General features: G+C 44.5%; 1 protein-coding gene across 11 annotated transcripts; it reads right to left on the bottom strand.

Moving 5' to 3' along the window:
- Positions 1 to 35,352: 35,352 nt before the first annotated feature.
- aifm1 (apoptosis inducing factor mitochondrion associated 1) lies at positions 35,353 to 105,380 on the bottom strand. 11 transcript variants are annotated; one of them, XM_085995881.1, is made up of 19 exons: positions 105,184 to 105,378; positions 98,512 to 98,648; positions 96,411 to 96,544; positions 84,921 to 85,026; positions 83,791 to 83,823; positions 73,189 to 73,326; positions 71,604 to 71,731; positions 69,057 to 69,187; positions 67,717 to 67,807; positions 67,256 to 67,340; positions 66,637 to 66,713; positions 49,286 to 49,394; positions 47,596 to 47,703; positions 43,026 to 43,114; positions 42,766 to 42,906; positions 41,160 to 41,302; positions 40,903 to 41,027; positions 39,898 to 40,094; positions 35,353 to 35,642 (listed from the first exon to the last, which is right to left on the bottom strand). In XM_085995881.1, the coding sequence occupies exons 3-19, from the start codon at positions 96,528 to 96,530 to the stop codon at positions 35,571 to 35,573; spliced, it is 1,893 nt and encodes a 630-aa protein (XP_085852007.1). In that variant the 5' UTR covers positions 96,531 to 96,544; positions 98,512 to 98,648; positions 105,184 to 105,378; the 3' UTR covers positions 35,353 to 35,570. The 11 variants fall into 11 exon arrangements, with proteins under 11 accessions (XP_085852007.1, XP_085851959.1, XP_085851975.1 ...); XM_085995833.1 differs by lacking the exon at positions 96,411 to 96,544 and having other exon boundaries at positions 105,184 to 105,380; XM_085995849.1 differs by lacking the exon at positions 96,411 to 96,544 and having other exon boundaries at positions 73,207 to 73,326; positions 105,184 to 105,380.
- Positions 105,381 to 144,179: the final 38,799 nt, after the last annotated feature.

The raw sequence follows: 144,179 nt of genomic DNA, 5'->3' as shown, positions 1-144,179 counted from the left end.
CAGTTTTTTATCAACTGATTCTGTCTCTATCTGTGCAATCAAATAACTCGGCGGCACAGTCGCACAGGCTACTCATAGTTGAGTCATTACACAATCCCTCTGCGTGAAACTTACCCCCACCCCTTGTAAAGTCTGTGGGTTGTGCAGTTAATAAATACACAGACTTCAGAAGTAACAAACAAACAGGTCTTTACTATTCAAAGGTCAGGGCGAATCTGCCCCAGCAATCCTGCCACAACACTTATATACTGGTGTGGTCACTATCGGTATTACAGTATACAGAAGCCAACAAATAGTGCCACCCCTAAAGTAGTTCTCTTAAAGGTGAACGGTTACATACAATAGTTTCCTTAAAGGTAGACGGGTACATACATTACAATCCTCCCTTTTTAGCTTTCAACATACTAAGTCCATAGTGAACATACATTCTAACATATATACAGGTTTACGTAAGACAGTTCATAGATTCAGTCTTTCTGGAGGTTTCCGGATTCTGTCCGGATAACGCTGCAGTGGTGTCGTTATTTCAGGCGGGCTAGGAGGTGCTTCTGGCAAGTTCGATTCGGCTTGAAAAGCCGTGTCAGGTTCAGCTGACTCCAGTATCACTAGATCGGAAGTAGGTGTTCTGGGTATCTCAGTCTCGACCTTACCCGGATAAGGTGGTGAAGTCGGTTGCCCATTTGTGGCGGACCCTATGATTTGGTCAACATGACGCCTTATTATATTGTCTCCAATGTCCACGGTGTACATCAACGGCCCCAGCCTTTTCCCAATAGTTCCAGGCTGCCATTTCTCAGTACGGTAGTCCCGGGCCAAAACTCGTTGACCGATCTGGAAAGATCTAGTGACCCTGTCGTTCATGCCCTGGAATTGCCGGTTCTCTACGTCTCTTCTGACGTTTGGTTTTAGTAAATCCAGCCGGCATCTTAGGCGTCTATTACAAAACATCATTGCGTGAGTTTGATTTGTGACCGCATGTGTTGCATTTCGGTATGCCAACAAAAAGCTATCCACCTTATGTTGTAGACTTATGTTTTCATTACTCATGGCCTTTACGGCCTTCTTGAAGGTCTGGACAAACCTTTCAGCCAATCCATTGGAGGCGGGATGGTATGGGGCTGACGTGTAATGTTTAACCCCATTGCTCTTTAAGAACTTCTTGAATTCTTCGGACACAAATTGTGGTCCATTATCAGAACAGATCTGTTCCGGCAGGCCATTCCGAGCAAACACAGTCCTTAACACTGTGATGGTTTTTTCCGTCGTGGTGGTGGTCATCTTAATTACTTCCGGCCACTTGGAGTGGGCATCCACCGCTATTAGAAACATCGAGTCCATAAATGGACCAGCAAAGTCGATGTGTACTCTTTGCCAAGGCGATGAGGGCCACTCCCATGGATGCAGAGGAGCCTGGGGTGGCGCGTTCTGAACCCTCTGACATCCTAGGCAGTTCTTCGTGATCTCCTCTATGTCTCCATCAATGCCTGGCCACCACACAAACGCTCTTGCTAGATTCTTCATCTTTACTCCACCCAGATGTCCTTCGTGCAGCTCCTTTAGCACTTTCTTTTGGAGTTTGGGTGGAATCACCACTCTAGATCCACACATCAGGGTTCCTCGACACACTGACAGTTGTTCTTCCCTCTGTGCAAATGCTTGCAGTGTTGGTTCGCTCTGTGCTGGCCATCCCTCCACCGTTACATCATAGACTCGTGAAAGAGTCGGGTCATTCCTTGTCTCATTCTCAATCATTGAGTTTGTTATCGGTAGACACTCCACTATGGATGAGTGGAACAACTCTACTGGGTCCACTATACTCGCTTCTTCTACCATCGGCAATGGCAAGCGAGACAACCCATCAGCATTTCCATGCTGTTTAGACCTTTTGTACTCAATTTCGTATTGGTGTGCCCCAAGTAACACGGACCACCTTTGTAACCTTTGTGCTGTCATGGTGGAAACGGCCTTATTTGGGTTGAATATGGACACCAACGGCTGGTGGTCTGTCAGCAATGTGAACTTTTTACATTGTAGGTAATGGTTGAATTTCTTCACGCCCCACACAAGACTGAGGGCCTCCCTATCTATTTGGGCGTAATTTCGCTCTGCGGGTGTCAATGATCGGGACGCGAAAGCCACTGGCCTTTCCGAGCCATTTGGTAGCCTGTGCGAGAGTACTGCCCCAATTCCGTACGGGGAAGCATCGCAAGCTAGACGAAGGGGTAACGCTGGGTTGAAATGAGCCAACACTTCTTCAGAGGTAATCAACTCCTTGCTTCTGCGAAAAGCCTTTTTGCATTCTTCACTCCACTTCCATGGTGTTTCTTTCCGCAACAGGTCATTCAGCGGATGCAGCACCGTGGATAAATTTGGCAGAAACTTGTGATAGTAATTAATCAATCCCAAGAATGATCTTAACTGTGATACGTTTCCTGGAGTGGGGGCCTTCACGACCGCTTCTATCTTTTCAGGTGACTTATGCAGTCCCTCTCGGTCAATGACATGACCGCAGTATGAGATCCGTTTTTGGAAGAACTCACACTTCTTGCGATTAACCCGAAGGCCATACTCCTTCAACCTGGTGAGTACCAGTTTCAAATTCGTGAGGTGTTCTTCCTCATCTTTTCCCGTGATTAAAATGTCATCTAAGTAGCACTGCGTGCTTGGAATTCCTTGTAACACCTGTTCCATGGCCCTCTGCCAAATTGCTGGCGCCGAAGCTACCCCAAAGACTAGTCTATTGTAGCGATACAAGCCTCTGTGAGTGTTGATGGTGAGGTACTGGCGTGACTCTTCCTCGACCTCCATCTGTAGATATGCTTGAGCCAGATCTATTTTCGTGAAATGCTTCCCTCCAGCCAACGAAGCAAAGATATCTTCAATCCGCGGAAGCGGGTATTGTACCGTGTGAAGCACCGGATTCACAGTGATCTTGAAATCTCCGCAGATACGGACCTTCCCCGGTCCCCCTGGCTTATTACTTGGTGAGGACTTCATGACGGGAACAATGGGCGTGGTCCACTCACTCCAGTCCACTTTTGACAGAACCCCTGATCGTTCAAGTTCTTCCAGTTCTGCCTCCACAGCTGGTCGTATTGCGTAAGGTACCGATCTGGCCTTAAAAAACTTTGGGCTTGCATTTTCTGCAATCTTAACCTTTGCTTTAATTCCTCGCAGTGTTCCCAGTCCTTGCTGGAATACCTCCTTAGCTTCGTCCAATATTCTGGACAACCGTTCAGGTTTGACATCCTCTTTTCCGGAATCCACCGTCATGGTGTTTAGTGACTGCCAGTCCAACTTTATTTTTCGGATCCACTCCCGTCCCAGAAGTGGTGGTCCTCCCTCAGGCAATACATACAGGTCCAACCGGTGATGATCTTTATCCTTGTATCTCACCTTGACTTCTATCTTTCCGATGGGGAATACTTTGTGCCCCGTGTATGTCTGTAGTACTAGTTCCGTATCCCGTAGTGGAATATGCTTGAAATTTTTTTTATAGTCATGCTTATTCATGACCGTCAACGCCGATCCGGTGTCCACTTCCATTTTTACTTGGACCTTTGCAATCTGTAGCGTTATCCAGATAGTTTGTCGGTCAGCTTCATTGCTCACGTTGTGAATTCTCAGACTGTCCAGTCCTTTGCATTTGGAGTGTGAGACCGACTTCTGTTCCCTCAGACTCTTCTTAGTCACCTCTTGCACCTTCCCGTACCATTTTTGTGGTGACTCCTTATTGTTGTGCATTGCTCCTGACCGGCATACCTTAGCTATGTGCCCGATCTTGCCACATTTCCTGCATTCTTGGTTTTTAAACCAGCATTGATTCTGGTCGTGTGTTGTCTTCCCACAAAGGTAGCATTTTATTGTGCTCGAAGTAATTTGGTCCACCCCTAGTGCCGCCGCCTTTAGCTGCATTTCCGCCGTTCCTTTCGCTGCGGCTTCGTGCGATGCAGCTATGAGGACAGCCCTGTCCAGTGTGAGGTCATTTTCTTCCAGTAGTCGCTTCTGCGTTCCTTCTTTGGACAATCCGCATACGAACTTGTCACGCAGTGCCTCTGTCAGATTCCCTCCGAACTGGCAGTATTTCGCTAGCCTACGCAGTTCGACCAAGTATTCCGCATTGCTTTCGTCTTTCCTCTGCGTTCTTGCGTAGAATTTGAATCGTTCAGCCAGCATCAACGGTGTGGGGTTCAAGTGATCCTTCAGCACTGCTACCATATCATCGAAAGTCTGATCTGCCGGTTTAGCTGGTGAGAGAAGATGCTTCAACAACCCGAATGTTTTCGCCCCCATCATGTTAAGTAAGGTTAAAGCTTTTTCATCCTTAGCTATTTTGTTAGCCTTACAATGTATCTCAATACGTTCTACGTACGTGGCCCAGTCTTCTATCTCCGAATTGAACTCGTTGATGTCCGCCCGCTTAGGCATCTTCCTTTCCTTGGGTACAACACAAGTATTTCTTTAAGTATTCTTATTTATTTGTTTATTTCTAAGATGGCGGTTTTCCCCGCGAAAATGGCGGTTTCCCGCTCTTTCCTTCTCGCCCCGCCCACTTCACTGGTGGTTTCCCGCTTCTGTCGTCTTCTCCGCCTAATGGCGGCTTCCCGCGTTTCTTCCCTGGTGGAAGGGGTACGCTTTCCCCACAGCAGACAGGTTCAGCCGCTGGGCTGGCTTCCGCACAGCTCCCCTTACTCGGCTCTGTCTTTTCCTCCCGCCCGCACGGCTCTACCGGCGCTGGGTACACCCCGTTAACGGAGGACAGTTCAGCCGCTGGACTGGCTCTCGCGCAGTCTCTCTCTCCGTACCCGGCTCTGTCGCTCTCTCTCCCGCACGTTCGGTTCCACCAGCTCTGGGTACCCCGTTGGTGGAGAACAGCTCAGCCGCTGGACTGGCTCTCGCGCAGTCTCTCTCTCCTTGCTCGGCTCTGTCTCTCTCTCCCACCCGCACGGTTCCTGTTCGCCTCCCAGCCCTCTCGCAGACCGGTATTTCCCTCCCCAGCTGCGGCTGGGTTTCTCTTCCCGCGCCTACTCCCAGTCTCAGCGCTTCGTGGCTGCGGTCGCTGCCCGGCTTTTCCCGCCGATCGAGGTCCGACTGTCTCACGACGCCGTTGGACCCGACTTTCTGACCGGCTCCGTTCCCCCTCGACCATGGTCGAGTGCACAGCCCTTATCCTCCGGATATTCTCTACACCTTCCCCTACTCACAGTCTCCGCGGCCGCCTTGTTTCCAGCTGATCGGCTCACTCCGCACCGTGGTAGAAGGGTAGTCAGTGCCTGTTGCTGATGGAAGCTTTTGTTGCTAAAGTCTTCCTCCTTCCTCCTGCTGCAGCCTCGTGTTTTCTTTCAGCAGCACGCCGAGGGCGGTTGCCTCTCTTCGACGCTCTTCGTTGCTTTGGTAGTCTTGCCGCAGGGTACGATCGGACTCGTCGCCACTGTAAAGTCTGTGGGTTGTGCAGTTAATAAATACACAGACTTCAGAAGTAACAAACAAACAGGTCTTTACTATTCGAAGGTCAGGGCGAATCTGCCCCAGCAATCCTGCCACAACACTTATATACTGGTGTGGTCACTATCGGTATTACAGTATACAGAAGCCAACAAGTAGTGCCACCCCTAAAGTAGTTCTCTTAAAGGTGAACGGTTACATACAGTAGTTTCCTTAAAGGTAGACGGGTACATACACTACACCCCTGATGTAAAACGACTACTGAGCGCTTGGTTTGAGTATAAAACAAGGCTTTTATCAATTGTTTCAAAACCATGAGATTTCTAGTTACAATCACTAGTTCCTGGTTACAGAAACATCCTGAGCAAGCTGGGCCCACGCCCAAGTATTTATACTCCTTGGACGGCGCCACCAGCTGGCCGCCCAGTGTTACTTCATGATTCATGATAAGATTCATGACATCCTTCCCGCCTGAAAGTTTTGGAAGCCCAACGACTTCCTTCTAGTGGATTAGGTGGACCACGAATAGGCGCAGTCTTTTAGATCTTCGCTTGTGGCTGGAAGGCAGGTCTCCTCGGATGGTGTCTTGGTCTACTAAGGTTACAGCTGCAATATATAAAACTGCTCCTCCCCCAAGAGCCACTACTAAGGTTACAGCTGTCAACAGTAAAACTGCTCCTCCTCCCATCACAGCTGTTTATCCCCAAAGTCTGTCCCATGTAGCCACAAAGGTTTTGGTAAATGGTCACATTTTGAGTGCACTAATTGACTCATGCAGCTCTAACAGCTTCATTAGTAAGTGGGCTGTCAGTAAGTTAAAACTGCGAATTTACCCCTCGGACAGGGAAATTGCAATGGCTCTGACAACACTGACGATCAACTCTTCCGGCTTTTGTCTTGTCGACCTTATTCTCAATGGCCACACTTATTTCTCCACCCGGCTCGGGGTACTCAAAAACCTCTGCAGCGATGTGCTCCTGGGACAGGATTTCCAGAAACAACACAAAAGACTCACTTTCGAGTTTGGATGGTCAAAGCCGGAGCTTACTCTTTCCAAAGTACTGTTTTGTGCGCTTTCGGTGGTGTCGCTCGACGAGCTCTCCTTGTTTGCCAATCTTTCCCCCCAATGTAAGCCCATAGTCACTAAATCATGACTTTTCAGCCAAGATGACCTATCCTTTATCGAGGCAGAGATCTCTCGTCTTCTAGCGGACGGTATCATTGAGCCATGTTCATCTCTCTGGCGGGCTCAAATCGTCGTTGTTAAAAATCCTCTGAAGCAACACAAGAAACGTCTTTGCATCAATTACTTGCAAACTATTAACCAGTATACCGACCTGGATGCCTACCCACTACCACGCAATGATGACATAGTCAATAACCTTGCCAACCACAAGATATTTTCAACTTTTGACTTAAAGAGTGCATATCATCAAGTTAAAAGACTCTGACAAAAAGTATACGGCCTTTGAGACCAATGGTCGGCTTTACCAGTTTTGTCGCCTTCCATTTGGGGTCACCAATGGGGTGGCCGTCTTTCAACGGGCAATGGATAGCCTAGTCAAACAGGAGAACTTAATGGACACTTTTCCATATCTGGATAATATCACCATTGCTGGTCATGACCAGAAGGAGCATGATGCCAACCTCCAGAAATTTTTTGACGTTCTCCGTCGTCGCAAATCTGTGAAATCAGTCAACACCCTTGGCTACTGGGTGGGCAATGGTGTCATCAAACCAGATCCGGAGCGACTTCATCCGCTTCAGGAGCTCCCTCCCCCTATGAATCTTGATTCTCTTCGTCGGGCACTCGGCATGTTCGCCTATTATGCGAAGTGGATACCCCACTTCTCCGACAAGATCCAGCCCCTGCTTCACGCAATGTCATTTCCATTGGAGGCAACGGCTATTTCAGCTTTCAACCTCCTCAATCGACAACTAGAAAAAGCCACGCTTCGTTCCATCGATGAAAATCTCCCTTTCGTGGTCGAGTGCGATGCATCGGATGTGGCGATCTCGGCTACCTTGAATCAAGGTGGTCGACCCGTTGCATTTCTGTCCAGAACTTTGCAGGGTAGCGAGCTCAATTATCCTCCTGTCAAGAAGGAGGCTACGGCTATCATCGAAGCAGTACGTAAATGGAGTCATTTTCGCACTCGTCGCCATTTCACGCTTATAACCGATCAGCGCTCCATGGCCTTAATGCTGGATAACCGGAAATGCACTAAGATCAAGAATAACAAAATACAGCTCTGGAGGATGGAATTGGACACCTTTGGCTACACCATACATTATCAACCCGGCAAAGAGAATGTGGCCCCGGACACCCTCACGCGGGCATTCTGCTCTTATATTTCAACTTCGACACTTGCGGATCTTCATTCTGACTTATGTGACCCTGGCGTTACCTGTATGTTCCACTTTGTGCGACCTAAAAATCTCCCATTTTCTACGGAAGACGTGAAAAGATCATGTTCCACTTGTAGAATATGTGCGGAATTAAAACCGCAATTCTTCCATCCATCGGATGGCTCGCTCATACACGCTATACAGCCTATGCAGCGACTCAGCATTGACTTTAAAGGGCCATTGCCTTCCTCAACGCGAAACACCTACTTGCTTACTATGGTGGACGAATATTCACACTTTCCCTTTGCTTTCCCCGTCCCAATATGCTTACTTCCACAGTGATGAAATGCCTCAATCAGGTTTTTTCCCTTTGTGGTATGGCCAATTTCATCCACTCTGATCGGGATCCCTCCTTCATGTCAAGCGAACTCAAAAGTTATCTTTCCCAACGGGGAATCGCCACAAGTAAAATGACACCGTATCATCCCATCGGTAATGGACAGGTTGAGAGATACAATGCTATCATTTGGAATGCTGTTCGTCTTGCACTGAGGTCATGGAACCTACCAGACCAGCAGTGGGAAACTGTGCTCCCTGAGGTGTTGCTTTCCATCTGGTCTCTTCTTTCTACGTCCACCAACGTTACTCCTCATGAATGATTCTTCGGGTTCCAGCATCGCTCCACGCATGGGACGTCCCTACCATCATGGTTGGCAGCTCCCAGCCCCGTGTTGCTCTGAAGATTCGTTCGATCTTCCAAGAATGATCCCCTCGTCCACGAGGTGGAACTAACAGACGTTAATCCCACATACCTGCACGTGCGGTACCCTGATGGCCGGGAGTCCACCGTTTCACTCCGAGATCTGGCTCCCTGTCCAACCAGTCCCACGGACCCCACCAATTGAGGGATCTATATTAATGATGCCGATAATCTGCGATCCTTTGAGGATGACACCCTACCTGGGGCATCAAGGGACCTGCCGGCTACTCCGCCGAATCAACTCGGAGAGCAGAGCGCTCCCCACGGGATGGCCACCCGAAGCCAGGATGCCGGACAAACACCAGCTACCAAGCAAGATGAAGCCAGCTCTGCGCCTGTGGGGACCCGCACCCGGAGTCACGATCTCCCCAGTCTCCCTCAGGTCGATCAAGGCGACACGGGCCCTGTCAACCTACCTGTACAAGCCAAGTGACCCAGGGACCAAGACACGGTCCGAGGAGACGTGCCTTCCGGCCACAAACAGAAATCGAAATGACTGCGGCTCTTCGTGGTCCGTTATATCCGCTAGAAGGAAGTCGTTGGACTTCCAAATCTTTCAGGCGGGAAGAATGTCATGAATCTTACCATTCATGTAGAAATGACTCATGAGATAACACTGGGCGGCCAGCTGGTGGCGCCGCTATAGGAAAGTATAAATACTCAGGCGTGGGCCCAGCTTGCTCAGGACGTTTTTATAACCAGGAACTAGTGATGTAACCAGAACTCATGGTTGTGAAACAGTTGATTAAAGTGTTGTTTTATACTCAGACCAAGTGCTTAGTAGTTTTCTTACGTCAAAGCGGATATGGGGTTGGAAGCTCAGCTCAGGGTCAAATAGGACACCAAGGTTGCGGATGGTCTGATTCAGCCTCAGACATTAATTGCATTATGATCCAGAATACACTTGTGCCAACATGTAACCAAATAAATAGAATTGCATAGAATTTCACAGCACCGAAACAGGCCATTCAGCCCTACAGGTCTATGCCGGTGTTTATGTTCCACATGAGCCTCCTCCCACTTTACTTCATATCACCCTATCAACATGTCCTCCTATTCCTTTCTCCCTTACATGTTTATCTAGCGTCCCCTTAAATGTATCTATGTTAATCGCTTCAACCACTCCATATGGTAGTGAGTTCCACATTCTCACCAAATAAGTGGCTTTATTTATCAGCAAGAAGACATTTTGTAACAATGCTCATAATATTTCTCTCTTTGTCCCACTCTGTGCTGTGAAATGTTTTAACTTTAATCTTTTTCCTGTGTTTGTTTCTCTGCTTCCATCAGTGTCATACTGCTTTCTCCATGGTTGCTCTATACTCTTGACAGGAAGAGCGTTTGTGTAGTTTATCTGCCAAGATTTCCTCTCCCGAGATGAAGAATTCTACCAGCGTAAGCGATCCCACTCAGTGATCTGAGACAGAGTTAATTCCTCCCCTAGAGGGTTGCTGGGTTTAAATGACAGCTGTGGTTGGGCCTTCAACCCAGGCTAGAGTTACTAGGTCACTGAAATCAAATCAGCATTTTTAGGACTATAATCCACCACAAAAGAATTTTCCTACAAATCCATTCAAGGATGCCATACTTAATATGGAATATTCAGCCCTGTATTTGCCAATTAATAGTGTCAATAGGTGACAAATTAAAAATCTCAGCTGGGTTTGGTTAAAATCCAGCCAGGTGACAACCCATAGTTATGTTAAATGTTACACACTAGGCCCTGTAAAGGCTGCATCGACCTAGTTAGATTCATGTATTAAGGCTCCATTAAGATTAGCAGCACACCGAACAAAATCTGCCTTTCATTTAGGTTTCTCATCTGCACACATTATTTCACAGGCAGGAGAACAATGACTTGCATTTATAAAGCGCCTTTCCAACAAGCAGGCATCTTAAGCCCCTGCAAGCATTATTCTCGAGCTGTCCACTTAGAAACCCATCCCTGTGGTGGAAATTATCTGGCGTTCAGGCTTGAGGATTTGGTGACTACCTTTCTCATCAAGCATAGATGTGAGAGGTATACAGAGCATAATTTCAAAGTTTGCAGATGGCACAAAACTTGGAAATGTAGTAAACAGTGAGGAAGATAGTAACAGACTTCAGGAAGACATAAGACAGGCTGGTAAAATGGACAGACACATGGCAGATGAAATTTAATGCAGAGAAGTGTGAAGTGATGCACTTTAGAAGGAAGAACGAAGAGAGACAATATAAACAAAATGGTACAATTTTAAAGAGGGTGCAGGAGCAGAGACCTGGGATTATACATACAGAAATCTTTGAAGGTGAAAGGACAAGTTGATAAGGCTGTTAAAAAAGCATATGGGGTCCTTGGCTCTATAAATAGCAGCATAAAGGACAAAAACAAGGAAGTTATGCTAAATCTTTATAAAACACTGGTTATACGCCAGCTGGAGTATTGTGGCCAATTCTGGGCACCACACTTTAAGAAGGATGTCAAGGCCTTGGGAGAGGGTGCAGAGGAGATTTACTAGAATGATACGAGGGATGAGGGGCTTCAGTTATGTGGAGAGGCTAGAGAAGCTGGGCTTGTTTTCCTTAGAGAAGAGAAGGTTAAGGGGAGATTTAATAGAGGTGTTCAAAATCATGAAGGGTTTTGATAGAGTAAATAAGGAGAAATTGTTTCCACTGGCAGAAGGATCGGTAACCAGAAGACACAGATTTAAGGTAAAGGTAATTGGTAAAAGAGCCAGAGATGAGATGATTTTTTTTAAGCAGCGAGTTATTATGGTCTGGAATGCAGTGTCTGAAAGAGTGGTGGAAGCAAATTCAATAGTAACTTTCAAAGGGGAATTGGATAAATACTTGAAGGAAGAAAGTTGCAGGAATTATAGGAAAGAACAGGGGAGTGCGATTATGTCTAAGCTTGCAACTCCTGGGATGAGGATCCTAAATGATATAAGTGCAATCATATCCAGCAGGAAATAAGGCAACAAGAACTATTTTTTATTTGTTCTTAGGATGTGGGCAACAATGGCAAGGCTGTACTTATTTCCTATTCCTAGTTGGCCTGTGGCAGTGCTGGGCCTTCCCCTTGAACCACTGCAATCCTTGTGGTGATGGTACTCCCATGATAATGTTAGGTAAGGAAATCCAAGGGTTTTACCCAGCAATAGTGAAGGAACTTCATTATATATCCAAGACTGGATGGTGTGTGACTTAGAGGGAAACATGTAGGTGATGATGTTCCCATAGGTTGCTGCTCTTGTACTTCTTGGTCAGTGTGTCAGTGGTGGTCACTGAGTTCAGTGGTAGGGTGCTGATTAAGTAGACTGCTTTGTCTTGAATGTTGTTGAGCTTCTTGAGTGTTGTTGTGATTGCACCCATCCAGGCAAGTGACAAGCATTTCATCACATGCCTGACTTGAGCCTTTTGATGGTGGAAAGGTAATGAGGGGCCAGGAGGGGAGCCATTTGATACTGAATACCCACCCTCTGCCATCTTTTTGTGGCCACAATCTTGGTATGGCTGATCAAATTCAGCTTCTGGTCAATGGTGACCTCCAGGACCTTGATGGTGCAAGACTTAGAAACATAGAAACATAGAAGATAGGAGCAGGAGTAGGTCATTCGGCCCCTCGAGCCTGCTCCGCCATTTAATGAGATCATGGCTGGCCATCCAAATTCAGTACCCTGTCCCTGCTTTCTTCCCATATCCCTTGATCCCTTTAGCCTTAAGAAATATATCCAACTCCTTCTTGAATATATTTAATATAAGTTGGCCTCAACTGCCTTCTGTGGTAGAGAATTCCATAGGTTCACCACTCTCTGGGTAAAGAAATTCCTCCTCATCTCAGTCCTAAATGGCTTACCCCCTATCCTTAGACTGTGACCTCTGGTTCTGGACTCCCCCACCATTAAGAACATCCTTCCTGCATCTAGTCTGTCTAGTCCTGTTAGAATTTTATAAGTTTCAATGAGATCCCCTCTCATTCTTCTAAACTCTGGCAAATATAAGCCTAAACGACCCAATCTCTCTTCATACGTCATTCCTGCCATCCCAGGTATCAGTCTGGTGAATCTTCGCTGCACTCCCTCCATGGCAAGAACATCCTTCCTCAGATAAGGTGACCAAAACTGCACACAATACTCAAGGTGTGGTCTCACCAAGGCCCTGTACAACTGCAGCAAGACGTCCTTGCTCCTGTACTCGAATCCTCTCGCTATGAAGGCCAACATACCATTTGCCTTCTTAACTGCCTGCTGCACCTGCATGCTTACCTTCAGCGACTGGTGCACAAGGACACCCAGGTCTCGTTGCACTTCCCCTTTTCCCAATCTATTGGCGTTCAGATAATAATCTGTCTTCCTGTTTTTGCCACCAAAGTGGATAACCTCGCATTTATCCACATTATACTGCATCTGCCATGCATCTGCCCAATCACCCAACCTGTCCAAATCATACTGGAGTTTCTCTGCACACACACCCACCCAGCTTTGTGTCATCTGCAAACTTTGAGATATTACATCTAGTTCCCTCGTCTAGATCATTAATATATATTGTGAACAGCTGGGGTCCTAGCACCGATCCCTACAGTACCCCACTAGTTACTGCCTGCCACTCGGAAAAAGACCCGTTTATTCCAACTCTTTGCTTCCTGTCTGTCAACCAGTTCTCTATCCAAGTCAGTACCTTACCCCCAATCCCATGTGCTTTAACTTTACACGCCAATCTCTTATGCGGGACCTTATCAAAAGCCTTCTGAAAGTCCAAATACACCACATCCACTGGTTCTCCCTTATCTATTCTACCAGTTACATCCTCAAAAAATTCCAGTAGATTAGTCAAGCATGATTTACCTTTTGTAAATCCATGTTGACTTTGTCTGATCATGTCACTGTTTTCCAAGTGCTTAGTGATGATAAGGCCATTGAAGGTCAGAGGGAAGTAGTTGGGCCTTTTCTTGTTTGGGACAGTCATTGCCTGGTACTTATGTAGCAGGAATGTTACATGCCACTTGTCCGCCTAAGCCTGAATGTAATCCTGGTCCAGCTGTAGGCTGGTATGGGCTGTTCCATTATCGGAGTTGTCCTGAATGGAATCACTGCGGAATCGTTCATGAACAGGCTCATTCATGGCCTTATGATAGAGGGAAGTTCATTGATGAAGCAACAGAAGTTGGTTGGGCTAAGGACGCTACCCTGAGGAAATCTGGTAACAATGTCCTGGGCCTGTAACAGTTAACGTCTGACAACCACAACCATCTTTGTGTGTTAGGTATGCAGATACTCCAAATGGAGAAGTACTAGAGATTAGATCCAATTCTAAACAGTCAAACAACAACAACTTGTATTTATATAGCGCCTTTAACATAGTAAAACATCGCAAGGCACTCCACAGGAGCGTTATCAAACAAAATTTGACATCGAGCCGCATAAGGAGATATTAGGACAGATGACCAAAAGCTTGGTCAAAGTGGTAAGTTTTAAGGAGCATCATAAAGGAGGAGAGAGGTAGAGAGGTGGAGAGGTTTAGAAAGGGAATTCTAGAGCTTAGGGCCTTGGCAGCTGAAGGCACGGATGCCAATGGTGGAGCAATTAAAATTGGGGATGTGCAAGAGGCCAGAATTGGAGGAGTGCAGAGATCTCGGAGGGTTGTAGGGCTGGAGGAGGTTACAGAGATAGGGAGGGGAGAGGCATGGAGGGTTTTGTGAATGGAGTGCTCCAGCCTGCCTGCTCAATTCAGCAATGTGCGTGCCTGAAATTCACTCACAGGGTACCATCAATGTGTATCTGTCCTTGAGTCAAGGGGAGGGAGAGGGGGAAAAACAAATAGAGAGCATACATTCTTCTTGGATCTTAGGAGGAAGAACATATAAAAATCAGCTTGTATTGCTTGAAGGTTATCGACTGCAAACCAACAGCCTCCTCCTTTGCTGTGAAATTGAATGCTTCCGACACTTCTGGCTGTGGAAATACTTTCAGTATTATAATGGTCCATTCAATTTTACTAAAAAACAAAAGCAAAACACTGCAGATGCTGAAAATCTGAAATAAAAACAGAAAGTGCTAGAAATACTCAGTAGGTCAGGCAGCATCTGTGGAGAGAGAAACCGAGTTAACGTTTCAGGTTGATGACCTTTTAAGTCTGAATGTTTCCAGCATTTTCAATTTTATTCTAAACTGCTTTACAATTGAGACAGTCAGATAAAAATGTTACTGGCATACAATACTGCACAGCCACTCCCCTGTTTTAAATGTCAATTGTTTTTCACAAATCCTTGGTGAGTTTAGGGTGAATGTGAAGATGACAGCTGAATCCTGAGTGCAGTCTACTTTCACACCGATATAGAGCATTGCCTCCCTCTTGTGGCCAAATCAGGATGTAGACTACAAGGATTGGTTGTCACAAGGGAGATTTTATAAGCATTTTCTAGTAACCTTTCTCTGCAGGGATCCCCAGTGAATATATAAATTTCATGGAAGTTCTAATATCATTTGTTGTGTCTGATTTCAAGTGCCCAGGAAATCACGAGAATGGCTGAGGAGATTCTCAGAAAATAAGAGATTGTCTACAAGTATTGTCTACAAGAATCTCAGCAATCATTTTTGTTGGTTGAATGCTGCTTATTGCAGGGTCCAGAACAGGAAGGGACTCAAATAATACGAAAAAGGTAAATAACAGAGGGTTGCGAGAACAAGAGAAATTGCATAACATGAGGAAAAAGAGCAACATAGGAGATGAAGCTCAATGCAAAAGAGAAAACAAATTGCAAATACATAAAAACAGGAAGGAGCATCAGAAGGAATGTTTTCATAAAGTTAGAATTATAATGTAACTTTAGATTGAAAAAATCAGTATGATCCTTACTGTTAATGTGTTTTGTTTTGCATTTTTAATTCCCATCATAAAAACTTTAGTGCTTTTTTCCAAGGTGTCAGTTATAGCACTCTTACCCGAGTCAGAAGGTCATGGGGTCAAGCTCCACTTCAGAGACTTGAGCATGTAATCTAGGTTGACACACTAGTGCAGTACTGAGGGAGTGCTACACTCAGAGATGATGTCTTTCGGATGTTAAATTGAGGCCCCATCTTCCCCCTTGGGTGGATGTAAAATATCTCATAGCACTATTCAAAGGGCAGGGTACTTCTTCCCGGTGTCTTGGCCAATATTTACCCTCAACCAACACCACCAAAACAGATCGTCTGGTCATTTATCTCATTGCTGTTCAATGTTCAAAAAGTAGTGTTTAATTGGCTGTCAAGTGCTTTGAAACATCCTATGGTTGTGAAATACACTATATAACTGCAATTCTTTCTTGTCTAATACATTTTTAGTTGGCCGAGGACCAAAAAAGGAAATGTCAGAACAGCCAGCAATGTTTTTAGTGTGCACTCATACTACGAAGGTCATTTAGTCCTTTCGTCCAAGGTGGTGACCAAAACATTTACTTTCGACGCAAGATAGTTGAGCGCCATCATTCTGCAAAAAGGATGGAATCTCTTCCGCTTTCCTCTCCTCATCCAGGTTTTATCATACAATGCAACCCCTGGAGTGCAGATGGATAAGCTGCTTCCAGACCTCTCCCGATGTCATTCTTCAGCCAGTCACCAGGAAGCATGCAGCATCTGCCTGGTTGTCCATTCTCCCTTTGGTTTCCCCTCCCTTCCGTTCATCAACATTTCACTTCAAAAGCATATATTAGACTGCACCCCTAATTCACTCTACCATTTTGGTCGTCTTTGCCTGTCTACCACAGAAACCTGAAGTGGCAGCTGGCTGAAGTGTGGCCTGTTGCAAGCTGTCCCTGCTGCCTAACGAGCCAACCTCTTGTCCTGCAAGCTGCTGCTTTTCCAAACATTGAACATGGCAATTCATTGAGACATTTGTTCGTATTTTGTTACGAATGTAGGTGTTGCCATAACGCAGGCAACACAAATGAACTCTACCACGGACGCGCTTTCAAATTGTTAGTTCTATTGTAGGGGGTGGTGTTTGGGGTCAGCTTCACCTCTGACTTATGAGTGGTTCGAATCGCTCCCACTCCCTTGGTTCTAGACCTTGGACTTATTTGGGGGTTGTGATAAAAGTGCAGCAGACCAACTGATTTTTTGGTGCAAGAACTTTGATTTTTATTTGAGAAAGAAAATACAACACAATAATAACACTCTAATAAAATGGGGAAACACTTCGACATACACGAGGGAAAAATTACAGTAGACAAATCTCTCACCCCTCCTAATCCCACCTTACTAGCTAAGTTAGGCTCTGAAGGACCAGGGATAGTGCTCACCAAAATGACTCCTTGACAGTTGAGCTGGTTCGTGATTTCGAGGTTCACTAGATGTGTTGGTTGGGGCCTGCCATACCCCAGGTGCAGTAGAGGACTTCACCTGCGTAGCTGGTCAGTCTTCGCGAGTCCGCTGATGCGGTTGGGTCTATCAGGTGAGTACCCAATTTTCTTTGGTTAGAAATATGGCCTAGAGTCTTTTTGGATAAAATCTTACCCAGGGGTAAGTCAGGATAGATTGTAGAGTGGAAAAACTTGCTGATCTTCGGTTTCTTCCAAGTTGGTTTTTTGTTGGTCTCGATGGCTCAATATTACCCGGTTGGCTGTGGGTGATATTCAGTTGGTTGTTTCGTGGGGCCCTTGGTGCCGCGAGGTGTCCATTGGTTACTTCTTCAAGAGAGAGAACTGCTTCGAGATATTTGATCCTCAACCTCGATGTTGCTCGGCGATGGCGCTCCTTGAACTTGTTTCTTCTTTTCCGATTGAACTGTGCTGTACTGCTCAACTCCGCCTTGCTGAACTTGAACGTACTGAACTGTGAGATGATACTGTTTAACTGTTGAACAGGCCCCCAATTATACTAATCGAGGCCTGCTAATCTACGCGGCAAATCTATTTAGGTGTATTGTTAGATTTTGGCGGGCTCGTTAATATTAAGTTGTGTAAATTGTTTAAGCAGTTTCGGGGTGGCTTCCTGAGTTGTTGAAGTAGTTTGAAAACGTGAGAAGTAGTTTCGGGATGGTTTTCCTGAGCTGTTGAGCTCTTATCTAATTGTGATGAATTGTCCTCAAGCTTTGAGTTTCCTGTGAGGCCTGAGATTCTTTGTAGGTTGGCTAAACGATTTGTTTTATGCATGTTTTTAGATGGGTTCTGTGAGGCTGTTCTTCTGTGGGTCTATTGCTAGCATGTAAATTTCTTGATTGGGGGAACTGAAAACGTCACTCAGCCCCTGACAGTTTGACTATCTCGAATACTCAAACTGTCTACTGCATAGGTAGATCCCATTTCTTTGTTGCAGCCTTTTTCCCAAACATGCCTGGACATGTCCTTTTAAAATGCCAAGTCTGTTTTCTGACCTCGAATCTCCTTGTCAGGCGTAACATGCCTTTTTATCACTCCTGAAGTTTTAACAAGGGTCCAAAGTCATTTTTTTAATAGGTTTTCTTTTGTTATGGGGGATCTGTTAATTTTTAGAATCCTACACTATCTAGTTGGAAAAAAAACCTTAAAAATATTAGAATCAATTGTTTTAAATTGCAACATGCTTTGGGTAATCCTGACAGTTGGTAAATGCACCAGCCAGTGTGGTCCTGAGCTATACACACCTGGAAGATCCCAGGTTTGATACTTTGTCTGTGCTGAGGTAGATCAGTCAGGGAGGTAGTAGAGAGGCATTACAATTAGCCTCAGTACCCTGATTTTTTTTTTTGTTAGGAGGGGACACGATATTTGCCAGGGTTTCAGCTCCTGATCACGATCTCTTAATCCTGCTGGAAAGTAAATATGTAGGTGCCGACTGAGGCCAGATTTGAAGTTGGCACTGATGCCCACCTTATCTGGGTGAGCTACCAGAGGCTGTACCAACCTGGGGAACTGTGCTCTAGCATGAGTTAGCATCATCAGAAGAGAAGAAAATTAAAAAGAGGATTTCCACATCAGAGTTTGAAATAAATAAGCAAATGTTTGATCACAAAAATCTCCCATGGAGAGAGTGCGGGTAGAAAGTGTTAGAAGAAAAGTGAAAATTAATTGAGAATTTTGTAACTGTGGTGTTAAGCTAAAAAGGGAGGATTGTGGTGTATGTAACCGTTCCACCTTTAAGAGAACTATTTTAAGAGTTGCACTACTTTATCTTGGCTGCTGTATACTGTAATACTGGTGGTGACCACACCGGTATATAAGTGCTGTGTAATGATTTATTGGGCAGTTCCGCCCTGACCTTCGACTAGTAAAGACCTGTTAAAATTTACTCTTGTGGTCTGTGTAGTAATTCTCAATATAACACACAGACTTAACAGTGGCGACGAGTACGATCTTACCCTGCGGCAGAGATACATCCAAGGCAGTTTAACGGGCGTCGAGAGGAGGCATCCGCCCTCATTATTCTGCTGAGAGAAGACTCGGGTCTGCAGAGCAAAGGAAGAATTCTGACACGAAGCCTTCCATCAGCAACAGGCAGTGATCATCCCTTCTATCACGGTGGTGGGTAAGCCGATCAGCGACGAGCAGCAAGTCGGCCACGTTGGCTGTGAAGTAGGGGAGGGAAAACGGAGGATATAAGGGCGGAGAACTCGACCACGGCCGGGGAAAAGAGCCGGACAGAAGTCGGGGCCAGAGGCGCTGAGACTGGGGCAGCGTAAGGCACGGGAGCCGCGGTGAATGCAAACGCAGCCGGTGCGAAAGACCGGGCTGCAAGCGGACTGGGAGACGCAACAGCGTCGAGAGAGAGCTTGACCGCGACCGGTGAAAAAGGTCGGGCAGCTACCGAGGCCGCGAGGCGCAGCGACCGGGTCAGCGTAAGGCGCGGGAGAATTTTTTTTTTAAAAACCGCGGAGAACTCAGCCGCAGCCGGGGGAAAGGACCGGACTGCAAGAGGGGCTGGGAGGCACGATTTGAAAACCGCTGGGGAGGGCGAACGCAGCAATACGGCAATCGCCATTACAGCCAGCGGGGGAGAAAGGCAAACGCGGGAAGCCGCCACTTTCGTAGGCGGGGGAAGAAGACAAGCGCGGGAAACCGCCATTTTGAAAAAAAAAAGAAAAGAAAAATTTCTTTTTGTTTCTCAAGAAGATTGCGAGGATGCCTAAGCGTGGTAACATCAACGATTTCGATGCCGATGTTGAAGATTGGGCCACGTATGTAGAACGCATAGAGATATATTGTAAGGCAAATAAAATATCAGATGAAGATAAAGCACTAACCTTACTAAACTCAATGGGTGCAAAGACATACGGGCTATTGAAGCATCTTCTGTCACCAGCTAAACCGACGGATCAGACTTTCGCTAAAATTGTTGCTGTTCTGAAAAATCATTTGAACCCCACACCGCTGATGTTAGCGGAACGATTTAAATTTTATGCGAGAACGCAACTGAAAGAGGAAAGCAACGCAGAGTATTTAATTGAACTGCATAAGCTAGCGAAATACTGTCAGTTTGGGGAAAGTCTGACAGAGGCACTGAGAGACAAATTCGTGTGTGGATTGTCGAAAGAAGGAACACAAAAGCGGCTGCTTGAAGAGAATGATCTTACACTTGATAAGGCTGTCACTATTGCAGCATCGCACGAAGCCGCAGCGAGAGGCACTGTGGAAATGCAGCTGAAGGCAGCGGTACTCAGCGTAGATCAAATGGCTTTGGGTACAACGAAATGTTATCGTTGTGGAAAGACAACACACGATCAGAACCAATGCTGGTTTAAAAACCAGGAATGTAGAAAATGTGGCAAGCTTGGTCACATAGCTAAAGTATGCCGGTCAGGAAAGAAGACCAGCAACAAAAAGTCACCGCAGGAAAAGTGCAGAAAGGTACATAAGGTGGCTGAGAAGAGTTCGGATGAACAGAATTTGGATTCAGACTCCAACAGCAAGGAACTGGGTAGTCTGAGAATTCACAATGTGAGTAAGGAAGCTGACCGACAAACTATCTGGGTCACACTTCAGATAGCAGGAGTCCAAGTGAAGATGGAATTGGACACCGGATCGGCGTTGACGGTCATGAATAAGCAAGATTACAAAAAGTTATTCACACATATTCCCCTACGGGAGACGGAGATAGTATTGCAGACATACACGGGGCAAAAAGTATACCCCATCGGAAAGATAAAAGTCAAGGTGGTACACAAGGGCAAAGAACACCAAGGAATGGACATATATATACTACCTGAGGGAGGTCCACCACTTCTGGGACGGGAGTGGATCAGGAAAATAAATATGGACTGGCACTCCCTAAATGCAATAACGGTAGATTCCGGAAAAAAAGATGTCAAACCTGAACGATTGTCCAGAATATTGGATGAAGCTAAAGAGGTGTTCCAACAGGGACTGGGAACACTGAGAGGAATTAAGGCAAAAATCAAGATTGCAGAACATGCAAACCCAAAATTTTTCAAAGCCAGACCGGTACCTTATGCGATACGACCTGCTGTGGAAGCTGAGCTGGAAGGGCTTGAACGTTCAGGAGTACTGTCTAAGGTGGACTGGAGTGAGTGGGCCACGCCCATTGTTCCCGTCATGAAGCGTTCATCGAGTAACAAGCCAGGGGAACCGGGGAAGGTCCGCATCTGTGGAGACTTCAAGATCACAGTTAATCCAGTGCTTCACATGGTGCAATACCCGCTTCCGCGGATTGAGGATATCTTTGCTTCATTGTCTGGCGGGAAACACTTCACCAAGATAGACCTGGCGCAAGCGTACTTACAGATGGAAGTTGAGGAAGAATCGCGCCAGTATCTCACAATCAACACGCACAGAGGCTTGTATCGATATAATAGACTGGTTTTTGGAGTGGCTTCGGCTCCAGCAATTTGGCAGAGGGCCATGGAGCAGGTATTACAGGGAATTCCAAGCACTCAATGTTACTTGGACGATATCCTGATTACAGGAGATGACGATGAGGAACACCTTGCAAATTTGAAACTGGTGCTCACCAGGTTGAAGGAATATGGCCTTCGAGTTAATCGCCAGAAATGTGAGTTCTTTCAGAAACGGATCTCGTACTGTGGTCATGTCATTGACCAGGAGGGGCTGCACAAGTCACCTGACAAGATCAAAGCTGTTGTGAAGGCTCCCGCTCCGGAAAATGTATCCCAGTTGAGGTCGTTCCTAGGGTTGATTAACTATTACCATAAGTTTTTGCCAAATCTATCCACGGTGCTGCACCCGCTGAATGCTCTTTTGCAGAAAGAAGTACCATGGAAGTGGAGCGAGGACTGTAAGAAGGCCTTTCGCAAAAGCAAGGCATTGATCACCTCAGAGGAAGTGTTGGCTCACTTCAACCCAACGCTACCTATTTGTTTAGCTTGTGATGCTTCTCCTTATGGTATTGGAGCAGTACTCTCACACAAGTTGCCAAATGGCTCGGAAAGGCCAGTCGCATTTGCATCCAGATCATTGACCTCCGCTGAGTGCAACTATGCTCAGATAGATAGGGAGGCTCTCAGCCTGGTGTGGGGAGTAAAGAAGTTTAACCATTACCTGCAGGGCCAGAAGTTTACACTGCTGACAGACCACCAGCCGTTGGTATCCATATTCAACCCTAAAAAGGGCGTTTCCACTATGACAGCGCAAAGGCTACAGAGGTGGTCCCTTTTCCTAGGGGCACACCAATATGACATAGAATACAAAGGATCAAAACAGCATGGGAATGCTGACGGTTTATCACGCCTACCGTTGCCAACGGTAGAAGAGGCGCCTACAGTGGACCCAGTGGAGATGTTCCACTCAACCATAGTGGAATGTCTACCAGTAACAAATTCTACCATCGAAAAGGAAACGAGAAATGACCCGACTCTCTCACGAGTCTACGATTTAACGGTGAAGGGATGGCCAGCACATGGCGAACCACTGTTGCCAGCATTCTCGCAAAGAAGAGAGCAGCTGTCAGTGTGCCGAGGAACTTTGATGTGTGGATCCAGAGTGGTGATTCCACCCAAACTCCAGCATAAAGTGCTAAAGGAGCTTCACGAGGGGCATCTGGGTGGAGTAAAAATGAAGAACCTAGCCAGAGCGTTTGTGTGGTGGCCAGGTATCGATGGAGACATCGAAGAAATGACCAAGAGCTGTCTAGGATGCCAGAAGGTCCAAAACGCCCCACCACAAGCCCCTCTACATCCATGGGAGTGGCCCTCATCTCCATGGCAAAGGGTACATATCGACTTTGCTGGTCCATTTATGGACTCAATGTTCTTAATCGCAGTGGATGCACACTCCAAGTGGCCGGAGGTAATAAAGATGTCCTCCACCACCACGGAAAAAACCATCACAGTATTAAGGACCATATTTGCCAGGAATGGGCTGCCGGAACAGATCTGTTCTGATAATGGACCGCAATTTGTGTCCGAAGAATTCAGGAAGTTCTTAAAAAAACAATGGGGTTAAGCACTACACGTCCGCCCCACACCATCCCGCCACCAATGGATTAGCTGAAAGGTTTGTCCAGACCTTCAAGAAGGCCATAAAGGCCATGGGTAATGAAGACATAAATCTACAACATAAGGTAGATAACTTCTTGTTGGCGTACAGGAATGCAACACATGCGGTTACAAACCAAACTCCCGCCATGATGTTTTTCAATAGAAGACTAAGATGCCGGCTGGATTTGATCAAGCCGAACATCAGAAGGGACGTAGAGAACTGGCAATTTCAAGGCATGAATGAAAGGCCAACTAGAACCTTCCAGATAGGTCAACAAGTTTTGGCCCGGGACTACCGTACCGAGAAATGGCAGCCTGGAACTATTTGCACACAACTAGGACCGCTGATGTATACCGTGGACATTGGTGAAAGCATAATAAGGCGCCATGTTGACCAGATCATAGAGTCATCCGAAAAGGGACAACCTACTCCACAACTCTATACGCCTAATGATGAAGCAGAGATACCCATAGTATCTACCTCCGATCCGGTGATACTGGAATCAGATGAACCCAACACTGGCATTCAAGCCGAATCGACCTTGCCAAAAGAACCTACTACACCACCGAAAACTACTACACCACCGAGTCGTTATCCGGACCGAGTCAGGAAGCCTCCAGAGAGACTGAATCTGTGAACTGTGGTACATGAAGTTGTGTATATATGTTATTATTTTATGTTAATGGGGAATATATACTGTTAAGCTAAAAAGGGAGGATTGTGGTGTATGTAACCGTTCCACCTTTAAGAGAACTATTTTAAGAGTTGCACTACTTTATCTTGGCTGCTGTATACTGTAATACCGGTGGTGACCACACCGGTATATAAGTGCTGTGTAATGATTTATTGGGCAGTTCCGCCCTGACCTTCGACTAGTAAAGACCTGTTAAAATTTACTCTTGTGGTCTGTGTAGTAATTCTCAATATAACACACAGACTTAACAGTGGCGACGAGTACGATCTTACCCTGCGGCAGAGATACATCCAAGGCAGTTTAACGGGCGTCGAGAGGAGGCATCCGCCCTCATTATTCTGCTGAGAGAAGACTCGGGTCTGCAGAGCAAAGGAAGAATTCTGACACGAAGCCTTCCATCAGCAACAGGCAGTGATCATCCCTTCTATCACGGTGGTGGGTAAGCCGATCAGCGACGAGCAGCAAGTCGGCCACGTTGGCTGTGAAGTAGGGGAGGGAAAACGGAGGATATAAGGGCGGAGAACTCGACCACGGCCAGGGAAAAGAGCCGGACAGAAGTCGGGGCCAGAGGCGCGGAGACTGGGGCAGCGTAAGGCACGGGAGCCGCGGTGAATGCAAACGCAGCCGGTGCGAAAGACCGGGCTGCAAGCGGACTGGGAGACGCAACAGCGTCGAGAGAGAGCTTGACCGCGACCGGTGAAAAAGGTCGGGCAGCTACCGAGGCCGCGAGGCGCAGCGACCGGGTCAGCGTAAGGCGCGGGAGAATTTTTTTTTTAAAAACCGCGGAGAACTCAGCCGCAGCCGGGGGAAAGGACCGGACTGCAAGAGGGGCTGGGAGGCACGATTTGAAAACCGCTGGGGAGGGCGAACGCAGCAATACGGCAATCGCCATTACAGCCAGCGGGGGAGAAAGGCAAACGCGGGAAGCCGCCACTTTCGTAGGCGGGGGAAGAAGACAAGCGCGGGAAACCGCCATTTTGAAAAAAAAAAGAAAAGAAAAATTTCTTTTTGTTTCTCAAGAAGATTGCGAGGATGCCTAAGCGTGGTAACATCAACGATTTCGATGCCGATGTTGAAGATTGGGCCACGTATGTAGAACGCATAGAGATATATTGTAAGGCAAATAAAATATCAGATGAAGATAAAGCACTAACCTTACTAAACTCAATGGGTGCAAAGACATACGGGCTATTGAAGCATCTTCTGTCACCAGCTAAACCGACGGATCAGACTTTCGCTAAAATTGTTGCTGTTCTGAAAAATCATTTGAACCCCACACCGCTGATGTTAGCGGAACGATTTAAATTTTATGCGAGAACGCAACTGAAAGAGGAAAGCAACGCAGAGTATTTAATTGAACTGCATAAGCTAGCGAAATACTGTCAGTTTGGGGAAAGTCTGACAGAGGCACTGAGAGACAAATTCGTGTGTGGATTGTCGAAAGAAGGAACACAAAAGCGGCTGCTTGAAGAGAATGATCTTACACTTGATAAGGCTGTCACTATTGCAGCATCGCACGAAGCCGCAGCGAGAGGCACTGTGGAAATGCAGCTGAAGGCAGCGGTACTCAGCGTAGATCAAATGGCTTTGGGTACAACGAAATGTTATCGTTGTGGAAAGACAACACACGATCAGAACCAATGCTGGTTTAAAAACCAGGAATGTAGAAAATGTGGCAAGCTTGGTCACATAGCTAAAGTATGCCGGTCAGGAAAGAAGACCAGCAACAAAAAGTCACCGCAGGAAAAGTGCAGAAAGGTACATAAGGTGGCTGAGAAGAGTTCGGATGAACAGAATTTGGATTCAGACTCCAACAGCAAGGAACTGGGTAGTCTGAGAATTCACAATGTGAGTAAGGAAGCTGACCGACAAACTATCTGGGTCACACTTCAGATAGCAGGAGTCCAAGTGAAGATGGAATTGGACACCGGATCGGCGTTGACGGTCATGAATAAGCAAGATTACAAAAAGTTATTCACACATATTCCCCTACGGGAGACGGAGATAGTATTGCAGACATACACAGGGCAAAAAGTATACCCCATCGGAAAGATAAAAGTCAAGGTGGTACACAAGGGCAAAGAACACCAAGGAATGGACATATATATACTACCTGAGGGAGGTCCACCACTTCTGGGACGGGAGTGGATCAGGAAAATAAATATGGACTGGCACTCCCTAAATGCAATAACGGTAGATTCCGGAAAAAAAGATGTCAAACCTGAACGATTGTCCAGAATATTGGATGAAGCTAAAGAGGTGTTCCAACAGGGACTGGGAACACTGAGAGGAATTAAGGCAAAAATCAAGATTGCAGAACATGCAAACCCAAAATTTTTCAAAGCCAGACCGGTACCTTATGCGATACGACCTGCTGTGGAAGCTGAGCTGGAAGGGCTTGAACGTTCAGGAGTACTGTCTAAGGTGGACTGGAGTGAGTGGGCCACGCCCATTGTTCCTGTCATGAAGCGTTCATCGAGTAACAAGCCAGGGGAACCGGGGAAGGTCCGCATCTGTGGAGACTTCAAGATCACAGTTAATCCAGTGCTTCACATGGTGCAATACCCGCTTCCGCGGATTGAGGATATCTTTGCTTCATTGTCTGGCGGGAAACACTTCACCAAGATAGACCTGGCGCAAGCGTACTTACAGATGGAAGTTGAGGAAGAATCGCGCCAGTATCTCACAATCAACACGCACAGAGGCTTGTATCGATATAATAGACTGGTTTTTGGAGTGGCTTCGGCTCCAGCAATTTGGCAGAGGGCCATGGAGCAGGTATTACAGGGAATTCCAAGCACTCAATGTTACTTGGACGATATCCTGATTACAGGAGATGACGATGAGGAACACCTTGCAAATTTGAAACTGGTGCTCACCAGGTTGAAGGAATATGGCCTTCGAGTTAATCGCCAGAAATGTGAGTTCTTTCAGAAACGGATCTCGTACTGTGGTCATGTCATTGACCAGGAGGGGCTGCACAAGTCACCTGACAAGATCAAAGCTGTTGTGAAGGCTCCCGCTCCGGAAAATGTATCCCAGTTGAGGTCGTTCCTAGGGTTGATTAACTATTACCATAAGTTTTTGCCAAATCTATCCACGGTGCTGCACCCGCTGAATGCTCTTTTGCAGAAAGAAGTACCATGGAAGTGGAGCGAGGACTGTAAGAAGGCCTTTCGCAAAAGCAAGGCATTGATCACCTCAGAGGAAGTGTTGGCTCACTTCAACCCAACGCTACCTATTTGTTTAGCTTGTGATGCTTCTCCTTATGGTATTGGAGCAGTACTCTCACACAAGTTGCCAAATGGCTCGGAAAGGCCAGTCGCATTTGCATCCAGATCATTGACCTCCGCTGAGTGCAACTATGCTCAGATAGATAGGGAGGCTCTCAGCCTGGTGTGGGGAGTAAAGAAGTTTAACCATTACCTGCAGGGCCAGAAGTTTACACTGCTGACAGACCACCAGCCGTTGGTATCCATATTCAACCCTAAAAAGGGCGTTTCCACTATGACAGCGCAAAGGCTACAGAGGTGGTCCCTTTTCCTAGGGGCACACCAATATGACATAGAATACAAAGGATCAAAACAGCATGGGAATGCTGACGGTTTATCACGCCTACCGTTGCCAACGGTAGAAGAGGCGCCTACAGTGGACCCAGTGGAGATGTTCCACTCAACCATAGTGGAATGTCTACCAGTAACAAATTCTACCATCGAAAAGGAAACGAGAAATGACCCGACTCTCTCACGAGTCTACGATTTAACGGTGAAGGGATGGCCAGCACATGGCGAACCACTGTTGCCAGCATTCTCGCAAAGAAGAGAGCAGCTGTCAGTGTGCCGAGGAACTTTGATGTGTGGATCCAGAGTGGTGATTCCACCCAAACTCCAGCATAAAGTGCTAAAGGAGCTTCACGAGGGGCATCTGGGTGGAGTAAAAATGAAGAACCTAGCCAGAGCGTTTGTGTGGTGGCCAGGTATCGATGGAGACATCGAAGAAATGACCAAGAGCTGTCTAGGATGCCAGAAGGTCCAAAACGCCCCACCACAAGCCCCTCTACATCCATGGGAGTGGCCCTCATCTCCATGGCAAAGGGTACATATCGACTTTGCTGGTCCATTTATGGACTCAATGTTCTTAATCGCAGTGGATGCACACTCCAAGTGGCCGGAGGTAATAAAGATGTCCTCCACCACCACGGAAAAAACCATCACAGTATTAAGGACCATATTTGCCAGGAATGGGCTGCCGGAACAGATCTGTTCTGATAATGGACCGCAATTTGTGTCCGAAGAATTCAGGAAGTTCTTAAAAAAACAATGGGGTTAAGCACTACACGTCCGCCCCACACCATCCCGCCACCAATGGATTAGCTGAAAGGTTTGTCCAGACCTTCAAGAAGGCCATAAAGGCCATGGGTAATGAAGACATAAATCTACAACATAAGGTAGATAACTTCTTGTTGGCGTACAGGAATGCAACACATGCGGTTACAAACCAAACTCCCGCCATGATGTTTTTCAATAGAAGACTAAGATGCCGGCTGGATTTGATCAAGCCGAACATCAGAAGGGACGTAGAGAACTGGCAATTTCAAGGCATGAATGAAAGGCCAACTAGAACCTTCCAGATAGGTCAACAAGTTTTGGCCCGGGACTACCGTACCGAGAAATGGCAGCCTGGAACTATTTGCACACAACTAGGACCGCTGATGTATACCGTGGACATTGGTGAAAGCATAATAAGGCGCCATGTTGACCAGATCATAGAGTCATCCGAAAAGGGACAACCTACTCCACAACTCTATACGCCTAATGATGAAGCAGAGATACCCATAGTATCTACCTCCGATCCGGTGATACTGGAATCAGATGAACCCAACACTGGCATTCAAGCCGAATCGACCTTGCCAAAAGAACCTACTACACCACCGAAAACTACTACACCACCGAGTCGTTATCCGGACCGAGTCAGGAAGCCTCCAGAGAGACTGAATCTGTGAACTGTGGTACATGAAGTTGTGTATATATGTTATTATTTTATGTTAATGGGGAATATATACTGTTAAGCTAAAAAGGGAGGATTGTGGTGTATGTAACCGTTCCACCTTTAAGAGAACTATTTTAAGAGTTGCACTACTTTATCTTGGCTGCTGTATACTGTAATACCGGTGGTGACCACACCGGTATATAAGTGCTGTGTAATGATTTATTGGGCAGTTCCGCCCTGACCTTCGACTAGTAAAGACCTGTTAAAATTTACTCTTGTGGTCTGTGTAGTAATTCTCAATATAACACACAGACTTAACAGTAACCCCTTCACGGTTCTCTAGATATATGTGAGATGTGGTCTCTGTTGTAGACAGTATTCTATAGTCCAGTAAGGAGATCACTACTACAATGGCTTAATTCTAATTATCTTACTTTATAGTTTTAACGTCAGACAGTATAAGAAGATTACTGGTCAATGAACTAAATTAGACATTTGCATACATTAGAATGAATCTAGACATAATAAACATACATTCTCCATTTACATGGATTCAAAGGAGAATCTGTCCCTGTGTTCAAATTCGAGTGCACTCTTTTGTTGGCGCGCTTAAGTTGGAGCTCATGGTATGTATAATGTCTGCAAGACTTATGACTCCAAACCCCTTCGTTGAATTCTCTTCACGATCACTGAATCCCACTTTGAGTTCTGGATGCAGAGCTACTAATACGAAGGGCGGCGGCCGAGTTTGGAAGCCCGGGACGGGATGCGGCAGCCATTTGCCTCCTGAGCCCTCTTTTTAGAGCTCCTGCCCTCTTTTCTTCCAGTCGCTCGCGTTTTCCCGCTCGAAAAACCCGACTCCACCCCTTCCTCCTGGGGTTTCTGCCTGGAGACTGCGCAGCCTCACTGTCTGCAACAGTTGATACTGGTGTAGAATTATGGAAAGTCTGTTCTTAGTCACATTGTGTCCTTAAAAGTTCTTGCCGTACCTTCACATGGGCAACTGTAACCCAGGGATTTATAACAATGATAATACAGTGTCTAAGTTAAAGATTGATAACCATACTTAGCGTACATAACATTTCCAGTGGGTATTACAATTTTTATAGATTCACTGACTGAAGGTAGCATTGAGTCAGTAGCAAAACTTTCTGCTAGCTTATACAATTGGCCTCAGTACGTTGATGACTTTTTATTGTGGGAGAAGGAATTCACGCTCCTGATTACTATCCACTACCGGAAAGTGCATTTGTAGACAAGGATGACTTTGGGCTTGGCTGTGATACTCTCTGTGATTGAACAGCTCACCGACTGGTTAGACTACTATTTAAGAATGGTAACTTGGGTGAAGCACTGAGCCTAGCAGAATGTTTAGATTGACTCAGGGCACCTAATCAATGATTTAATATTAAGTGCACTGTTCTAAAATTCAAAGGAAACAAAACCATCAAAATTTGAATGTAGCTTATATATGCACTTCTCATTGAAATTTTGCTGTTCTGAACTCTTTCTCTCAATAATGTTAAAAGATTAGTAGGTTTTAGATTGTTAGTTTGAATTACTAGAAAAGATACCAAACTAAACTATGGGTTTACATAGGATTACATAGGATATACGGCACAGAAACGAGCCATTCAGCCCAAACAGTCCATGCCGGTGTTTATGCTCCACTCGAGCCTCCTCCCGTCTTTCCTCATCTAAATCTATCAGCATAACCCTCTATTCCCTTCTCCCTCATATATTTGTCCAGCCTCCCCTTAGATGCATCTATACTATTCGCTTCAACTACTCCCTGTGGTAGTGAGTTCCACATTCTCACCACTCTTTGGGTAAAGAAGTTTCTTCTGAATTCCCTATTGGATTTCTTGGTGACTATCGTATCTTGATAGTTTCTAGTTATATTTCTAGTTACGGTGGCATAGTGGTTAGCACTGTTGCCTCACAGCGCCTGGGATCCGGGTTCGAATCCGGCCTTGGGTGACTGTGTGGAGTTTGCACATTCTCCCCGTGTTTGCGTGGGTTTCCTCCCACAGTCCAAAGATGTGCGGGTTAGGTTGATTGGCCATGATAAAAATTGGCCCTTACTGTTAGGGGGAATAAATACGTGGGGTTACGGGGATAGGGTGGGATATGTGTAGGGGTTACGGGGATCGGGTGGGATATGTGTCGGTGCAGGCTCGATGGGCCGAAATGGCCTCTATCTGCACTGTGGGGTTTCTGTGGTTCTGCTCTTCCCCACAAGTGGAAGCATTCTCTCTGTATCCACTATCAAAACCTTTCATATTTTTATAGACTTCTAATAATAGGTCACCCCTCCCCGCCTTCTTTTTTCAAGAAAAAAGAGACCCAGCCTATTCATCCTTTCCTGATATGTATACCCTCGCATTTCTGGTATCATACTTGTAAATCTTCTCTGCACCTTCTCGTGCCTCTATATCCTTTTTATAATATGGCGACCAGAACTGCATGCAGTACTCTAAGTGTGGTCTCACCAAGGTTCAACACAGGTTTAGCATAACTTCCCTACTTTTCAATTCTATCCCTCTAGAAATAAAACCTAATGCTTGGTTTGCATTTTTAATGGCCTTGCTAACCTGTGTTGCAACTTTTAGTGATTTGTACTTTGAGATCCCTTTGTTCCTCTACCCCACCTCAATTTCCACCCTCCAAGTGATGTGACCTCCCTATTCTTCCTACCAAAATGTAATACCTCACATTTGTCTGTGTTGAACTTCATTTGCCAATTATTTGCCCATTCTGCAAGTTTATTAATGTTCTCCTATAATTTGTTGCAGTGAATAGCTACTTTTTACTCCCACTCTCTGCTTTCTGTCTCAAAGCCAGCTAGCAATTCATTCTGTTACTTGTCCCCTGACTCCGCATTCTCTGACCTTATTCATCAGTCTATTATGGGGCACCTTATCGAAGGCCTTTTGAAAATCTAGAAAAATTACATCTACTGCATTACCATTGTCTACCCTCTGTTACCTCTTTAAAAAATTCAATAAGGTTGGTCAAGCAAGATTTTCCTTTTTGAAATCCATGCTATTCATTATTATATTTTTCATTTCTAGCTCTTCTTCTATTCTCTCCTTTAGTAGGGATTCCATTATTTTTCCTACCACCGATGTTAAGCTGATTGGTCTATAATTCCCTGGACATGTTCTATCCCTTCTTAAATACAGGTATTACGTTAACTCTCCGCCAGTCCTCTGGCACTACACCTTTTTGAATGAATTATTAACTATGTGTAGTAATGCCTCTGCTATCTCTTCCCTAGATTCTTTAAAATATCCCTTTTAATTTTAAATGCACTTATCTCATTACTCATCATCTAATGTCATGTCTACCTGTTAAATACCAAAGCAAAATAATGATTTAATATTTCTGCCATCTCCCTATCGTTACCTGTGGTATTGTCCTGTCCATTCCTTAATGGCCCTATACCCATCCCAACCTTCCTTTTTGTATTGATGTGCCTGTAACATATTTTACTATTTTGTTTTATGTTCCTAGATAATTTAATTTCAGAGTTCCTTTTTGCCTTCCTAATTGTTTTCTTTTTACTTCTCTCCTAATCCCTTCATATTCTCTCTTATCATGCACTCCTCTGCTGTCTATGTACTTAATGTATGCCTCTTTCCTTACCCTCAATTGTTTCCTTATGTCTTTATTCATCCATGGAGTCTCATTAGTGTGTAGTTTGTTCTTTGCTTTTAACAGAATATATTTTTCCAGCACTGTTGAACGCCGTTTTAAATGTTTCCCATTGTCATTCTACATCATTGTTTGCCAATATTGTTGCCCACTTTATCTTCCCAAGTTCTATTCTCAGCCCCTCAAAATCTGCTTTTCTCCAATCTATTAACTTGGTTGCTATTATGTCCTACTCTATTGTCATCTTAGAGTATTATATTACGGTCACTATTGCCTATATGTTCCCCTACTTTTACTTCTCTTATCTGCTCCGGCTCATTCCCCATAACTAGATGCAATAGCAAATCCTCCCTTGTTGGGCTTTTTACATATTGGGTTAGAAAGGATTCCTGTACACATTGTAGGAACTCCATTCCCTTACCCCCATTTCCTACCTCTTCTGTTCAATTAATATGGGGGTAGTTGAAATCCCCATGATTATTGTTTTTTACTAATTTCTCTGTCTTGTTCTTCCTCCACCTCCCTTCCACCATTAGATGGTCTGTAGACTACGCCTATTAGTGTGATTGATCCTTTATCTCTATTCATATGGATTCTATTTTTGTCTTGCAGATATCTACTTCCCCTTTTTCTACTGCCATTGTGATCCCTAATAAGTGCAGCTACTCCACCTCCCCTTTTCCCCCCTCTATCTTTTCTATGTTATACCCTGCAATGTTTAATTCCCAGTCCTGATTTTTCTGTAACCATGTCTCAGTAATCCCTACTATTTCTGGTTCCTTCCAACGCATGATTGCCTCCAGCTCCCGTTTTATTTCGGACACTATGCATTGCTGTACAGTTTATACTTATACTTGCTGGAGTTTAGAAGAATGAGAGGGGATCTCATTGAAACTTATAAAATTCTGACAGGACTGGACAGACTAGATGCAGGATGGATGTTCCCGATGGTCAGGGAGTCCAGAACCAGGGGTCACAGTCTAAAGATAAGGGGTAAGCCATTTAGGACAGAAATGAGGAGGAATTTCTTCACCCAGAGAGTGGTGAACCTGTGGAATTCTCTACCACAGAAGGCAGTAGAGGCCAATTCATTAAATATATTCAAGAAGGAGTTGGATATATCTTTTAAGGCTAAAGGGATCAAGGGGTATGGGAAGAAAGCAGGGACAGGGTACTGAATTTGGATGATCAGCCATGATCGCATTGAATGGCGGAGCAGGCTCGAGGGGCCAAATGGTCTACTCCTGCTCCTATCTTCTATGTTAACTCATTTTTAATAGGATTTCCTCACTATGTTTAACCATCTTTTTAGACTCCTGTTCTATAACTATTTGCTCCCTTGCCATCAATGTCCTCCCTTATTCTTTCCTCAGCTCACTTTTCCTGTTCTGTTTATATTTAGGTTGCTTACGTTTCTTGTAGATTCCTCCCCCCCCTTACTAGTTTAAAGCCTTTGCCACCTCGCTATTTACCCTTTCCGCTAGGACACAGGACCCATCCCGGTTCAGGTGGAGCCTGTCCCATCGGTACAGCACCTTCCTGTCCCAGACCTGGTGCCACTGTCCCATGAAAAGGAACCCCTCTTTCCCACACCAGCCCTTTAGCTACGTGTTAATTCTCCTGATCTGTCTGCTTCTATGCCAATTTGCACATGGCTCGGGCAATAACCCAGAGATTATTACCCTAGAGGTTCTGCTTTTTAATTTAGAGCCGATCTCCTGAAACTCTTTCAAAAGGAGCTCCTCCCTGTTCCTACCTATGTCGTTTGTTCCAACATGGATCATGACAACCGGATTTACCCCCTCCCTTTCCAAGTTCCTCTCCCATGAGATATCCCTTACTCTGGCAACACACCCTTCGGGATTCTCGTGCATGGCTGCAGAGGACGCTATCTGTCCCCTTAATTATAGAGTCCTCTATCACTACCAGATTTCTATTCTGCTCTTCCCCACCCCCCCTTGGACAGCCTTCAGAGCCACAGTGCCTTGGTCTGCATTGTGGCTGTCCTCCCTGCAGTCTTTCTCCTTGCCCTCACAGGTAGTGAGTACATCGTACCTGTTGGACAGGACCGGTGTCTGCGGGACCTCCTTCTCAACCTCTTGGAAATCCCCGCTACACGGCTCCCTAACAGTCACACCCTCCCCCTTCCTGAGCCTGTCCTTTCCGCTGGGGTGTGGCTGTATTCTGGATAAAACTGTCCAGAAATTCCTCCCCCTCCCTTATGTGTCAGAGTGTCTCCAACTCACTTGAGTGTGCTATCATCATAGTAAATGATTTATCACACAGCTGAAGTTTTCATGAAGTCCTATTTTAAAATGGGAAGGAAAATACCGAGCAATGGCCCCTTTAATTTTTTTTGGATGCGCAGCCCATTCAAAATACTGCACATGCGCATTTTTTCCCCCATTTAAAAGCCGGTGAGCTGGCTGCGTGGGAGCTCCAGAGCGCTGTGCGGCTGCACAGCTTAAAGCAAACATTGATATGCTGCATACTTTGATAAATGTGCTCACGCATGATTGGACGGCGCTCAAAATGAACAACGCTGCCCTGGAATAATGGAGATGCTCCCTGTTAGTAATGTCCCTGAAGAAGCTCAATGGAATGAGGCTCAAAGTGGCAGGTCAGAGCAGCAAATCGTTTATTTTTTGGAAAAGATACTTCTTTCCACGTAGAGTTCACAAGAGTAATGTGAACAGAAAGTACTTCCCTTGGCCATGTCCTGTTACTTTCTGCCTACTTTTAGGGCTCTTCATAAATCACAGGACAAGCAGGTGGCTTGCTCTCAGACATTGGTCACCGCTGCTATGAAGCCACTCACTCTTTGATACGTCAAAAGCCGCAAGATGACTTGTGTCCAACTATCCCTTCCTGTTGAATACTTTTGCCTTTGCTTCGCAACTACCTTGGATTACCAACCTGAAACTGGTGTTGAACTTAAATCTTTAAATCTAAATTGGTTTGTTACACCCTCCTTGCTATAACAGTACAAGATCTGAAAACATAATCTACCAAGAACATATCCCGCATTTTATAAATTAATTTAAAAGGAGTAAATGAAGACATTTTCAAATGCCATTTTTACATTTATTTTAATATTTAGTTCAGAAAATCCTGATCATTGTGTGCACATGGTACAAATATTTTAACTTGGTCAAATTTTAGATAATGGGAAGATTCACAAAATATTACTTTCATTCTGAGAATTCAAGCTCTTGATTTCCAGCACAAAAGAATGTTTACAATTTAAAAAAATTCTAGACTCTTATATACACAGTTAAACTCTGGGCATTCTAATCTTCATGAATGTTGAACAACTTTGCAATTTCATTGAGATCATCATGTTCTTCACCATCCTTTATGACCTATGAGAAAATAAAAACAAATATGTTTTAAAACAATGCAAGTATAAAAAGGGATCCATTGGAAATTTCTACTGCATTTTCAGTCTCTTCCTTTAGGGTTTCCCCTCTGCACTGTATGCTGCTCCCAGCAAGAGTGTACACTTTGATAACCTGTACTAACTTCCAACTCCTGATGTTACAGACAAGCCATTGGTGGTCCAGACAGGGTAACAAGGCTGTGCAGTCTCAGGATGTTTTGCCTGCAAGACTTGGATCTAGGAGCCTCTCCAATAGGCTGGGAAAACTTGTATGTTTGGACAGGTGAACTGCTCCTAAAGCTTCTGCTAATACGGTTCTAAACTGGCTGCTAGAAGATGTTGTGATAAGCGTCATAGGAGGACTTGTGTGGAGAATTGTGAGCGTGAAGCAGCTTCTTACTACTGTGGCACAACAAACTAATTCATTGACTTGGGCAATTCCATTATCTAGGAGCAGAAAAAAATATTTTCTGAAGGAAAAATAAATCTATGTAAAAAATTATATAATTTTATTTCCCCATGTTTCACAGATAGTTTCTCTGTCTACTGCTTGTGACGTGAAGCAATTCTAAGCTTTGTCTTATGCACTGTAACATAAACAAACTCTATTACAATATTAAGTTACATTTGTCAGGAATAGTTTTATTACTGTATTAACCCTATATTACTAAAATTATATTTTAATATGCTGTAAGAGACTTTACTCTGGCTTCCTCTCTCCTTTATTTAATATTTTTGCCATCTCTCTATCATTAACTATGGTATTATCCTGGCTATCCCTTAATGGCCCTATTCCCATCCCAACCTTCCTTTTTTATTGTTTTATGTTCCTTGATAATTTAATTTCATAGTTCCTCTTTGCCTTCCGAATTGTTTTTTTGACTTCTCTCCTGATGATCTCATATTCTCCCTTATCATGCTCTCCCCTGCTGTCTATGTACTTAATGTATGTCTCTTTCCTTACCCTCAATTATTCCTTTATGGCTTTATTCATCGATGGAGTCTCATTAGTGTTTAGTTTGTTCTTTCCTTTTATATTGTTCCTGCACTCTGTTGAACACTGTTTTAAATGTTTCCCATTGCTGTTCTACATTGTGGTTTGCCAATATTGTTGCCCATTTTATTTTCCCAAGTTCTCTTCTCAGCCCCTCAAAACCAGCTTTTCTCCAATCTATTACCCTGGTTTTCATCATACTTATGTCCTTCTCAATTATCATCTTAAAGCATGTTATATTATGGTCACTATTGCCTACATGTTCCCCTACTTTTATTTCTCTTATCTGCTCTGGTTCATTCCCCATTACTAGATCCAATAGCGAATCCTGCCTTGTTGGGCTTTTTACATATTGGGTTAGAAAGGAGTCCTGTACAAATTGTAGGAACTCCATTCCCTTCCTCTTCTGTTCAATTATAGTTGAAATCCCCCATAATTATTATTCTGTTTTTTTACTCATTTCCCTAATTTGTCTGCATATTTCTTCCTCTACCTCCCTTCCACTGTTAGGTGGTCTGTAGGCTACACATATTAGTGTGATTGATCCTTTATTATCTGTTATCTCTATCCATATGGATTCTATTTTTGTCTTGCCGATAGCTGCGTCACTTTCTTCTACTGCCATTACGTTATCCCTAATAAGTACAGCTACTCCATCTCCCCTTTTTCCCTATCTTTTCTAAATATGTTATACCCTGCTATGTTTAATTTCCAGTCCTGATTTTTCTGTAGCTATGTCTCAGTAATCCCTACTATGTCTGGTCCCTTGCAACGCATGATTGCCTCCAGCTCCTGTGTTTTATTACGGACACTGTGTGCATTGCTGTACAGACAGTTTATAACTCATTTTTAATAGGATTTCCTCTCTATGTTTAACCATCTTTTTAGACTCCTGTTCTATAACTCTATTTATTCCCCTGCCATCAATGTCCGCCCTTACTTTATTCTTTCCTTTGCTCTCTTTTCCTGTTTTGTTTATAATTAGGCTGCTTACGTTTCTTGTAGATCCCTCCCCCCATCTTACTAGTTGAAAGCCTTTGCCACCTCCCTATTTACCCCTTCCGCTAGGACATGGGTCCCATCCGGTTCAAGTGGAGTCCGTCCCATTGGTACCGCTCCTTCTTGTCCCAGAACTGGTGCAGTGTCCCATGAAAAGGAACCGCTCTTTCCCACACCAGCCCTTTAGCCATGTGTTAATTCACCTGATCTGTCTGCTTCTCTACCAATTTGCATGTGGCTCGGGCAATAATCCAGAGATTACCACCCTCGAGGTCCTGCTTTTTAATTTAGAGCCTAACTCCAGATACTCTTTCAACAGGACCTCCTCCCTGTTCCTACCGGTGTAATTTGTTCCAACATGGACCAGATGGCAGAAATATTAAATAATTATTTTGCTTCAGTATTTACCAGGGAGATAGAACAGGTGGACATAACATTGGATGCTGAGCTTAGTAATGAGGTAAGTGCATTTAAAATAAAGAGGGGGGATATATTAAATAAACTAATCAAGATCAAAGAGGATAAAACCCCTGGTCTGGATGGATTGCATCCACACATTTTAAAAGAATCTAGGGAAGAGATAGCAGAGGCATTACTACACATATTTATTAATTCGTTAGAAAAAAGGTGTAATGCCAGAGAACTGGTGGATAGCTAACGTAATACCTATATTTAAGACGGGGATTGAACATGTTCAGGTAATTATAGATCAGTCAGATTAACATTGGTGGTAGAAAAAATAATGGAATCCCTACTAAAGGAGAAAATAGCAGAACACCTAGAAACCAAAAACATAGTAATGAATAGTCAGCATGGATTTCAAAAGGGAAAGTCTTGCTTGACCAACCTCATTGAATTTTTTGAAGAGGTAACAGAGAAAGTAGACAATGGTAATGCAGTAGATGAAATTTACCTAGATTTTGAAAAGGCCTTCGATAAGGTACCCCATAATAGACTGATGAACAAGGTTAGAGAATGCGGAGTCAGGGGACAAGTAACAGAATGGATAGCGAGTTGGCTTCAAGACAGAAAGCAGAGAGTAGGGGTAAAAGGCAGCTATTCACAGTGGCAGAAGGTGGGTCGTGGTGTTCCACAAGGATCAGTGCTGGGATCACTGTTGTTCACAAATTATATTAACGATTTAGACTTTGGAAACAAAAACACAATTTCTAAATTTGCGGATGACACCAAATTGGGGGGGATAGTCAATACTGAGGAGGACTGCAACAAATTACAGGAAGACATTAATAAACTTGCAGAACGGGCACATAATTGGCAAATGAAATTCAACACAGACTCTAAAGGTGGCGATAAGGAGGTGGATGAGAAACCATTGCTAGAGATACTCGGGCTATGACCTGATAGGTAAGAGTAGAACTGTGAGGGCAGTCCAGTGGAGCTGGACAATGGGGGAGAGGTGTTGGAGGAAAATTATGTGGTTGACTGCAACGGTTGAGGGATATTGCACCACGGTCACAGTCAATGCTGTTCTTAACTTTGATTATTGCCATTTCGGTGCTATGGGAAGGGCAGAAGCTGGATTAGAGGGATTCAAATCTTTCATTCTCACCAATGAAAGTCCTGCCTGGACTTTTGTATCGTGAACCTGAGCAATAAAAAGAACCCTGGTATGAATTTACAATTTGATTGTATTCAATTTACAAAAAATATAAATAATTAACTTGAATAAGCATGCTGATGACATTACTGCAGATCATTAATGTGCAATTCCAATACCACACAAGTGTTACAAACTTGGTTGACGTCTACATTTCACAAGTCAACTGATTAAAGAATTTAAACAGAATTGCAACTGAATAGGCTGGGTCTCTTTTCTCTAGAAAAGAGAAGGCTGAGGGGTGACCTAATAGAGGTCTTTAAAATTATGAAGGGGCTTGATAGAGAGAGAGAGAGAGAGAGATGTTTCCACTTGTGGCGAGTCCAAAACTAGGGGCCATAAATATAAGATAGTCATTAATAAATCCAATATAGAATTCAGGAGGAATTTCTTTACCTAAAGATTGGTTAGAATATGGAGCTTGCTACCACAGGGAGTAGTTGAGATAAATAGCATAGATGTATTTAAGGGGAAACTAGATAAGTACATGAGAGAGAAAGGAAAAGGAGGATATGCTGATAGGGTTAGATGAAGTATGGTGGGAGGAGGCTCGTGTGGAGCAGACCAGTTTGGCCGAAGGGCCTGTTTCTGTGCTGTAAATTCTGTGCAATTAACTGCAACACTAACCTTTCTGGCAATTGGCATCCTGTTAAAAATATTCCACAACAGAATTCCAACGACCACTTTCTCTCTCAAGTAGAAGATGACACCCTTTCCATAGTCCTCTCCTTCCTGAGGTGGACGAGCTAAAGAAGCAGCACCAGCAGATACACTTACAGAAGTAGCTACTTCTTCAGTCTCACTTTCCGATCGGATTCCTGTACCTACATTCATGAACAGAACATACATCAATCATGATTAACCACACATGAACCGCCTAAACAGGAAAAATTGGTAAACAAGTAGCCAATGCTCCCCTCACACGTCCATTATGTTTCATCAAAAGGCGAAAGGTGCTACAGCTTCATGCGCTATCTGCATATGCAAGCCCTGTCCGACAACGGTCGGATAGTTATTAAGAACAAGAACCCTGTTGATTTGCAATCTTTCCATCCTGAGGTACCTACGCCACTAATAGCACCCCTACTGCCAACCTATCTAAGATCAGCTAACACAGCAAACACCAGGGATCATCATATACATCCACCGAGCCATCAGGTGGAGTTCTGCGACGGAGCTTTTGACCTGAGCATTGTAGTTTTATAAAATGTTAGGAATGATTTTCACTGTTGGCAGTGACGGAAAACCGTCAACAGTGGATGTTATACATCCGGTCTGATTTTCCTTTCCAAGGAAATTCAGCAGGGTGTATAATGGGCGGCCAATCTGCTACTGCCTGGTTTCCGCCACCGCCGATAGTCAAAATCAGGCCCAACATTTCTAATGTAATTTAGTTTAACAAGTAAAGCAGCAGATTTTTTTGAAGTGTTAAGTAGAAATTTACTACTGATTGTAAACTTTGTTTTAATACATTAGCTTGTTTGAGAAAAAAAATTACATAATCCAAAAGCAATATTATGAATACAACACAACAGGTATAAAAAGTAAACGATGCTAATAAAAGACAAACTCTTACTACATACCAACACTGTCATCCATTTGTTTCTAGTAAGCAAATATTCTGTAACTTACCAGACTCTTGGGTCACAGCTTTGGGGGTGTCTTTAGCAGTTCCCTTGGCAAACACTCCCACAGTAGGTAAACTACTGTCTACGATACCAATAGCTTCATATCCTACATCTGGGCCCAAGTCACTCCTGAAAAAGGAGTTAGTTAAACAAGGAAAATATTTAACATAGTGTGAAGAATTGGTCAGTTGCCAACATTTACATTTGTCGTTCATGTTCAAATATACATCTACTGAAAGAGGACACTGAGTCAACTCATACCAAAACATGGACTGATGCCAATAAGGCTTTGCAGCTCCAGTCATGTTCTCACCAGCCAGCCTGCCACTCACTACAGCATGGTCATGGTGCTCCACACGCCTCCTGCCCAACTTAAGATCATAGAAACAAGCAGCATCTCCAGCCTGTAGGGCATAAAGGGAACACAAAGTGAACACTTACATGTTTTGTGAAGTTGAAGGCCGTGTGCATTTTGTTTCTGAAAAATGTGGCCATATACAGGAAACTTTCGATTTACCGGCACCTAAATAACTGGAAATCTCGGTTAACCGGCAAAATTCAGGAGTAGGTTCAGGTAAGTTTTACTTCATATTACTTGCCTTCCTCGATCTGTTGCTGTGCAATCGGGTGTGGCTGCAGCTGTTGCTAAGCTACAGAGACGCTTGGAACTTGTGGCCATTGTTGTGCACCTGTTGCTAAGCAACAGGGTTTGTTGCTTTATATGGAGCTCTCAGCTCTCCGTATCTTTTACTATAGCTCTCGGTTATCCGGAATTTTTGATGAACCGGCACCATGTCGGTGCCGGATAAAAAAAAGTTTCCTGTATTTGTAGCATATTTTATAACTAGAAAAATTGGCTATGAAATGGTTGGCATTCATGCTCAGTTTCATAACTCTACTGTAAATACCATAAATTAACTAGGAAAAAAGTTTCCCGAGGAAAAGAATATAGATACAGAAAATACGAAATTATACTACTGCAGATCATGGCCCAGAAACTTGGGTCTCCACGGGTGAGTACGCACGGGGTACTCACCCGTAGGCCCAATGGAAGTGCAGGTTTCCTGCATGCGTGGGAAACCGGCACTTCCGTTCACCTGAACGAAGGGGTTCAGAGTTCGAACATGTGCGCGGGAGAGGCTGTGCGTGCGCATCAAACTTAGGTTTTTTTTTCCCCCGGGAGGTTAAGTCTACAGAAGTTACACATATAAAAAGCAGGCGTAAGGCCTGCTTTTTACAAGGTAAGTGGTGAATTAATTAAAATTAAAACATTTTTTCCACAGGTTTATTATTTTTAAATACTTTAAAGCAAGTTAAGTTTATTTTTAGCCCCGTTAGAAAATAAAATTATTTTTTTCAAAAATTTAAATTATTGTTTAAAATAGTTATTTCATGTAATTTATAGTTCATTTAAAAAATGTGATTAAAAAAAAAATTTATTTGAAGACTTAGTGATGTTTTGGGGCCCGTAGTATATTTCTAAGTTTTGACAGCTCTCCCTGTCAAACTTATGAATGGGCATTCCCTGCTCTGATTGGCTCTCCATGGCCCATGTGATCCCAGGGGACACATCGAACTAACTGCGCCCCTGGGATACGCAAGCACTGCGCGCCGTCAGCTGGAGCAGGCCCAGGATCGGAATTCCACGGGGGCCCACAGCTCAATGGTTGGCGCGCTAGGTAAGTGCAGGTCGGGGGCTTACACCCGCGGGAAGCCCCCACCCGAATTTCTGGGCCCATGTCTTTGTATTTAGAAGCTTCTACTCTAACAATATGTACACCAATAATGATGTATTTTAAAAAAATCATATTGGCTATTAAAATCAGTTTCCAAAAAGGTATTTTCAGGCAATGACCCATATACTCACCACCCAAATATTTGAACGTGCTTGCAGTTCTGCATTTACTCTGAATCCACCCAAATCTGAGTCCACCTCCATTCTTGCTGACTTTGCTAATTCCACACTAGGCTCGAGACCCACTGCTGCAACCACATGATCAGTCTTTATCTGCAACCAGGAAAACAGAACTCAGGCTGGCTTAACTGGAAATTTGGTTAACAAGGCTAAAATACTTGTTTAAACATTGCACACTCACAGATTCCCAAATTTATATTAAGAACACTCACTGTTTGACCATCCTTGAGCTTCAGAATAACTTTCTGATCTTGATACTTTGCAGATTTCACAACTGTATTGGGCATGACATTAACACCCTCTAAAAGAGGAAAAAAATATGCATTTTATGATGAATCAACTGTAGTTTTCCTGATCTATAGTACTTAATAAAAGGCTTTTTACAGTGTGAACCAGAGCTGGACCACTGAGCCAGACTAGAAAGTTCCCATCTCCATGTAGAGTTTGCGGATCTCAGCCAGACAAGAGACGGGGACACTACAACTGGCCTCAGGCTCTGCTACTAGGATAGGAGAAAAGAAAAAAAGAAAGCATCAACCAGGGCTCCTGCTCCTGATCATTATCCCATTACCCCACTGGAATGTGCGAGAGAGAAAGAGGTAACGAATGAGATTGGGCAAAAGTAAAGACACATCAGGCAGAAGTTACTGCCTTTAGGAGACGAGGGGAGAAAAGATGGCATCAATTTAGTTTGGAGATTACAGACATTCAACCAAAACAAATTAAATTAGGCCCTCCGTGGTCCAGCAAATTTATGCAGTGAGTAGTTGTATCACATAGGCCAAGAAAATGTCCAGGTTCGATCCCTAGACTATGCATTAAAGACACTAAAATGGGCCTCAGTGTTCCAGATTAGGGAAGGTGAAGAACTAAAAATTGGCCAACTCACCCACTCCTAATTGCTACCCAGCAACCCCTGCTGGAAAAGTATATTTATGTAGACATTAGGTGAGGTCACTTTTGGGCTGAGTTGTGCAGCTCCATCACAGCTGAACAGCCCCCCAACATCAAGAGTCAAAGCTTACACATCAATACCATCTGCCAGCACCGTGGCCAACTAGCCCCAGTGGAACTGCAAGATGCCAATAGGAGAGCAGAGAAAATAAGTTGAAAAAAAAATGGAAGGGGAGGTGGGATGAGGAAAAACTAGAATTAAAATAAAAGATTCAGTTTCAGAATATCAGAACCAAAAAGATAGTTGAGAAAATTCTTGCATTCTGCATGAACCTATCACACATTAGTTGTCACACTTTGTTACAGATAGATAACATCTTAAAGAAAAGCCAGTGATTGATATGGAGCATGAAATTCAGGAGAATAACCCAATTTGCAAACTTCATTTAACAAATAAACTTTCATTAACTGTAGACTAACAAGTAGGCCTTAAAGCACACAGCTCCAGTTTAGTAGCAGAATAAAACATTGGGCCTGAAATTATGGTGCTTCCGACAGCATACACTGCCTGAAGCCTTCAGAATGGCCCCGCAAGTTTCCCCATGCGCGAAAACCTGGAACTTGTGATGTCAAGTTTTGCTTGGACAGATCCTTCACATCCGCTACAAAATCACTTCGCTGGCGCAGATTTGGGCTATTTGCCCAGTGAATGCCCATGAAACCCTCAGGCGTAAGGCCTTTTACCAGCGTAAGGGTTAAAATAAATGTTAAAATTTTTTTTTTTAATGATTTAAACATACACATACATTTAAAATTAGTTTAGGTAAATTTTGGCCTGTTTTAAAATGTTTAAATTTATTTTTCAAAAAATTGATTTGAAATGCTTTAATTAAATGACCTTTCAATTAATTTTGAACATGGAAACATTTTTTTTTTTTTTTTTAAATTTAAGTTGTGTGAATTCTTATTTAGTTGGGGATTTCTAATATGCTTATGGGGATTCCGTACGTAAATGGAATCCCCATAAGCATCATAGGAATTGCCCTTTTTAATTGGTTGGACTGGCCCACGTGATCCCAGGGATGCTTGCGAACCACGTGCGCCCCCGGGATCCGTGGACCTTTGCACACACGTGCGCCTGGAGGCCCGGGACCTGAAGAGTCTGAAGCTCTGGAGACACCAGGTAACTTCGGATTTTCATTTCGGTTCGGCAGAGTATTCTTCTGGTACGCATCCGACCACAAATTCAGGGCCATTATCTGCATAATACTCCAGTCAGTATTAAACAGCGTTGTCAACTCAGAATCATAGAATAGTACAGCACAGATGGAAGCCATTCAGCCCATCAACTCTAACCTACCATGTGCATCATCACTGGATTAGTGAATTTGATAGTAAAATCTGTGGTATAAGCAAAGAACAGTCGAGATCCCACAGACTGGGAGATATATAAAGAACAGCAAAGGGATAAAAAGAAAGTGGTAAGAGCTGCAAAATGGGAATAAGAAAAGTGTGCAAGGGATAGCAAGGACAAGAGTAAAGGTTTTTACAAATATATCAAGAGACAGAGAAAGGGTATGAGTAATGGGCTACCTTAATGACAGACAGAGGCGAGATTGTAATTGGAAATCAGGAAATGGCAGACTTACTAAATAGCTACTTTGTGTCAGTCTTCACAGTAGAGGATGTGGATAAAGTACCAGAAATAAAAAGGAAAACTAAAAATAGATCAAATGAGATTAAAGATAAACAAATCTCTAGGACCCGATGGTTTCCACTCCAGGTTATTAAATGGTGAGGAAAATGTCGATGTGTTAATCGGGATTTTCTGAAACTCTCAATTCAGGAATTGTCCCCTTGCATTGGAAAATTGCCAATGTCACTCCATTATTTAACTAGGAAATTATAGCCACCGTCAATTGTGGGGAAGTTACTTGAATCTGTTATTAGGTTTGAGTGACTGAGCACTTGGACAAATATGAGCTGATCAGAGAGCCAGCATGGATTTGTAAAGGGTAAGACATGACCAACAAACCTAGTTGAATTTATTGAGGGGGCAACTAACGTGGTAGATAAGGGAGTGTCTATGGACGTCCAGAAGGCATTCGACAAAGTTCCACATAAGAGACTGTTAACAAAAATGAGAACGCATGGAATTGGAGGCAGCCTATTGGCTTGGATAGGAAATTGGTTACGAGGTAGGAGACAGAGAGTAGGGATAATGGACATGTAGTCCAATTGGCAGGATGTGACAAGAGGTGTCCCCCAGGGGTCTGTATTGGGGCCTCAGCTTCTCACTATATTAATAAATAGACTTGGATGAAGGAATAGAGAGCCATATATCTAAGTTTGCTGACAACACCAAGTTAGATGGCAGAGTAAATAGTGTAGATGGGAACAGAAAGTTGCAAGGGACATTGATAGATTAGTAAGTGGGCAAAACTGTGGCAGATGGAGTTCAATGTGGGAAAGTGTGAGGTCATCCACTTTGGAGCCAAGAAAGATAGATCAGAGCATTTTCTAACAGGCAGGAAGCGAGGAACTGTGGAGGAGCAGAAAGATTTAGGGGTCCAAGTGTACTTGCTAAATCACTAAAAGCTAGTGGACCGGTACAAAAAATTATTAAAAAGGCTAATGAAATGTTGGCCTTTATCTCAAGAGGGCTAGAATACAAAGAGGTGGAAGTTATGCTGCAGCTGTACAGAGCTCTTGTTAGACCCCATCTGTACAGAGCTCTGGGTAGATCCCATCTGGAATACTGCATTCAGTTCTGGGCACCGCACCTCAGGAAGGATATCTTGACCTTGGAAGGGATGCAGCACAGATTTACCAGAATGATACCAGAGCTAAAAAGGTTAAATTATGAGGACAGGTTGCATAGAGTAGGCTTGTATTCCATTAAGTACAGAAGATTAAGGGGTGATCTAATTGAGGCATTTAAGATGATAGGATAGAGAGAGAAACCATTTCCTCTGGTGGGAGAATCCAGAACAAGGGGGCATAACCTTAAAAATTAGAGCTAGGGCATTCAGGGGTGATGTCAGAAAGCACTTCTTCTCACAAAGGGTAATGAGATCTGGAACTAACTCCGCAAAAAACTAGGCCAATTGAAAATTTCAAAACCGTGGTTGACAGTTTCTTGTTAGGCAAGGGTATTAAGGTCTATGGAACCAAGGCGAATAGATGGAGTTAAAATATAGATTAGCCATGACCTAATTGAATGGCGGAACAGGCTCAAGGGGCTGAATGGCCTACTACTGTTCCCACTTAAAAAATTGCCAATAACATTAAATAAATTTGCATCACTCAAACTGAATTATGCAGTTAGTTTACTTCCAGCATTACTTAATGTCAATTTAAAAATATTGTTTTCTGCCTAACTCATACCAGAAAGCTAGTAATTATACAACTCCAAAAGACTCATGTTCAAATACGCGTTATTATACAATGCAAAATAGAACAAAATAAACCTGTGCTGAATGAAACACAATTCAATTTGAAACATCTATTAAAACAGCAGTTTTTCTCCAATTAAAATTTAAAAAATCTTTGAGGGGGAGGAGGAGACAGGAAGAAAGGGATAGGATTTGCCGGTCTATGATAAATTACTATGCATATTTATTCACATTCTTTAATTATTTTTTAAAATATCATTTTCTATTCATATTGATTCCTAAAACTTACACAAGACTTAAAACAATTCTGAATATACCTATATTGGGATTTACTTTTTAGAGACATAATATCCTGAGACCTTGCAAAAGTTTACTTTTAGTGTGTTTAAATAGAAAATTCCAGAGTTTAAGATCAAAGCAATGAATAATTCCCTCCGTCAACCAAAACCCTGCAGGGTCAGATTCAACAAAAATAGTAAACACGAATATTTACCTTTTCTTACTTTCTCAGTTGTCCAGTTGCTGAGGTATTCTGGGAGAATCTTACCCATGTTACCTTTCTCTGGATATATCTGGATCACCTCGAGGTCTGTATCCCGTGCTGTGGTTTAACATATTATGGTTAAAAAAAATGCTCTGGGAAGAACTGTAAAATATACAATAACTAAGTTTTCACTAGTTTGGCTTATGGACAAAGGTTTTTTCTGAATTAAAGTCTGATTAATATTTTTTTTTAAACTTCCCTTAGGAATTGCAAGATACTAATGTAAAGTAATAAACTCTAACAGTGCTAGGAAGCAACAGGCACAGGTGTGGAAGTGCTCGACAAATAAAGCAAGCCTTAATTTGACATAAAGCAAATCAGAAGAGACTATATAGTGGAAGGCAAAAGCTCCAGCTGAAGCTATTTGCATTTGCACCCACCCCTCCACCCCACCAATTTTCTCTCCTCCTCAAAAGGGTAAATGTCAAGCTGTGTGAATGAAGGAACCTCACAGCCGAGCCTGATCTTGTCCGTGACCAATATCCATATTCGCACTTCCACTAGGGGTTGCTGGATCACAACAGTTTGTGAGGGGTGGTTTTATATATATTTTTTTAAATGTTGTACTCATCAATATGAGAGACATTAATGCTGTGGAATAAAATACTATCCATTGCTTCCACCATGTCATCATTAAACATTCCCAGGTAAGGAGTAAAGGTTTTTCATTCCATCAAATGGTTGATTGTTATCATTGGGCAACTTTCCTAAAGCATTAATTATTATTTGCAAACCAGTTCACAAAAATCTGATTGTTAATTCTGAAGCATTTGAGCATCAATTATCTGCAAATCTCACTCAACCAATTTAGCAAAGTCGCTATATGTACTGCATGGAGTAATTAATGCTTTAAGTGCTGTTGACTAAGGCCAGAGTAGGCATTGCTATACTTTTCAGGCTTCTTCCTTTTTCTCCTGAACATCCTATGTCGTGTGGCCATTCTTTACTTGTGAGCCAAGATAGTGAATGTCGACAGGCTATTCATTCATTGAATGCACGGCACTTCATCCCACATACACACTTTTCAGCAGTGCTCCAAGCCTGGCCAATTTCCCTCCCCACTTCTTAACCCACTGGTATGGAGTTAAATCAAAGCAAACAGCTGTGGGCCCACAGACTGGGACTGACAGTTTTCTGGGTAAAGGCAAACAGACTATCAGGAGAGCTGCCATTACTATTGAGATCACAGCAGTAAAACAGAACAGGCAGCTTCACAGCAGGGAATGAAAGGACCCAAGAAGGGCAGTTATGTGATTAGCAGTTAACTCGTGTAAATTTTGAGGTCCTCAGTCTGAAAGTGGGAGCCTTATGATAATATGTACTAGCTGTTTAAATCCAAATCCATAATTAAATTAGCCAATGTATATTGTTTTAGTTTTTAATCCAAAGGGGGCCGACCTGTGAATTGGAATCTTTATAGCTGCCACACTCATTTCAAATGATGCAAATTCAAGAAAAGGTTCGAGCATATTATCAATATGCCCTGCTGTCCCCAAAAATGGAATAAAACCACCTCCACAAATACAATTAATCTATTATAGACCACAGATTGATAGTGTTCCTGAAAGACATGTTGACTATGAATGTGCAAAAAATCTAGCCCACTATCTCATATCAATAAACTAAAAAAAAAACATACCACGTCTTCCCAAAGCACAGGCCAATTCACTACCCAGGAATCCACCACCAATGATAACAATAGACTTCACATTTCTTGAAATCTTCTCCAATGATTTAAAATCTTCTATCTGTAAGAGGATTTGCAGTTAAGGTTAGAAAAAAATCGGTTTTCTTCTCCAAAGAAAATGTGTAACAATCATAAAAATCCTCAGTGACATTTAGTTATTAAAGAAATATCCCCCCCCCCCCCCACACTCTTTAGGTATATTTGTGTGCTGATAACGGCAAGGGTTGACAGGACGAGCATTATTTTTTGTACCCAGTGTCACTATTGAGCATGTTCCAGGACAGATATGGCATAAATCTGGTGCTAGTTAAAGCTCTCTCAACACTGCCAACAATGTGCATTAATTCCCACCTCAGACCAACTCGCCAATGCAAATTCCATTTCACACAATAGGCATCCTCATGGCCAGAGTTTCAATGCTAATTTAGTGCTGATTGTTGCCAAACTAGGAGACTATTGGGATCTGGGTTGGGACTGTTACTTCATGTATGCTGACCTCCACTATTGGCAAAGACTTGCATCAAATCAAAATGGGACTGATGCAAAAACAAGTCTCAAAAGTGAAAGTACAGCTTGCTGCAACATCTATCCCTCCCTGGACATGTTTGCAGTTTAAATATTTGTGCAAATTTTATGCATTGCTTCACACGTTAAAATACAAGCCCAAATTTTAAAAATCCAATTCATTTTTAGCCTTTAACAACTGGAAATAATTAACATAAGAAATAGGAGCAAGAATAGGCCACTTGGCCCCTCGAGCTTGCTCCGCCATTCAATAAGATCATGGCTGAGCTTGGGCTCAAAGCCACTTCCCTGCCTGCTCCCCTAACCTTCACTCCCTTATCTTGCAAAAATCTGTCTATCTCCACCTTAAATGTATTTAATGACCCAGCCTCCACGGCGCCCTGGGACAGAGAATCCCACAAATTCCTCCTCATCTCAGTTCTAAAAGGGCGACCCTTTATTCTGAAACTATGCCCCTGAGTTCTAGATTTCCCCACGAGGAGAAACATCCTTTCTGCATCTACCTTGTCGAGCCCCCTCAGTATCTTATATGTTTCAATAAGATCACCTCTCATTCTTCTAAATTCCAATATAGGTCCAACCTGCTCAACCTTTCCTCATAAGTCAACCCCTCATCTCAGGACTCAGCCGTGTGAATCGTCTCTGACCTGCCTCCAATGCAAGTATATCCTTCCTTAAATAAGGAGACCAAAACTGTACGCAATACTCAAGGTGTGGTCTCACCAATACCCTGTACAGTTGTAGCAGGACTTCCCTGCTATTATACTCCAACCCCCTTGCAATAAAGGCCAACATTCCATTTGCCTTTGATTACTTGCTGTACCTGCATGCTAACTTTTTGTGTTTCATGCACAAGGACCCCCAGGTCCCTCTGAACTGTAGCATTTTGTAATCTCTCTCCATTTAAATAATAATTTGCTTTTTTATTTTTCCTGCCAAAGTGGATAACCTCGCACTTTCCCACATTATACTCCATCTGCCAAATGTTGCCCTTGAACTGAATACTTCAAATTATTTTCTCAATGATATGACAATTTGACCACGTAACTTAACAGTATAAAAGGTCAAAGTCTAATTTTGTTTCTCCCAAAGAAAACTGGTTATGTCAATGAAGCAGCTTTCAAAGTTACAGAATAACTAAGTTCGTTATAAATGTAGTAACTTTAGCTCATCAGAAAAATCACAAAGTATGCTGCAGAAGATTTGATGGCTGTTTCAATACCATTTTTTGTTGTACCTAAAATCTGAGAATGTTTTGTTTTTGGAAAGACGGATATCGATGATGGTTAACCAAAAAAAAAGCATTTGCAAGGCTAATATGGCAAATGTTATACACTGCTGCAGGAGTTACAATTAATTTTGGAGCGTAAACTTCAATTTCTCATTTACCAACTGGATAGTTTTATGGATTTTCTATTTTGTCCTTGACTTTGTATTTTTAAAATCGATACAATTTAGAATATTTGCATTTTTATTTACAGTATGACCAGAACATTAACATTTCAGAAAGCTTTGTTTTTGGATTAAAAAACTATTGGTCATGAATGAATATTAATAGAACCATAAGAATGGCCAGCATATGAAATGGAATTTGAATAAGGTGGTCCAATGTCATAGAAACATAGAAGATAGGAGCAGGAGTATGCCATTCGGCCCCTCGAGCCTGCTCTGCCATTCAATGCGATCATGGCTGATCATCCAAATTCAGCACCCGGTCCCTGCTTTCTCCCCATACCCCTTGATCCCTTTAGCCTTAAGAAATATATCCAACTCCTTCTTGAATATATTTAATGTATTGGCCTCTACTGCCTTCTGTGGTAGAGAATTCCACAGTTTCACCACTCTCTGGGTGAAGAAATTCCTCCTCATTTCTATCCCAAATGACCTATCCCTTATCCTTAGACTGTGACCCCTGGTTCTGGACTCCCTGACCATCGGGAACATCCTTCCTGCATCTAGTCTGTCCAGTCCTGTCAGAATTTTATAAGTTTCAGTGAGGTCCCTTCTCATTCTTCTAAACTCCAGCGAGTACAAGCCCACTCGTCCCAATCTCTCCTCATATGTCATTCCTGCCATCCCACGTATCAGCCTGGTGAATCTTCACTGAACTCCTTCCATGGCAAGAACATCGTTCCTCAGATAAGGCGACCAAAACTGCACACAATACTCAAGATGTGGTCTCACCAAGGCCCTGTACAACTGCAGCAAGACATCCTTGTTCCTGTACTCAAACCCTCTCGCTACAAAGGCCAACATACCATTTGCCTTCTTAACCACCTGCTGAACCTGCATGCTTACCTTCAGCGACTGGTGCACAAGGACACCCAGGTCTCGTTGCACTTCCCCTTCTCCCAATCTATTGCCATTCAGATAATAATCTGCCTTCCTGTTTTTGCCACCAAAGTGGATAACCTCACATTTATCCACATTATATTGCATCTGCCATGCTTTTGCCCAATCACCCAACCTGTCCAAATCATCCTGGAGTTTCTCGGCATCCTCCTCACAGCACACATGCCCACCCAGCTTTGTGTCGTCTGCAAATTTGGAGATATTACATCTAGTCCCCTTGTCTAGATCATTTATATTGTGAATAGCTGGGGTCCAAGGACCGATCCCTGCGGTACCCCACTAGTCACTGCCTGCCACTCGGAAAAAGACCCGTTTATTCCAACTCTTTGCTTTCTGTCTGCCAACCAGTTCTCTATCCAAGTCAATACCTTGCCCCCCAATCCCATGTGCCTTAACTTTACACGCTAATCTCTTAGGCGGGACCTTATCAAAAGCCTTCTGAAAGTCCAAATACACCACATCCACTGGTTCTCCCTTATCTATTTTACCAGTTACATCCTCAAAAAATTCCAGTAGATTAGTCAAGCACAATTTACCTTTTGTATATCCATGTTGACTTTGTCCGATCCTGTCACTGTTTTCCAAGTGCTCTGCTATTACATCTTTTATAATGGACTCCAGCATTTTCCCCACTACCGATGTCAGGCTTACCAGTCTGTAATTCCCCGTTTTCTCTCTACCACCTTTTTTGAATAGTGGGGTAACATTAGCTACCCTCCAATCCATGGGTACTGTTCCAGATTCCATCGAATGCTGGAAGATGATCAGCAAAGCATCAACTATTTCTAGGGCCACTTCCTTAAGTACCCTAGGATGTAGATTATCAGGCCCTGGGGATTTATCGGCCTTCAATCCCATCAATTTCCCTAACACCATTTCCCTACAAATACTCAAAATCAACAATGTTGAAACTATAGTTGTAGCATTAGACAATCAGATTCATGCAATTTCAGTCCCAAAAAGTGCCATTGTTTACCTCCTACCTTCAATGTATTACTGTAAAATCAATATAATAGAACAATGTTGCACTTTATCCTTATAATCTACATTCAATACATTTAGGTATTTTCCTAACCAATTTACTCCCCTCCCCACTTAAAGGAGTTGCTATTTTGATGGGCACTGTGGCAGTTGTATCTCTACCCCCACTTGAGATCAGCTAACTCAGCAAAGAATGGGGCCTTCTGGTTATATGGCTCAGTTGCTTACTGGGTAAACTCAGTGAGCCCTTAGTTTAGTTTGATATAAAACTATAGAAATTCACAGCACAAAGCGAGGCCATTTGGCTCATCACGTTTATGCTGGCTCTTTGCTAGAGAAACCCAACCACAAATCCCACTGCCCTGCTCTCTCCCTACGGCTTTGTAATCTTCCTCTGTTTCAAATATTTATCCAAAATTCAATTAAAGGATGCAATGGTCTCAGCCTCAACTGCTCCTTCTGGTAAAGACATTTCTCCTAACCTATAAAACGCTGTGGGACATTTTTTAAAAGTGAAATGAGCTATAAAAGTGCAAGTTGCTGAAAAACCCTAAATTATGTTTTTGCCAAACTGTTCTTGGAGTTGTCCAAGGACAGGAGTACCAGTTACCCTGGAAACTCTCCGATCACTCCTTTTCCAGAGAGAAGAATGGAAAACAGATGTAACTTGTCCTCTTTGGTGCTTGGAGGAGGAGGAATGGGACTATCTAGAGTTAATGGTTAGGTTAGCATTTTGGATTTTAGAATCTTTTCTGATCGAAAAGAGCCCCATTTGCAAACCTGTGATTAAATGAGATAACTGATGCAGAAGGTTTACGGTAAGAGCCTCTTTGAAATTATGTACATTTGAAAAACAAGATTCAGTATAAATTCAAATGTTTAAAAATTAACAAAAGAAAAGGACTAAGTATCATTCACAGACTGCAACCTAATGCTTTACTGTACATTGACTGTAGGAATTGTGCAAATGTGGTTGATCCAAAAAGTACAAGAAATATGACTGGAGATAACATGGAAAACTTATACAGGACATAGAAAAAGATAAGAACATAAGAAATAGGAGCTGCAGTAGGCTATTTGGCCCTTCAAGCCTGCTCCACCATTCAATAAGATCATGGCTGATCAGTTACCTCAACTCCACCTTCCTGCACTATCCCCATATCCCTTAATTCCCTTCGTTCCCAAAAATCTATCGACCTCCGTCTTGAATATACTCAAGAACTGAGCATCCACAGTTGTCTGGGGTAGAGAATTCCAAAGATTCACAGCCCTTTGAGTGAAGAAATCTCTCATTGCAGTCCTAAATGGCCTACTCCTTATTCTGAGACTGTGACCCTGCGTTCTAGATTCCCCAGCCAGGGGAAACATTTTCCCAGCATTAACACTGTCAAGCCCCTTAAGAATTTTATATGTTTCAATGAGATCACCTCTCATTCTTCTAGACTCTAGCAATATAGGCCATGCTAGTATATTACCCCCAATCCCATGAGTCCTAATTTAGTGTAATAACCTCTTGTGTAGCACCTTATTGAATGCTTTTTGAAAATCCATTACATCTACTGGTTCCCTCTTATCCATCCTACTAGTTACATCTTCAAAAAACTCTTAACAGATTTGTCAAACATGATTTCCCTTTCATAAAACCACATTGACTCTGCCTAATCATATTATGATTTTCTAAGTGCCCTGTTACTATGTCCCTGATAATGGATTCTAGCATTTTGCCTACTACTGATGTCAGGCTTCTGGCTCTATACTGGTCTATAGTTTCCCATTTTTTTCTCTTCCTCTTTTCTTAAAAATAGCAGGGTTATTTTTGCTACCTTCCGATCCTTGGGGACTGTTCTAGAATCTAGGGAATTCTGGAAGATTAATACCAGTGCTCTTAAAGAGGATAGGGATACTAGAAAACATCTTTCTTGCACCATGTTACCTTCAGATTATTACCCACCATAGCATTTGAAGAGTCAATGAACAAAAGAGATAGCAGGTGTGCAAAGACAACAGTTGATTTATTTTCAATGCCAAGGACAGTTACTGGAGCTACTCTATAAAAGTGTTTGCACCACTGGTCAGAACCATCTGTATGCCTCAGTCTGCTATGAATTTTGTATCAAGCAGTGAAGGAGACATTGTTCACACTGCACTTCATGGACATTACATAGAAGTACACTGCAGCATTGTTTTATATTTAATTTACACGTTTCTTTCTAACAAATTCTACCACATATTAGATTACAAAAGACAAGTGATCCTTATATTTCTATACTTTTTTTTTAAATACAGTGGGGCCTTTATTTACATGCTTAAAATAATCTATTGATGTATGAGATGTCTCATGGCATAATACTCCTCACTTTTTCTCTGAGTGGCTGCCCACTTTCTTGGGATCACCCTGCCCCAAACAATCTTCAAGTTATTTCAAATAACTCTAAATGCTGAAGTGCAATTTGTTTGTTCTTCCATAATCTTGCTAACCTCCCTTTCTCCTCAACCTGATCCAAACTAAAGACTAAATTAGAGATTCTGTTTTTGAACTTAATTACCTAACCTAAACTTGCATCAAATATTCTACGCCTTCTTCTGCACTAAACTCTGAAATGATTACCCCAAACAACATTACAAAAATGAATGGCAATACATTAGTCTTACACAGTATAAAGTAAACAATTTGGTCTGGGATTTTAGAAATTATTTTATGGTTTATTAGATTTTTCAGTAAGCATGAGTCTCATTATGTAACAATATGTAGTTCATCGTCCATTTTGAATAATGGAAGATTTAGGGAGAAAAACTGATTCTGCTTCAAACTTCAACAATGGTTTGATGCTCTCCAATGGATTGGATTTTATTTCCATCTGTAATTTAAGGCAAAATCAGTTTATTTTGTTACCCACTTAAGGTTAATCGTTGTTCTAAGTCCCATACCCAGCAACATCAGCCCATATCCAAGAGCTAACTTTAAACATACCAAAACTGCTGCAATATTTCCTCCCTTACTTCGACTTAATATCTGTAAATCTTCCTCCATCTCCTTGGTTGTAACTTGAACGCCCTATCTGAATCCACTGTCTCAAGTAGCTCCCTTTCTTAAGTCCTCAGTTAGTTCTTAGTAGACAGCTAATGGAATGTAATGGACAATTTATGATCAATAGTTAGCTACTGCAAGGATGCAATGTATTTTGTACACGTAGTAAAGTTACTTATTACAACCCATATCATGAATTTCTAGTTTGTTTTCAAATCATTTTACAATGCCTCAGCTACCTGCATCACATTAAACAAATTTACGGTTAAGAACTGCACTGCCTTTATGGCTACTGATGAATCAACTACTTTTACTCAGTTAATGGCAGTCAGGTGGACCAAACGGACATGCAGCAGCTTCTGAAACTCAGCAGTGTTTTGTGCGCAAACATTTCATCTAGCATCACAGAAGTTTAGGTTTACTCACTGACTTGGTTGATGGCTTAGCTGGTTAATGTCATGAGTTGTTTAGCCATACATACCAGGAAGGTGTGAGGTTAAATGTCTCACATTTCAATCCCTAGTCAGTGTTCAATGTGCAGATCATAGCCACACCAATGGTGGGTCGTTACAATTGGACTCAGAGCCCCGAGATTTGGTGGGGGTGGGGAGAGGTAGGGAGGGAAAGGAAATAAAAGATGGCGAGGACTGTCACCCTGAATGCTATACAATGATCCCCGCTAGAAGTATGTGCACGAACATCAGGTGAGGACAGATTAGGCACAGCTGCAATTCCCCTCACGGGAAAATAGCTTTATTTGTCTAAGCTCACTAGGACCAACTAGGTATAGTACTAAATTACTAGTAACTGTGGATCAGCACCTTAGGAAGTCGTCAATTCTTTCGGGACAGGAGTAGAGAAAGTGAGAATGCTGGCAGCAAAGAGCAGGTGGAAGGGACTTGGCATTTTAAGAGGGTGGGGTGAGATTCTTGTTGGTAAATAGAAGTTGCAGTGCATGCTGTGTTATGACATGCATTGGTGTTGTGTTGGCATCAGTTGTACTGAGGTTGGAAAACCATAATTCTACCATAAAACCAGCAATCTTTTTGGATGTGTCTTAGTGAAAGAAGTGTAACTAAATCAGAGATTAAATGGTTCCAGAACATATTTTCTACACGAATGTAGATACAAATATTGTGTGAAGACTAATGTAACAATCATTAGTCCTGACTGGAAGGCTTGACATATGCAAGTTAGTTAAGAAAATTAAAAGGCAAATTGTGATAGGATAGAAACTTGTAGGAAGGAAGACAATTTGAACACTGGTGAATTTTAGTATCTAAAATGCAAACAAAATATATGAACACAACAAGCTTTTTCCAACAGCCCATTTCACTTGTTGTAGCTAAGTAATGTCAGTTTTTTTGCTTTGGGTGTAGGAGGTGTCTTTCTTCACATATTTTATGCTAGCTTACTAAAAGTACTGAATCATCTCATGCATCAGAGAGCCATGCATCATTAAGTCCCACTCCACAGACTTGAGCACAAAAATCTAGGTTGACACTCCAGTGCAGTACTGAGGGAGTGCTGCACTGTCGGAGGTGCTGTCTTTCGGATGAAACGTTAAACCGAGGCCCTGTCTGCTCTCTCAGATGGACATCAAAAGATCCCACAGCACTATTAAGAGGAGGAGCAGGGACGTTATCCCCAGTGTCCTGGCCTATATTTATCGCTCAATCAACATCACTAGAAAAACAGATTATCCGATCATCATCACATTGCTGTTTGTGGGAGCTTGCTGTGCGCAAATTGGCTGGCGCGTTTCCTGCATTACAAAAGTGACTACACTTCAAAATTATTTCACTGGCTGTACAGGCTTTGGGACGATCTGAGGTCATGAAAAGCGCTATATAAATGCAAGTCTTTCTTTTTCTTTCTATCACAACTATCTTGTAACACCATGAGTTATAACCCAAATTAATAAAGTAACTTTGCAATCAACAAAATGGCAGGGCAGTGTAGTTTCTGCACAGAGTGTCTTAAATGGAGTGCACTTAAACAGTGTGTTTTATTTGGGAATTTGGAGAGAGTGGCAGTCTCTGGTGCTAATCACCGGGAGCAGGGGAGCTGAGTCAACACTTGTAACTTGGGTGAGGCTCCTAGAGTATAAAAGTAAACAGTTCTGTAGAAGCACAGAATGGTCTGTACAGAGTGCCTTAAATGGAGTGTACTTAAAGAGTGTTTAATTTGGGAATTTGGAGAGAGAGAGAGAATTCGGAGAAGAGGGGGAAGGAGTTGATGCTTTTTGCCTCAACTTGTAGTGCTTTGTTAGAGAGATATTTTTCATTTACCCATAACTTAATCTAGATCAAATAAGTAGTCAAGAAACTAAACTGTAAGCCAAGTTACTTAAATACAAATTTAATTAAATAAAACAAGGTCATATAGGGATGGCAGTGCAGATGGTGTGCCGCAAGTACAGCATGTGGGAGCTTGTGGAGAGCATTGTGATCTCGGACAACCACATTTGCAGTTAAGTATCTGCATCTTGAGGAACTTCAGCTCAGAGTTGTTGAGCTGGAGTCTGAGGTGCAGACATTGCGGCGCATCGGGGGGGGGGGGGGGGGGGGGCGGGGAGGGGAAGTTACCTGGGCACTTTGATCCAGGAGGCAGTCTGTGTGGATGAGGGAAAAGCCTGCAGGATGGATGAGCAAGCTGACCATGGCACCATGGTGCAGGAGGCCATTTAAGTAGGGAGGAGTGAAAGGGAATGTAGTTGTGGTAGGGGACAGTATAGTCAGGGGGATAGATACTGTTCTCTGCAGCCATGACCGGGAGTTCCGAAAGTTGTGTTGCCTGCCCGGTGCCAGGGTTAAAAGCATCTCCTTGCGGCTGGAGAAGAACTTGGAGAGGGAAGGGGAGGATCCAATTGTTGTGGTCCACGTAGGAACCAATGACATAGGTAGAACTAGGAATGAGGTTCTGCTGAGGGAATTTGAGGAGCTTGGAACCAAATTAAAAAGCAGAACCTCAAAGGTAATAATTTCTGGATTGTTACCCGAGCCATGTGCAAACTGGCATAGGGACAAACAGATTAGAGGTTTAAATCCATGGCTGAAAGAGTGGTGTGGGAGGCAGGGGTTTCACTTCACGGGCCACTGGCATCAGTACTGGGGAAATTGGGAGCTGTTCCGTTGGGACGTGCTCCACTTAAACCGGGCTGGAACCAGTGTCCTGGCGAATCGAATAACTAGGGCAGCAGAAAGGGCTTTAAACTAATGCCGGCAGCAGGGGGGGGGGGGTTTGGTTGGGAGGATTCAGGAAAAAGTAAATTTAAAATCAGCAAGAGAAATGTCAAGGCTCTAGAGCAGAGCAAAGTTTTGGGTAAAAATAAGCAGCGCGGGTCAGGAAGCGACAAAGAGTAACAAAGGTAAATCGGGCATCAATGGCTAAGGTGACATCAGGGGAAAAATAGAAAAAGGTCAAAGCTAAAGACACTACAGCTGAATGCGCGAAGCATTAGCAACAAAATAGATGAATTAATAGTGCAGATAGAAATGAATAGGTTTGATCCAATAGCCATTACGGAGATGTGGTTGCAAAGTGACCAAGGTTGGGAACTAAATGTTCCAGGATACTTAACTTTTAGAAGAGATGGGCAAAATGGAAAAGGAGGAGGGGTAGCCCTGATAATAAAGGATGGAATAAAGACAGCAGAGAGGGAGGATCTTAGCTCAGAAAATCAAGAAGCAGAATCAGTTTGGATGGAGCTAAGAAACAGCAAAGGGAAGAAAACATTGGTGGCAGTTGTTTATCGGCCCCCAAACAGTAGTTGTAATGTAGGGCAGAGAATAAATCAGGACATTAGAGGCGCATGTAACAAGGGTAATACAGTAATCATGGGGGACTTTAATCTACATATAGACTGGGCAAACCAAATTTGCAGTAATAGTGTGGGGGACGAGTTCATGGAATGTACACAAGATAGTTTTCTAGATCAGTATGTTGAGGAACCAACTAGGGAACAGGCTATTTTAGATCTAGTATTGTGCAACGAGAAAGGGTTAATTAATAACCTTGTAGTAAAGGGGCCTTTGGGGAAGAGTGACCATACAAAACAGCACGAGAGCGGGACAAAGAAAGAGGTTCTGCTGAGGGAGTATGAGCAGCTAGGGGCTAAATTAAAAAGCAGAACCACAAGGGTAATAATCTCTGGATTACTACCTGAGCCACAAGCAAATTTGCATTGGGTAAATAAATCAGAGAGATGAACATGTGGCTCAAGGATTGGTGTGGGAGAAATGGGTTTCGATTCATGGGGCACTGGCACCAGTACTGGGGTAAGAGGGAGCTGTTCCGTTGGGACAGGCTTCACTTGAACCCTGCTGGGACTGGTGTCCTGGCGAATCGAATAACTAGGGCTGTAGATAGGGCTTTAAATTAAATAGTTGTGGGGGGGTCAGGTAAGCAGAAATTTAAAAAGTCAAAGAGAAAGGAGAAGGCAATAGTGCAGGGTAGCGATAGGGGTAATGATAGCCAGAGTGTGACAGGAAGGGACAGAGTGTATAAACATAAGAGTGCATCAGAAAGAGGGGTCAGAGTAGGAAAAGATGGTAAAAAGACAAAATTAAAAGCTCTTTATCTGAATGCACGCAGTATTCGTAACAAGATAGATGAGTTGTCGGCACAAATAGAAGTAAATGGGTATGATCTAATAGCCATTACAGAGACATGGTTGCAAGGTGACCAAGGCTGGGAACTGAATATTCAGGGGTATTTGACATTTTGGAAGGAGGTGGGGTAGATCTGTTAATAAAGGATGAGATCAGTGCAGTAGTGAGAAATGATATTAGCTCAGAAGATTAAGATGTAGAATCAGTTTGGGTGGAGATAAGAAATAATAAGGGAAAGAAGTCAGTGGTGGGAGTAGTCTATAGGCCCACTAACAGGGGCTACACTGTAGAACAGAGCATAAATCAAAAAATAATGCAGGCTTGTAAGAAAGGTACTGCAATAATCATGGGTGATTTTAATCTTCATATTGATTGGACAAATCAAATTGTAACTTCTTAGAACAATACGTTGTGGAACCAACCAGGGAGCAGGCTACCTTAGATCTGGTGCTGTGTAATGAGACAGAACTAATTAGTGATCTCATAGTAAAGGATCCTCTAGGAAAGAGTGATCATAGCATGATAGAATTTCAAATTCAGTTTGAGGGTGAGAAAGTTGGGTCTCAAACCAGTGTCCTGAACTTAAATAAAGGCAATTACAAAGGTATGAAGGCAGAGTTGGCTAAAGTTGACTGGGAAAATAGATTAAAGGATAAGATGGTAGATAAGCAGTGGCAGACATTTAAAGAGATATTTCATAACTCTCAGCAAAGATATATTCCAGTGAGAAGGAAAGACTCCAAGAGAAGGATGAACCTTCCGTGGCTAACTAAGGAAGTAAAGGATGGTATCAAATTGAAAACAAAGGCATACAATGTTGCGAAGATTGAGAAACCAGCAAAGGATGACTAAAAATAAAATTAAAATAAAAAAAGGAAATGCTACAGATGCATTCGCACCCGAACGACCAGATTTAGGAACAGCTTCTTTCCCAGGGCTGTCATCCTATTGAACTCTGCAAATAAACTCTAAAGCCTGCACATCTGCCAATGCACTTTATCATGTTTATGTTTATGTATTACAAGCCAAATGAATGTTGAATGTTAAATGTCTTAATCAAAATGTACACTCTCGGGAGCCGCAAGCTTACATTTCGTTGTACTGCACTTGTGCACTAACAATGACAATAAAGTTGATTATTATTATTATGATAGATTGAGAGAGTAAACTAGCAAGAAATATAAACACAGACAGCAAGAGCTTCTACAGGTATATAAAAAAAAGAGTAGCTAAAGCAAACATTGGTCGCCTACAGGATGAGTCTGGGGAATTAATAACAGGAAACAGCGGAGACTTTGAACAAATATTTTGTATCGGTCTTCACGGTGGAAGACACTAAAAATATCCCAATAGTAATAGATAATCAAGGGGCTATAGGGAGTGTGGAGGGGAAACTTAAAACAATCACTATCACTAGAGGAAAAAGTACTTGGTAAAATAATGGGACTAAAGGTGGACAAGTCCCCTGGACCTGATGGCCTGCATCCTAGGGTCTTAAAAGAAGTGGATGCAGAGATAGTGCATGCATTGGTTGCAATCTACCAAAATTCCCTGGCTTCGGGAAAGGTCCCAGCGGATTGGAAAACCGCAAATCTAACGCCCCTATTTAAGGAAGGAGGGAGACAGAAAGCAGGAAACTATAGACCAGTTAGCCTAACATCTGTCATTGGGAAAATGCTGGAGTCCATTATTAAGGAAGTAGTAGCAGGACATTTAGAAAATCATAACACAATCAAGCAGAGTCAGCATGGTTTTATGAAAGGGAAATCATGTTTGACAAATTTGCTGGAGTTCTTTGAGGATGTAACGAGCAGGGAGGATAAAGGGGAACCAGTAGATGTAGTGTATTTGGATTTCCAGAAGGCATTCGATAAGGTGCCACATAAAAGGTTACTGCACAAGAAAAGAGCTCACGGGGTTGGGGGTAATATATTAGCATGGATAGATGATTGTTTTCTGTTAGTTAGCCAGAGAGTTGAGATAAATGGGTCATTTTCCAGTTGGCAAACTGTAACTAGTGGGGTGCCACAGAGATCAGTGCTGGGGCCTCAACTATTTACAAACTATATTAATGACTTGGATGAAGGGACAGAGTGTAATGTAGCCAAATTTGCTGATGATACAAAGATAGATGGGAAAGCAAGTTGTGAGGAGGACACAACGAATCTGCAAAGAGATATAAATAGGCTAAGTGAGTGGGCAAAAATGTGGCAGATGGAGTATAATGTGGGAAAATGTGAGGTTATCCACTTTGGTAGGAAAAATAAAAAAGCAAATTATTCTTTAAATGGAGAGAGATTACAAAATGCTATAGCACAGAGGGATCTGGGAGTCCTTGTACATGAAACACAGAAAGTTAGCATGTAGGTACAGCAAGTAATTAGAAGGCAAATGGAATGTTGGCCTTTATTGCAAGGGGGATGGAGTATAAAAGTAGGGAAGTCCTGCTACAACTGTACAGGGCGTTGGTGAGACCATACCTGGAGTACTGCGTATAGTTTTGGTCTCCTTATTTAAGGAGGGATATACTTGCATTGGAGGCAGTTCAGAGAAGGTTCACACGGTTGATTCCCGAGATGAAGGGGTTGTATTATGAAGAAAGGTTGAGCAGGTTGGGCTTATAGTCATTGGAGTTTAAAAGAATGAGAGGTGATCATATTGAAACATAGAAGATGCTGAGGGGGCTTGACAAGGTAGATGCAGAGAGGATGTTTCCCCTCGTGGGGGTATCTAGAACTAGGGAGCATAGTTTCAGAATAAGGGGTCGCCCATTTAAAACGGAGATGAGGAGGAATTTCTTCTCTCAGAGGGTCATGAATCTGTAGAATTCTCTTCCCCAAAGAGCTGTGGAGGCTGGGTCATTGAATATATTTAAGGTGGAGATAAATTTTTCAACGATAAGGGAGTCAAGGGTTATGGGGAGCGGGCAGGGAAGTGGTGTTGAGGCCAAGATCAGATCAGCAATGATCTTATTAAATAGTGGAGCAGGCTCGAGGGGCCAAATGGCCTACTCCTGCTCCTATTTCTTATGTTCTTATAATATGATAGAATTTTATATTGAGTTTGAAAGTGATTTTGTTATATCAAAATCTAGGGTCTTAAATCTAAACAAAGCAAACTATGTAGGCATGAGGGGCAAGTTGGTGAAGGTAGATTGGGAAACTACATTAAAAGGTATGACAGTAGAGAAGCAATGGCTAGCATTTAAAGAATACATAATTTACAACAAATATACATTCCTTTAAGGCACAAAAACCCCACAGGAAAAGTGGTCCAACCGTAGCTAACAAGAGAAGTTAAAGATAGTATTAGATCAAAGGAAGAGGCTTATAATGTTGCCAAAAATAGTAAGCCTGAGGATTGGGAGGATTTTAGAATTCAGCAAAGGAGGACCAAGAAATTGATAAGGAAAGAGAAAGAAGAATGAGAGTAAATTAGCAAGAGACATAAAAACAGATTGTAAACGTTTCTATAGGTATGTAAATAGGAAGAGATTAGGGAAAGTAAACGTGGGTCCATTAGAGGCAGACAGGAGAAATTATAATGGGCAATAAGGAAATGGCAATGATATTAAACAAATACTTTGTATCTAACTTCACGGTAGAAGACACAAAAAACATTCCGGAAATAATGGGGAACCAAGGGTCTAGAGAGAATGAGGAACTTATAGAAATCAGTAGAAGTAAAGACATAGTACTGGAGAAATCATGGGACTAAGTGGCGACAAATCCCCTAGAGCTGGCAACCTGCATCCGAGGGTTTTAAAAGAGGTAGCTGCAGAGATAGTGGATGCACTGGTAATAATCTTCCAGCATTCCCTAGATTCTAGAACAGTCCCCAAGGATTGGAAGGTAGCAAACATAACCCCGCTATTTAATAAAAGGAGGAAGAGAAGAAACAGGAAACTATAGGCCAGTTAGCCTGACATCAATAGTAGGCAAAATGCTAGAATCTATTATCAGGGATGTAGTACCAGGGCACTTAGAAAATCATAATATGATTAGGCAAAGTCAACATGGTTTTATGAAAGGGAAATCATGTTTGACAAATCTGTTAAGAGTTTTTTGAAGATGTAACGAGTAGGATGGATAAGGGGGAACCAGTGGATGTAGTATATTTGGATTTAAAAAAAGCATTCGATAAGGTGCCATACAAGAGGTTATTACACAAAATTAAGGCTCATGGGATTGGGGGTAATATATTAGCATGGATTGAGGATTGGTTAATGGACAGAAAACAGAGAGTAAGAATAAACAAGACTTTTGTGGCTTGACAGGCTGTAACTAGCGGGGTGCCGCAAGGATCAGTGCTTGGGCCTCAGCTATTTACAATCTATATTAATGACTTAGATGAAGGGACGGAGTGCAACATATCCAAGTTTGCTGATGACACAAAGTTAGGTGGGAAAGTAAGCTGTGAGAAGGATGCAGAGAGGCTAGAGAGAGATACAGACAGGTTGACTGAGTGGGCAAGAACAAGGCAAATGGAATACAATGTGGGGAAGTGTGAAGTTATCCACCTTGGTAGGAAAAACAAAAAAGCTGAATATTGTTTGAATGGTGAGAGACTGGGAAATGTTTGCATTCAGAGGGACCTGGGTGTCTTTGTACATGAATCACAGAAAGTTAACATGCAGGTACAGCAAGCAATTAGGAAAGCAAATGGTATGTTAGCTTTTGTTACAAAGGGATTAGAGTATAAGAGTAAATAAATCTTACTACAATTATACAGGGCATTGGTGAGGCCACGCCTGGAGTACTGTGTACTGTTCTGGTCTCCTTACCTAAGGAAAGACATACTTGCCTTCGAGGGAGTGCAATGATGGTTCACTAGATTGGTTCCTGGGATGAGGGGATTACCCTATGAGGAGAGATTGAGTAGACTAGGCCTATATTCCCTAGAGTTTAAAAGAATGAAAGGTGATCTCATTGAAACATAAAATTCTTAAAGGGCTTGACAGTGTTAATGCTGGGAAAATGTTTCCCCTGGCTGGGGAATCTAGAATACGGGGTCACAGTCTCAGAATAAGGGGTAGACCATTTAGGGCTAAGATGAGGAGAAATTTTTTCACTCAAAGGGTTGTGAATCTTTGGAATTCTCTACCCCAGAGAGCTGTGGATGCTCAGTTGAGTTCAAGATAGAGGTCGCTAATTTTGTGGGAATTAAGGGATATGGGGATAGTCCGGTAAGGTGGAGTTGAGGTAGTAGATCAGCCATGATATTATTGAATGGCAGAGCAGGTTTGAAGGGCCAAATGGCCTACTCCAGCTCCTATTTCTTATGTTCCTGTGATCAAACGATGCAGTACAGTTGACTAGCATGTGGTAATGTCCGATAAGTTTTTTTATCCCGATTTTCCTGATGCAGCTGACTCTTGTGGTTCCATGGGTGGTGGCAGCCCTCTGGTACCTCCACTAACTGGCAATGTGTGAACCTAGACAGTGAGCGTCAATAGGCTATTTGACTCTGGAGGGAATCAATCTCATCCTGCCCTTAACACGTCCACGAGTGCACACACATTCTATGAGGGATCACTGAATATCAAACAGGTGCAGTACCCCTGGTTAATTTACCCATCCCTTGTTGAGTGCTGAGACCAATTGTAGTGCTTCTACTACTATCCCCATCAGCTAACGTAACAGACCAGAGACTGAAACTGGAATGCTCCTGTTCCATACGTACAATTATCTTTTTGCCACACTGTATTGGAGCTTAAATGCAAAAAGTGGTAGTAGTGGACATGTAATCACAAAAAATGGAATCCAGATATGTGGCACAAGTCACAGAAGTAATACTGCAGTTACCTTTCTGAATAGAGTTGTCCTCTTTTGCATCTCTTCTCCTGCTCTTTCAAGTGCTGGAAGGTTACGTGGAATTCCACCTAGGGACACAAGCAGAAAACTGAGTAAGGAAAACAGAAAAGGAGGGGGAGAAAGAAAAAAACAAATGTAAGCAAAAGTTCTGGAAATCATTTGAGAAAGTATGTCAAACATTGCAGTAATAAAACAAAAAGATGGTACAGTGCATGAAAGGGTGGGTCGTGGGTTTTCCCCTGCTATCATCACTCACTGAGTTCCTTATCTCTCACCATACGATCATAGGGGTGTGGCCAGGGGAGATCAGATAGAGAGGAGAAGCCAAGTTACACATTTAAAAATAAAACACTAGTCAGAGGAAACAGTCAGTTTGTTCGCACAATAGTTTCTGAAGTTATTTACTGTTCACAATAAATGAATAATTTCAGAAACTCTTCTGCTATAGGTGAAAAACATTCATTCTTTTGCTCGCTTTATCACTGATACTAAATAGCACAAAGTGCTTAACCGAACATATAAAATATACACTGTAATAAGAATGAAGCTCAGAAGAGGCCATGAGCTAAACTCAAAGGACTGCATGTGTTAAAATACATCAGGCATTTACCTGTTGCTATTAAACATTTATCGTATGTTATTTCTGAATCATTGTCTAATTTTATTTTATTCCCTCGAACATCCATGTGTACAACCTGCAGAAACAGAAAGCAAACAAATCTTGTAATTAAGCAAGGCCTTCCTACAACAAAACATCTCAACGGTTTTGTACCCTTTGTGTTTATAACCAAACTCGATTCCACACTATATCAAATGTGCTACTACTCCAAAGTATTGCCAGAGAAATGTAAGGCCACGAAAACAAAAGAAAAAATGAGAAGCAGACATATTTCGATCAAGTGCAATAAGAATGTGCAGTACCTAAGCTATTCCCTACATAAAAATGTGTAGTGTATTGCTATATTCATATGTATTTATGAAAAATTATACAACACCCCTACCATTTCTAACATCACTATAGAATCTGGTGTTAACGTGGCACAATCACTGAATTCGAATTTTAGGACTTACTTTTTTGTTAGTCAACACCGCCACTCCTCCATTCTCCACAAAAGGCAAGTCTTGAGGACCGACATAGAAAGAGGAGGGCTGGAAATAAATGCTGCAAACATGGAAATTGCAGATTAAACAAACTTCTTTTACACCTTTGAAATTGAGCATCAACATTACAATTTAAAAATCAGGGCCTTTAAATTACACTGTGGGATAATAGGTACAAACGCATTCATCCAAAATTCCCCTTTCTGCTGCTTAACCCATTTAAAAGGGTTAACATCTCCGCTAAAATAGTGGAGAGAGAATTTTAGACAAATTTGCACTTATTATCCCACAAAGAAATTTCACGGCCCAGATCCCAGGATCCCTAGTGTTCAATGTTTTTGCAGCCACTGAAACCACTACAGAATTTAATTTCACCTTTTTCTTGTTTTTCTTCCCTAAGCAGACTCCTGTATTGTAATTGTAGTGGAATGCTTGCTGCCTTAATACAGTTTTTTTTTTATATTCTTATTGATTTGCAGCATGCTAACCTCTATGCATTTCACAATTTTATGCTTTATCTGAAAAGATGAAATGTATGGGGATTATCTAACCCCATTGATTTCAATTACTTAATCAGTTGGTTTCGCAAAAACTTAATCCAGTTTAGGTGGTGACGTGCATAAAATGCGAAATGAAGAGGGATTAACAAACTGCAAATCAATGGCGATTATTTAAAAAAATGGTGACACCTAACAGCGTTCAAATTCAGAACACCCGCTAGGCAGATGACTGAACAAAAAATGAAATGCATGGGGATCACTGATTTTAATTCCTTAATCACATGGCTTTGCAGAAGCTCAAATCTAGCCCATGTTCGAAATGTTTAAAGTGCCAATATTTACAAATTGTTTCTCATTGTATAATGAGCACAGTCTCAGCAGTGAGTTTCCCCATTTAAAATTACAACAATGCATCTCCTAGTTTGTTATTTTAATCAATCGAGATGCACCCAAGCTACAAATAGACTTTCCATAATCTACATTCTGCTGTCGCATAATCTGGCTGGCCTTGCTGCAGAAACTGGTTTTGAGGAGGCAGTTGATCTGCAGTGGGAACCCTGGTTGATTTCCCCCCCACCCCCTTCAGATTATGTTGTAAGCACATACTTGCCTCCCACTAAATAACTGTTAGCTAAACAAGAAGGGAAAATAGGTTATTTGCTCCCTGTTCTCTACCAATGGTTTTTTTTTTAGGAAGAAAAAAATTAAAGCAAAATTTCCATTAACATTCTGCAATGTTAAGTTTGAACAGAAAAGACACACCTGCTAAGCAACTGTTAAATTTAAGATTTAGCGATGTCATACACTTACCTCCTCTCTTTTCCATTCCATTGCTTAAACCTCAGTGTTTCTGGTACACTGGAGTCATCAGAAAACCAGAGTTCTTTCGAAAGCGGCGGCCGCATGTATGGCAAATCTGGTTCCTCCGAAACTATCAGGACCTAAAACATATACAACATATCAAACACTTGAGAATCCAAACTACGACCCAACTCCAATAAATATGCTGTTATACACCTCCACCTTGCTGAAGTACTAGGGGCTGCCCATACAACAAACGTGCACATCACAGCTGGGAAGTATTTATTTATTTCTTAGGTAGACTGCTGTATCGCAGAAACTCAATCATCTTCTATTTTATCAACTCAAGTCCTGCCTTTTTGGATTCTACTACTCTGCTCACTTTTCTAAGATAACTGAGAGACTCTCAAGGCGAGTCAGAGGACACATTGTTTTATAATAGGGTGTTTATGCCCTCATCTCATCATCAATTTTGCCTTCAACATTTCCTGTCCTACAGCTTCTCTGGTGAGGCTGAGCAGCAAAGAATCAAACCAAACACAGAGTACTCTAAATGGGAAAAGCCTATTAGAGCATCACCTGCAGGCATCACAGGCAATTATAAATCTAACAGGGTGTGGAGGCACTTAACACTGAAAACTCCATATAGAATGCTGAAAGGACACACCAATTTTAATATACCGATGAGGAACTGCCTCATGCAAAATCTCATTAAAGTATGTACATTTTGCCATCATAGACCATATCTCAAACTCAGACCCAAAATATATTTAATAAAACACAAACACACAATCTGTAAACGTTAGAACTTTTATACAAGTTAGTCAGGCGAATTACAAAGCACTAAATCAGATACTGGCCATCAAGTTCCATTATGTAACAAGTTGTTACTCATTATTATTTTTTTATAATGAACTTAGAAAACATATCTATGTTGTGCAGAACTTTCTCACAACATGAAAAAAGCTTATGAAATGATTTTGTCACCATGAGATACACATTAAAGAATTCTTCATTCCATTCCAATAGGACATGTTAGCTTAAGCTAAGCTTCAAAGTCTGTGAGAAATAGGATTCTATTTTTTTTGAAAGCTACAATTTCCAAATTTGCAGAATTTTTATGTCAAATCCAACAGTCTGATAATCCTGTTTCCACAGTACTTTTGGATGTACATATAAAAGAGGGCATATATTCAAAACAAATGAACCAGCACTCCCATTTCACTGTTTTAACAGTAGAAGTGAACCCCTTGCCCCAAACCTACACACAGCTGAACGTTGATGCTGGCTGGAAGGATCCTATGTGAAATGATCCTGGACAGTCCCCAATAGGCATGTGCCAGCAGCACATCACTATCCATCATCAGCACAGATTTCTGCCCATCAGGTTCAGTGACGACTGATGCAAGTGCAAAACTCTCATTGACGGAGTAGTGTGCTCTATTTAGGTTAGATTGAGGCACATTGGGAAAGCAGAATAAAGAAAACCACACTCTGCATCTGCTGTTCTACCCTTTATTTGGAGCACTCAAAATTGGCATTTGAGGGCTGATTTTCAGATTTCATGCTACTAGCAGGAAGCACTGCACACTTCCCACGCAAATTGAGAAGTCTCAAGTGTACTGCCCATGATTTTCTGTTCATTAATTCTGAGAATCCCAACAAACAGCGCAAACTCAGAAAATTGCCCCTTTGGTGTCGAAAGTGGAAGAAAACTCCATTCCACTGCACTAAGGATTTCTACCTTGACCAGTGCAAAGATTCACTGAAAAATAATCAATGAGCACACAATATTTCTTAGTCTTTAAAACTGAGTTCACACATTTACTTTTGTTTGTAAACAAACAGATGACCCAAAATCACGATAAAACCACCACCATCTTGTAATCCACGAGTCAAACTGATGTCATGTGACTCATCCCCTTTAATCAGTTTCTAGTTATTCACTCACCTTATTGTATGTATATTTATAAAAATTCTTCAACCATTACATCTGCTACATCTTTTGAAATAATAAAATTTTGTAAAACGTAACATTTTCCAATTTTTTTTCTGGGAATATGTATAAAATTGTAAATTAAACTAAATTTGCTATGTTAGAAATTGAGAACACAACATCCCTCACCAGGACTACTGTATATGGATTGATTTTTCCCCTACTTCTCAAGGCATACTCTACAAATAGAGTTCCACTGGTACCAGGCACCCTTCAATACTTAGCTCAAGTGGCCATTCTTTGTCTACGAACCTGAATAGACAATATCAGCCTGGTACTCGACTGTAGGGGCCATGATTCTGTCTTCAACTAACTTTCACACACATTCACTTACAGCAGGGGTCACTAATGAGCTATCTGGAGCTGGCAGTCTGGCTGACTTTCCCTGCTCTAACCCAGGGATGCTGAGATCAGTTGTAGCTCTCCTATTTCTGCCCTGCCAGAGATCAGCTAACCTAGCACAGATTGCCTTAATCAGCTAAACACCATAGGGGAAGGGGCAGCCCAGATATGCACTTAATTAGAAAGCCGTCTCATGAAGAAGTGAGGTTGTTACCCACCCTTGCTCCAGGATCTCGTGCACGGATAGATCTAGCTGCTGCAAACGATGCAGTTCCTCCACCAATCAGAAGATAAGGTGCATGTGATGGGATGTCAGGCCTAGCACTGACTGGTACAACTGCTGATGCTGTCAGAAGAGGAAAGAAAAAACTTTTACCAAATTCTGCACAGTATCTAGCAACAACAATGATGAGGGAATCATCCTATTTAACACCAGAATTAGCAGTGATCTTATTATCAGAGATCTTATCAGAACAGGAGAAGCTCACTGAAGTCAGCAACAAAGTTACCGTCAATAAAGAAAATAATTAGGAGCAGAATAAATTTCAATCTCAGAGAATGTCATTCAGGTGACAACACAGATCTAGAACTACAAAGCAGCTGCTGCTGACCACAAATGCAGTTTCTAAATGGACAAGGTAAGAGAGACAGTGTACAACATACACCTGGAGTTTATAATGCCACATCAACTGACAATACAGCTTTTCCCTTTCCTGCTAATCATGTACCATGTTGGAATCACAAAGACTGTAGGCGCTTCACACCTTTCCCAAAAAGCACATGTTTCATCAAATGTTTGCAATTACTATCTTAAAGTGCTTTTTGGGAATATGATCTTCACGTTTAAGAGCCTAACCAATTAAAAAGGGTGATGTCTTTAATACAGAAAATGCAGCACTTACTGTACTGGGTACTTTGCATTTGTTAGTTTTCACTTCTGCAGTAAGTTATTAAATATATGTATGCGTGTTCCAGAGGCTGATTGACTCTTGATGAAATCAGTTTCAAAAGAATCTTAACTAAACCAGACTTCTTACTGAATCATTTATCAAATTCTTTCTCTTGCTGTCACTTGTTTTCCCCCCAGACTACGAGCCATCTATCCCTCACACAAAGCCAATCGTTAACAACTGACATTGAACTTTCCTCTTCATCATCCCCAATATCTTTGACTTGGGTTCTTTTCCTGTAACAAATCAAACATTTAGTGCCAAACTATATTGCTTTTTAACTAATGGAATTGTCGAAATCTTTGTTGTAAATACATTTACAACAGATTATAGTTTATTTTTAATGAACTGCATAAATAACATGAAATAAAATAAGAAAAATTGAAATGTGCGATGTTACACTAGAATTGGTATAATCAAGAAAAGTATAATACAATGAATTCAAATTCACAGATCTAGAACTACAAAGCAAAAATAATTGGTTTCCTGCTATTAGTCATCTAAAAATAGGTTACCATTCTACATTCCCCCATTATTCTGAGAGCAATACAAGTGAGCATATCAACAGCTGCACCAGTAGGGCCACACGTCTTCTGTTTTCAATAAGCCACGTACCACTATAAAAATGTTACCTAGACCGTATGAAGCACTTCTCTTTTTATAGCAACGTCAATTATAAACCAATGACGATGCATGGGTATAATTTGCCTAATCTTAAGTACCAAATTTATAATCCTAAGTAATCAATGTCACTATGTTTGAATCGATTTGGTTTAACGGTTCACGAGAGAACCAAATAACATCTAAAATGCTGTATCCACTTGATGGGAAAACAATGCAAGTCAGGACCCACCTTCGACCTTATCCTTACCACTTTCATCTGTCTCTGAGAGTTGCTCAGTTTCAGATTTCTCTACTGTTACTTCCACTGAGGCCTGTTCAGGCACTTCTGTGACAACCCCTTTGGGGGCTTCAGCTGAAGAGCCAGATTCTGCAATCACAAACCATTGGACAAAATTTGCCTGATATGCAACATTTAGAGCAATTCAGTGCTATGCTACAATATGAAATATAGTCTACCAATGCAGAACAAAGCAAGAAAAGGCAATGGAAGTCAGTAAGTCAGTTCCGTTTGGGTAATTAAATCCTCACCCAGATGAAAGCATTCTCGTCTTTTAAATGTAAACAAAACCAAGATCTCATAACAGGCAAAGTTCACATCTAGAACCAAAAACAGCTTCACAAACAGCGTGAGCAAAGTCATCACTTTGCATGATCGGAATCAAAACCAAGCCATCAAAAGTGAGGATCCAAAAAGATCAAGGCAGAAAAAAAGTTCAGGTATATTTCAACATGCACGCAAATTTAATACCAGCCAAAAGCAACTTGCAGAAACTAGTCTAATCCGTTCCACTATTCAGATACCAAATACCAGAAAATTAGCATGGGAGAACAAGAGCCAAGAAACACAGAAATCGATGCACCTTCCAACTTCTATGATTTTACTTGTGCAAAAATATACAGGATCAGCTTTTCTAACACTTGACTTTTACCTGCTGTTCTCCCCTCTTGGTTTAGTTCAGTCCCATCAAGGGACTCTTAACTTTCAGCCTCCAGTTCTGAAGTATTGACACCCAAAATATTAAGCTGTCTTTTTAAGATGGTGGCAGGCTGCAGTGTATTTCTAGCATTTTCTGATTTTATTTCAGATTTCCAGCAATTGCACGTTTTCCTTTTTAATTTGTAGATGATTGCTTACATTCTTTATTTAGAAAGGTTTGCACATCGAGTCATTTTTGTAAAGGCAATTTCTTTATTGCAGGTACTTCACTTTCCTCAGAACTTGCGATAAGACCAAGGAAACCTTTATTTGCACTTCCTTAAAAATGTCATAACTCTTTGCCTTAAATGATTTCATATAATAAGATATATTGCAATGCTAGAATCATCTCTATCTTTAATAGGCATAAAAGAAAAATACTACTGGTCCCATGTAATCTTCTAATCATTCCTGTATATTAATTAGGAAACTTCAGACCACTTTATATATCTCTGCTTGGCCTTAAAGTAAGTCGTGGCAAATTCAAGTTATGTTTCTATGTAACAACCCTCTAAATTAACTTGACAATCTTTCATGACATTCAAATTACTTATTTTCTCTCAAACCTATAGAAAACAACCATCCAGAACTGTTAGCAGAAACTGGAATGAAACATAAACAATAGACCCATCCTATTTGGACTTTCAAAAGGCTTTCGATAAGGTCCCGCATAAGAGATTAGCGTGTAAAGTTAAGGGACATGGGATTGGGGGCAAGGTACTGACTTGGATAGAGAACTGGTTGGCAGACAGGAAGCAGAGTTGGAATAAATGGCTCTTTTTCCGAGTGGCAGGCAGTGAATACACACGCTGAAGATGGGCTGCTGAATTTTTAGTGTTTTTAGTGTTTAAAGTGGGGAAAAAAAGGTTCATTTCAAGTTTTAAAAGGTTTTAAAGTTAAATTTAGTTCTAGTTAAGTTAGTTTAGTTTTGTTTAGTTAAGTTTAAGTTTAGTTTAGTCTAGATTAAGTAAGGAAGGAAAAGACCACCAAAGAGACCACCAAAGGAAAAAAAAACCCAGAGGAAATTAGAAAAAAAAAGCCAAAGAAATAAAAAGAAATAAGGGAAAAAAAAAAATATACAAACCAAAGAACAGCGGCCGCACGGGGCCACAGCAGCAGCGAGGTGACTCAGCCGCATCGGGAACCGAGGCGCGGTGACTCGGCGAAGGCCGCACGGAGACGCAGCGGCAGCCGGAGCGAGGAGACTCGGGGAGGCCGCTTCGGGAAACGAGGCGAATCAGGGAGGCCGCACGGAGACGCAGCGGCAGCCGGAACGAGGTGACTCGGGGAGCCCGAGCGGCGAACGAGACACGGCCCGATCGGCGGCCGCAGTCCAGCACCCGAGCGACGACCGCAGTCCAGCACCCGAGCGACGGCCGCAGTCCAGCACCCGAGCGACGACCGCAGTCCAGCACCCGAACGGCGAACGAGGCACAGCCCGAGCGGCGGCTGGGATAGAAAGCCCGGGAAAGGCCCGAGGAGCCAGGCCCAGAGACCTCTGAGGAGAAGGGGAGCAACCAGAAGGCTTCCAGAAGCAAACCAAGACTGTGAGTACAGGGCCCAGGGAGGGAGACTGAAGCCAGGGAAAGGCCCGAGGAGCCAGGCCAAGACAGAGGCACAGAGACCTCTGAGGGGGAGGGGAACAGCCCGAAGGCACCGGGAAACAGCGGCTCACAGACCCAGACCTGAGAAGGGTGAACCCAGAAGCCGAGGCCCAGGGACCACGGGGTCGGAGAGGGGGACCGGGAAAGTTCGCGAACAGGGAGAGGGAAACACCAAACCCGGGGCCCCAGAAAAGCTTATTCGAAGATCAACAATACTTTACCAAAAATGAGCGAATCAGAAGATCCACAACAGCCCCGCCTCCAGATTCCCCCCAACACCGCAAAAAAAGCTATAAAAGCGATCAAGCATGAGCAGATGAGAGAAAAACCAGAAACACTTTTTGCTGACTGTTACAACAATGGGACAAAAAGTAACCTCATTTTCTACTCAGATCAGCCAGCGGCTTGGATCACAGCAATAAAATCACACTATACCAATGTTAAGCTAGAAAATACCGCAAATGGGTCCATAATGAAAATTAACACACCAGGAGACAGTTCAACCACGACGGTCAACGCGTACAATACCGGAACAATATTAGTGCAAGGCAACCTCGACAAATTTGCAACGGCCTTCAGGACACTGAAAAGATTAACTAAGGGGGGAAGGAACAGCCCCAGAGTGGCCCGCACTCCCCCCAACATTGACAACTTACCAGGAGAAAATCTGCCTGGTCAGGAGGTGAACGAGCCACACAGTTCAAACCAGACACTAACCCCGGGGAACCACAGCCACACGATACAACTGACAAACCCCAGCATAACTACCAGGGAGGAAGCCACACATAGTCCCCCTACCATTCCCAGCTCACCAAGAGAAGAGCAGCATAGCCAGGAAGTGAGTGAGCCTTCCAGGGCCGACCAGACACATACCCCGGGATCACACAGCCAGATACAACCAAAAGATAAATTTAATCAATTAGAGATAGAGATGGTTAAACTTAGAGAGGACTTCCTCAAAATGAATGACGATCAAAATCAGGAGAGGGAGAGACACAAGAGAGAGCTGAAGCTACTTGAGAACCAGGTGAATCTACTTAGGAATCAGGTGAAAGAGCTGCAGGAAAAAGAAGAGAGCCATAGAGGAGAGATAACACCATTAGACCAGCAACCAGAGGCTAGAGATAAGACAAGACAGAGCCGGACGGAACGGCTGCACTCCCACACGGAACAAAAGCAACAGACACACAATACAAGGGGTGCCACACAGACCGACCAGCATACTGATTCGCAATCTTCCCCCACCACCGTGGAACCACAAGCGAGCCGCTCACAAGAGGTACGCACACACCAGACACCCCAGCCCAGCACACACACTATGAGTCCAAGCGAAAGCCACCAGACAGTAAACACAAACAAGGCTGACGTCGTAATACTCAGACTCAAATGGGAAATTTCTATGGGAGAAAAAGCTATTCCCTAGAAGTAAAGTAGAAAAGATCTGGTGCCCAACAACAAACAGAGCCATGGGATGGCTGACCAAAGCCAGATTAGGCTCCCCCCAACACATAATAATACACACGGGCACAAATGACCTAAAGACCCAACAGAAAGAAGTAGCAACATCGCTCAGAGCAATGATTAGGAAGGCAAGCAGTACATTTCCAAACACTAGAATCACTGTTTCCACAATATTGCCGAGAACAGACTTCAACAACAACACAATTCATGAGATAAATGCCAGCATAGCAAGAGACTGCGAATCAAACCACAACGTACACCTGGCCCAACACCCCACCCTCGATGAGGAATGTCTTTACGACCACGTCCACATCCAAAGGCAAAGAATATCGATCTTTGCTAAAGCCCTGAAGGACGTCGCTTTTAACCGGGTCCATACCCAGGCTCCAAGAGGACCCCCCCCCGACCACCAGAGATCAGCGGGGTACATATCAGGAACACTACAAGGACCACCAACACACCAACCGAGACCAGAGAGGATCCCCATGCAAAACAACAATATCAGACCTGCACCACTCCTGTCCCACAGGGGAATAGGACCGCTCCCAGCCAGACAGAGGGAGAGATGCACAGGACGTACGCAATACCTCAGACAGAAACAATCCATTAAGAGACAATAAGCAGATGTGCAGCAGCATCTACTTCCGCCTTATGGATCAAGGACTAATTAATAGAAAGAACTGTAACCAAATTGTATTAACTTTTATAGACAACTGAAGTGATCTTTTTTTTCCCCACACTTAGACACGACAAACACGTACCACTCTTTAACCTATCATAGTAAAAGATCAAACTTAACATGAAATCCTTATATATTTCGACCTGGAATATCCAAGGTCTACGCTCTTCAGTGCGAGAAGTGAAAAGTAGGACCCCAGAGTTCATAGATGAAACTAAAGACCTAGATATTATCATTTTACAGGAAGCTTGGTATAAAGGAAAAGGACACACTGGCTGTCCCCAAGGGTACACTGAGCTAGTGGTCCCCTCCAATAAATTACCAAGTGTAACCCAAGGCAGAGACTCCGGAGGCATACTGATCTGGTTTAAAACAGAACTTAAGAATTACATCAAATTTATAAAAAAGGGCGAAAACCATATGTGGCTCAAACTTGAGAGGGAGATTATCTCAAACACCCAAGATGTTTACATTTGCGCACTTTATATCCCTCCAATCGATTCCCCGTACTTTAAAGAGGACACCTTCTCCAACATGGAGGGGGAAATTATCCAATACCAGGCCCAGGGGAACGTGTTGATCTGTGGGGACCTCAATTCAAGAACGGGCGAAGAACCAGACTTCACCAATAATCAGGGAAACAATTATGTTTTCGGGAATAACCACTTTGACATCCCTTCCCTTCCATACAGGCATAACTGCGACAAGCAGTCAAATACCAACGGAAAACAGCTACTACAGCTCTGTCGAAACCTGGGTCTGTACATTGTCAATGGTAGGTTCATAGGAGACCTCCTAGGAAGATCGACCTATTGCTCACCTCTTGGCTGCAGCACAGTAGACTATATGATTACAGACTTAGACCCATCCTCTTTCAGAGCATTCACAGTCAAACCACAAACAACACTGTCAGATCACAGTCAAATTACTATGTTCCTCAAAAAGACAGAAACAAACATAGAAACACAACCCAGTAAACTGTACAACACCAAAAAATCGTACAGATGGGCCAAAAACGACACGGAAAAATACCAGAAAACAATTAGCAATGCATCAACTCAAGCTCTCTTAGACACCTTTCTGGATAACATATACACTCACAATAAAGAAGGCGTAAACCGAGCAGTTAGTAAACTAAACAATATTTTTGATAATTTGGCAACAAATGCAAACTTGAAAGCTCGCAAGAACAAACCCAAAACAAAAAACTATGAAAAATGGTTTGACCGAGATTGCCATAACATGAGGAAAAAACTTAGAAAACTATCAAACCAAAAACACAGACATCCAGAAAACGAGGAACTACGCCTTACTTATTGTCAGACACTAACACAATACAGAAACACACTCAGAACCAAAAAAGAGCAATATATTAAGAATACACTCAGCTCCATGGAGGAATCCATTGATTCCAATTGTTTCTGGGAAAACTTGAAAACACTACACAAAAAACAACATGACGATTTGGCCATTCAAAATGGGGACACATGGGTATACCACTTTGAAAAATTATACCAGAAAAACACACTAAGACCAGAGCAACACCAAATATGCAAAAAACTGGAAAAGCTAGAAATGGCCATAAAAGATAACCAAAACCCGCTAGACGCCATAATAACAGAAAAAGAACTTCTTGAAAAACTCAAGGACCTGCGACCAGGAAAAGCCTGCGGGACAGACGGCATACTAAACGAGATGATTAAATACACAGACAACAAAATGAAACTGGCTATCCTAAAACTCTTCAACTTGGTTCTGAGTGTCGGTTATTTCCCTGATATCTGGAACAAAGGACTCATAACGCTCATATACAAAAGTGGGGACAAAATCGACCCAAACAACTATCGAGGCATCTGTGTAAACAGTAACCTGGGGAAGGTATTCTGTAGCATCATAAACAAAAGACTTATAAACTTCCTTGAGGAGCACAATGTCTTGAGTAAAAGCCAAATTGGATTCCTGCCAAACTATAGAACATCCGATCATATCTTCACCCTACAGACCCTAATTGACAAACACGTTCACCATAACAAAAGCAAAATCTACGCATGCTTTGTAGATTTCCAGAAGGCTTTCGACTCCATCTGGCATGACGGTTTATTCCTGAAACTTATCGAAAGCGGGGTAGGAGGGAAAACATATGATGTAATTAAATCAATGTATACAAACAACAAATGTGCAGTTAAAATTGGAGACAAACAAACAAAATACTTCCCACAGGGGCGGGGGGTGACGCAGGGCTCGCCAATCTCACCGACACTCTTTAATATTTACATAAATGGATTGGCAAAACTACTTGAACAATCTACAGCACCCGGCCTCACCCTATATGAATCCAAGGTTAAATTCCTCCTCTATGCAGACGACCTGGTTCTGCTGTCACCAACTAAAGAGGGGCTACAGCAGAACCTGGACCTGCTGGAGTCGTACTGCCAGACTTGGGCCCTGACAATAAATCCCCAAAAAACCAAAGTCCTTGTGTTCCAGCAAAGATCCAAACATCAGGGACCCAAAATAAATTTCACAGTAGGAACAACCAAAATTGAACAAACCACTAACTACACATACTTGGGCTTAAAAATCAGTTCTACGGGAAACTTCAAACTGGCTGTGAATGAACTGAAAGAGAAAGCAAGAAGGGCTTTCTATGCCATCAAAAAATCAATCCAAATAGAAATCCCAATTAGCATTTGGCTCAAAATTTTCAAATCAGTAATTGAACCAATTGCACTCTATGGCAGTGAGGTATGGGGACCGCTAACTCAACAAGAATTTGCAAAATGGGACAAACACCCAATTGAGATCCTACATGCAGAATTCTGTAAAAGTATCCTTCGGACTCAAAGGAAAACAGTAAACAATGCATGCAGGGCGGAACTAGGCCAATATCCATTAATAATCACTATCCAAAAAAGAGCCACCAAATTTTGGAATCACCTACAAATGAGCAATCCCCAATGCTATCACTACGACGCCCTGAAATGCCAAGAGCTGACCATAAAGAAGAATACCCTCAGTCAACTAGTCCTGGGACTCAGTGAAGTAACTACTAACAATACTAACAATAACCAGCCCCAGGACAGTGACAGGGTAACACAAAGAATTCGACCCAACACAATCGTCGCTAAGCAAAAGGAAAAATATCTGACATATTGGGCAGAAACAACAAAAACCCAAAGCAAACTCAATTGCTACTTGGCCCTAAACAGACAATACAACATAGCTGATTACCTGACCATGGTAAAGGATAACAAACTGAGAAGAACCTTGACAAGGTACAGACTTAGCGAACATAGCCTAGCGATCGAAAAAGGCAGACACAGGCAGACCAGGCTGCCAAGAGAAGACAGGGTATGCTCTCACTGTAGTCAGGAAGTAGTGGAGACAGAGATGCACTTCCTCACAGCCTGCGGAAAATATCAGGGCATCAGGGAGAATTTCTACCAAAAATTCTCACAAATATGCCCTGATTTCAGAAATCTGACTGACAACCAAAAACTCCCATTCCTACTGGGAGAGGAGAGAAGCTGTGTAACACTGGCGGCACACTATGTTACAGCTTGCCATGAACAGAGGGACAACCAGTAAACTAAGAAAATATATATAAACAATGCGAATGTATATTTATACACTCAGGGATATACCTGTTTATACACTATGAATAGAACTGCGTTTATGTGCTAAACCATAAATGTATTTTGATGCTTTGGCAACATAAGATGTAACTTATCATGCCAATAAAGTGATTTGAATTGTGAATTGTGACTCGTGGGGTACCGCAGTTATTCACTATATATTAATGATCTGGACGAGGGAACTAGATGTAATATCTCCGAGTTTGCAGACGACACAAAGCTGGGTGGGCGTGTGTGCTGTGAGGAGGATGCCGAGAAACTCCAGGATGATTTGGACAGGTTGGGAGATTGGGCAGAAGCATGGCAGATGCAATATAATGTGGATAAATGTGAGGTTATCCACTTCGGTGTCAAAAACAAGGCGGCAGATTATCTGAATGGCAATAGATTGGGAGAAGGGGAAGTGCAATGAGACCTGGTCATCCTTGTGCACCAGTCGCTGAAGGTAAGCATGCAGGTGCAGCAGGCAGTTAAGAAGGCAAATGGTATGTACAGGAACAAGGATGTCTTGCTGCAGTTGTACAGGGCCTTGGTGAGACCACATCTTGAGTATTGTGTGCAGTTTTGGTCGCCTTATCTGAGGAAGGACATTCTTGCCATGGAAGGAGTGCAGCGAAGATTCACCAGGCTGATACCTGGGATGGCAGGAATGATGTATGAGGAGCGATTGGGTCAACTGGGCTTGTTCTTGCTGGAGTTTAGAAGAATGAGAGGGGATCTCATTGAAACGTATAAAATTCTAACAGGACTAGACAGACTAGATGCAGGAAGGATGTTCCCAATGGTCGGGGAGTCCAGAACCAGGGGTCACAGTCTAAGGATAAGGATAAGGGGTAAGCCATTCAGGACAGAGATGAAGAGGAATTTCTTCACCCAGAGAGTGGTGAACCTGTGGAATTCTCTACCACAGAAGGCAGTAGAGGCCAATTCATTAAATATATTCAAGAAGGAGTTGGATATATTTCTTAAGGCTAAAGGGATCAAGGGATATGGGGAGAAAGCAGGGACAGGGTACTGAGTTTGGATGATCAGCCATGATCGCATTGAATGGCGGAGCAGGCTCGAGGGGCCGAATGGCCTACTCCTGCTCCTATCTTCTATGTTTCTATGTGAAATCCCCTTCCCCCACTAAATTCTGTATCAGTCTGATATCAAGACTGCTTCTCATTTAAGACACGAAAGAGATCAATGTTTCCACTGACACCATCTTCTCCAACCAAATGAAAGATATCATACACATGCTGCTATCTGCATTGTACCTGGCAGCTACTTTCCACAAACAGGTAATTCATTTCCAATAGTGTTCTTTCCCTTCCCACCAATTTCTTCTAAATTGAAAATGCTGAAATACGGATATTATACAGATAACAGATCCGATTCGCATGCAGCAAGACCTGGACAACATTCAGGCTTGGACCGTTAAGTGGCTAGTAACATTCGCGCCACACAAGTGCCGGGCAATGACCATCTCCAACAAGAGAAAGTCTAACCGACTCCCCCTGACATTCAAAGGCATGACCAATGTCGAATCCCCCACCATCAACATCCTTGGTATCACAATTGAACAGAAACTTAACTGGACCAGCCACATAAATACTGCGGTTACAAGAGCAGGTCAGAGGCTGGGTATTCTGCGGCAAGTGACTCACCTCCTGACCCCCCCCAAAGTCAAGAGTGTGATGTGCAGCTCCAACAACACTCAAGAAGCTCGACACCATCCAGGACAAAGCAGCCCGCAAGATTGGCACCCCATCCACTACCTTAAACATTCACTCCCTCCACCACTGGCACACCGTGTCTGCAGTGTGCACCATCTACAAGATGCACTGAGGCAACTCGCCAAGGCTTCTTCGGCAGCACCTCCCAAACTCGCGACCTCTACCAGCTAGAAGGACAAGAGCAGCAGACGCATGGGTACACCACCACCTCCAAGCTCCTCTCCAAGTCACAAACCATCCTGACTTGGAAGTATATCGCCGCTCATTGATCGTCGCTGGGTCAAAATCCTGGAACTCCCTCCCTAACAGCACTGTGGGAGTACCTTCACCACACGGACTGCAGTGGTCCAAGGCGGCAGCTCACCACCACCTGCTCAAGGGCAATTAGGGATGGGCAATAAATGCTGGCCTTGCCAGCGACACCCACATCCCATGAATGAATTTAAAAAAAGCTAGTGTTCAATTTGTTTTAAAGATGTTTCGGCCATTTGACACTAGCTTCTCAAACACCATACGTATAGTCTTACATACATTCCTGCAATATGGTGAAACGCATCAAGCTTTGGATAAAAGTAAAGCTAGTGCTCTTGATATACCTATATATTAACCATAAATTAATTTGTTCTGAATTACAATTTGAAACAAAGAAAAGTATGAAAATCCTGTAGAGTTATTTCTAACCAGTACTGTTTGTTTATGAAGTTGGGAACGATGCCATGGAGTGGGAGAATAAAGCAACAACGCAATTCAAGATTCACCTCCTTCTGCTGGTACCGCCTCTTCTTTTTCACCTACAAATATAAAGGAAAACACAACTTATTATTTATAACATTCTAGCATGTATGAATTAGACACGGTTATTAATGTTAGCTTTAAAGCCTTATTAGAATGAAATTAGTCACAATATATTTACCGTTCAATATTTACTTAGCAAAAGTAAATTGTCAAAGACTGTATAGTTCCAATGTGCTTATGACTTGAGCAAACTAAGCTTTTATAAAATTCTAGGACGAGTCTTCCACAGGAAGGAAAGGAAAATTAGAAGGCAAGTCAACTAGTGGCAGTCACTCTTTCACTAAGTTAAGATGCTGTGTGCCCATTAGCAGTGATTTGTCCAAATATCTTCACAGTATTTTCACTGTGCAGTTGCTCGCCAACTTGCTGTGACAATGAACTAAGCAAGCTTCAAAATATAAGCATCTTCCTGCACCGAATCATTATATTTAATGAAATGCAAACTTTCCCATAACATAAATTGTTTTCTAAATCAACCTACAATTTTAGAATGGCAAGATTCTACTTTACACAACTGAATTCAATGCATTAAAAAAAATGCTAATGTGTGAAAAACCCTGAAAAATACAACTAATGATAAGAAATTATTAAATAACTAAATTTTAGTCCAGAACTAAAACTAAATTATTATGGAATCAAGACAACTATTGATAGCTTTTTAAAAGTTCCCGATGGCTCAGTCAGTAAATGGAACTGGCAACTGTTGTGCTGAGTAATATTGATCAGGAAGATTCCATGGTCTATCTCAGTATGTGTCAAGTTAGTAATCACAGTCAGTGTTATACTAGGGACACTACAATTGGCCTCAGCCAAGACGGGCTAGGCAGGGGATAAGGAGAAAAACCAAAATCAGACAAAATCCTAATTGGAGTCCAGTGGCTCTGTTGGAAAATGCGAGCAAGGGCATCGAGCACAGAATAAGATTTGGCTATAGTGCCCCTCCACCAAAGTCAAATAGCCTGCTGACGCACATTTTCTAGATTCACGCGATAAGACTTTCAATTTGACAGTACCAAAGGGCTGCTTCACCCATGGCATGGTACCGCTGCACGAGTCTGCACCTTTGTGGGAGTGGGAGAAAAAGCATACGTACTCTTTGTTGACAATTCTTCAGGTTTCCTTTCTGCGTTTGGTCTTGATAGTATCTGTGCTACTCTAACATTGTACCTTTCTTTGTCTTCTTTTATTGTACTATATACCTGTCAATGTGATATTAATACACAGTATGTTAAGTTTAATCACAGATCAACAATCAAAATATAACCTTCATGCCTTTCTCTCATTATATTTATTTTGCTGTCATCGTTTAGCTTATATTTCAATTAGTAATGTGAATGGATGTCATTTTCATGCTGTTTTATCAATGCAAAACCTTTTAGCTCTCCTGGTGGCCCAGTAGTTAAAGGCAATGCCCAGTGTAATACAAAGGCACAGACCTAGAGCTGACCTCCGTATTTACTGATCTCAGTTGGGATGTTACAGCTGGCTGCAGCATCCCTGAGCTAGGAAGACAGAAGGGATGGGAGGAAAAAAGTCAGGAGAGAAAGAACTTAAATGGGTCATGATGCCCTCTATGATTCAACAGTCTGTTAACACCCATTGTCTTGGCTCAAACATAAAGAATGATTGCTTGGGCAAGGTACTGGAGGACTACCAGTGCTTGTGGAAATGTGCCCTAGCATTTCAATGCTTTCAGGAAAAGAGAAAACTGGAAAAAAATATTTCAGGTGTAAAAGTTCATTATGTAAAATATACACAGCACTGCTTAGTTCAAGAATATAACTGTTAAATTTTAAGTTGAAGGACTTCTGTCCCCAAAAGAAATAATTTTAGGCTGGGAAGTGTGGCTTCAGGCAGACTGAAGGTAAGATGTGGATGACCTGAGTGAGGCAAGAGCCAGGGCTAGAGGTCTGATTGCAGCTAATTAAGGCAGAGATTTAAGTGGAGGCTAGACCAATTAACGTAGCGGTAAGATTAATGGACATGTGGGTACCAGCATGAATCAGATCGGAGAAAATGGGGTTTCAGCTAATAGGCCAATTAAATCGCAGAAAATGGGGCTTCAGCGACAGACACAATTATTTTTTGTTTATTTCCCTTACTTCAAATTGTTCCAATTAGATAATCTTCAAACAAGCATATTTGTCAAGCATATTTCAGGACTGATCTCATATCATCAATGTTGGACTGTATAGAATCACAGAAATTTATGGCACAGAAGGAGGCCATTCGGTCCATCGTGTCTGTGCTGGCTGAAAGAGCTATCCAGTCTAATCCCACTTTCCAGATCTTGGTCCATAGCCTTGTAGGTTACAGCACTTCAGGTGCATATCCAAGTCGTTCTTAAATGTGAAGAGGGTTTCTGCCTCTACCACCCTTTCAAGGCAGTGAGTCCCAGACACCACCCGCCACCATCCTCTGGGTGAAAAAAAAGTTCTCAACGCCCCTCTAATCCTTCTACCAATGACTTCAAATCTATGCCCCCTGGTTATTGACCTCTCTGCTAAGGGAAAAAATAAATAATGACCAGATCATCTGTTTTAGTGATGCTGAGAGGGACAAATATTACCCAGGATATCAGGGAGAACTCTCCAGTTCAAACTTCATTTCCAATTAAGATCCGCTATGGAAGGTGCTAATACAACTGAAGTTATAAAGGGAAAAAAAACATTTTTTAAAGACACCTGACCCAAATGGAATACAACCGAGACTGCTAAAAAAAAGTTTTGGGGAGAGAGAAAAAGAATTCGCTACTGTGCGAAAAATAGTTGTAAAGCTCACTGAGGTATGTGACTAAACAGTAAATATAAAACTCCAGTATTTAAAAAAAAATCACAAACATGTTCCTTGGAATTGCAGGCCTGTAAACTTGACATGTGACAAATTTCTGGAGCCGATGAGAGTTGGTGAATGCCAATAAGGCAGTGGTTATATCCACTGATCTTCAGAAAGCATTTGATAAAAACTCTTCCATGAGACGAGTAACTGAAGTGAAAGGCTGAGAAACGCAAATTGAAACTGTAAATTGGATTAGGAGGTTATGAAATAATGGGTAATCCAGGGTAGTTATCAATACAGTCCAATCCTGATAATTCCAAGTCTTTTCTTTGCAATAATTTTTTTTTTTTTTTTTTTTTTTAAGATTATCGAAGTGTTATTTATCTTGGTTAATTAAAATTAAGTGTCTATTTAGCCTAAATAAATTGAATGATCAAATAAACTTAATTAAGAGTAGATTGTAATCTAATTTGAAATAGACAAATTGGACCAGTAGAGTTCTGCCTGCCGTTCATAATATTTCATGGCCTAATGGACAGCACTACAAATATAACATCTAAATTTGTGGATGACATTAAATAGGGCAAGAAAGCAGGATAATCCGAGCAGAGTAATATTATTCAGAGGAGGAGGAGGGAAGAACTTGTCTCATCAAGGTCTTATTCAGCAACTTGGCAGCTGAATGGGAAATTGCATTGAACATTGAAAATGTACAGTCAATAATATAATGAGGCAATGAAGGCTATATTATTAAATATGATACAAGATTTAGTCACGATAGTTGACAAACTCCTGACAGCATCAAATTATGACAGCAATCACCAAGACCAAGGTGTATAAGTAGATCTATAAACATGAATTCAGAAAGCTAATGTTCATACTTTTCAAAGCATTGTAGAACAAAACAATTATTGCAGTCAAATGTAAACAATTATTGCAGTCAAATGTAAAAAACACAAGAAAAACTGTAAAGAATTTAAAAGAAAGGCATTAAGATTCCCATTGGGTGTCAAGGAGATACAAGAAGATGCTAATGAAACTAAATCTAAAGGACAACTAACACTTTGGGGTGTAAAAGAAGACAGCCATCCGTGGCTAAGTAAAGAAATTAAGGACAGTATTCGACTAAAAACAAGGGCATATAAGGTAGCCAAATCTAGTGGGAGGATAGAGGATTGGGAAAACTTTAAAAGACAGCAAAAAATAACAAAAAGATTGATTATGAAAGTAAATTAGCAAAAAATATAAAAACAGATAGTAAGAGTTTTTATAGTTATATAAAAAGAAAAAGGGTGGCTAAAGTAAATGTTGGTCCCTTAGAGGATGAGACCGGGAAATTAATGGTGGGAAATATGGAGATGGCAAAAACACTGAATGAATATTTTGTATCAGTCTTTACAGTAGAAGACACTAAGAATATCCCAACACTGGACAAACAGGGGGCTAAAGGGGGGGGGGGGAGGAGCTAACCACGATCAAAATCATTAAGGAAGTGGTACTCGGTAAAATAATGGGACTCAAGGCGGATAAATCACCTGGACCTGATGGCTTACATCCTAGGGTCTTGAGGGAAGTGGCGGTAGGGATTGTGGATGCATTGGTAATAATTTTCCAAAACTACCTGGACTCGGCAAAGGTCCCGGCAGACTGGAAAACTGCTAATGTAACACCCTTATTTAAAAAGGGCAGTAGACAGAAGGCTGGAAACTATAGACCGGTTAGCCTAACATCTGTGGTAGGTAAAATTTTGGAGTCCATTATTAAGGAGACAGTAACAGGACATTTGGATAATCATAATTTAATAGGACAAAGTCAGCATGGTTTTATGAAGGGGAAGTCATGTTTGACAAATTTGCTGGAGTTCTTTGAGGAAGTAACATATAGGGTGGATAAAGGGGAACCAGTGGACGTAGTGTATTTAGACTTCCAAAAGGCATTTGACAAGGTGCCACACAAAAGATTATTGCTTAAGATAAAAAATCACGGGATTGGGGGTAATATTCTGGCATGGATAGAGGATTGGCTATCTAACAGAAGGCAGAGAGTTGGGATAAATGGTTCATTCTCAGACTGGCAATCAGTAACTAGTGGTGTTCCGCAGGGGTCAGTGCTGGGTCCCCAACTCTTTACAATCTATATTAACGATTTGGAGGAGGGGACCGAGTGTAACATATCAAAGTTTGCAGATGATACTAAGATGGGAGGGAAAGTAGTGAGCGAGGACATAAAAAACCTGCAAGGGGACATAGACAGGCTAAGTAAGCGGGCAGAGATTTGGCAAATGGAATACAACACTGGAAAGTGTGAGGTTATGCACTTTGGCAGAAAAAATCGTAGAGCAAGTTATTATCTTAATGGCAAGAAACTGGAAAGTACTGAAGTACAAAGGGATCTGGGGGTCCTGGTGCACAAAACTCAAAAGGTTAGTATGCAGGTGCAGCAAGTGATTAAGGCGGCCAATGGAATGTTGGCTTTCATTGCTAGGGGGATAGAATATAAAAATAGGGAGGTATTGCTTCAGTTGTACAAGGTATTGGTGAGACCACACCTGGAATACTGCGTACAGTTTTGGTGTCCATACTTAAGAAAGGACATACTTGCTCTCGAGTCAGTACAAAGAAGGTTCACTTGGTTAATCCCGGGGATGAGGGGATGGACGTATGAGGAGAGGTTGAGTAGATTGGGGCTCTACTCATTGGAGTTCAGAAGAATGAGAGGTGATCTTATTGAAACATATAAGATTGTGAAGGGGTTGGATCGGGTGGATGCGGGGAGGATGTTCCCGATGATGGGTGAAACTAGAACTAGGGGGCATAGTCTTAGAATAAGGGGCTGCTCTTTAAAGACTGAGATGAGGAGGAGCTACTTCACTCAGAGGGTGGTAGGTCCATGGAATATGCTGCCCCAAAAAGCTGTAGAAGCTACATCATTACATGAATTTAAAACAGAAATAGACAGTTTCCTAGAAGTAAAGGGAATTAAGGGTTACGGGGAGCAGGCAGGAATTTGGACATGAGTCTAGGTTCGGAATGGTCATGGCCCTGTGGGTAGCGGAGCGGGCCCAGGGGCCGTGTAGCCTGATCCTGCTCCTATTTCGTGTGTCTAATTCTGTTAGATTCAGGAGATGGCTCTGTGATAGTGGACTGGCGGTTAGGATCAGATCAGCCATGATCTTATTGAATGGCGGAGCAGGCTCGAGGGGCCGATTGGCCTACTCCTGCTCCTATTTCTTATGTTCTTATATGATCCCAGGAAATCAGTAGAGTACATGAAGTTTTTTTAAATACCAACCAAGAGGTATGATCTTATGGTAAGGAAATATTGAGCTACACTCAAGTAACTACTTCATAATGAAGTGTCTTTATTAATGGACTAAACTGTAATGTAGCATAGCGAATGTGAGCTTGGCTGAAAAATTCACACTAAAAAGGGTTGCATTAAGGAGTGGAAATAAAAATGACCTACAAGGGTTGAAACATGGACTTGAATGGCTGTCTTGTTTTAAATGTACATTTTTGATTCTGAAATCATGATCTTGTATACTGTGCAGAAATACTCATCCGACAGTCGTGCTGCCTTTTTCCCCATCCTCACCCAATTGTTTGAAAAGTAATGTTGCAACATTGCTATTGCTGAGTCTGATTTATTTATATAGCCAAATTAAAAAGTACATTACCTTGTTTAACCTCAATTCTAGAATTTTATCATGATTATTTTTATAATTTGCAATTTATTTCAACAGGATACCAAGAAAGAAAAAAAGGAAAGACTTGCAACAATATATTCATGGCCCCTAATCCATTCTACCCTAGTGATTTCTTCCAGCCTCTGCTGCTCCAACACTGAACTTCTCACCTCTTGCTAACTCCACTCAACAACAACTTGCATTTATATAGCACCTTTAACAGGAAAATGTCCCAAGGTGCTTCACATGAGTGTTATCAGACAGAAATTGACATTGAAACAAAGAAGGGGATATTAAGGTGGTGACTAAAAGTTTGTTCAAAGAGGTGGGTTTAAGAAGAGTATTAAAAAGGAGAACAAGCTTTAGGGAGGGAATTCCCAAATTTAGGGCCTAGATGGCTGAAGGCACGGCCATCAATGGTAGGTCGAAGGGAGTGGGGGATGCACAAGAGGCCAGGGTTGGAGGAACACAGAGTTCTAAAAGGTTTGTAGGGCTGGAGGAGGTTACAAAGAAAGGGTGGGTTGAGGTCACAGGGTGGGGATGGGGGGAGTTGAACATGGGGATGAACATTTTAAATTCAATACATTGGTGGAATGGGAGCCACTGTAGGTCAGCGAGCACAGGGGTGATGGGGGAATGGGACTTGGTGCAGATTGGGATACGGGCAGCAGAGTTTTGGATGGGCTTATAAGTTATGGAGGATTGGAGGCTGGACAGCAGAGCATTGGAACAGTAGAGTTTGGAGACAACAAAAGTATAGATGAGGTTTTCAGCAGCAGATGGGCTGACACAGAGTGGAGAGGCCATAGGGTCAGATGCTCAAATCGGAATTAAATAGGGCAACGCGGTTACAAACAGTCCGATTCAGCCTGAGACAGTGCCCAGGGAGGGTGATGGAAGACAAAAGCAGTGAGGGCCGAAGACCACAGCTTCTGTCTTCCAATGTTTAATTGGAGGAAACTGCAGATCATCCAGGACTAGATGTCTGACAAGCAGGCTGACAACACGGGGCAGTGAAGAGGTCGAGAGGTGGTAGTGAGGTAGAACTGTGAGTCATCAGTGTACATGTTACCCGACATCATGTCTTTGAATGATGTCGCCGAGGGACAGCATGTGCATGAGAAATTAAAGGGGGCCATGGATAGATCCTTGCGGGTACTCCAGAGCTACCATTGCGGGGGCAGAAAGAGAAACCATGGCAGGAGATTCTCTGGCTACGACTGGATAGGTAAGTGTGGAACCAGAGGAGGGCAGTCCCATTCAGCTGGACAATGGAGGCTTTGGCAGGAGGATGGCGTGGTCCATTCCCTCTGCCAGAGGATGCACAGAAGTCAAGATGGTTGAGGAGGGATTATGCACCATGGTCACGGTCACAGTCACAGAGGATGTAATTTGTGACTTTGATTAGGGCCATTGCAGTGCTGTGGCATGGTCAGGAACCAGATTGGAAAGGTTCAAACATGGAGTTGCGGGTAAGATGGCACAGACTTTGGCGGTGACAACACATTCAAGGATTTGGGAGAGGAAAGGGAGGTTGGAGATGGGGCAGTAGTTTGCAAAGACAGAGGGGTGAAGGATGATTTTTTTGAGGGGGGTGATGACAGCAGATTTAAAAGAGAGGGGTTAGTACCCGAGGAGAGGGAACCATTTACAATTTTAGCTAACATAGGGGACAAGAGGAGAAATTAGTCGATCAGCTGTTTAGTGGTAATAGGGCTGAGAGCAGCAGGTGGGTCATGGATAAGATGAGCTTGGAGAGGGGCAGAAGCAGCTGAATAGATCTCAACCTTGCTGACAAAAAAAGTCCATGAGCACCCCGCTGCTAATGTTGGCAGTGAGGGTGGAGAGGGGAAGCAAATAGGGGTTTAAGAAGATGGTTACTAGTGGAGAATAGTGTAAGTTTCATGGAACAGTTTGGCCCCAGTACTGAAGGGCATGAAACAGTTAAACTTCGAGGCACAGAAAAGGTGCCAGTCATCTAAAGTTTGAATCATTGATAATGGACAATGAAAGCTTTGACTCATGATTTACTCTGAAAAGGACATTGACATTGAACTGCGAGACCTTGAATCATGATTGGTTTCGATGGAAAAAATTAACATCTGGACAATGCTGAGTTTAACTGAAACAATGGGGTCACGATCAACTTCCTGACATGAATGGAAGACACACTAGTCCCGAGCAGACAATCAGCTAACCGCCCATCAACAGTAATAGAAATCACACTGTATATGCGTTAGAGAGCGGGAAAGGAGATAAGGAGTTATCTTCAATCTCGCAGCTCTGTATACCTCCGGTGATTGAATTACAGGTTGACGAGGTGTGAATGTCGGGCAGTTCAGCAAACCGACAACTGAAACTGGTTGGGGGAGGCCTAGCTATGGGGCCAGGTGACTGAAGAACTAGAAGAAGGAGCAACATAGATCTGTGGGGATACTGCTGCAGTCAGGTGAAGGAGGACAGGGACCAGTCACCTCCAGATCCAGGCCTACAATCAACATCAGTAACGACCAGCCGCATGGGTGATTGTAAGTTTCAGCCAAATCTCTTAAGGGGTTTTTGTCTGTGGTTTGTTGGTTTCAATAAACTAATAGTTTTGGGTTGACCCTAAACCTTTTGGCCCCGATTTTCGGCTTGTGCGGGAAATGGTCGGGTTTCCCCGAATGTGGGGTTTCTGACACACATAAAAAAGTGTCAGCCAGCTCCACGCAATTTCCCCTCAAGTGGCCAATTAATTCCCAGCATGTGGGAAGCCTTGCTAATTGTCCAATTCGAGTCAGAAATCCCCACAGTATGATGTCATCATTCGTGGGGCTTTCAAGGTCCATAGCAAGCATTGCATCCTCTGAAGGCTTCCAAACGAACCATACAGGATGGCAGAGGAGCCTGCAGCAGCTGTGGCCAGTGCCAGACCCCGAGCTGCCTCCAAATTCGACGAGGCTTCACTGCAGGCATTATTGGATGGGGTAAGGGCCCACAGGGAGGTCCTCTTCCCTAGGTCAGGGAGGAAGAGGCCTCCCACCGAGACCAATGCTGCATGGATGCAGGTGTCAGAAGATGCCAACTCGCTGGGAGTCACCAGAAGAACCATGGCATTACATCTCTAACTCCTTCCTTTACTCCCCCACAGTACCATCCAGAGCCCCCATCCTCACTGTGGAGGAGGAAGAGGCTGTGCAGCCAGACTCCTCAGAGGAAGCTCCAACCTCTGAGGGCGCAGCGTCAGCAGAAGTAAGCGCACCCAGCACCAGCGCAGACACTCACACCTCGGGGGGACCTTCGGGACATAGAGTAGTGTTGTCACCTGGTGTTTCACAGCTCACAAGTGAGCCTCAGCGGAGTCTGGAGACATGGACAGCAGTGGAGAGTCCTCGTCAGAGGGCGCAGGACTCTGCCAGCTCAGCTCAATTGCGCTGCATGTCGACCCTCTGCCTCTGGGTCCATCCGCAAGAGGTGGTGATGGATCTCCATGCACAGATGCAGGAGTCTCTGGCAGGTTTTGTCTCCAGGGTCGCTGCGAGTGTGGAGCGAATGGAGGAGTCCATAGCGACCATGAGCAGAGCCTTTGTGGAGTCATTGGCGCATGAACGCATCACCATGTAAACGTTGGCAACCTCCATGCAGGAGATAACTCGCCAGGGTACGGAAAACATGGGGAGTGCTCATAAGAGAATGACATCTCTTGAGGAGCGTTGGCCATCTGTTGAACAGAGAAACCAGATCTTCATGGAAGTCCTTCTGAGTAGGACTGCCAGTGCAGAAACGGGTCCCACTGGCACCCTAAAGCGCAGCAAGGTGCTCTCAAGCCACTTCCAAGCACTGGCCCCTGCAGCTTCAGGTGAGTGAGCAGCAGCCTGGTGCTCATCCTGCTGTTCCTGGTTCTGCTGCTGCCGCCTCTGCTGTTGGAGATCCTCTAATGCCAGGAAGGGAAGGTACCAAAGGCCTCCCATGCTTCTGGCAGATGCCTCCGTTGAGGGGGCGCTGAGTTAGGGTGGTGAGAGGGGCTTCCCAGGAGCTCTCACTGGAGAAGTGTGTGAGGCTCCAACTTTCTACAGCTGTTCCTAAGCCTTCAAAAAGTTCCCCCAAGCCTTCATCAACAAGGTCCTGCAGCCTGCAAATGCTGCCTCTTTAAATCTCTTCAGCCCTCATTGACTTGCAGCTGACAGCAAGCAAGCCAACTGTTTTCACGCCAGCTCTCATCAGCGGGGTTCCCCGCAGGCATGTTTGATGTGGGGAAAGCCCCAAAGTTGCATCGGCCCCAGAAAATCTACCTCAACAAGGAGATAATTGCTCATTACTGCTCCGACGACCAGTCCCGCCAGCGGCGGCCGGGACTGAGGCGGGTCGCGTAGAAACGGCGGTCCGAAAGTCGGACGGGGCGGGGAATCAGGTGGGGGGGGGGGGGGGGGGGGGGGAGTCCCGACCCGCTTTTTCGACGATTTTCAGCCCCCGGCCGCCTGGAAAGCCGCCCGATGGCGGCCAGAAAATCGACCCCCTTGTGTCATGTAAATTTTGTTCCTGTAAATCCAGAGTCCAAAAATCCTTGTAAGGCACAAGGGAACTGAACACCTTACAATAGCCAGGGGTTATCTTTGAATTGCAGGTGACCCTGGATAGTGAGCAGTTTTGGCAAAGGAGAGAAGGGCACGATAGTGCTTGATGTGGTCCAGCCAGATCTGGCGATGAATGGCTAAACCAGTCCACCATCAGGCGATCCTTGTTCAGTCACTATGCTCCTGTAATTTCCCTGTTTTACCACCTCCCATTTTAGTCTTTCCATTTCTCTCACCTTTCTCCATGCTCGGCATTCACCATATCTTGTTCCTTCTGAACATGATGTTGTCACTATGTGAGGAGATCTACATAACCTATGTAGTGCATGATATTACAGAACTTTTTAAATCACTGGTTAGGCCTCAGCTGGAGTATTGAGGACAATTCTGGGCACCACACTTCAGGAAAGATGTACAGGAAACTTTGTGTTATCCAGAGGCTAAGTGTCCGGCAAGCTCGAGCCACCGGCAAAAATCAGGAGCCGTTGTTAGGCTTTTTTTCCCCCCCAACAGTCAGGCTCTGGAAAGTCTCTCTGAAGCTGTTGCTAAGCTACAGAGACGCTTCCTAGGTATGGGCCGACTGTTTAGAAGCTGTTGCTAAGCAACAGTGTTTGTTGTCAGATACGGAGATGAAAAGCTCCGTATGCTTCAACATTAACGCTGGTGTGTCCGGCAGTTTTGAGCGAATGGCAACAGCTCGGTCCCGTCGGTGCTGGATAGCACAAAGTTTCCTGTAATGCCATTTGAAAGGGTACAGAGGAGGTTTACCAAGAGGTTATCTGGGATGAGGGACTTCAGTTATGAGGAGAGGTTGAAAAAGTTAGGACTGTTCTCCTTGGAACAGAGAAGGTTAAGAGGTGACCCAACAGAGGTTTTCAGGATGATGAGAGATTTTGATAAGAGTAAATAGGGAAAAAGTATTCCCTCTGGCGAGTGAGTCAATAACGATAGGTCATAGATTCAAAATCATTGGAAAAAGATCTAGAGGGGAGATAAGGAGAAATGTTTTCACTCAGTTGTCGGGATCTGGAACACACTACCTGAAAAGGTGGTGGAAGCTGATTCCATCAATAATTTTAAAAGGGAGTTGGACACGTACTTGAGGATGAGGAACTTACAGGGTTACAGACAAAAAGCGGGGACCAAGCACAACTGCTCTTTGAAAGAGCCAGCGCAGGCATGACGGGGCGAATGGCCTCCTTCTGTGCTGCAAGTTTCTATGGTTCTACATTTATTCATTACCTCAAATTGCTCACGCCACCACCACCATTGGGTTACACTTGTAACCACCAGTACTTGGTGCATTATAGTTCAAAATACTCTCTCCAAATTAAACCCCAAGTTTAAAAGGAAACAATATCTATTACTATGGTAAAAAAAGTGTTTTCTCTAGTTCAAGCTGACATAGTGTGAAGATTTCTCACATCCACGGTTACACTTTATTGATATCTTAGTGACAACATTGCATAAAACAGACACTACAATTTGAAAAAAAGTACAACAGGTTACAGTAGTCTACCCAAGGGGTTATCTGAAATACAACTACAAAAGGGCAAAGCTGGCTTACATATGCAGCTCCCCCAATGAATGCTCCACCAACAATGAAGAAGTACAGGAGATTGCTGTTGCTGTCGCTTGGCATGCCTGTGGACATCAAGCACCCTGAGGAGGGTCCTACAGCAGGCATGAAAGGCTTGAAAACTGTAGGGAAGAATAGAAAAGCAGAGAAGAAAATAATCAGGAAAGGAGTAAAGGAGGAAACTGAAGTGGAAAAAGTGGTGAAAACCCTTCAATTTGAAAGCCCTTTTATTTCACTTTTAGTTTGCTTCCCTTTCACTGTGCAACGCTCAAATTTCAACATGAGACTTCCATGCTTGCTTGAAAAACAGGTATATGTTCTTTCCTTGCAAAAATTTTAAAAATCTAGTTGATCTCCCACAACATTGCAGAAGCATGTGTTTCTGTTTCTCTTCACTTTATGTTTCTGTTCTCATAATTGCTGTCCATTTGTGCTACAACTGTAGATGTAAAGTAATTTATAAGCTATTTTTAACATGGGGTATTCCTCTCAGAAAATAAAGACTGACTGTGTGTCTGTTTTGCTGTTTAGTGGACTTCACTGTAAAATCAGGAAACTTGCATGTGTGGAATGGTAGGCTTGACTGTACATATGGGATCAGGCTGAATTTGAAAAGATGGCATAAATACACCTACATAATAAATGTATCTTTTTAAAATGATTCAAAGGAATGCAACAAACTACGGATAAAAATAAGAGTGAGGTTAAAAAAAAATGCCAGGTACTGACAAATATATTGCAAATGTAAGAATAGGGTTCCAGATCAGACATGACTGCGCCCAACGATAAGGCAAAGAAAGGGTAACAAGCCCAGCTGGAGAAATGCAGGCAAGGAGAAAAATGAGCCTCAGGTCCTTAAGACACATGTAGGCCTCTGAAAAAACAGTAAGGTGGAAAATCTCACAGAGGCAACTATGTGGGCAGGTTTAATGACTTGAGGGGGAAATCTTTTGTAGTGTTTGTTCTAATATTTATACAACTATATATTCAGTTGGGTCAGAAATAAAAACGGTGGCTGGAGCTACTTTTAAAAATAAATTCAATGATGTGCTAGTTTGAAAATTCAGCCTTTTCCATGGGATGTTTTCCTAATCTATATTTCAGTAATTAGTACTAGTAGCTTAATTGAGCAAATAAGAAAAGAGCGACTTTTTCTGCTGTACTTAATGTGCTACCTTATACATTAAATGGGAAACACATTATATATACACAAGGCTTTTGATTATATAGATAGATACAGTGCACACTAAAGACTATCTATTTTTAAGCTAGATGTAAGCATTAGGCTCAAATTGCTGCCGAAATTTAATATTTGAAAATTATGCGGTTGAACAGCCAATTCCAAATTGAAAAAGATGGGGATAAATCAAGGAATCAAGGAATAGAAGTGCGTGCAGTTCAGGGGATTCCAGTCACTTCATTCCCACTGAATGGTCTCTTTCATAATTAAAATTCGTTCAGGTTATTTTTAAAAAACAATTCTTGTCACAAAGTGTTTCCATTTTAAATAGGTACTGAATCAAACTGCACAAAATTCAAAATAACAGGCAGGACGGAAAAGTAATTTTATTTGGCCACAACTAATTTCTCAGGAAACTACTGGAATAAAATCTTGCCACTGTCACCCTTACCTTACAAAGTGAAAGTTAGGCTAATGGAATCTATTGCATCCAGAGCAAGCACCATCTCCACTAGAAGCTCTCAACATTTAAAAAAATACAAAATTCAATTTAGTTCCTCTGCATTCGCCAGATATATGCACTTTAGAGCAATGAGGTGAGCCCAAAATACCATGACAATAAGAAACGAGAAGGTAAATCTCTTGGTTGTTACTGCAAACAAATCTAACAACAAGTGGAACCAAAGGGCTAATGAAATCAAGGGTCACACAGTAAGGAAGGTTAAGTGATTTATGCAATCCATATGGTATTTTATAGTCACCTTTCCCGTTACCAGAAGTACCTAGAAAGCAAAGAAAGTGAGCTGAAAGAAGAGGTATTAGGAAGTCCTGAGGAGAACAAAAAGGAAGTTACCAGCAGAAGCAGGGATAGCAAGCTCATTCATTTTATTAAATAGCCCTGCTACTTACATATGCACCAGCTCCTAAACCTGTCAAGCCAATAAGCACTAAATAAATAGCGCCAGAGCCACCAGGTTCAATGCCGCTAGCCATTTGCCTGTTCATCTGCTGGTCTACAGGAAACTTCCATCGCTGCAACAAAGTGCCTGAAGAGGAAAATTTATTGCAAAGGAAAAAGATAAAAATACATCAGAATTTGATGACGGTACTTACAAGATTATGGAAGGCTGAATAAGAGTAATAAGGTTGTAATTCAATCAAGCATTTCAGATGATGTCAAATATGAAAGTGAAGCTTGAGATTAAACAGCCATATTACTTCAATTTTACACGTACCATGGTCTCAATAAAGTGAAAATAATGCTAATTACGGTGATGAAGTGCTGAAATGACAGCTACCAGACCACAGAAGAGAATCATGTGATTCGCAAGAGGGTCATAGCTAAATAATTTTATATCTGAAAGGCAAAATGATTAGGTTATTGAGACCACAGTATAAATCATCATCACTAAAGATACCACTTACAAGGTTCATTTTAAGTTTCAAATTTTAGGTTCAGAACATACATTATTAGAGAAAAAAATAGCAAATTGGTATCAATCTGCTACTTTTTTGTTAAATATTTATATAAACCATAGTTCCCACCAGTGCACTTATGTAATTTGAAGGGCTGCAGCAGACCTCGCATTTTGGACTTGAGCATTTGGGTAGACACAATAATTCTCATATGTTAAACCCCATATGGCAGACTGTGAGGATGTGGTAATAGTAGTCTTCTTCTTAGGCAGTCCCTCGGAACCGAGGATGACTTGCTTCCACATTAAAAATGAGTTCTCAGGTGACTGATGAGTCCAATGCGGGACCTACAGTCTCTGTCACAGGTGGGGCAGACGGTGGTTGAAGGGGCGGGTGGGTGGGGTGCTTGGGTTGACATGCGCTTCTTCCGCTGTTTGTGTTTGGCTTCCGCTTGCTCCCGGCGAAGAGATTCGAGGTGTTCGGCGCCTTCCCGGATGCTTCTTCTCCACTTTGTGCGGTCTTGGGCCAGGGATTCCCAGGTGTCAGCAGGGATGTTGCACTTTTTCAAGGAGGCTTTGAGGTTGCCCTTGGAAGTGTTTCCTCTGCCCACCTGGGGCTCTCTTGCCGTGCCGGAGCTCCGAGTAGAGCTCTTGTTTTGGGAGTCTCGTATTGGGCATGTGGACGATGTGACCCGTCCATCGGAGCTGATCAAGCGTGGTCCAAGCTGGGGATGTTGGCCTGAGCGAGAACACCAACGTTGGTGCGCCTGTCCTGCCAATGGATTTGCAGGATCTTGTGGAGGCAGCGTTGGCGGTACCTCTCCAGTGCTTTGAGGTGCATGCTGCACATGATCCATGTCTCTGAGGCATACAGGAGCGCGGGTATCACAACTGCACTGTAGACCATGAGCTTGGTGCTGGGTTTGAGGTACTGGTCTTCAAACACTCTCTTCCTCAGGCAACCGAAGGCTGCACTGGCACACTGAAGGCAGTGTTGGCACAGTACCTACCGCCCGCACCCCCCCGCCGATTATCAAAATCCACAACGAGGCCACTTTCCATACCTCGGGAGCCTACTGTCAACAAGGGCAGATGTCGATGACAAAGTGGTAATAGTAGTTGCAGGAGCTTTCACCCAGTAAATTGGAATTAGGATTATTGAAATTAATTTCCCAGTTTCAAACCTGCACAAAACAAAGCTCTGGCGGACTGTTTCAAGTATAGGAAGCTGTGCTTCATAGGCTGTGTATCAAGCACGGTGTCTAAAATGATGAATACAAAATAATGAACAAATTACTGATTTGCCTGCATAAGTCATTGTCTTTTAAAGTACCTCGCTGTGTGTGAAGCACTTCAAAATATTTCTGAGAGGGGGATCATTTTCTTTTAATGTTGTACTTCAATGCTCTACACAGTATGCAAGAGTAGCTGAAACCGTAACAAACCAACCTGAACCCAGGGCAATACACACCTTTATATTATTTACAAGGTGTAGCCCTATGAATTTTCTGAAAATTAACAGCCAATACTTGCATCAGAGATACAAATTTAGGTTTTGGTAATCGTTGTAATAGACGGGAAGCTCCAAGGAGGATTTTCTCTCTTACTGGAATGTGGTTTCTATATTAGGCACAGCACCAAAGTTATGTGCAATGTAAGCATAGAAAAGGATAATGCAAAAAATAAGGATGCTGGACTAGAAAAAGGCAGAGTTCCACAAGATAAAAAAGGACCCGATCCAAATTAAGTGGGCAGAAAAGTTTGCAAACAGGTCAACAGATCTAATGATGGAAAACCTTCAAATATGAAATGGGTAGAGTACAAAATAGATATATTCCTGGAAGGTGAAAGGGAGTGCCTCTAATAGACTTCCATGGATAAATAGGTTAAAATTAAACTGAAACTTAAAAGGAAGACATTATAAAGTAAGGGCACACAATACTAAAGATAATCATGAGACGTAAAAGTGCAATAGGGAGATCAGAAGAGCAAATAGGAAAATGGATAGCAGATAACATTAAAGGAAATAGTAACAGTAAGGGCTATTATACACATATTAAAACTAAAATAGAGAGAGAGAGTAGGGCCACTGAGGATGAAGGATGGAGTCTAGTTATGAAGGATTAAGGTATGGCAGAGATAGTGAGAGAGCGTAGGGCCACTCAGGATGAAGGATGGAGTCCAGTTATGAAGGATTAAGGTATGGCAGAGATAGTGAGAGAGCGTAGGGCCACTCAGGATGAAGGATGGAGTCTAGTAATGAAGGATTAAGGTATGGCAGAGATAGTGAGAGAGCGTAGGGCCACTCAGGATGAAGGATGGAGTCTAGTTATGAAGGATTAAGGTATGGCAGAGATAGTGAGAGAGCGTAGGGCCACTCAGGATGAAGGATGGAGTCTAGTTATGAAGGATTAAGGTATGGCAGAGATGTATTAAACAAATATTTTGCACGGGTTTTTAACAAATGATGGTGGAGGTGAGAATGTTGAGGGGAATATGGAATAATTGTTAGGTAGCTGTAGAAAAGGAATTGGGTTTGAAAAGAAACAGCAGCAATAACTAAGGATGCATCACTGGGTTCCGATACCAGGCGAGGCTAGTGAAAGTAGTCAGACAGCAGACAGCAGAGGCTCTGGCCACAATTTTTCAATCTTCATTAAATATGCAAATTGTGCCATGGGATGAGGGAGTAGCCAATATAACACCATTGGTCAAGAAAGAACTTGCATTTACATAGTGCCTTGCACAACCTCATGTCCCATAGTGCTTTACAGCCAATGAAATACTTTTGAAATGTAGTCACTGTTGTAATGTAGGAAATGCAGCAGCCAAATTGTGCACAGCAAGATCCCACAAAGAGCAATTAAACAAATGACCAGATAATCTGTGTCTGGTGTTGGTTGAGGGATAAACGCTGGCCAGAACACCGAGGAAGATCGCCTGCTGTTCTTCAAATAGTGCCATGGGATCTTTTACGTCCACCCGAGAGGGAAAACCTCTGGCGTTTAACCACTTATCCGAAGGACAGCACCTCCGACAGTGCAGCACTTCCTCAGTACTCCACTGAAGTGCCAGCCTAGATTAAGTACTCAAGTCTCTAGGGTGAAGCTTGAACCCACAGCCTTCTGACTCAAGAGGCGAGAATGCTACCACTGAGCCATTGCTGACATCGGGAAATAAGGACAAACCAAGTTAGACACACTATCTATCAGTTCTGGGCAAATTCTTAAGATTCCATAATTTAAGATAAAATTAGTGAGCATTTAAAAATGCATGGGCTAATCAAGCATAGCCACCGAGTATTCCACTCCACCGTGGTTGATAAGTCTCTCAATAGTGACTGTCCCATTTCCCACACTTCTGCCCTCACCCCTTCCTCTCCCCTCCCAGAACCACAATAAGGTTCCCTTGTCATCACATTCCACCCACCAGCCTCCACATTCAACAGATCATCCTTCACAATTTCTGCCATCTCGAGCGTGATGCCACCACCAAACACAACATCTTGTCCCCGTTCAGCATTCCGAAGGGACCGTGCAGAGGAGATGCAACACCTGCACTTTCACCTCCTCCCTTCCCACCAACCAGGGCGCCAAACATTCCTCCAGGTGAAACCTATACTTCTTTCAATCTAGTATACTGTATTCGCTGCCGACGATGCAGTCTCCTCTACACTGGTGACCGCTTTGCTGAACAGCTCTGTTCAGTCCGCAAACATGACCCTGTGCTTCCAGTCGCCTGCCGTTTAAATTCTCCATCCCACTCGGAGTTCGCGCTTCCGTTAAGTGTAGGATGCCAAGGAACAGCACCTCCTCTAGCGATAAGGCACTTTACAACCTTCCGGACTCCACACTGCGTTCAACAATTTCAGATCATAACCACTGTTTACATTTTTTCCAGACAGCTGCTGCTGGCAATGGTTCTGCTGTTGCCATTTACAGCTCCTCTAGACCCAGCTTGTTTCTTTACTTGTCCCATTATCATCCTCTTCTGCTTTGCACCATCATCCTTTTTCTCATTTAATCTCTCCTGCCCTTTTGTTCTTTCCTCCCCTTACCCCTTTCTTACCTCTGTGCTTGCTTATAAATCGTTACTTATCTAACTTTTCCCAGTTCTGACGAAAGGTCATTGACCTGAAACATGAACTCTGTTTCTCTCTCCACATAGAAACATAGAAGATAGGAGCAGGAGTAGGCCATTCGGCCCCTCGAGCCTGCTCCGCCATTCAATGAGATCATGGCTGATCATCCAAACTCAGTACCCTGTCCCTGCCTTCTCCCCATATCCCTTGATCCCTTTAGCCTTAAGAAATATATCCAATTCCTTCTTGAATATATTGAATGAATTGGCCTCTACTGCCTTCTGTGGTAGAGAATTCCACAGGTTCACCACTCTCTGGGTGAAGAAATTCCTCCTCATCTCTTGTCCTAAATGGCTTACCCCTTAACCTTAGACTGTGACCCCTGGTTCTGGACTCCCCGACCATTGGGAACATCCTTCCTGCATCTAGTCTGTCTAGTCCTGTTAAAATGTTACCAGTTTCAATGAGGTCCCCTCTCATTCTTCTAAACTCCAGCAAGTATAAGCCCAATCGACCCAATCTCTCCTCATACGTCATTCCTGCCATCCCAGGTATCAGTCTGGTAAATCTTCGCTGCACTCCCTCCATGGCAAGAACATCCTTCCTCAGATAAGGCGACCAAAACTGCACACAATACTCAAGGTGTGGTCTCACCAAGGCCCTGCACAACTGCAGCAAGACATCCTTGTTCCTGTACTCAAACCCTCTCGCTACAAAGGCCAACATACCATTTGCCTTCTTAACCGCCTGCTGCACCTGCACGCTTACCTTCAGCGATTGGTGCACAAGGACACCCAGGTCTCGTTGCACTTCCCCTTCTCCCAATCTATTGCCGTTCAGATAATACTCTGCCTTCCTGTTTTTGCCACCAAAGTGGATAACCTCGCATTTATCCATATTATACTGCATTGCCATGCATCTGCCCAATCACCCAACCTGTAGATGCTGCCTGACTTGCTGAGCATTTCCAGCATTTTGTTTTTATTTCAAGTTCCCAGCATCTGCAGTATTTTGATCTATTTCTACATCTATTTTCAATATTGGAGAAAATGTAGCAATTTTAACCCCTGTTCAACAGGCCATCAAGCCATACGGCCGCTCGAGCCTGCTCCACCATTCAATAAGATCATGGCTGATCTTTTACCTCAACTCCACTTTCCTGCCCTATCCTCAAATGCCTTGATTTCCTTAGTGTCCAAAAATCTATCAATCCAAGTCTTGAGTATACTTAACAACTGAGCCCTCTGAGGTTCAAAATTCCAAAGATTTGCAACCCTCTGAGTGAAGACATTTCTCAACTCACTCCGAAATGGCCGACACCTCATCCTGAGACTGTGACCCCCTAGTTCCAGACTCTCCAGCCAAGGGAGAGTACTACGACTTCCCTCCTCAATTTAGCTCTCGGTGACACTGACCTTGTACCAGTAAAACAAACTGCAAAGTGCTTACATGCTGGAAACAAATCGGTGTCACAGCCTGCAACAGAGTTAAGATTTATATATTTTTTAAGTGATAACTGAGTTGAAATCCACGTCGGATATTAAAGCAAACGTTCAAATGTTAAAACACACGACAAACGGACTTGCTCCCATAGCCTGTTATTTTCTTCACAGGTATGAGAATTACATCAGTATTTTTATACAAACGTCAGCTTTGCAATTACAGCAATAGCGTGTCTGCAGCTGGCACTGTGTAAACCCCTCGGTAACTGGACTGTGAGTGTGAGTGAGTGAGTTATCAGAATGCCTCTCGCCACAGACAGATCAACAGCCTCCGTGCAATGCATAGGTCACGACAACTGTTGCTGCTTCTTGAGTGTGACCCACCAACAAAAATCATTGCATGGAAGGTAAAGGGGAACGTGAAAACCATGCCTGGGCAATCAGCTGAGCATTTAATAAACTGGATAAATATTCTGCAATCGAGCGGACAACCCCCTCCCTCCCCCCCAAAAAAAGTTTTGCAAGGAGACTTTCCCACGACCTTGGCTGGAAGGGGCCCCACAGCGTGAGCTGTAGTGCACAGGCGCGGCCTAGGCCAGCACGGCACCGGCCCTGCCGCCACTCACTCCGGCCGGCCGCTCACCTCGCCTCTTCGCGCTGCTCCTCACTAGTGTGGACGATGCCCTGCTCAGCGGAGCCAGTCTCTGCCACGCCGCCCTGCACTGTAACATGGTCGCGGTTCCGCTGTCTGCAGCCGTTCCCCCGGCGCTATCACTATCGCTGCCGCCGCTCCAGCAGCCCAAGCGCGCGGTCTGCGCAGGCGCCCACCAAGCAGGCTGTCGCGCCCTCACAGGCCGGCAGAGGGCGCAGCCACCTGGGTCCCCCGCCCCCATATGCGACAAGAGCCCCAGCAATAGATGCACAAGACTAAAGCAATAAGTGACTTAGAAAAGAATGAAACTCCCACGAATAAAAACAAATTAAGGTTGTAACATTCCTGCAACAAAATGGCCCTGAAATTGCGGTGTCTGTGTGAGGGTACGCCGTCCTATTCCCTTTGAAATGCCCCGCAAGTTCGGGATTTCTGCACGCCATCCGCAGGGGCCCCGAGAAAGCAATCACTGGTGCAGAGTTGGGCTATTTGCCCAGCAATTGCCCACGTAAGTCTTATGGTTGATGCAAGCAGGCACAGGGCCTGCTTGCATCAGCGTAGGGGAATATCTAAGACTTAAATATTTTTATATCCTAAATTAGGCACATATTCTGCATTAAATGAGTTTATGCAAATATTCTAAACTTCCACCCAGGATTACAAATATCGCCAAGATATTCATCGTTCCTCGAACTACTGCTCTCGCCGCATCTTGAGATCCACGCTCAACGCCATGGGGCGCCACATGAACACTCTCAACCTCTCTCTTCAGCAGCACCGATGCACTCTATCTCAAAGCTGTCCGGGTCCACAGTTACATTTCATCCTTCGACTCATCCGACGCTTCAACAAAAAACTTTTTTTCTTCCTTTCCAATGTCAAGGATCGCAAGCTCCATCAACTCTTAAACACCAACGCCCCTCCGGAACCTTCTTCCCCTTCACTTTCCTCTGATCCCCTTCTCCCAATCTCACCCCCTGCTGTGTTTTCACTATCCCCTCTGACCTTCCCCTCGCTGACCCCAAACGATCAGTCCTCAGCAAAGGCCTGAGCTTCATCCCCATACGCCCCCACCTCAATGAATTTCGAGCTCGGCACGATGTTGAGCTCTTTTTCCGCCACCTTCGTCTCCATGCCCATTTCTCTGGCCAGGAGTCTTCCCCCCACACGGTTGACCCTTTCTCCCGCTTTCAGAATTCCCGTTCTACCTGGACCCCTCCCCCTGGCCTCTTACCCTCTCTAGATCTTTTCATCGCTAACTGCCGCCGTGACATCGACTGTCTCCATTTCTCTGCTCCCCTCACTCACTCCAACCTACCTCTCTCTGAACTTGCAGCACTCCATTCTCTTAGATCCAACCCTGACATTGTCATTAAACCTGCTGACAAGGGTGGTGCTGTTGTTGTTTGGCGAACCGACCTCTACCTAGCAGAAGCTGAACGCCAACTCTCCGACACCTCCTCCTACCTCCACCTGGACCATGACCCCACTATCGAACATCAAACCACCGTTTCCAAGACTGTCACTGACCTCATCTCCTCTGGAGACCTTCCCCCCGCGGCCACCAACCTCATAGTTCCCCAACCCGGCACAGCCCGCTTCTACCTCCTTCCCAAGATCCACAAACAGGACTGCCCTGGTAGACCCATCGTTTCAACCTGTTCTTGCCCCACCGAACTTCTCTCTTCCTATCTCGACTCTATCTTTTCTCCCCTTGTCCAGTCTCTTCCCACCTACATCCGCGACTCTTCAGACGCCCTCCGCCACTTTAACAGTTTCCAGTTTCCTGGCCCCAACCGCTTCCTTTTCACCATGGACATACAATCCCTCTACACCTCCATCCCCCACCAGGATGGCCTGAGGGCACTCTGCTTCTTCCTTGAACAGAGGCCTAACCAGCCCCATCCACCACTACCCTCCTCCGCCTGGCTGAACTTGTTCTCACATTGAACAACTTCTCCTTTAACTCCACTCATTTCCTCCAAATCAAAGGTGTTGCTATGCGTACCCGCATGGGTCCTAGCTATGCCTGCCTTTTCGTGGGATATGTGGAACACTCTTTGTTCCAGTCCTACTCAGGTCCCCTCCCTGACCTCTTTTTTCGATACATTGATGGCTGTATCGGTGCCGTTTCCTGCTCTCGTCCTGAACGAGACAATTTCATTCACTTTGCCTCCAATTTCCACCCTTCCCTCACCTTCACATGGTCCATCTCTGACTCTTCCCTTCCTCGACTTCTCCGTCTCCATCTCTGGGGATAGGTTATTGACCAATATTCACTACAAGCCCACTGACTCCCACAGCTACCTGGACTACACTTCCTCCCACCCCACCTCCTGTAAGGACTCTATTCCATTCTCCCAGTTTCTCCGTCTCCACTGCATCTGCTCCGACGATGCCACCTTCCACACCAGTGCTTCCGACATGTCTTCCTTTTTCCTCAACCGAGGATTCCCCTCGACCGTGGTTGACACGGCCCTCGACCGTGTCCGTTCTATCTCCCGCACTTCTGCCCTCACCCCTGCCCCTCCCTCCTGGAACCACGATAGGGTTCCCCTTGTCCTCACCTTTCACCCCACCAGCCTCCACATTCAATGGATCATCCTCCGCCATTTCCGCCACCTCCAAAGTGATCCCACCACCAAACGCATCTTCCCCTCCCCTCCCCTTTCAGCATTCTGTAGGGACCGCTCCCTCCGAGACACCCTAGTCCACTCCTCTATCACCCCCAGCACCCCTTCCCCTTCGCCCGGCACCTTCCCGTGCAAGCGCAGGAGATGTAACACCTGCCCTTATACCTCCCCCCTTCCCACTGTCCAGGGCCCCAAACACCCCTTCCAGGTGAAACAGCTATTTACTTGTACTTCTTGCAATCTAGTATACTGTATTTGCTGCTCACGATGTGGTCTCCTCTACATTGGGGAGACCAAATGCAGATTGGGTGACCGCTTTGCGGAACACCTCCGTTCAGTCTGTAAGGGTGACCCCGAGCTTCCGGTCGCCTGTCATTTTAATTCACCACCCCATTCCCACTCGGACCTCACTGTCCTCGGCCTCTTGCATTGTTCCACGGAAGCTCACCGTAAACTCGAGGAACAGCACCTCATCTTCCGATTAGGCACTTTACAGCCTTCCGGACTCAATATCGAGTTCAACAATTTCAGATCATAACCTCGGCCCCTATTACATTTTTACTTATATTTTTTATCCACACCTTTGTTTTGGCCTTTCCCTCCCCCCCCCACCCCCCCTTTCTTTTTTTCTCTCTCCCACATGGCAGCTGTCTCCCATTCTGCCAGCGCATTCCACACCTAATCTAGAGCCGTCTTTTGTCTCCACTAGTCCTATCACCATCTCGTCTCGTTTTGAATACCTCTTAATGTCTCTTCTCTTTTGTTCTCTCCCAGCCTGGCCTCTTAATCTATTTCATTTCCTGCGCTTCTTTAGTCTTGATAAAGGGTTTTCACCTGAAACGTTGACTCTATTTTCTCTCCACGGATGTTGCCTGGCCTGCTGAGTTTTTCCAGCATTTTCTGTTGTTATTATGCAAATATTGGCCTGGATTAGAGTTTTAATGATGTATAAAATTATTGTCAAAATATTTTTATTGAGGTTGGCGCACTGAAGGTGATTATGAATAAAATTCCAATTCTGTACATTGTATCATTATTAGATTTGGGGATTCCCTTCATAAATGACTGAAATGGAATTCTGCTTATTGATTGAAGCACCAGGCAAACATGATCCCAGGTACGCTTCCGAACCACCTGCGTCCCTGGGATCCGTGGGCCATTACGTTGCCCTCCTCCTCGAGGCCTGAGACTGCAACTTTTCGCAGTCAAGGCACCAAGAGGTACTTTCCTAATTGTTTTGCCAGTTGGAGGCATACTTCGGAGGTACCGTTTTAAATGTAAAATGTCTTCTGTGTGAGGAGAGAAGTGCCGCACGATTTATGCCTCATTGTTATGGTGGAATCAGAAACATGCGGTGATTTGTATTCATGTAATTTGAATCAATATGTTTTAAAAGTAAGGCTATTAAAATTTAGTGAAAATGACATAATTATGAATTACATTTTTTTCAAAAGGTATTTCACTTGTTTACAAATAGAAATCAAAACGTCCCGGATTTTGCAGTAAGAATAAGGCTACCAGCGCGCACGGTTATTAAGGAGTAAATCAGACAGCAACTTCAGTGTCCGCACATGCGCAGTTAAACACAGAAATCAGAAAGTTACTGTCTGATTTACCCTGCTCCTCCACAAGCTTTGCTACACTGGTACCTCGCTGAGAGACTCAGCATTCAGACACATGAAGGGCATGAAGTTGTGGATCTTATCCACTAAATATCCAACTAAACATGGCAAAAAAAGTAGGACTTGTCCATTCAAGTGTAAGTGAATTTTTAATGGTGTGATAAGTTTAATTACTGCCAAGTAACACCTCTGGCACTGCAAAGTAACTTTTACAAGCGTGAGACTCATTCCTTCAGATTTTAATTATAGTTGGAGATTTAAAAAAATTCTAAAAATGTTTTTTTTACTTTATCTGTCTCTTTTATCTCTCTCTTAATCCCATCTTTATTTCCCTCTCTTTATTTCACTTTCTGTACACAATTTTACATTAAATTAAATATTCCAACTTACACTTCCTGGTTTAGACTGTGTGCTTCAGAAAGGATTCTTCAATCTGATTGGTTGAGGAGACATGCCGCTTGCTCTGTTCACTCAGGTCACAGAACCCCTGTAGAGGGGGCTGTGCAGTTTTGACTGTCTGATAACTGCAAATCGCAGTGTAAAAGCCCACAGAAATTCAGTTTAATGAACGATAAGCACCGCTGACTGCAAAATCTACGCCATTGATTCAAATTACATGAATACAAATCACCCTATGTTTCTGATTCCACCGTAACAATGAGGCATAAATCTTGCGGCACTTCTCTCCTCGCACAGAAGACAATACACAATTAATATGTAAAATTGTTTTGTCCTTAACCAGGCAAGTTGTTTTTCCTACATTTTATGTTGACTTATCAATTGAATCTAATATTTTTTGTACATTCTTTTCCATGTTTACAAAACATAGTTGTAGTAACCTGGGAGGTTATGAGTAACCTGATCCACCAGGTGGCGCTGTGGCAATTGCTCTCCTGAGTTATGTCTGATCTGTACTGGTTGTACTCTTTGTTTTTGCTGCCTCATGGCAAAAGCTTTTATGTGCAAGTGTTGATTAAACCATGTTAAGGAGTTAACCTGTGTCTGTCTCCATCTATGGCCACCTCAAGATACCACATATGGCGACGAGAATAAAGGACGGAAGAGTTTTGGAGTATGCGGAAGAGGTGCTCGGGTTGGTTAGCAAACTAGTCGGAAAAGCACGAGGCTAGGCCGCAGGAGTCGAAACGGAGTTTGATTTTTTGGCTGAAGTGACCGGACTCCAAGGATGGCAGGAACGGTAGGCTCCGTGGCACCTTTTGACAGCAAGTCACAGTCTTGGGAGGAGTATTGTGAAATACTGGGCCATTTCTTTATGGCAAACGAGGTGGACAGTGCTGAAAAGAAAAGGGCCATTTTACTGAATTGTGTGGGAGCGCAAACCTATACATGGATGAGGAATCTGCTGAGCCCGGAGTGGCCAGGAGAAAAATCTTTTGACGAGTTGGTGAGTCTACTAAAGAATCATTTCAATCTGAAACCTAGTGAAATAGTACAGAGATGGAAATTCAATTCGAGGATTAGGAGGCCGGAAGAAAGCGTTACTGAGTATGTGGAGGAGCTTCGGAAGCTCGCACAGGACTGTAATTTTGGAAATGCGCTCACAGTCATGTTAAGGGACAGACTAGTATGCGGAGTTAACGACAACAGTATACAGCAAAGGTTGCTGTCAGAAGAAGGATTAACGTTTGAGACGGCACTTAAAAAAGCACAAGCCATGGAGACAGCTAACAAGGACATTAAGGACTTAAACAGTATGAGCAAGGAGAAATGGAGTAAACCAGTGGGAGGAGCTGTTTTCAAGATGGAAGCTAAGTGTGGACTGGCAGGCAATGAATAAAATGGAGGACAGTACAGAGGCACTGCAAGAAGTGCTGATGAAGCATGAGTTAGTGTTCAAGGACGAACTGGGCACCTTAAGGGGAGCCACAGCCAAGATTCATGTAGCCAGTGATGCCACACCTCGTTTCTTTAAACCAAGGTCGGTACCTTTTGCAATGAAAACCAAGGTTGAGGCGCAACTAGATCGCCTGCTAAAGGACAAAGTAATAGAACCAGTGAAATTTTCAGACTGGGCGGCACCAATAGTCCCCGACGGTAACGTAAGGGTGTGTGGTGACTATAAGTTAACAGTGAACAGAGTATCATCACTGGAACAGTACCCCATTCCGAGAATGGAGGACATGTTAACATCGCTCGCTGGGGGAGAAAGATTCAGCAAACTGGACATGAGCCATGCGTATCAGCAGATATTGCTAGATGAAGAATCAAAAAAGTTTGTCACAGTGAACACGCACAAGGGGCTGTTCACGTATGCCAGGTTACCATTTGGTGTCAGTTCTAGCCCAGCAATATTCCAACGGACTATGGAGGGCATTCTGCAGGGCATTCCAAAGGTGGCCGTGTACTTGGATGATATTCTGCTAACAGGAAGTGACGATCAGGATCACTTAAAAACACTGGACAAAGTGCTACAGCGGCTGGAAGAGGCGGGGCTACGCCTGAAGCGGAGTAAGTGTAGTTTCATGGAGAAGGAAGTTACATTCCTGGGACATCGGGTGGATGCCACAGGCCTCCATCCATTACCAGGGAAAGTGCGGGCAGTGCAGGATGCACCGGCACCCACCTCAGTGACTGAACTGAAAGCCTATCTAGGGCTCCTCAATTATTATAACCGGTTTCTTCCAAAATTACCGGTGCTGCTGGCACCCCTGCACAAACTGCTGAGAAAGGAGGAGCCATGGCGTTGGGGGCCAGAGCAAGCGAAAGCGTTTCAGCAGTCAAAGGAGCTACTTCAGTCCAGCAGGGTGTTAGTGCATTATGACGAGAAGAAGGAGCTGATAATGTCCTGCGACGCATCACCCTATGGAGTGGGGGCAGTGTTGGCCCACCGCATGCCAGATGGAGCGGAAAGGCCCATTGGGTTTGTTTCACGCACGCTCACAGCTGCGGAAAAGAACTATTCACAGCTTGATAAAGAGGGGTTGGCCATTATATTTGGAGTAAAGAAATTCCATAAGTACATATATGGGAGGAAGTTTGTAATCAGTACTGACCACAAGCCTCTTATTAGCGTACTGAATGAGATGAAAGCGGTGCCTCAAATGGCATCGCAGAGAATAATGAGATGGGCAGTAATACTAAGAGCCTATGAATATGTGATCACGTACAGAGCCGGCAAGGAAAATGGGAACGCGGATGCTCTCAGCCGCCTGCCTCTCTCAAAATCTCCTCGCAGTACTTCCCCTGAGGAGCACGTCCTCATGCTGGATCAGGAGATCAGTCCCCTGATGACTTCAGCGCAAATCCAGGGCTGGGCAGCACGGTGGCATAGTGGTTAGCACTGTTGCCTCACAGCGCCAGGGACCCGGGTTCAAATCCGGCCTCGGGTGACTGTCTGTGTGGAGTTTGCACATTCTCCCCGTGTTTGCGTGGGTTTTCGCCAGGTGCTCCGGTTTCCTCCCACAGTCCAAAGATGTGCGGGTTAGGTTGATTGGCCATGATAAAAATTGGCCCTTAGTGTTAGGGGGGATTAAATATGGGGATAGGGCTTGGGTGGGATGGCTGTCGGTGTAGGGACCGGGTGCTAGGGTTTGGATGATCAGCCATGATCTCGTTGAATGGCGGAGCAGGCTCGAAGGGCCGAATGGCCTACTCCTGCTCCTAGTTTCTATGTTTCTATGTTTCTATGACCCAGTTCTGTCAAGGGTCCGTGAGTATGTGTTGAAAGGCTGGCCAGATCACCGTGAGGGACCGGAGTTCGCGCCGTACAGACAGAGACAGCACGAGCTCAGTGTCCAAGATGGATGTGTGCTATGGGGAGCGCGCATCATAGTCCCAGAGCGGGGACGCTCTACTTTGATGGAACAGTTGCATCAATCGCACCCAGGAATGACTAGAATGAAAGGACTGGCTAGGAGCTACCTGTGGTGGCCTAACTTGGATGCTGAAATTGAGTCAAAGGTAAAGTCATGCACTATATGTCAGGAACAGAGGAAAGCACCTGCCGGGGCACCACTCCATCCCTGGGAGTGGCCCAGCAAACCCTGGAGGAGAATTCACATAGACTATGCGGGACCTTTTATGGGCAAAATGTTTTTGGTGTTGGTAGATGCTCACTCAAAGTGGATCGACGTTTATCCAGTGAGCTCTGCAACGACTGATGCCACACTGAATTGTCTCAGGAACAGCTTCAGCACGCATGGTATTCCAGAAATGATTGTATCCGACAATGCACAGTGTTTTGTTAGTGAAGGGAGCAAAGAATTCATGGTAAGGAATGGAATCACACATGTCACCTCGGCTCCATATCACCCAGCCTCAAATGGGTTAGCCGAGCGAGCCGTGCAGACTTTTAAGGAGCTCATGAGGAAGAGCTCAGGTGACACCCTGGAGACCAAGCTCAATAGAGCCTTGTTTAATTATCGTATAACACCCCAAGCTACCACGGGGCTTTCTCCGGCTGAGTTGATGATGGGGAGAAAGTTGCGGTGCACATTAGACCTGATACACCCAGATCTCAAAAGCAAGGTTGAGACAAAACAAACAAACCAAAAAGCGTACCATGACAAACATACTAAAGCTCGCCATTTCGGAACTTTGGTTATGGACCTAAATGGATACCAGGACTAATCCAGGACATTACAGGACCTGTGTCATACTCCGTGTTACTAGGGGATGGTCGAGGGGTTTGTCGGCATGTGGATCAGCTTTTCAGCCGGCAGCAGGGGGGACTGCCTCAGATGGAACAAAGGGCAGTAGAGGAGGCTGTTCCAGGACCCAGCACGGCTTATAAGGTGCCAGTGGACACTGGTACTGCCAGGCCACAGCGGGACAGAGTAAAACCAACATCAGAGACTACTCCAATCTCAAGTGCGAATGAATCTGAGAATCCACCACAAGTGGAATTAAGACGTTCACAAAGGATTCGCAAGCAACCAGAAAGACTTATACAAACCCGTTAAATTAGTGAGGGGCTAACCATGGTTAGAGCATACTGGTTAATTAAAACGTAGTACCTAGTAAGGGTTATTGTTTAAGAATTGCATACGGCAATCTTAAGGGGGGAGGAGTGTACTAACCTGGGAGGTTATGAGTAACCTGATCCACCAGGTGGTGCTGTGGCAATTGCTCTCCTGAGTTAAGTCTGATCTGTACTGGTTGTACTCTTTGTTTTTGCTGCCTCATGGCAGAAGCTTTTATGTGCAAGTGTTGATTAAACCATGTTAAGGAGTTAACCTGTGTCTGTCTCCATCTATGGCCACCTCAAGATACCACAATAGTTATTGGATAGATGTATTTCATAAATAGCCTAAATGAGATTATGGGACAATTCCTTTGCAAATTTGTTCTTATACTTGCCTAGGCTTGCATATTTACGGATAACATGATGGATGCCTGGGACTGACTATGAAGCAATGATTTCAGAGGTTCAGGAATGTTAAAAACTAATTTTTATAGTTTTCAACTACCTTAAAATGCAATTCCTGCCTTGAAATCACCTGCAACCACTCAGTATCTATCGTCCATATAAGCAGTTTAATTTTGTTTTTGCTCCTTTGTGGGTATTTATGCTGTATGTAACAGCAATTAATACACGACAATGTTCTCACTCTAATCATTTTTTTCTGTGCAACAGTGTATACCTTCCACCACTTGCCCCGCCCAGGCCTCTCCGGTGGAAGTGTGGCCCTTATCACCAAATCACCCCTTGTTGTGTCCCCCTACTCCTCTGGCACCTTCACCTCTTTTAAGCATCTCCCCATGTTCCACCTCTCTCGTTTCTCCTTTAAAATTCTCATTCTCTACCGCCCACCCAAATACCACGGCAAGTTTCTCACCAAGATATCCTCACTGCTTTCCTCCCTCAGCCTCGACACTGAGCGATTTCTCATCCTTGGTGATTTTAACCTCCATCTCAACTCATAAGAACGTAAGAAATAGGAACAGGAGTAGGCCATTGGCCCTTCGAGCCTGCTCCGCCATTCAATAAGATCATGGCTGATCTTCTGCCTCAACTCCACCTTCCTGCACTATCCCCATATCTCTTGATTCCCTTAATATTCAAAAATCTATCGATCTCTGTCTTGAATATACTCAACGAATTAGCCTCCACAGCCCTCTGGGGTAGAGAATTCCAAAGATTTACCACCCTCTGAGTGAAGAAACATCCTCCCTGCACCTACCCTGTCAAGCCCTGTAAGAATTTTGTATGTTCCAATGAGATAAAGAGAATAGACAAGGAAGCAGTGCAGGAAAGTGATTGGGGTAAGGATAACCAGATTGTGTCAGGAAGGGACAGAGCGTACAAACAAAGGAGTGCACTAACAAATAGGGTCTGGGTAAGAAAAAATGGTAGTAAGACAAATAGGGCCATAGTACAAAAAAATGTTAAGATGTCTAAAAATGTTAAAAAGACAAATCTAAAGGCACTGTATCTGAATGCACAAAGCATTCATAATAAGGTAGATGAATTAACAGCGCAAACAAATGTAAACGGATACGATATAATTGCGATTACGGAGACATGGCTGCAGGGTGACCAAGGCTGGGAGCTGAATATCCAATGAAATTTGATATTTAGGAAGGACATGCAAAAAGGAAAAAGAGGTGGGGTGGCATTGTTAGTAAAGGATGAAATCAGAGCAATAGTGAGAAAGGATATTGGCTCAGAAAATAAAGATGTAGAATCAGTCTGGGTGGAGCTAAGAAGCACCAAGGGGCAGAAAATATTGGTGGGAGTTGTCTATAGGCCTCCAAACAGCAGTGGTAATGTAGGGGATGGCATCAAACAGGAAATTAGAGATGCATGTAACAAGGGTACTACAGTAATCATGGGTGACTTTAATCTACATATAGACTGGCCAAACCAAATTAGCAATAATACTGTGGAGGATGAATTCCTGGAGTGTGTACGAGATGGTTTTTTAGACCAGTACATTGAGGAGCCAACTAGGGAACAGGCTATCCTAGATTAGGTATTGTGCAATGAGAAGGGGTTAATTAATAATCTTGTTTTGTGGGGTCCTTTAGGGAAGAGTGACCATAACATGATAGAATTCTTCATTAAGATGGAAAGTGAAGAAGTCCAATCTGAAATTAGGGTCCTAAATCTAAACAAAGGAAACTACGAAGGTATGAGGAGTGAATTAGCTATGATAGATTGGGGAGCTTCATTAAAAGGCATGATGGTGGATAGGTAATGGCTAACATTTAAGGAACAAATGCATGAATTGCAACAGTTATACATTCCTTTCTGGCGCAAAAACACAAAAGGAAAAGCGGCCCAACCATGGCTAACAAAAGAAATTAAGGATAGTATTAGATACAAAGAGGAGTTATATAAAGTTGCCAGAAAAAGTAGCAAGCCTGAGGATTGGGAGCAGTTTAGAGTTTAGCAAAAAAGGACCAAGAGATTGATTAAGAGGGGAAAAATAGAGTATGAGAGTAAACTTGCTAGGAACATAAAAGCGGACTGTAAAAGCCTCTACAAGTATGTAAAAAGAAAAGATTAGTGAAGACAAATGTAGGTCCCTTACAGTCAGAAACGGGAGAATTTATAATGGGGAACAAGGAAATGGCAGAGCAATTAAACAAATACTTTGGTTCTGTCTTCACGGAAGAGGACACAAATAACTTCCCAGAAATGCTAGGGAACCAAGGGTCTAGTGAGAAGGAGTAATTAAAGGAAATTAGTATTAATAATAAAATAGTGCTGGAGAAATTAATGGGACTGAAAGCTGATAAATCCCCAGGGCCTGATAATCTGCATCCCAGAGTACTAAAAGAGGTAGCCATGGAAATAGTGGATGCATTGGTTGTCATCTTCCAAAATTCTATAGATTATGGAACAGTTCCTGCAGATTGGAGGGTGGCAAATGTAACCCCACTATTTAAAAAAGGAGAGAGAGAGAAAACAGGGAACTACAGACCGGTTAGCCTAACCTCAGTAGTAGGGAAAATGCTAGAGTCTATTATAAAGGGTGTGATAACAGGACACTTAGGGGGAAACATTCGGTTGATTAGCGCCACCCGTTAGCACCCTAAGAGGGCACTAACGGGGCACAAAGCAACTAGCTCCCGGGCGCAGCGATGTTTGCGCCGCTCGCGAAATTGACCAGACATTTTGCAGCGGCGCTAAACACGACTGCCACGATCTCCTGCACCTGCAGATCGTGATGTCAGTCGAGCGTGCAACACCCCGGTAGCGCCCCGGACCAGATATTGAGTGGTGCCCCCTTGCTTTTCCGCCTGCCGCTAGCAACAACAGGCAGAGGGAAACGTTTTGCAGTCGGGAAGGGGCTTGGGGAGCACTATTTAAAGGCGGCCTCGTCCTGCCTTTTTTTGTCGGAGACATTTTTGCACCACGCCTTCTGAGAGAGAGAGAGAGATTCTGAGAGAGAGAGAGAGAGACTTCTAGAGAGATTCAATGCCGTGTGAAGGCGTTTTGTGTACTGAGCAGCACTTTGCAGGTTCTTTTTAATTTGACCTTCCTTGCATCGATTTAGAAGCGACTATGGGGGCTGCACTGAATTGGGTCATCATCCTGCACCTGCAGAATCGGAGGCATCAGTGTCGCAGAGAGAGAGTGGCAAACATGGTCAGAGTGAGGAGGGCCAACAGGCCTCTGCACAGGAGACCTTGCCCTCCCAGGGTATTCCGGGAGCAATTCTCCTACATTCTTTTGTCTGAGGAGCAGTGTTTGCGCAGGCTGCGCTTCAGCAAGGAGGTGGTCACTGAGCTCTGCCACCTGCTGCAACCAGATCTGCAGCCTCAACTGAGGACCAGGACATCTCTGTCGGTGGCAGTGAATGTGACAGTGGCACTGAATTTTTATGCCAGCGGCTCCTTTCAAGCATCTACTGGGGACATCGCCAATATCTCCCAGTTCGCTGTCCATTGCTGTATCCGGGAGGTGATAAATGCCCTCTATAAAAAGAGACACCAGTACATCTCTTTCCCCATGATCCAGGCCAAACAGCATGAATGCGCATGTGGCTTTGCTAGGATAGCGGGCTTCCCCATGGTGCAGGGCACCATTGACTGCACGCATGTGGCATTGTGTGCACTGCATGAAAATACAGAGCTTTTCCGAAACCGCAAGGGGTTCCACCCCTTAAATGTGCAGGTGGTCTGTGACCACAGACAGCTGATACTCGCCGTCAATGCCCGCTATCCTGGCAGCAGCCACGATGCTTTCATCCTGTGCCAGACCTTTTCCAGGCACCGCATCAGTCAAGTGGTTGGCTCCTCGGGGACAAGGGTTATCCACTCTGCACCGCTGATGACACCGCTTCATAACCCCAACACCCCTGCCGAGCTGCGGTATAATGAGAGCCATGTTGCCACCAGGAACATAATTGAGCAGACGATCGGCGTGCTCAAGCAATGGTTCTGCTGTCTGGGCCACTCAGGAGGAGCCCTGCAGTACTCTCCTGAGCGAGTCTCCCTCTTCATAGTTGTAGGCTGCATGCTTCACAACTTGGCAATCTTGAGGACCCAGCCAATGCCACTCGGGATTGGTGCACCACTGGAGGAGGAGGAGGAGGAGGAAGAGGAGGAGGAGGATGAGGAGGATGATCAGCAGCAGCACCAAGGTGGGAGGGAGGCCCACAATGTTGCCACTGCAAGGGCTGTCCGTCAACGGCTGATAACAAGCTGCTTCTAGGCCCCTACTCAGAAGATGGCTTCTGGCATGGAGAACAACATATAATCATAGAAAGTTACAGCACGGAAGGAAGCCATTTCGGCCCATCATGTCCGCGCCGGCCAACAAAGAGCTATCCAACCTAATCCCACTTCCCAGCTCTTGGTCCGTAGCCCTGCAGGTTGCAGCATCCCAAGTGCACATCCAAGTACTTTTTAAATGTGGTTAGGGTTCCTACCTCTACCACCCTTTCAGGCAGTGAGTTCCAGACCCCCACAATCCTCTGGGTGAAAAAATTTCCCCTCAATCCCCTCTAAATCTTCCCCCAGATACTTTAAATCGGTGCCCCCTAGTTTTTGATCACTTTGCAAAGGGAAATAGGTCCTTTCTATCCACTTTATCTATGCCCCTCATAATTTTATACACCTCAATAAGGTCTCCACTCAGCCTCCTCTGTTCCAAGGAAAACAGACCCAGTCTATCCAGTCTTTCCTCATAGCTAAGATTCTCTACTCCCGGCAACATCCTTGTAAATCGCCTCTGTGCCCTCTCTAGTGTAATTACATCTTTCCTGCAATGTGGTGACCAGAACTGCACGCAGTACTCTAGCTGAGGCCTAACTAGTATTTTATACAGTTGAAGCATAACCCCCCCTGCTTTTGTATTCTATGGCATGGCTAATAAAGGCAAACATTCCGTATGTTTTCTTAACCACCTTATCTACTTGGCCTGCTACCTTCAGGTCTGTGGGCATGCACTCCAAGGTCCCTTTGTTCCTCTACACTACTCAGTGTCCTACCATTTAATGTGTATTCCCTTTCCTTGATAGCCCTCCCCAAATGCATTACCTTGTACTTCTCCAGATTGAATTCCATTTGCCACTGTTCTGCCCACCTGACCAATTTATTGATATCTTCCTGCAGTCTACAGCTTCCTTCTTCAGTATCAACCACATAGCTGATTTTAGTATCATCTTCTTAATCATACCCCCTATATTCAAGTCAAGATTGTTGATATATATCACAAAAAGCAAGGGACCTAGTACTGAGCCCTGCGGAACCCCACTGGAAACAGCCTTCCAGTCACAAAAACACCCAACAACCATTACCCTCTGCTTCCTGTCTCCGAGCCAGTTTTGAATCCAACTTGACACTTTACCCTGGATTCCATGGGTTTTTAACTTCATGACCAGTCTGCCATGTGGAACCTTATCAAAAGCCTTGCTAAAGTCCACATACACTACATCAAACACAGTACCCTCATCTACGCTCCTTGTTATCTCCTCAAAAAATTCAATGAAGTTTGTCAGACACGACCTTCCCTTAACAAATCAGTGCTGACTATCCTTGATTAATCCATGTCTTTCTAAATGAAGATTTATTCTGTCCTTCAGAATTCTTTCCAATAATTTTCCCACCATCGAGGTTAGGCTGACTGGCCTGTAATTACTCGGTCTATCCTTTTCTCCCTTTTTAAACAAGGGTACCACATTAGCAGTCCTCCGACACCACACCTGAAGCCAGAGGGGATTGAAAAATGATGGTCAGGGCCTCTGCTATTTCCTCTTTTGCTTCGCTTAACAGTCTGGGCCTGGGGATTTATCCACTTTTAAAGCTGCTAAACCCCTTAATACTTTCTCTCTCACTATGTTTATTTAATCTAATATTTCACACTCCTCCCCCCCCCCCCAATAGCAATGTCTGCTTCGCCCCTCTCCTTTGAGAAAACAGATGCAAAGTATTCATTAAGAACCCTACCGACATCTCCCGCCTCCACACACAGATTACCCTCATGATCTCTAATAGGCCCTACCCTTTCTTTAGTTATCCTCTTACTCTTAATATATTTATAAAACATCTTTGGGTTTTCCTTGACTTTACTTGCCAAGAATTTTTCATGCTCACTCTTTGCTTTCCTAATATCATTTTTAATTGCACCCCTGCATTTTCTGTACTCCTCTAAAGATTCTGGAGTATTTAGCCCTCGGTATCTGTCATACGCCTTCCTTTTTTTCTTTATCCTACCCTATATGTCTCTAGACATCCAGGGGGCTCTAGATTTGTTAGTCTCACCTTTTTTCTTTAAGGGCACATGTTTGGTCTGAACCCTTCAGATCTCCTCCCCGAATGCCTCCCACTGCTCTGACACTGATTTACCTTCAAGTAGCTGTTTCCAGTCCACTATGGCTAAATCCCCTCTGAGCTTAGCTATCATGGAAAGCAACCCACAACCCCTATAGCCGGCCAAAGCTGCAATGATTCCAAAGGCCAAACATGTATATTTTGAATACAACAACTTTTTTATTTAACTAACTCTGTGTGTCATTTATTCAGAACAAACAATTAGAAACAAACACAACAAATCATGAATTTACAGAACTGGTTCTCACAAGCTGGAGAAAAACACCAAAACAGTAAACAAATGTTATCAGACAAACCTTGACCTTTACTACAAACATTCCCACCATTTATTTAGACATCCTACTGTTTGCCCTTAGAGGGTGATCTCCCTCCCCTGCACACTTCCCCCCTTCCCACCCTACTGCTCCTCCGTAATGGGGCCCCAGTGGCTGCAGCAAGGCTGGTGGAAGGCTGCTGAATGTCAGATGCTGAGACTACAGATGCCCTTGAAGGACGCCGTCGACCAGCTCTGGGCCTGGAGGCCCCGGCTGCAGACTGCACCAACTCAGCATGGGCAGCAGCAGTCTGGGCTGGTTGTGTTGCAGGCGGTGGCGAGTGCAATGGGGAAGTGACAGTGGTGGGAGCAGGAATGCTGTCATCCTGAGAGAAGACAGCACCTTCCTGCTCGACCGACACACTGGCACTCCCATGGGGCAGCACCTCAGCATCCGGAGCAATCTGCTCGAGAACAGATTGCTGGCCTGCTGCGGCACCGTGACAGCCCCGGGGCAATGTGGCCGAACCAGCGACATTGGCAGCAGTCAGTGCTTGCGTTACATCAATCTGAAACTGCATGAGAGCAATCTGAGATTCGATGGCAGCACACTCCTTGCCAGTCCATCAATGCTTTCAGGCACCCTTGCCATTGCACCCATGAGCTGAGTGTGCATGTTCAAGGCCTGGTTATTCATTTCCGCGATGAGGCGCTCCTCCTCTGCGTCCAGTGCAGCAGGACTCACTTGCCTACACTCCCTCTGGGGAGCTGGCCCCCAAACCTCCCTAACCCCATGGTGTTGCTGCAGCCCGCTGGGTCCCGGAGCTTCGTCCTCATCAGACCCTTCTGATATACCTATCAATTCGTCCAATAAAAAGCGACGAGTTAGGAACGTAACTAAAGGTTTTTATTGACTAAATAACAGAGCCCACCCTCGTGGGTGATCGGGTCCAACAAGGAGGAATACCAGCCAGTCGACTACCTTTATACCTGGGCAGGTAGGTGGAGCCATGGGCGGAGTCGGAGGTGGTCAGCCCAGGTATAACAGCGCGACAAGAGGCGACCTCGTATCGTGATACAACAGTGATAACGGTGATAACAATACAACAGTGATAACTATAGTGTAACGATAAAAGTGGTTTACCACATTCACCCCTTGTTTAGATTTGAGTCCGGCGGGGTGAAGTGTACTATCAGTTCTGGTATGTCAGTCTGTCCGGAGGCCTCGTAAGCCTCTCCGATCGTCGCAGCGGCGGTGCTGCATTATCCGGTGTTAGTGCTGGTGTCTGCGTGGTCGGCGAAGGCTCGTGGGGTTCCGGCATGCCGTCTACCTGGGCTGGAATTGGGGGTGTGGTGGGGGGGGGTAAAGGTGGTGTCTCCGGAGTGCCCGAGGGTGCGAGGTCTCGTAAGGAGACAGTGTCCTCCCGCCCGTCTGGGTAAGCCACGTAGGCGTACTGGGGGTTGGCGTGCAGGAGGTTCACCCTTTCGACCAGGGGGTCTGTTTTATGGGCCCTCACGTGCTTTCGCAGCAAGACGGGCCCCGGAGAGGTCAGCCAGGTTGGTAGAGTGGTTCCCGTAGTCGACTTCCTGGGGAAAACAAACATTCGTTCATGGGGGGTGGCGTTAACGGCAGTGCAAAGTAGTGACCGGATGGAGTGCAGCGCTGTCGGGAGGACTTCCTGCCAGCGGGAGGTTGGGAGGCCCTTAGACTTTAAGGCTAAGAGGACGGCCTTCCATACCGTCGCGTTCTCTCTTTCCACCTGGCCGTTCCCTCGGGGGTTGTAGCTGGTGGTCCTACTTGCTGCAATACCTCTCGCTAATAGGAACTGACGGAGTTCCTCGCTCATGAAAGAGGAGCCCCGGTCACTATGTATATAGTTTGGGAACCCGAACAAGGCGAAGAGGTCATTCAGGCATTTAATGACCGTGGTACTGGTCATGTCTGGGCAGGGGAAGGCAAAGGGGAAACGGGAGTACTCATCAACAATGTTGAGGAAGTACACATTACGGTCAGAGGACGGGAGGGGCCCCTTAAAGTCGATGCTCAGGCGCTCGAAGGGGCGGGTGGCCTTGATCAGGCTTACTCTGTCCGGCCTAAAGAAGTGCGGTTTGCACTCGGCGCAGGTCTGGCAGTTCCTGGTTACGGTCCTGACCTCCTCGATGGAGTAGGGCAGGTTGCGGGCCTTAATGAAGTGGTAAAGTCTGGTGACCCCGGGGTGGCAGAGGTCGTTGTGGAGGGTCTGAAGTCTATCACTTTGTGCGCTGGCGCATGTAATTCGTGACAGAGCATCGGGGGGTTCGTTCAGCTTACCTGGCCGGTACAAGATATCATAATCGTAGGTGGAGAGCTCGATTCTCCACCTCAAGATCTTGTCATTCTTGATTTTGCCCCTCAGCTTGTTATTAAACATAAAAGCGACCGAACGTTGGTCGGTAAGGAGGGTAAATCGTTTGCCTGCCAGGTAGTGCCTCCAGCGTCGTACCGCCTCCACAATCGCCTGGGCCTCCTTCTCGACCGACGAGTGTCGGATCTCAGGGCCCTGTAGGGTCCTTGAGAAGAAGGCCACCGGTCTCCCCTCCTGGTTAAGGGTGGCGGCTAGGGCGAAGTCGGATGCATCGCTCTCGACTTGGAAGGGGATGGACTCATCCACTGCGTGCATAGTGGCCTTGGCAATGTCTCCCTTAATGAGGGAGAAGGCTGCGCACGCTTCCTCCGTAAGGGGGAAGGATGTGGACTTCATGAGGGGTCTGGCTTTGTCCGCATAATTGGGCACCCATTGGGCATAGTAGGCGAAGAGCCCCAGGGTTCTCTTAAGTGCCTTAGGGCAGTGGGGGAGGGGTAGCTCCATGAGGGGGCGCATTCTTTCGGGGTCGGGGCCGATGAGTCCGTTCTCTACTACACAGCCAAGGATGGCAAGGCGCGAGGTGTTAAACACACATTTCTCCTTATTGTAGGTGAGGTTCAGCCGTTGGGCTGTATGGAGGAATTTCTCCAGATTCACGTCGTGGTCCTGCCGGTCGCGGCCGCAGATGGTGACGTTATCTAGGTAGGGGAATGTGGCCTGCAGTCCGTTCTGGTCAACCATCCGGTCCATCTCCCTTTGGAAGACCGAGACCCCATTGGTGACACCGAAGGGGACCCTAAGGAAGTGGTATAGGCACCCATTCGCCTCGAAGGCGGTGTACTGGCGGTCCTCGGGGTGGATAGGGAGTTGGTGGTAGGCCGACTTAAGGTCGATGGTCGAGAATACGCGGTATTGTGCAATCTGATTGACCATGTCAGATATGCGGGGAAGGGGGTATGCGTCCAGCTGGGTGTATCTGTTTATGGTCTGGCTGTAGTCGATGACCAGGCGATTTTTATCGCCGGTCTTAACGACCACGACCTGGGCACGCCAGGGGCTGTTGCTCCCCTCGATGATGCCCTCCTTCAGGAGACGCTGCACCTCAGAGCTAATGAAAGCTCTGTCCCCAGCGCTGTACCGCCTGCTCTTGGTAGCGACGGGTTTGCAGTCGGGGGTGAGGTTAGCGAACAGGGAAGGTGGCGGCACCTTGAGGGTGGATAGGCTGCAGGTGTTACGCGGTGGGCGGTTTAACCTTCGCTGGTTGTCGACTGTGAGTGGGGGGAGGGGTCCACCGTATGCTAGGGTTACACTTTGGAGGTGGGATTGGAAGTCCAGCCCTAGTAGGACGGCAGCGCAGAGCTGGGGGAGGACGAGGAGTTTAAAGTTTTTATACTCTGTACCCTTAACCGACAAGGTCACAGCACAGTAGCCGCTAATGTCCGTGGCGTGGGACCTCGATGCCATCGAGATTCGGTTGCGCGTTGGCAGGACAGGGAGGGAGTAGTGGCTCACCGTGTCTGGGTGGATGAAGCTCTCCGTGCTTCCGCTGTCGAACAGGCAGGTCGTGGCGTGGCCGTTTACTTTGATGTCCATCATCGACTTGGACAGGTGGTGTGGGCGGGCTTGATCCAGAGTGACGGAGGCTAGCGTGTAGGTAAGCGAGTCGTTGTCGTCTGCGGGTGAGGCGGTCGTCGGGTCCGGGGGCCCGGTGGCAGTCGGGCGTGGTGGGTAAAATGGCGTCTCCCACGAGGTAGGACAAAATGGCGGAGAAGATGGCTGCCCCCATAACTCACATGAGGCACTATTGGGGTCGGTTGCCTTGATCAAAGATGGCCGCCCCCATGACTCACGTGTGGGGATACTGGCCTCAGTTGCCGTGAAAGAAGATGGCCGCCCCCACAGTTCGCATGAGGCACTGCTGGCCTCTGAAGATCCGCTCCTGCAGGCCTTAGAGAAGTGGCCTTTCTTCCTGCAGGTTGTGCAGGTAGAGTTCCTGGCTGGGCAGCGCGACCTCGGGTGCTTCTCCTGGCCGCAAAAGAAGCAGCCGGCGGCCCGATCGCGGGTGCCCGATGTCGGAGCCGGTACCGGGGGTGGCGGGCCCGGTCGGGTCCGGGACGCCGACGCTGAGGTAGGTCCCGGGGGCGGCGCTGCGAAGGGTATTGCGGTAGGGGTCGGGCCCGAGTCCCAGGGTCGCGAGCAGTACCTGGAAAACGCCTCCTGGTCCTGATGGGCCACCTCCAGGGAGAGAGCGAGGGCTTCAGCTTTGTCCAGGTCGAGGTCTTTAGCTTCAAGCAGTCTTTGCCGTGAGTAGTCGGACCGTAGGCCTTTCACAAAGGCATCGCGGATATTATCTTCCGTATTTTCAACAGCCGTCACCGCTTTAAAGTCACAGTTCCTGCCGAGTGCTCTTAGCGCCCATAAAAATTCAGCTACAGACTCTCCTGGCTGTTGCGGGCGGGATCTTAGGAGGTGCCTGGTGTACATGTAATTTACCGGGCTGCGGTACTGCTGTTTCAGTAGGTTGATAGCGGCCTCGTACGTAGTCGTGTCCTGTATGAGTGCGTATACTCTCAGGCTCGCTTGGGCGTTCAGAAGTCTTAGTTTGGATCTCTGCGGGGCGCCGGATTCTTCCAGGTAGGATTCGAAGCAGTCCAGCCAGTGTTTGAAGTTGAGGGCTGCGTTTGCTGCCTGTGGGTTTAGATCCAGGTACGGTGGTTTGAGGGCTTGCAGCCAAGCCGGCTGGTGTGGCTGTGCTTCTGGGAGGGCTTCTGGCTGGCCAGTAGTAGACATCTTTAAAATTTAGTCAATAAAATTGATATACCTATCAATTCGTCCAATAAAAAGCGACGAGTTAGGAACGTAACTAAAGGTTTTTATTGACTAAATAACAGAGCCCACCCTCGTGGGTGATCGGGTCCAACAAGGAGGAATACCAGCCAGTCGACTACCTTTATACCTGGGCAGGTAGGTGGAGCCATGGGCGGAGTCGGAGGTGGTCAGCCCAGGTATAACAGCGCGACAAGAGGCGACCTCGTATCGTGATACAACAGTGATAACGGTGATAACAATACAACAGTGATAACTATAGTGTAACGATAAAAGTGGTTTACCACACCTTCCCCCCTGCTCCCCTCCAGGGAAGGTGTGGTCCCAGTGTGGGCATGGGCTCCCTCGGGAGACCAGCTGCTGAGGCTCCAGCTTCCTCTTCCTCCTCACCTAGGCCGTCGCTCCCACGGCTTGGTTGAGGGACAGGCTGCTCAGCTGGTGGTTCACTATCTGAAAGCAGGGCTTTAGCGTCAGGACAGGGGGTCAGTAAGGGAGCAAGGACTGGAGACATTTAGTAAGTTGGATTGAAAGTGTAAAAGGCCACAGCAATATGGTTGATTCTTAACTGCCCACTGAAATGGCCTAGCAAGTCACTCAGTTGTAACTAACGGCTACGAAAAACAACAAAAAGAATGAAACCGGACGGACCACCCGGCACCAACTTCGGCACCGGCAATGGACACGGCAATGGCACACCCAGCCCAGTCGACCCTGCAAAGTCCTCCTCACCAACATCTGGGGACTTGCGCCAAAATTGGGAGAGCTGTCCCACAGTGTAGTCAAGCAACAGCCTGACATAGTCATACTCACAGAATCATACCTTTCAGCCAATGTCCCAAACTCCTCCATCACCATCCCTGGGTATGTCCTGTCCCACCGGCAGGACAGACCCACCAGGGGTGTCGGCACAGTGGTATACAGTCGGGAAGGAGTAGCCCTGGGAGTCCTCTACATTGACTCCGGACCCCATGAAGTCTCATGGCTTCAGGTCAAGCATGGGCAAGGAAACCTCCTGCTGATTATCACCTACCGCCCAACCTCAGCTGATGAATCAGTACTTCTCCATGTTGAACACCACTTGGAAGAAGCACTGAGAGTAGCAAGGGCACAGAATGTACTCTGGGTGGGGGACTTCAATGTCCATCACCAAGAGTGGCTCGGTAGCACCACTACTGACCGAGCTGGCCGAGACCTGAAGGATATAACTGCCAGTCTGGGCCTGCGACAGGTGGTGAGAGAATCAACACGAGGGAAAAACCTACTTTACCTCATCCTCACTAATCTACCTGTCGCAGATGCATCTGTCCATGACAGTATTGGTAGCAGTGACCACCGCACAGTCATTGTGGAGACGAAGTCCCGTCTTCACATTGAGGACACCCTCTATTGAGGCCTCACTCTAGAATTACCACCAAGCCAGGGGACCAACCCTGGTTCAATAAGGAGTGTAGAAGAGCATGCCAGGAACAGCACCAGGCGTACCTAAAAATGAGGTGCCAACCTGGGGAAGCTGCAACACAGGACTACCTGCATGCTAAAAAGCAGAAGCAGCATGCTATAGACAGGGCTAAGCGATCCCACAATCAACGGATCAGATCAAAGCTCTGCAGTCTTGTCACATCCAGTCGTGAATGGTGCTGGACCATTAAACAACTAATGGGAGGAGGAGACTCCATGAATATCCACATCCTCAATGATGGTGGAGCCCAGCATGTGACTGCAAAAGACAAGGCTGAAGCGTTTGCAACCATCTTCAGCCAGAAGTGCCGAGTGGATGATCCATATCGGCCTCCTCCCGAGGTCCCTACCATCACAGAGGCCAGTCTTCAACCGATTCGATTCACTCCATGTGATATCAAGAAACGGCTCAGCGCACTAGATACAGCAAAGGCTATGGGCCCCGACAACATCCCGGCTATCGTGCTGAAGACTTGTGCTCCAGAACTAGCCGCGCCTCTAGCCAAGCTGTTCCAGTACAGCTACAACACTGGCATCTATCTGAAAATGTGGAAAACTGCCCAGGTATGTCCTGTCCACAAAAAGCAGGACAAATCCAATCCGGCCAATTGCCGCCCCATCAGTCTACTCTCAATCATCATCAAAGTGATGGAAGGTGTCATCGACAGTGCTATCAAGCGGCACTTACCAATAACCTGCGCACTGATGCCCAGTTTGGGTTCCGCCAAGACCACTTGGTTCCAGACCTCGTCACAGCCTTGGTCCAAACATGGACAAAGGAGCTGAATTCCAGAGGTGAGGTGAGAGTGACTGCTCTTGACATCAAGGCAGCATTTGACTGAGTGTGGCATCAAGGAGCCCTAGTAAAACTGAAGTCAATGGGAATCGGCGGAAAACTCTCCACTGGCTGGAGTCATACCTAGCACAAAGGAAGATGGTTGTGGTGATTGAAGGTCAATCATCACAGCTCCAGGACATCGCTGCAGGAGTTCCTCAGGGCAGTGTCCTAGGCCCAACCATCTTCAGCTGCTTCATCAATGACCATCCCTCCAACATAAGGTCAGAAATGGGGATGTTCACTGATGACTGCACAGTAATCAGCGCCATTCACAACTCTTCAGATAATGAAGCTGTCCATGCCCGCATGCAAGAAGACCTGGACGGCGTTCAGGCTTGGGCTGCTAAGTGGCAGGTAACATTCGCACCACACAAGTGCCAGGTAATGACTATCTCCAACAAGTGAGTGTCTAACCACCGCCCCTTGACATTCAACAGCATTATCATCGCCGAATCCCCCACCATCAACATCCTGAGGGTCACCATTGACCAGAAACTTAACTAGACCAGTCACATAAATACTGTGACAACAAGAACAGGTCAGAGGCTAGGTATTCTGTGGCAAGTGTCTCATTTCCTGACTCCCCAAAGCCTTTCTAGCATCTACAAGGCACAAGTAAGGAGTGTGATGGAATACTCTCCACTTGCAGCTCCAACAACACTCAAGAAGCTCGACACCATACAGGACAAAGCAGCCTGCTTGATTGGCACCCCATCCACCACCTTAAACATTCACTCCCTCCACCACCGGCATACCGTGGCTGCAGTGTGTACCATCTACAAGATGCACTGCAGCAACTTGCCAAGGCTTCTTCGGCAGCACCTCCCAAACCCGCGACCTGTTCCAACTATAAGGACAAGGACAGCAGGTGCATGGGAACACCACCACCTCCAAGTTCCCCTCCAAGTCACACACCATCCTGACTTAGAAGTATATCGCCGGCCCTTCATCGTCGCTGGGTCAAAATCCTGGAACTCCCTACCTAACAGCAATGTGGGAGTACCTTCACCACACAGATTGCAGTGGTTCAAGAAGGCGGCTCACCACCACCTTCTCAAGGACAATTAGGGATGGGAATAAATGCTGGCCTTGCCATTGACGCCCACATCCCATGAATGAATAAATTGTTGTTGTGAGGGGCAAGTGGAATGAGAGAGGAGAAAAAGCAATGAACTTACCATTGCTGTCCCCAAGGGGGTCGACCTCTCCAGCGGCCACGGCACCTATCGCCTGGCTGGCACCCCTCCAAATCGCTGAGGGTCTGCAGCTTAGCCAGCCCTCCACCTGTCCGTTGCTGCTGGCGCCTGTTGTGAGATAGCTTGGCCTGCAAGAAAAAGGACGGCGTCTGAGTAAATGTGCAGCCATGTGCTTGCCTGATGTGCCTCCCATAGTTGAATAGCCCTTAATGTATGCAAGGTGAGGAATGTGTGTGCGTTTTTTATGAGATGGCCATAGGTCTTGGATGAGTGTTGGGCATTTGGGGTTTTTAAACCCTCTGAGCACAGAGTGACATTGAGATGAAGGGATGTAGAGGTATTGAAATCGCAGAATCCCCCACCATCAACATCCTGGGGGTCACCATTGAAACATAGAAGACAGGAGCAGGAGTAGGCCATTCGGCCCCTCGAGCCTGCTCCGCCATTCAATGCAATCATGGCTGATCATCCAAGTTCAGTACCCGGTCCCTGCTTTCTCCCCATACCCCTTGATCCCTTTAGCCTTAAGAAATATATCCAACTCCTTCTTGAATATATTTAATGAATTGGCCTCTACGGCCTTCTGTGGTAGAGAATTCCACAGGTTCACCACTCTCTGGGTGAAGAAATTCCTCCTCATTTCTGTCCTAAAAGGCTTACCCCTTATCCTTAGACTGTGACCCCTGCTTCTGGATTCCCCGACCATCGGGAACATCCTCCCTGCATCTAGTCTGTCCAGTCCTGCCAGTATTTTATAAGTTTCAATGAGATCCCCTCTCATCCTTCTAAACTCCAGCGAGTACAAGCCCAATTGACCCAATCTCTCCTCATACGTCATTCCTGCCATCCCAGGGTTTGGCTGGAGAGCAAGATCGACCCTCCCCTTTAAGAACTGGCCGGCGCCAGTGTATCTGTGTTCCATTGCTAACTGACATCACCTGAGCTTCGCCAGCGCTCTGAGGTAGCGCCTCACTCCTTGGCGTTAGCGCCTTAAGAGAGGTGTGTAGCGCCTGATTTAGCACTCCAATCACCTCCAGGGGTGATAGAAGCCAAGTTTGCAGTCGGAGGCGATAATTAGCACCAGGCGCTAAACTTTGCGCCCGGCCAATAATTTCGCCCCAAATGGGGTGATACCGAATTTCTCCCCCTTAGAAAATATCAACAGGATTAGACAAAATCAACATGGATTTAAGAAAGGGAAATCGTGTTTGACAAACCTATGGAGATTTTTGAGGATGTAACTGATAGAATAGACAAGGGAGAACCAGTGGATGTGGTGTATTTGGATTTTCAGAAGGCCTTTGATAAAGTCCCACATAAGAGGTTAGTGTGCAAAATTAAAGCACATGGGATTGGGGGTAATATACTGCCATGGATTGAAAATTTGTTAACAGACAGGAAACAGAGAGTAGGAATAAATGGGACTTTTTCGGGTGATAGAAACATAGAAAAATAGGAGCAGGAGTAGGCCATTCGGCCCTTCGAGCCTGCTCCGCCATTCAATACGATCATGGCTGATCCTCTATCTCAATACCATATTCCCACTCTCGCCCCATACCCCTTGATGCCCCTTGTGTCTAGAAATCTATCTATCTGCTTCTTAAATATATTCAGTGACTTGGCCTCCACAGCTGCCTGTGGTAGAGAATTCCACAGGGTCACCACCTTCTGAGTAAAGAAATTTCTCCTCATCTCAGTCCTAAATGTCCTACCCCGTATCCTGAGACTGTGCCCCCTCGTTCTAGACCCCCCAGCCAGGGGAAACATCCTCCCTGCATCCAGTCTGTCTAGCCCTGTCAGAATTTTATACGTTTCCACGAGATCCCCTCTCATTCTTCTAAACTCTAGTGAATACAGGCCTAGTTGACCCAATCTCTCCTCATACGACAGTCCTACCATCCCAGGAATCAGTCTGGTGAACCTTTGTTGCACTTCTTCTATGGCAAGTATATCCTTCCTTAGGTAAGGAGACCAAAACTGCACACAATACTCCAGGTGTGGTCCCTATATAATTGCAGTAAGACATCTTTACTCTTATACTCAAATCCTCTTGTAATAAAGGCCAACATACCATTTGCTTTCCTAATTGCTTGCTGTACCTGCATGTCAACCTTCAGTGATTCGTGTATAAGGACACCCAGGTCCCTCTGAACACCAACATTTCCCAATTTCTCACCATTTAAAAAAAACTCTGATTTTCTATTTTTCCTACCAAAATGGATAACTTCACATTTCTCCACATTATATTCCATTTGCCATGATCTTGCCCACTCACTTAGCCTGTCTATATCCCCTTGAAGCCTCCTTGCATCCTCCTCACAATTTACATTCCCACCCAGCTTTGTCTCATCAGCAAACTTGGATATATTACATTTGGTCCCCTCATCCAAATCATTGCTGTGGATTGTGAATAGCTGAGGCCCAAGCACTGATCCTTGCGGTATCCCACTAGTTATAGCCTGCCAACCCGAAAATGACCCGTTTATTCCTACTGTCTGTTTTCTGTCCGTTAACCAATCCTCAGTCCATGTTAGTATATTATCCCTAATTCCATGAGCCCTAATTTTGTTTAATACTGTAACCTCTTGTGTGGCACCTTATCGAATGCCTTCTGAAAATCCAAATGCACCACAGCCACTGGTTCCCCCTTATCTATTCTGCTAGTTACAACCTCAAAAAACTCTAACAGATTTGTCAAACATGATTTCCCTTTCATAAATCCGTGTTGACTCTGCCCAATCCTATTACTTTTTCTAAGTGCCCTGTTACCACGATCTTAATAATAGATTCTAACATTTTCCCTGCTACTGATGTCAGGCTAACTGGTTTGTAGTTCCCTGTTTTCTCTCTTCCTCCTTTCTTAAATAGTGTAGTCACATTTGCTACCTTCCAATCCGTGGGAAACGTTCTAGAATCTATGGAATTTTGGAAAATGACAACCAATGCATCCACTATCTCTATAGCCACCTCTTTGAAAACCTTAGGATGTAGGCCATCAGGTCCAGCGGATGTATCGGCTTTCAGTCCCATTAATTTCTCCAGTACTATTTTTTTACTAATACTAATTTCTTTCATCATGCCCTCTCTCCTTTGAGTTCAGTGCTCTCCTACCCTCCCTTAATGTCTCGTTCCATACAAACTCACCTACCCATATTCACGGGCACCCCCTCGACCTTGCCATCTCACGTGGTCTCTCTACTCCCATCATGTCAATCACAGATAATGCCATCTCTTATCATTTCCTTGTATCACTCTCCACCTACATCCCACTTCCCCCTCCCAACCGCATGCCCATTAAAACAATTTATCTCTCTCATGCTGGTTGTTCCCCTGGTATGACACCCATCTGCGCTCCCTTAAGTCAAAGAGAAGCAGACTTGAATGTTTATGGTAGATAATTGGGTTAGTCAATCATCGGCAGATCTGGCTCGACCACATAAAGCACTATTGGGTCCTGCTCTCCTCTGCCAAAACTGTTCACTATTCCAGGTTTGTCTTGGAATGCAAAGATAATCCCTGGCTTCTCTTCTCCACAACAAAACGTCTTCTCAAACCACTCTCCCCTGACCCTTACACCCTCACTTCCAACAAGTGCCAGTAGCTCATGGACATCTTTGGCATTAAGATTGAGACCATCTATTCAGCTCCCTCTCCTGCTTCCCTCCCTTCCCCTTGCCCACCAAGCCAAACCTCCCCGAAGCTGCCCCCTGCCCTAGCCCTGAACTCGCATCTTTCTCCAGTTTCTCTATCTCCTCTCATGCTGTCTCCAAGCTCATCTTGTCCATGAAACACACCTCCTGCTCCTTCAACCCTATTTCCACCAAACAGCTTACCATCCAACTTCCCTTCCTGGCCCACATGTTAGCTGAAATTCTTAATAGTTCCCTATCCTCAGATCCCCCGCCCCTTCAATTCTGCTGTCATCATCCCACTCCTCAAAAAACTCACCCTTAACCTTGACCTCTTTGTCCTTGCAAGCTACCAGTCCCTCTCCAATCTCCCTTTCCTCTCCAAAGACCTTGAACATGTCACCGCCCAAATCCGTGCCTATCTTTCCTGCAACTACAGGTTTGAACCATTCCGAACAGGCTTCCACCACTGCCACAGCACTGAAACCTCTCCAATCAAAGTCACAAATAACATCCTATGTGACTGTGACAAAGGTAAACTATCCCTCCTTTTCCTTTTCAACCTGTCTGCAGCCTTTGACACAGTTGAGCACACCATCGTCTTCCAACGCCTGTCCAGCTGGGTGGGACTACCCTCGCCTTGTTCAATTCCTATCTATCCAGTCATAGCCAAAGAATCACCTGCAATAGCTTCTCTTCCCGTTCCTGCACCGTTACCTCTGGAGTCCCCTAATGATCTATCCTCGGCGATATCATCAGAAAACACATCAGGCTCCACATGTACGCTGACGACTCCCAGCTCTACCTCACCACCACCTCTCCACTGCCTCTGGTTTGTCACACTGCTTGTCCAACATCCAGTATTGGCGAGAAGAAATTTCCTCCAACTAAATATAGGGAAGACCGGAGCCATTTTCTTTGGTCCCCGCCACAAACTCCGTTCCCTCGCCACTGGCTCCATCCCTTTCACTGATCACTGTCTGAGGCTTAACCACACTGTTAAACCTTGGAGTCCTATTTGACCCTGAGCTGAGCTTCTAACCCCATATCCTCTCCATCACCAAGACTGCATATTTCCACTCCGTAACATCACCACCCCCTGCCTCAACTCATCTGCTGCTGAAATCTATGTCCATGGCTTTGTTACCTCTAAACTCGATTATTTCAATGCTCTCCTGGCCGGCATACCACCTTGCACCCTCCATAAACTTGACCTTATCCTAACTCGTACCAAGTCCCATTTAGCCATCACTCCTGTGCTCGCTGACCTACATTGACTCTCAGTCCGGCAATGCCTCGATTTTAAAATTCTCATCCTTGTTTTCAAGTCCCTCCATGGCCTTGCTGCTCCCTATTTCTGTAACCTGCTTCAGCGCTACAACCAATGTTTTTGTTAAGCTGTGCAGCCGCACAGCTGCGCAGGGGTCTGGAGCTCCTGTGCCTGCTGCTCGCCGGCTTTTCAATTGGAATAACCGCGCATGCGCAAATATTTAAATCGGCCCATAGCCACTTAAAGGGGCCACAAACCCCCCCAAAATTACAGAGAACATTGACTGCAACCCTCTGAGATCTCTGCCCTCCTCCAATCCTGGCCTTTTGTGAATCCCCGATTTTCTTTGCTCCACCATTGGTGGCCGTGCTTTCAGCTGCCAAGGCCCTAATCTCTGGAATTCCCTCCCTAAACCTCTCTGCCTCTGTCTCCTCCTTTAAGACGCTCCTTAAAACCTACCTCTTTGAACAAGCTTTTGGTCACCTATCTATCTTTTTGTAACTTCACGTCAAATCGCCCCTGTGAAGCGGCTTGGGATGTTTTACTATATTAAATGTGCTAAATAAATGCAAGTTGTTGTTTTCAATGATGAGTTCAGAATTTCTTATTAGTCTGTTCCAATTAAGTAGTTCTACTGGTCAAGTGATTAACAGCCAACAAATTACACACTCACATTCCAGAACAAATGCAACAGTTGCAATTGGGGATCTGGCGTGGAGAGTGTTGCACAGAACAGTCCCGTCTAATATGTTTCTAAAGTCGATTAACAGACTCCCATTTTGCCGCCTGGATGAGTCCAAGTTTCATGCTTATACAGACTGTGAGAGGTTGCAGTCCCGCTTCCATTATTTGAGAAGGCTGCTCTTCTATTTCTAGCTGCACTTGAGTCCCGCACTCAAGATCTTTGGCCACCCGGTGTGGGCGGGGAGTGGGTAGATCAGAGGACCTCCTCGTGGGTCTGCTCCTGGGCCTGGCCAAGGTGGACGTAAACAGGTCCATGCAGGGTGCGGTTGAAGGGGGTGCTCGCTCCAGTTGCCTGCCTCTTTTCCGCAGCTATGTCCGAGCCCGGGTGTCCCTGGAGAGGGGGCACAACTTGTGTCCGCCGGTACTCTTGACGCTTTCCATGACCTGTGAGCATCGGAGGTACTGGAGTGCATAGTGGATACAGGGAAGAAAATTATAATTTGAAATGTTTTTACGTTAGTTTTGTCATAATTTGGGACTTATAGTTTGTGCCTCTTTAAAAAGGGGGCACTTGTGGTTTAATTGTTTCCGATTGATGATTTAATCATCCCACTTGATTAGCCAAAAGAGTAAAAAGCAACAGTTGGGAAACTTTGTTCATTGTTACTGAATGGACTTTTGGCCCATAATGCAATTGCTAGATGGTACCATGATTGGGGTACAGCTCTCTTATCCAACAGGATCATGTATAAGGGCAAGAACATGGCAGATGGAATATAACGTGGAGAAGTGTGAATTTATCCACTTTGGTAGGAAAAATAGAAAAGCAGAATATTTTTTAAGTGGTGAGAGACCTGGAAATGTTGGTATTCAGAGGGACTGGGTGTCCTTCAACAAGAATCACATGCAGGTACAGCAAGCAATTAGGAAAGCAAATGGCATGTTAGCCTTTACTACAAAGGAATTGGAGTATAAGAGTAGGGGTGTCTTACTACAGTTGCATAGGGCCTTGGTGAGACCACACCTGGAGTATTGTGTACAGTTTTGGTCTACTTAGCTAAGGAAGGATATATTTGCCTTAGAGGCGGTGCAACAAAGGTTCACCAGACTGATTCCTGGGATGAGGGGATTGTCCTAGGAGGAGAGATTGAGTAGACTAGGGCAATATTCCATAGAGTTTGGAAGAATGAGAGATGAAATCATTGAAACATATAAAATTCTTAAGGGGCTTCACAGGGTAGGTGCTGGGAGGATGTTTCCCCTGGCTGGGGAGTATAGAACTAGGGGTCACAGTCTCAGAATGAGGGATCAGCCATATAAGACTGAGATGAGAAGAAATTTCTTCACTGAAAGGGTTGTGAATCTTTGCAATTTTCTACCCCAAAGGGATGTGGATGCTGAATCGTTGAGTATGTTCAAGGCTGAGATAGATAGATATTTGTGTGGTGTATGTGCCTTTAAGAGCCCCAGGTGTGCGTAATGCCTGTAATTGCCACTCGGGCTATATAAGCCTGTGTATTGTGTATATCCTTTAGAAACCCCCCCCCAGACTTTGCTTAGTAAATACCTATGAACCAACTCCTGTCTTCAGTGTCTTTATCAACACACGGACACTACAGTGGCGACGAAGTGGAAACGGACTTACCTGCAATTCAGCAGCACCTCAAGGACATCGATTCCTCCGGCGTCCAGAAGACTCAAGGAAGTGAGAAAAGCTGTAGTTCACCAGCTGGCCAAGCTGGTGGCAGGTACTGCGCTAATCCTTCCTGGGCGTCAGGCTGGGGCTCCAGCGGCGGGCTCTACAGCTGAGACAGGCAGCGAAATCGGAGGCAAGCAATAACGGACTGGGAGGGAGTACTCGGGAGATGGCCGGCGCGGCAAGCAGGTCAGCGTTCAGACCTCCGGCGGGAACGAGTCTCCAACAGTAAATTTTTAAAAAAAATAAAGAGAACGGAAACCGCAGTAAACAACGTTGTTATCGGCAGCAGCGGCGGGAAAGCGCGGGAAGCGCCATATCTTTGCTACAGAAAAGAAAAAAAAAGCGCGGGAAGCGCCATATCTTTTCTGAAATGCCTAAGTCTGGCAATATTGATGCTTTTGATAGCGAAAGAGAGCCTAATTTTGGCAATATTGATGTTTTTGATAACGAGATAGAGGATTGGACCACATATGTGGAAAGAGTGGAGGTATATTGCACCGCAAATGGAATAAAAGATGAAAAAAAAGCTTCAGTGCTTCTGGATCTAATGGGCGCAAAGACATATAAGCTGTTACGAAACTTAATCACTCCAGCCGAACCGATGGACAAGAATTTTGAGGAGATTGTTGATACCCTACACTGCCAATTCGAGGCAGGACTGGCAGATTCTCTGCGAGACAAATTCATCTGCGATCCCCTCAGTGTAGAAACACAAAAAAAGGTATCTTCTGAGAAAGATTTAACACTGGACAAGGCTTTCAGTGCAATAGGAGCTGCAAAGATACAGCAAAGGCCACAGGACTTCGGCACCCATGAAATGACACGGGGTTTCGAGCGATGTTATCGTTGCGGCAGATCCACCCATGACCAGAGGGACTGCTGGTTCAAGGAAAAAGCATGCAGGCGATGCGGAAAGATGGGACACATTCCATGTGTGTGCTGATCTGGAAATAAAAAATCCACTAACGGGAAAAGAATCAATAAGGAAAAGCACAGAAAGGTACAAATGATGACGGGCAGTAGCTCCGAAGACCAGAAGAGCGATAGCGACTCCGGGAACAAAAGACTAAGCTCTCTCAAATTACATAATGTAATTGCCAAAGAAGATTACCAGACCATTTGGGTTACCCTCACAATAGCAGGGTCCCCAGTTAAAATGGAGCTAGATACAGGATCAGCTCTGACCGTCATAAATCGACGGGATTACGAGCGGCTATTTCCGCATATACCTTTTAAAAGACACATCCATTATCCTGAAAACATATACGGGGCAGAAAGTATACCCCAAAGGAAAAATAAGGGTGCCCGTTGTATACAATGGCAAGGAAATACAGAAGTTGTATTTATACGTTCTACAAGATGGTGGTCCACCGCTGTTGGGACGTGAATGGATCAGAAAAATACGTTTAGACTGGCACTCCATTCAGGCATTGACGGTGACCAGTAAGGAAAGAAATGATGATGACGTCACACCTGAACGATTAAAAGACATCTTGGCCAACGCCAAGGAAGTGTTTCAAGAGAAACTAGGAACCTTGAAAGGCATCACCGCCTCAATAAAAGTGGAAGATGCAGCAATTCCCAAGTTTTTTAAGGCAAGACCGGTGCCATACGCAATTCGTCCAGCAGTCGAAGCAGAGCTGGAGAATTTGGAAAAGGCAGGCGTATTATCTAAAATAGATTGGAGCCAGTGGGCAACACCCATCGTCCCAGTCATGAAGAAAGCATTGAAGGGTGATGGATCTGAAGAACAGAGAAAAATTCGCATCTGTGGAGACTTCAAGGTGACTGTAAACCCAGTCCTTTACACGGTACAGTATTCTCTTCCGAGGATAGAAGATATTTTCGCCTCACTATCCGGAGGGAAACGTTTCACCAAAATTGACTTGGCACAGGCATACCTACAGATGGAGGTTGAAGAGGCCTCTAAAAAATATCTCACGATAAATACACACAAAGGTCTGTGCCAGTACAATCGACTGGTTTTCGGAGTAGCATCCGCTCCAGCTATCTGGCAAAGAGCTATGGAGCAAGTCCTCCAAGGGATTCCGGGGACTCAATGCTACCTAGACGACATCCTTGTAACAGGAGAAAACGACAACGAGCACCTTGCCAATTTAGAGCAGGTGCTCACTAGGCTGAGAGAACGGGGCCTATGAGCAAATCGCCCCAAGTGCGAATTTTTCTGAAATCAAATATCATATTGTGGCCACATAATAAATAAGGAAGGGTTGCATAAGTCACCTGAAAAAATTGAGGCGGTCATAAAAGCCCCAGCACCTGAAAATGTTTCGCAATTAAGGTCGTTCCTGGGATTAATAAATTACTATCATAAATTTTTACCGAACTTATCAACTCTTCTACACCCTCTTAATGAACTGCTACAAACAGGAGTAATTTGGAAATGGAACGAAGACTGCAAAAATGCCTTCCATAAATGCAAAGACTTAATCACATCCAAAGAAGTTTTGGCTCATTACAACCCATCACTGCCGATCAGACTGGCGTGCGATGCATCCCCTTACGGCATAGGAGCAGTATTATCGTATAAATTCCCTGATGGCTCGGAACGGCCGATAGCTTTTGCGTCACGCTCATTGAACTCAGCTGAGCGTAACTATGCCCAAATCGACAGGGAAGCACTCAGCCTGGTATGGGGAGTAAAGAAATTCAACCATTACTTACACGGACAAACATTTACCTTGTTGACTGACCATCAACCCCTCATCTCCATATTCAACCCTAAAAAGGGTGTTCCCATTATGACAGCACAAAGGCTACAGCGGTGGTCCCTTTTTCTAGGGGCACACCACTACAACATAGAATACAAAGGATCAAAACAGCATGGGAATGCTGACGGGTTATCGCGCCTACCGTTGCCAACGGTAGAAGAGGCACCTACAGTAGACCCAATGGAGATGTTCCACTCTACCATAGTGGAATGTCTACCAGTAACAAATTCTGCCATTGAAAGGGAAACGAGAAATGACCCGACTCTTTCACGGGTCTACGATTTAACAGTGAAGGGATGGCCAGCACATGGCGAACCACTGTTGCCAGCATTCTCGCAAAGAAGAGAACAGCTGTCAGTGTGCCGAGGAACCTTGATGTGTGGATCCAAAGTGGTGATTCCACCCAAACTCCAGGATAAAGTGCTAAAGGAGCTTCACGAGGGGCATCTGGGTGGAGTGAAAATGAAGAACCTAGCCAGGGCGTTTGTATGGTGGCCAGGTATCAATGGAGACATCGAAGAAATGACCAAGAGCTGCCTAGGATGCCAGAAGGTCCAAAACGCTCCACCACAAGCCCCTCTACATCCATGGGAGTGGCTCTCATCTCCCTGGCAAAGGGTACACATCGACTTTGCTGGTCCATTTATGGACTCAATGTTCTTAATCGCGGTTGATGCACACTCCAAGTGGCCGGAGGTAATAAAGATGTCCTCCACCACCACGGAAAAAACCATCACAGTATTAAGGACCATATTTGCCAGGAATGGGCTGCCGGAACAGATATGTTCTGATAATGGACCGCAATTTGTGTCCGAAGAATTCAGAAAGTTCTTAAAAAACAATGGGGTTAAGCACTACACGTCCGCCCCATACCATCCCGCCACCAATGGATTGGCTGAAAGGTTTGTCCAGACCTTCAAGAAGGCCATAAAGGCCATGGGTAATGAAGACATAAAACTTCAGCACAAGGTGGATAACTTCTTATTCGCATACAGGAATGCAACACATATGGTTACCAACCAAACTCCCGCCATGATGTTCTTCAATAGAAACCTAAGATGCCGGCTGGATTTGGTCAAGCCCAACATCAGAAGGGACGTGGAGAACCGGCAGTTTCAAGGCATGAATGAAAGGCCCACTAGAACCTTCCAGATAGGTCAACAAGTTTTGGCCCGGGACTACCGTACCGAGAAATGGCAGCCTGGAACTATCTGCACACGACTAGGACCACTGATGTATACCGTGGACATCGGAGAAAGCATAATAAGGCGCCATGCCGACCAAATCATAAAGTCATCCGAAAAGGGACAACCTACACCACCACTCTATACATCTAACGATGAAGTAGAGATACCCATATCTACCTCCGATCCGGTGATACTGGAACCCGATGAACCCGACACTGGCATTCAAGCCGAATCAGCCTTGCCAGAAGAACCTACTACACCACCAGAAACTACTACACCCCCGAGGCGTTATCCGGACCGAGTCAGGAAGCCTCCTGAGAGACTAACTTATAATTAATTAATTACAGCAATGTATATTATTTTGCATATAACATGTAATTAATAATTACTTAAAATATGATGTACTGGTTAGCTAAAAAGGGAGGAATTGTGGTGTATGTGCCTTTAAGAGCCCCAGGTGTGCGTAATGCCAGTAATTGCCACTTGGGCTATATAAGCCTGTGTATTGTGTCTATCCTTTAGAAACCCCCCCCAGACTTTGCTTAGTAAATACCTATGAACCAACTCCTGTCTTCAGTGTCTTTATCAACACACGGACACTACAATTTGAACTTTAGGGGAATCAAGGGATATGGAGATAAGGCGGGAAAGTGGAGTTGAGGTCGAAGATCAGCCATAATCTTAGTGAATGGTGGAGCAGGCTCGCGGGGCCGTATTTTTAAAATTTGTTTATGGGATGTGAGCGCCGCTGGCAAGGCCAGCATTTATTGACTATCCCTAATTGCCCTTGAGAAGGTGGTGGTGAGCCACCTTCTTGAACAACTGCAGTCCGTGTGGTGAAGGTACTCCCACAGTGCTGTTAGGGAGGGAGTTCCAGGATTTTGACCCAGCGACAATGAAGGATCAGCGATATACTTCTAAGTCAGGATGGTGTGTGACTTGGAGGGGAACTTGGAGGTGGTGGTTTTCCTATGCACCTGCTGCCCTTGTCCTTCTAGGTGGTAGAGGTTGCGGATTTGGGAGGTGCTGCCAAAAAAGCCTTGGCGAGTTGCTGCAGTGCATCTTGTAGATGGTACACACTGCAGCCAGGGTATGCCGGCGGTGGAGGAAGTGAGTGTTTAAGATGGTGGATGGGGTGCCAATCAAGCGGGCTGCTTTGTCCTGGATGATTTCGAGCTTCTAGAGTGTTGTTGGAGCTGCACTCATCCAGGCAAGTGGAGAGTATTCCATCACACTCCTTACTTGTGCCTTGTAGATGGTGGAAATGATTTGGAGAGTCAGGAGGTGAGAGACTCACCACAGAATACCTAGCCTCTGACCTGCTCTTGTTGCCACAGTATTTATGTGGCTGGTCCAGTTAAGTTTCTGGTCAATGGTGACCTCCAGGATGTTGATGGTGAGGGATTCAGCGAAGGTAATGCCGTTGAATGTCAAGGGGAGCTGGTTAGACTCTCTCTTGTTGGAGATAGTCATTGCCTGGCACTTGTGTGGCGCGAATGTTACCTGCCACTTATCAGCCCAAGCCTGAACGTCCAGGTCTTGTTGCATGCAGGCATGGACTGCTTCATTATCTGTGGAGTTGTGAATGGCACTGAACACTGTGCAGTCATCAGCGAACATCCCCATTTCTTACCTTATGTTGGAGGGAAGGTCATTGATGAAGCAGCTGAAGATGGTTGGGCCTAGGACACTGCCCTGAGGAACATCTGCAGCAATGTCCTGGGGCTGTGATGATTGACCTTCAACCACCACAACCATCTTCCTTTGTGCTTTGTATGACTCCAGACAGTGGAGCGTTTTGCCCCCGATTCCCATTGACACCAGTTTTACTAGGGATCCTTCATGCCACACTCGATCAAATGCTGCTTTGATGTCAAGGACAGTCACTCTCACCTCACCTCTGGAATTCAGCTCCTTTGTCCATGTTTGGGCCAAGGCTGTAATGAAGTCTGGAGCCGAGTGGTATTGGTGGAACCCAAAGCGGGCATCAGTGCGCAGGTTATTGGTAAGTGCCGCTTGATAGCACTGTTGATGACACCTTCCATCACTTTGATGATGATTGAGAGTAGACTGATGGGGCGGCAATTGGCCGGATTGGATTTGTCCTGCTTTTTGTGGACATGACATACCTGGGCAGTTTTCCACATTGTCGGATAGATGCCAGTGTTGTAGCTGTACTGGAACAGCTTGGCTAGTTCTGGAGCACAAGTTTTCAGCATGATAACTGGGATATTGTTGGGGCCTATAGCCTTTGCAGTATCCAGTGCGCTCAGCCGTTTCTTGTTATCAAGTGGAGTGAATCGAATTGGCTGAAGACAGGCTTCTGTGATGGTGGGGACCTCAGGAGGAGGCCGATATGGATCATCCACTCGGTACTTCTGGCTGAAGATGGTTGCAAACGCTTCAGCCTTGTCTTTTGCAGTCACGTGCTGGGCTCCACCATCATTGAGGATGGGGATATTCATGGAACCTCCTTCTCCAGTTAGTTGTTTAATGGTCCACCACCATTCACGACTGGATGTGGCAGGACTACAGAGGTTTAATCTGATCCGTTGATTGTGGGATCGCTTAGCCCTGTCTATAGCATGCTGCTTCCGCTTTTTGGCATGTATATAGTCCTATGTTGCAGCTTCCGCAGGTTGGCACCTCATTTTTAGGTGTACCTGGTGCTGCTCCTGGCATGCTCTTCTACACTCATTGTTGAACCAGGGTTGGTCCCCTGGCTTGATGGTAATGGTAGAGTGAGGGACATGCCGAGTCATGAGGTTATAGATTGTGGTGGAATACAATTCTACTGCTGCTGATGGCCCACAGCGCTTCATGGATGCCCAGTTTTGAACTGCTAGATCTGTTCTGAATCTATCCCAGTT

The sequence above is a fragment of the Somniosus microcephalus genome, chromosome 1, assembly GCF_052327205.1.
Source record: "Somniosus microcephalus isolate GS21.2 chromosome 1, FLI_Smic_1.0, whole genome shotgun sequence".
Lineage (NCBI taxonomy): Eukaryota > Metazoa > Chordata > Chondrichthyes > Squaliformes > Somniosidae > Somniosus > Somniosus microcephalus.
The sequence above is the reverse complement of the archived record's forward strand: the minus strand, read 5'-3'. Positions and strand labels throughout refer to the sequence as shown.

Excerpts from the sequence above, each read along its gene's own strand:
- aifm1 (XM_085995833.1), bottom strand. The coding sequence starts at position 105,271 with ATGTTACAGTGCAGGGCGGCGTGGCAGAGACTGGCTCCGCTGAGCAGG. Across the intron at positions 66,714-67,255 it reads TAAATGTTTAATAGCAACAG|GTGGAATTCCACGTAACCTT; the intron begins GTAAATGCCTGA and ends TTGTGTCCCTAG. Across the intron at positions 41,028-41,159 it reads TGGCATCAGTCCATGTTTTG|GAGTGACTTGGGCCCAGATG; the intron begins GTATGAGTTGAC and ends CTCCTTTTTCAG.